The 136,968-nt window shown below is 43.8% G+C and overlaps 1 long non-coding RNA gene across 3 annotated transcripts; it reads left to right on the top strand.

Annotated features, from left to right (window-relative positions):
- The first annotated feature begins 4,029 nt into the window (after positions 1–4,029).
- Positions 4,030–99,633, top strand: LOC147528812 (uncharacterized). Of its 3 annotated transcripts, none has more exons than XR_015222109.1 (4): positions 4,030–4,332; positions 11,851–12,115; positions 40,074–40,120; positions 99,557–99,633. It is a non-coding gene; the product is annotated as an uncharacterized LOC147528812 (long non-coding RNA). The 3 variants fall into 3 exon arrangements; XR_015222110.1 differs by lacking the exon at positions 99,557–99,633 and adding an exon at positions 86,462–86,931; XR_015222108.1 differs by lacking the exon at positions 99,557–99,633 and adding an exon at positions 75,745–75,998.
- The last annotated feature ends 37,335 nt before the right edge of the window (positions 99,634–136,968 follow it).

The raw sequence follows: 136,968 nt of genomic DNA on the forward strand, positions 1-136,968 counted from the left end.
CCCCTCCCTTGACCTGCTGGCCACGCTCCTCTTGATGCAGCCCAGGATGCGGTTGGCCTTCCATATATCAACCTTCCTATAAAATCTCTAAGTATCCTGCTGAAATGATTAGGTAGGATCTTTCTCATTTAGTGCTTGCACCTAGGTGTAAATGTTAGAATAGAGTAGAATAAAATAACTTCCATTGGAAAGGACCTAGAATGATCATCTAGGCCAACTGCTTGACCAATTCAGGACTGATGGAAAGTTAAAGCATGTTACTAAGGGCATTGTCCAAACGCATCTTAAACACTGCCAGGCTTGGGGCATTGACCACCTCTCTAAGAATCCTGTTCAGTGTTTGACCACCTTCTCAATAAAGAAATGCTTCCTAGTGTCTAGTCTAAGCCTCCCCTGGCGCAGCTTTGAACCGTTCCCGTGCGTCCTGTCACTGGATACCAGGGAGAAGAGCTCAGCGCCTCCTTCTCTGCTTCCCCTCCTCAGGAAGCTGCAGAGAGCAAGGAGGTTGCCCCTCAGCCTCTTGTTCTCCAGACTAGACAAACCCCAAGTCCTTAGCTGCTCCTCCTAGGACATTCCTTTGAGCCCTTTCACCAGCTTTGTTGCTCTGCTCTGGATACGTTCAAGGATCTTCACGTCCTTAAATTGTGGGCCCCAGAACCGCACACAGTACTCCAGGTGAGGCTGCACCAGTGCTGAATGCAGTGGAATGACCATCTCTCTGGACTGAGTGGTTATGCTGTGTTTCATGCACCCCAGAATGCCGTTTGCCCTCACTGCTGGCTCACACTGAGTGTGCCGTTGACAAGCACCTTCAGGTCCCTTTCTGCAGGGCCCCTCTCCAGTCACTCCCAGGAGCAGCACCTCCCAGTTTGGTACCATCAGCAAACTTGCTAATGGTGCATTCAACTCCTGCATCAGATGATTGATAAATGTATTGAACAGAAGTGGCCATAAAGTTGAGCCCTGAGGAGCACCGCTGGTGACCAGTCACCATCCAGATGTAGCCCCATGCACTACAACCCTTTGAACGCTGCCCTTCACCCAGTTCTTCCCCCAGTGCACCCTGAACCCGCTTATCCCACAGTTGGACAGCTTGTCCAGAAGGATGCTGTGCAGGACAGTATCAAAAGCCTTACTAAAATCCAGAAAAATGACATCCACCATCTTCCCTTCATCAGCTGGGAGGGTGATGTTGCCGTAGAAGAATATTGTTCACAAGAAGTGCTTCTTTGCTGGATGGTGCATCCCTGACACATGCTGATGTTTCTCCTTGGTTATTGGTGTTGGTGCTTCCACAACTATTTTCTGCACAAGTAGATGTCTCTTGCCGATAGTTTAATTACCGTGGATTATTTTTGGTATCATATTGATGGCATGGGTGAGCAGAAGGAAGCAGAATTGGGTTGTCATGACTACTGCGATTTTTTTTTTTTTTAATTTTTGTACTTCTATTTAAAAATATTTTTATCCCTAAATTTTTAGGGATAAAAAAATGTGCTTTGCCGATTGTAAATTACCAGTCATACTTTAGAGACTCCCAGTTCTAGCAGAGACAGTTTTCGAGGAGATTTTTGCTGGAAATCACGAAGGGTGAAAAGAGCGAGCATTCTCTTGGCAAATTACGTAAAAGAAAATTGGGTTAGTTTAATACTCATATAATAGTGGAGTACAGTTTATTTCAGTTCTTACACAAGGGCCTGATTCGTTTCAAATCAGGTGGTTTTGCATAAATTTTCTCTAAATTTTTTAAAAACACCATTTTTGCTTTAACTAGTAAATTTCTGTGAGCTTGCAGCTGCTACCACTGACAATAGTTTCATTGTTTTATTCAAATCAGTGTAATTCCTTATTTTTCCACGAGTAGATCTTGCAATACTCATGCCTTAGTTGTGGTTAGGAATGAGTTTCTTTTGTGGAACTGATTCAGGCCTGTAATTATGGTGTAGCAAAGGGAAGACTGAAGTAATTTAAGGTATTTTCAGTCATTCAAGGGGGCAAATTAACTTCTTTATGACTAATCGAGTAAGCAGATTACTCTGATGCATAAGAGTGGGTGTCTTCTGGGTACATTCATTCTTGACCTTTGCGTTACTTGGACCGTAAACACGGTAGTGCCGGGACGGATGCGGTGCAGAATTCCTGTGCCATCAGGACGTTGTCAGCATCAATCAAACAGGAATTGTTTCACGGTGAACAACTCGGGCCTGGCTTTTGAAACAGAAGAGAACTTTCCTATTTTTAAAAATATGTCCGTTTACAAAAAAATCCTTAGTTTATCCCTAAACATATGTATTTCTGTGATTAGTACCGACATAGTTCCATACTGGATTTAAGTTGATGTGTGCCACGAGCCTCTCTTACATGCTTATCTCGGCATTACCAGCAGTGTCTGCAGCACTGTGCTTTGAGTCCCAGACTGGTTTTAGCTTGTGTTGACCATAGAACCAAGTCAACCCAAGCTGAAAGTGGTTTTATTTGTCCTGTTTCTCCGCCGAACAAGTTAGCCCTTGATGAATTGCCTGTTACATGAGTAGACTGCCCCTTGTCCCCTCGCTAGCTCAAGCTCCTTCTGAAATTGTCTTGCAGGGGTGTTGGAGCTAGACAGTAGAAGAACTAACTTTTGTGTCGTCCTTTGTTTGCTGGTGTCTCTTAATATTTTCTCTACATTTATTGGAGGTTGATAACTTCAGATAGAATCATAGAATGGTTATGGTCGGAAGGGACCTCAAAGATCATCCAGTTCCAACCCCCCTGCCATGGGCAGGGACACCCTCCACTACACCAGGTTGCCCAAAGCCTCATCCAGCCTGGCCTTGAACACTTCCAGGGATGGGGCATCCACAACTTCTCTGGGCAACCTGTTCCAGTGCCTCACCACCCTCAGAGTGAAAAATTTCTTCCTTATATCCAATCTAAATCTCCCCTCTTTCAGTTTAAAGCCATTGCCCCTTGTCCTATCACCACATGCCCGTTTTCTAAAAGAATGAAATGTCTCCTTGTTCTGGATTATTAAACACAGTGCTGAAAGAGTTTTTCTTTGTGAAACCTGGTTAATATTATTGAACAATATAAACAATAGGATAAAGAGTTTAGTGTAGCATTGGATTTTGGTGCTGTACTGGTTTGCCTCCAGCGTAAGCTGTGTGCAGCTCGTTCTGCTGAGGAGCTTGTGTCTGAAGTCCCACAGCTGAGCCACTTAAAAGAGCAAACCTGTACCAGAGGATGTGAATTTGTAGAAAGTGCAATAGAACTTTAAAGACTCCTTATGTTAAGATGTTTCTGTGCGGCGTCTTCATTTACGGTACGTGCTTACGGTTGGTTTTCAAAGTAGATAATGCCAAACAGCAGTTGGACGTGGTAAGTGATGATCTTGTATCTCCCAGCACTTCTCTCACGTCTCTGTATTGATGGCTGTTCTCCCACTACCTGACCACACTTCTCCAATCCATGTTCTGTCTCTGAAAGTTGGATTTAGAAGTGCAGTTTGCAGCGATCTTGATTAATTCCTCTTTGCTGAAAGGCACTGGTCAAACAGAAAGCAGGAGAGAATTTAAAAATCCTGGTTCCCTGCCCTGTAATTGCTTGCTGCATTTCTGCGTCTCTGACAGATGTTGGTACATAAGTTAACTTTCTTGTGGTTAAATGAGTGTAATCTTTGTTTTAAAATGAAAATAGAGTTTTGGCAGAAGTTGGCAGCACTAGAAAAATGCTCCTACTTGCCCTGAGTGGATTGTTCTTTTTCCAGGGGCTGTGTGTATATGACAGAGGCTGAAAAAGAGAGAATGAGTATGTGTGGGCACTGGCAGCAGGCCACAGTCTTCAGGTCGTGCACTGTATCATCTCTTCCTCTTCCTTTTTTCATTGCCTTGCAGAATGTATAGGCTTAGATATATAAAACAATGTATTTATTTGGAAATTGTGTTAAATGAGCTCATCTTAGTCACTCAGCAGTTATGAAATGCTGCCAAGTGCTACACGTCTTGTAAATTTTTAGGTTTTTTTTTTTTTTTTTTTTGCCAGGGATGAAATACTACACAGTTACTGAGGCAGAGAGAAAGCATCTTCCTTCACCCATAACATACTGAAGCATGAAGAAAGATGCTGAAAGCCAAGATTCCCAATTTGACCCTCCTACTTAGTGCTTTTGAATGTGAAGACTGCTGCTCGCTGAGGCTGTCTGCTTGTGGCAGGCAAAATTATCATTCTCTGCGTTCACAGCTGAGGGTTTTGACGAGGTCGATAACCAGTTCTAGCACAGCATGGCTCCTTCTCCCTCACCGCCAGCTTGGTAGCAGGAACAAGTGAGACTTCTGCTGATTCCCTTCTAACGAGGTACGAATTCCAGATCAAATGTTAGAGCTTCTTGTTTCTACACGAACAAATCTGATTCAACCCCTGGACGTGTTCCAAGCAGGGATATCATTAAATTTGACTCTATTGCTTCCAACTGTTAAAGCATGCTGATCTGACACAACCAAGGAGAGAACTAAAATATATATATATATATGTTTCAAAGTTACAAGGCAGAAGGAGCTGTGAGATAATTTAGTCTGACATTTAGGGTATTGCAGGTCATTATGTGTAACTGTTACTCCCTGTTTTGAGCTCAGTAGCTCATGTTTGACTGAAAAATTAGCAGGCATTTGTTGAAAATCTTTTTCAGAAAGGCATGCTGTCGTTCTTTGAAGTTACTTAGAAATGAAGATTTCAACGATCTCTTTTAGTAATTTGTTCTATTGGTTAAACAGTCTGTGCTTTCTTCTTTCTTGTCATGTTTTACTGCATTTCTAACTTGAATATGTCTAGTTTCTAGTTTTCTGTAGTTTTATGGGAATTTTAAGCTGGCATAAACCAACTGAGCTGCTGAAAGAAGCAATCAGCTTCCCCCAGTTGCTTGTTCCTGCTTTGATGCCAGCTGGCGTGGCCAGGGCTCTGGCCCCTGGTCCTGGCTTGATCTTCTACAGCTGTACAGTGAACCCATTGCAGAACCAGCAAAACCAGCAAAATCAGATTTGTCCAGGGTCAGTACCAAGACCTCGTTCATAGGACAACTGTGTGAAGGGTGCAGTTACAAACAAGGAGATGGAGCAGGGATGGGAATGAACAGTCAGGGATGAGAAACCAGTGAAGCTGCCTGTTGTGGTGGCTGTCCCGCAGCAGATGGTGAAACTGTGGAGTTACTTGCAACAGTTGGTTCTTGGCCATTTTCTGCTAGCAATAATGATGTTCTAATGGTGGCTCGTGTGGCTCTGCAGCCAGCAGCGTGTCTGTGCATCTGTGGGTTGGTCCTCATGGTGTTAACATCAACCTCACAACCAGGTGTACATCAGAACACTGGAATAAAAAATGTAGTTATTTGATTTAGCAAAAGCTGTGCAGGAGCAAGCATTGTCAAGATAGTAATGTTTACTTTGCTGATAAATTTTTAGTGTCTGTGTTGTAGTAATTGACAACTAATAATCAAAGCAAAAAGACTTTGAACTGTTTTACTAGAGGGCTTATATGAAGCAAATTAGTGTTAGCAGGTTGAAGGTGGAAATTCCCCATTATGTGATGACTGTGCTTAGTAAATGTTTTTTTCAAAAAATAAACTCAATCTTAAAGGTACAAATTCATATATATTAGGTAATGGGGATATCTTAAGACCTAGCTGTTGAACAATATCTGATACTAAAACAAGCAAACTTCACAGTAAATAAAATGTTGTTTTCTCTTCACTGAATGTTTGTCTCTTCTGAGATCGCTTGGCAGGCAGTCTCTGTGCCAGCTCTCGTGTTCTGAATACCCTGTCATGCTTTTCAGTAAGGGCAGAGTATCATAAACCTTTACAAATCTGAAATGGAGACGTGCCTTACGCTAGTTGCCTAGTCTTCCTCTGTAGTCTGAGGAAGGGTGCGGTTTTCCGAGATACAGAGGGAGAGAGATGGAGCTCTGAAGAGCGAGATCCCAGGGACAAGTCAAGCCCAGAAATGCAAGATTATCCACTGTGGGCTAGGGAATGGCTCCAAAGCTATGCTGTCACCACAGAGCACAGTGACGTTTGTCCCTGTGCATGCATGTGTAGCTATCAGCTAGAAAGTCAGAATACGTACCAGTCTTCTGGGGCATCACATACTGATGTTTTTCTCTATATGAGGAAGAAAATCTCTTCCAGATACTGCTGAAAGTGTTGACTGATGTTTAGTGCTGTCAAAATACTTTTTTTTCCTTGTGTTTATCAGTGACTCTTACTACAGTGAAAGTTGTTACATGAAATTATGCTGTATTTTCCTCCCAAAAGATTCCAGTATTGTTTAGGCAACAGCGCTGCATGGATGAAGCATATAGTCACTATTTCGTACTATTCAACATACTGGTTCCATGTCTCTTCTGGCAGCACAGTGCAAAACCTACATTTACTTAAGACTAAAAATGATTCCCTCTTCTTTTGAGATGGATTTGCTTTTGGATAATCTGATTATGTATTATTTCGTGGAGTTCATCTTTACAGATTGTAGCTGGTACATATTACACATGAGAACTGATAAACACAGTTGTAGGAGGTGTGTTTTGCATGAGGACTCTGTTCTTTATCCTCCCTTTTTGCTCAGGAGCTCCTAACAGCTTAGTTTGCCAGAGCTGTTGCTACCACTGAGACGGAGAGCGTGGAAACCACTTCACTTGAGGTCTGGCTGATGATGAGTTGAGTGTACACTGGCAAACTTCCTTAAAGTCACAGTCTGATTTTGGGCTTAGATGAAGCTCCTTGAAGCTTCCCAGCCACAGTGGTCCGAAGGATGTTCTACTGCTGCACCTCTTCTTCAGCTGTCTTTGTTTCCACTTGACTGAGCCTCCCAGCTTTGTTACCTGTCTTCTCATTTCCCTTCGTACGGTTTCTGGTTGACGTGTTCTTGAGCAGTCATGTCCTGGGCGAAGTGTCTTATGTCCCAATCATTCCTTTTACATCTACTTTGTATAATTTTTCTTGTTGAATCTGTGAAGAACTTGCTTCACTGAAAATTTTCTAGCCACCTGTGATTTTTATAGGGGAAATTCCCATATTTCTCATTTAAAACTCTCACTTTAGCTTGTTATTGAAGACAGAAAGGGGTGTCTTCTGTTCTTTTTGTCTTTGTTTCAGTATTCATTGTGCAGATCTGTATTAGCCTGGTAAAGCTGTAAAATAGCAAAGTTACGATGATCTTTGCTAGAGGTGGGATAGTTTAAAGAAGGCTTTGCAGTCTGATTTAGATATTTGTTCTTAAAAATAATGGAAGAGAAAGATGCCATTTTATTTACTGAACACCTGAAAGTAAACCTTGAAACACCACCACAGTAAAGAGCAGATAATTTTCTGCACAATATAGGGTCTTTCTTCAGAAATCTGCGTGAAAAGATGGAATTCGTGCCAGCCAGAAAAGAGTTCAGAAGATTGCTGCTATTTTTCCCTTATTATATTTCAAATAGTAAAACATACAAAATTATTGACAAGCTTTCTCAAAAAAAGGTAGCCAAGCTTGACACATCTTACTAAAATACCATTTAACTTGTTTTCAGGTGGAAAATAAAGGATATAAGAAGGGATGATCAGTAAGCAGTGCTGAAATAGACTTTTTTTTTTTTTTTTTAGGAAGAATCTCAGTGATGAATTGTTTCTGGAGCTTTACTTAAATGCTGTTGGAGTCAGTGGGAGGCTTTAACTTCATTTTCCCAAGAGGGCAGTGAGGCTTACTCTCACTACAGTGCCTCTGTGCTGTTGTATACATGATCTACAATGTATTTACTTTTACACATGCAAAACATAAAAGGAAGTGTTATACTTGGTAAAAGTCATCTCTGTGCCCCCTTAAGATGCTAAAAGTACGATTATCAAGAAGATATCACCTTTCTAGTTCATTAAGGAATGCAGTTGTGGCTGTGTATCAGTTTTGTGCATGTTTTGAATATAATTTTCTTAAGAGAAAAGAAATTTTAACTAGAGAAGCCACAGTTTTAAAATTACTGGTCATCAAGTTTTCCAAACCTTTTAAATCAGCAGTGGGTGAAACCAGGAACAGACCAAAGAACTTTGCACTAAGAAGCATGGTCGCAGCTTGAACATACCTCCCTGACTAAACAGGGATTTCCATAGAGGGAAAAATGGAATTAAGAACTCAGATGTTGTTCATTACGTTTCTGGCAATCTGACCTTCCGTGGTCCTTTCTGAAAACCTCCATGTAGGATGCATCACAAATGGCATTGGAATTACTTGGGTCTTTGCTGACTACAGTGGGAGGAGGGTTCCTGCGAGTGCTGTCCTGGTTGCTCTATTCTCCATCAGGTGCATGTCTCTGGTAGGAGGGAGATTTTGTGTTCCCTGAGAGCATCTGAGCATGTTTCAGAGGGGCAGCTTTTCAGAGGACGGGATAGACTGGTCAGAAAGGAGCCTACATCAGGAATGGAGACTGAGGAGGAGAAAAGGAACAGTCTCAGTAAATGCTCAAACGTGGAAACAGTCTTTCCTTCAGGGATGCACAGGGATTATGCAAAATTAGATTGTTAACGGATTGAGAGCAAACCTGGAAAAAACCAAAACCATAGTGGACTAGGGGAGTTACTTAAAAGTGTTCTGTTCATCTTGCTTTTAGTTTTGCTGTTCAAGAGTTCCATGTTTTATGTATTTTTTTAATAACACCAAACTCTGTAGCTTACAGTGCTTTCAGTGTTTGATGGTTGTCGCTCTGAGGAAGAATGCAGGCAGCTTCAAGCACTTGATGACTCAGTGCCTTGTAACTGTGGTGTTAGAGACAAGATGTGAATCTGAAGGCAGCCATGGGCTCAGGCACTGAAGCTGGAAGTGAGCAAAGTCCTCTGAAGACCAAGGCAGAAGACTTTATTTTATGTTTTGAAGAGACAGTAGCATGGAAACATTCCCCTCAGGTCTAGAAAAGAGCTGCAGAGAGTGTGACATCCCTTTCTTCAAAGGGTTGGCCAAAAACTCAACTGGTGGAGCTCTGTGTTGATCTAGATGTGCTTGTAGCACCTGAGAGGGATGAACGTTACAGAACCTAAAAGGAATCGAAGTCAGGCGTTGGATTCATCTCATGGCTCCAATGCATGACTTTTATATATAGGGAGCAGCAAGACAGTCCAGGAGCCCAAGAACCCAGTCAGATCACTAGAGAGGCAGAGACTGAACTGGGATTAAGGAGCTTGAGCTGAAGGAACACAGCAAAGATAAGCCACTACACAGCTAGGGTTGCTCACAGAAACAGTATCTGAAGAGTACGTGTTAAAATGAATATATTTAACATAAATACATCTTACAGAGATTTCCAAAATACTTAAAAAAAAAAAAAAGGCTAGCAAGACCTCTCTTACAGCCTTTGAAATGATTTATTTGCTCTGGGATGATGAGGACAGGGAAAAGATGCGGTAGCTCCATCACTTACTAGAGGTGAAGACTCTAGAAGTCAACTTATTGAGAGAGATCTTTGGATGGCTGTGGGATTTAAATCAAGGTAGCAACACAGCTTTGAAAAATATCAGGATGATACTGCTCTGAGGATCAGGCAAATGAAAATGGAAGGTGTTAGCACCTGTTGAGCACTGCATGCCCTGTTTTTGGAAACATCTCTGTGAGTTAAAAGGGCTAACACTGGGGAGTTGGTCATGTACCAGATTTGGTCTGGAACAATGACAGATTAACACTTCGAGTTGACATTGTAGATAAAGTTCTTCTGTCTGCCCAGTGAGAAGCAACGAAATGAGATGATGAGTACAGAGTGTGATGTCCTTGAGAGTAATGTCAGGATACTTGAGACAGGGAAGAAAAAATGTGCGTTTCCTCAGAAGGAACGTAGCCATTGGTGATAAAAGGGTCATTTTGAGGCTTTGAAGACTCAGTCTGTCAGAGACACTCTAAGGAATTGGCAAAGAGAAGGATTTTCTTCTGCATTAACAGGATATGCAGGAGATGATACCTGTAACTGCGAAGAGGAGGAACAGAGAAAATGCTCTCGGTATTCCATGGTGTCTTAGCATGCTGCTTCTGCAGGGAGAATCCCTACAAGATGTAAAACAAACTAAACCTGATGGACTGGAAGGGAGGCAGGTTGTGTCTCCCAGAGGATGGGAGGTAATGTATCCTGGGCTGGTGGGAAAGAGGAGTTGAGAAAACTCAAGTTCATCCTATATTACATCCAGAAATTATTAGATGGGTCTCACTTCTGGAGCTGTTAGGGAATGGCGGGGGGAAAAAAGCCCGTTATTGTCAGCTCATCTTTCAGAAACCTTGCTCATAAAGGGGCAGGTTATTTGAGTGAAACGGATGTGCAGGAGGAAGCAAGGAGAAACTAAAGACCCTACCAGGAAGGAGACAGCCTGTGTAGGACTACTTAAACATGCTTTGTCCTTGGAGGGGACTGGATGAGGAAAGGAAGAAGGGAGAGAAGGAAAAGTGTTTCCTAGTCTGATTTTCAATCAAGCAAGTGATTCAAGAAGGCAAGAAAGAGGGGCAGGTGGCGGTACGATTCGGTGGTTATTCAGTAAGTTAGAGGGTGAGTTCTAAGTAGTTCTGAGATTTGCTGTGACTTTGGAAGTGACCGTCAGGAGCGGAGTTGGGAGCAGAGAGCTAGAGGAGAGGACCGGGAGCGGTAGAGGTGGGAGGACTGTGAAATGGGTAGGGATGGACATGTAAGTGGTTGTTTTCCCTCCGGACCAAAGGTGGTGCCAGGCTGAGAGCAAGCCTGAAGGTGAGGGTCTGCCCTAGAAGGAGAAAGCGAGCACTGAGGAGGTTGTTCATAAACCCTTTCATTTCTGTTACTTCCCTTTCTTATTTTTTTTTCTGTGAAATAAATATGTATTTACTCTAGTTTAACTCCGCTCTGGAAATAACGAACATTCTTGCAGCTTTTAGGTGTCTCGTTATGGAAGGGTGCAGGCAAATCCAGCTCCATAGGGCTGTCTTACGTGAGGTCCTGCCAGGGAATTTGTTAATACTGCAAATCAAAAAATATATATATATATTTGAGTAAGGTCTTGAGAAATTGTCGTTGGCTTGGACATATTAATAGATCCTCCCTGCCTTTCGTGAGACAGCCTTTGGCTCAGGAGTGGCCGTTTGCATCACAGATCATTTTAGTGAAAATTATTTTTCTAAGGCTTACTGTTAACCTCTTTTTTGTTAACTAATTGAACATGAGAAAACAAAGAAAAAAGATTATTTTTTTTAATTGAAAGTAATAACTTTGACCAGTGACAGAAGATGTAATTAGTTTTTGCTTTGGTTTGGTTTTGATATTTTTGTTTGTTTGTTTTGATTTTGATTTTTTTTTTTTAAGCACAAACAGCTTTCAAAATAATGAGAAACCAGAAAATCAGAGAGGGCAAGGAAAATTTTCTGTAATTTTAGACAAGCTATGTGAATACAGGATGAGATGCTTTTCTAGGCTTTTAATTGGGTTTTAAGCAAACAAAACGTCCCTAGTTTTAAAAGCTAAATGAAGACTGAAACAATTTGCTGTATGATACAAAATACAGTGATTCAGCATTCGTGATGAGAGCTATTTATAGTTACTCTATTTTTACTCAAAGACAAACAATAGCACTGAATTTCAGGTGGTTTGACCAGACGCTTAGGAAGGTCTCTGAAGCTGAGGAATATCTCATATTGCTTGATCTTGAAAGCTGAACTCGTGAGCTCCTTCGGCATCAACATTTCAGTGCTGTCCTCCCGAAGGTGAAATCCAGTGCTGTGCTGGGAAGCCACACAAGCAGCGTTTCTGTGAAGAAATATCCAGAGTTACGGGGCTGTCGGCGTTCATTGTGTTTTATTTTGGAAGAATTGAGCAATATAATTAACCTCAGTTAATTTCAACCGTCTCTTTCAGGTTTTCCCGACCGATCTGTTACCCTGTTGCTGCAGCCAACGCGGATCCGAATGCCGTGGCTACAAAGGCTTGTTACTTTCTCATGCTGGATCCCTCAAATCCAAGAGCTACTTGGCAGTTTCCAAGGCAACCACCTGTGGAATAATTAAAAAGGATGAAGTGTTAGTGTGCCAGATATAAGGAATTCTTGCCTGGAGAGGGCACTTCGCTTCCTTTTCGTCTGTCTTGAAGAGTCAAATGCGTTTCTGCCAGCAAAGTTAAGGTAGTACGATTAAAAAGTCCTGATTTATTTTCTGGAGGTACTGAAAGTTTGAGTAGGAGCAACAATCCTAATATGACTGTGTACTGTTTGCTTAAGAAAATTACTGTGGATCCTTCTATGTTAATTTTTTGGGTGTATTTAAACAGAAAATCCAGGAGAAAAATGGTGATGGAAAGGCAACGTGGGTGAACAATATTTCTTATCAGTAAAACAGTTGCATGGACTGTTTTGTGCTTTATCCTGTCTTTTCTCACAGATGATTTTAAGCTAGTAAGGACTAAAATGGAGCATACATTAGTGGGAGCATAAATATAGGAAGTGCAGCCTTCATGCCAAGTACACTGAGATTTCTTTGGCATTCAGCGAAGTGATAGATATAAAAGGAATGTAGGAGTAGGCTCACTGCAAAATGACAGTCAAAAAATCCAGGATCGATCTTTATCCCAAAGCTTAAAGGGTATGCGGCGATTAAATTGATGTTGGAACTGAACTGATAATCAGGTTTAGCTTCTTTGGGGAAGCGGCAGCTAAAACCATTTTGAAGACCACATTCCCAGATTCAGAGCTGACATTGCATAGTGGAGAAACCAAAAGGTAAGCAAAAGAACTCTGTTAGAATAACAAAAATAGCAATTTCGGTTCTGAAAGTTTAAAATGTTGCTGCAGAAGCTTACGGTAAAGCTGTTGGCTCTAGATAACTGGAAAAGTTCTTCTCAAAGTATAATATGTTACTGGATGGATCTGCTTATTATGTCTTCTTTCTCTGCCAGTCATTCACATATATTTGAACAGAAAAATATTATTCATTTCTGACAATGAAGTTAAATGGAGAAAGCCACATTCACGTTCTTCTCATAGTCCAAATAACTGTTCAGTTAAGTCTGGTTACCTAGTTTGATGCTTTTGTGTAGTTAATTTTAGGCACGATGCTTTTGTGTAGCTTATTTTAAGCAAAAAAATGATTCCTAAATTTTGAAGTAGAAATATTTGGGATGCCATCTGGGCTTTACATAATAAATTTTTACTGCCAAAATGTTTGTGGGATTCTGTTGGGATGTGAATGGGATTTCACATTCCATCCTTTCCACAGCACAAGAGGATCATTGTTTTTAGGTACGGTGAGTCTAAAAAGAAATAAGGATTGTGTGATGGCAGCTTTGTGATTTGAGGGAATGCGAACAGAACCTATCCAGTAATTACTGTTACATTTTACAGCCGTTATGGAATTTCAGAAGCTAATACTTGCAGGTACCAACTAAGTACAACTGCAGTTTTCAACCCTAATACTTGATTTCCAGTTCACTGGTTCATTGTCATCACGGCTTAACTGCCAAATTGATTTTCTTTTTGAAGTAATTCTTCAGGCTGTTCAGATCCTTTCACTATAGAGCTAGGGAAAAGGTTTTTGGAGACAAATACTGCTTTCCCATGTGAAAGGAGTGTGCTGGCAAAGTATCTGCACCAAATGTAGTGAAGACGACACAAAATGGAGACACGGTGCAAGTAGAGTAAGGGTAGTTGGTGTGTGTAGATGGAAATCTTTTGCTGTTCAAGAAGCATGAAGTAACTCAAAGATGGAAACGTTAGTTGCAAAGGAGTGTATGTCTGTGTTTGTGTCAGACCAGTGTAATAGCTAGGTAGCAATCACGTGAAGCAGTGCAGGATTCCCAGCAGTGTCCACAGAGAAGTTTCAGCTTGGATACCCTTAGCAAACATACTAAACACATGCAAGTACCTCAGTTGTTCTGTTTTATTTACCTCAAATACTGTGGATGATATTCTTCTCGTGAAACTTAGCAGGTGATGAAGAGCAGGTAGGATGATCAGCTCCCTGAAGGTACCTATTTCAGACCCTGGAACGGGATGACTTGCCTCTAGAAAGGAACCTCTTGCTTACTATTGATGGTTCAGCCTGGCCCACTAATTTAGCCTGGATGTCTTAACATTTCAGAAACTTTAATTGCGTAATTAGATGTATTTATCTGTGAAACTCATGGACTCGTTTTTTCTCCATGTTTCATTCCCAATCCAGAGCTTCCCATGCTGAGTGGAGTTGCACTTGATTACTGGTACAACCCAATTACTTAATCCACCTTTTCCTAACTCGGGCATTTGACCCTGGCAGTTTTTCCAGACTTCATATACAAGCCTGTGGTTCAGTATCAAGGATACTGGAGAGCCAAGTGGAGTTTGTTAACATAGTTTCTAATAGAAATAAAAATATGTATGCTAAATTTAGGGAGCTGGACTGTGTGAAAGCAAATCAAGTGACTAGGCAGAATGGGTTTCTGTAACCTGTGTTTTAATAATCTTTATCCCTGAGATGTTTTGGAGGACTGAAGGAGAGTAGAAACTTAGGAGCGGTGGTTTATTCAATAATTTTAATTTCTTAAAGTGATTCAGTACATGGCAATATAGAACTTGGTTTTGCAGCCTTGACTGTTAATTAGTGCTATATGCACCCATAAAAAGTAAAATTCTCTTTGTACTCTGCTTTCTGTAACGGAAGATTTATGTTATGCTTCATGTTGGAATAGTTTCATGTCCTTTTGAAAGAAAAAAAAAAGGGAAATAGTGATATGGTAATTCTCTTAAAGATTATTTTGATACAGTGATTCCATTTTTCCGCTATTTCTGTATCATCAGAACAACTGTATCAAAAAAGTAAATTACGGTGTAGTAGCCTAAAAGTGTCATTAAAATATCCATTAATTTTGTTAGGTAAAGAGGACTGTTTCATGGAATAAATAACACTTTCCTCTTGTTGCTTGGAAATCCAGGTAATTTTTCAGGTTGAGATTTTTCAAAGGGAGTTTTTCGTTCTAGCCAGAGGGTCCTAGAGTAAAAATGTAGAGGAAGTGTAGGGAAAGAGCAATAAGCAGAAAGTCACCTTCTGGCTCTTGGAAGATGGAACTCAAATAACGAATGGACCCTTTTGCCTAGGCTTTATTTTGGAGACATGATCCCTACATCTCTGCAGGTTTTGAGGTGTATCTGGCTGGGCAGATATATCAAGCATCTCATTAAGATGTTGTAGAAAAGATTTTCATCTTCCCAGAGAACAAGAATAATCTCTGGGAATGTCAGTCACTGGGACGCTATCTGAGGTGTGTATCTGAAGGTTTTTAGGACTGTCTCTTTGCTCTCTGGCTCCTTAGAGATCAGAAGAGTTAAAATCACCTGCCCCAAAGTGATGATGACCGTTTCCTGGATGCATCAGTACAGGACACTACTTTTGCCTCTCAGTACCAGTATAAAAATGTGAAACTCCAGTAAAAAGCATTGTATTCCAATGTATTGTGCATAGCCTTTTGGGTGACCAGCCACTGCTGCAAGAGCAGTTACAGTGACAGCAATCACAGTGTTCCCTTTTGGAATGAGAGAACTGTTTTGCTGTTCTTGGGTGGGTGAATGGTTTATGGGGATCAAATCAGCATTGCAGTTTTCATGATTTTGCAAATTTTCATGCTTAGTCATGAGATCCTTTTTTCCCCGACAGCTCTTACTGCTGTGTGTTTTGGATATGCTTTTCCAGTGTAGTTCTGATGATTCTCCCTGACAAATTATGCAAGGAGTCTGGAACAGAGAAGGGAGATCAGTCCACTTTGTCGTCATTCTAAGACCAGTTCATCTCTCTTTGGAATCAACGAAATAACTAATAAAATGTTTTTATAGCAGTAGAGTTGTTTGCATTAAGAGGTATTTCCAGCTTCCCCTTTGTGATTTGAATTCCTCGTGTTAAGTTGTGTATCTTTTTTTCTTCCTGCTATTAAAAAATGAAAGAAAGATTTTTAGAATTGCAGAATCATATTTGGTAGAGAGGTGGAGTGTGGCTTTAAATTGCTGTCCGCAGTGAACATTTGGGTATTTGTAACAGCCAAGGAATTGGTGCTAGCACTGCACAGATCTTTGGGACATTTTACCTGTGCTAGACAAAATGGCTTCTGGAGAGACTAAAAGAGCAGCTGTTCTCCTACACCCATCCAGAGCAGTGTTTTGTCTCCAGCAGTGGCCAGAGGTGGGTAACTGGGAAGCACAGGAACAGAATGAGAATGTAGGATCTTCTCCAGCATGCTCCTCAGTCTCCGGACGTCTGTAGACTGAGCTGGATGTCTTTTTTTGTTTGTGGTGGGTTTTTTTTGTTGTTTACTGAACTTGTCTTTGGAATTCCTTAAATCTCCCTTCCAAGCCGTGAGAAGTATTGGGAAGTAATGCTCCGTGGTTCCACAGCTTAACTAACACAGTGAGTGAGGAGCCATATTCTTCTGTTAAGTGTTGAACCTGGGCTCCATTTAAAATCCACTTCTTGTACTGGGAGAGACATAAATTAACTCATCCATGTCTACTATTTCCATGACAATCACAGTTTTCTAGACCTCAGCATGCTCCAAGTGTTATTGTCGGTTCAAAGACTGTCAACCTATACATGAAGTTAAGGCCACTTTCCCTTTCCCCACCCCCAGTTACCCTACTTAACTCTTAATTTCATTGAGAGACTTCATGAATTTCACTACTGAATTTCATTGATACGTATTATCGTCCAGTCAATAATCTGTGTGCAGTCCTTTTTCAGTTTTTCTTACTCATTTAGTGTCTTTGCTACTGTGAATAACTTCGTATCATCAACAGATGTTGTCATCTCACTGTTGAGCCCTTTTCATGTCATTTATGAATTCATTGAAGAGTGCTGGGAACAGATCCCAGCACAGATCCCCGTGGAAAGAAGAGCTGAAATTGCACCGAGTCCTACCAAAAGCAGAAGTGGGTATGCCCGCTTTTGCACGTGGCACAGTTGAATTTGTTGGAATTTCAGTGTTGTTTTGGTACACTGGGAAAAAAGTCATCGTAAAAATCTTTGTAGGAACGGATAATTTTGTACATAAGATAGTGTCATTCTTCACCAGCTGCGTATTTGTAAATTCACCTTTCAAAAAGATCTGGTGGGGAAGCGATTCACCTTTTTTGGATGATTGAGGATGGTTGCTTTAATGTTTGAAAGGGCCAGACCCATTTTGTTCCCAGCATCGCATTTTTCATTTCCGGAGTTTTTATTTTTGAAAGCAACTTGGACGAAACTTAATGGTTTATCACTCTCTGCGTTACCAGTGTATAGAAAATAGTGTTGAATAAGGGAAATTAAGCAATTGAATAAATCTCCACGCTCATAAATACACACTGGTTTTAGATGCTGAGGTAATTTTCTACACCGGATCAGGAGAACTGTTACTTGTTCTTGTTTTCTAATATAGCAAATGGCTAATGTGGTATTAAGAAAACTGGGTCAGATAAAAAAGACCTGTAACATAAAACTGTTTTTCTGATGGTAGCCTGTAGCCGCAGCTTAGGGAAGTTTGCAGGAACAGGGAATGTAGTCCTGCTTCCCACGGCACAGTCACGCGTACTTCCAGCAACCTGCAGTTGGGGAGTCCTGAGCCGTTGGCTGTATCACAGCTCCATGCTGGCTTCCATGAATTTGTCTAATGTGAACCTGTTTTGTTATTCCTGATGTCCTGGGGCTGTGAATTACATAGGTTATGTGTTCACCTTGTGAAAAAGGCTACTTCTTTCAAAGTGTTTGTGCAATCACAGAATGTCAGGGATTGGAAGGGACCTCAAAGGATCATCTAGTCCAATCCCCCTGCCGGAGCAGGACCACCTAGATCAGATCACACAAGAACGCGTCCAGGCGGGTTTGGAACATCTCCAGAGAAGGAGACTCCACAACCTCTCTGGGCAGCCTGTTCCAGTGTTCTGTCACCCTTACTGGGAAGAAGTTCTTCCTCATGTTTTAAGCGGAACCTCCTATGTTCCAGCTTATATCCATTTCCCCTTGTCCTATCATTGGATGTCAGTGAGAAGAGCCTGGCTCCATCCTCATGGCAGTCACCCTTTCCATATTTATAAACATTAATGAGGTCCCCCCTCAGTCTCCTCTTCTCCAAGCTAAAGAGACCCAGCTCCCTCAGCCTTTCCTCAGAAGGGAGATGCTCCACTCCCTTCACCATCTTCGTGGCCCTGTGCTGGACTCTCTCAAGCAGTTCCTTGTCCTTCTTGAACTGAGGGGCCCAGAACTGGACACAATATTCCAGATGCAGCCTCACCAGGGCAGAGTAGAGGGGGAGGAGAACCTCTCTTGACCTACTCACCACACCCCTTCTCATACACCCCAGGATGCCATTGGCCTTCCTGGCCACCAGGGCACATTGCTGGCTCATGGCCATCCTGCTGTCCACCAGGCCCCTTTCCCCTGGGCTGTTCCCCAAACATGTCCTGTCTCTTGCTCGCGTAGTGCTTCTGCGTACCCCTGTCTGATCTCTCTGCAGTCCTTTCTTTTGCAGGCTGAGCAATCTTGCTCCACTTCATCTCTCGTCGTGTGCAAGCTGCTCTCTCAGTCTCCTCTCCACTGCTGGGTACACTGGTGTGTTACCCCTGTCTGGGATGGGGAGACCAAAAGAGCGTGCCGAGTTCAGGATAGGAACGTGCTGCAGATGAACACAGTGTCACAGAGTCGCGCTGCTGCTCCCTGTTGCGGTCTCTGTTCCCTTCCTAATTACTCCTGAAATTCTACTTGCTTTTTCACTGCTCCTATATCAGCCCCTGTGAAAATTATGTTTTCATAAGGCTATCTACATTGACTTCAAGGTCTTTCCTAATCAGGGAAAACTCATTTGTAACCTGTCATTTTCTGTGTGCAGTTAGCCATTTTTTTCCAAACGCAGGGTCTTTGCGTTAATCTGGTTGAATTTCGTTTTCTATTTTCTCTCCCAGTCCCACTGTATGATAACTAGTTGGAAGAAAGGACTGGGGATAACAGTCTTTTGATAGGACAAGGGGTAATGGTTTTAAAATAGAGGGAGGTAGATTCAGGTTGGATATTAGGAAAAAATTTTTTACCATGAGAGTTGTAGAACACTGGAACAGGTTGCCCAGAGAGGTGGTGGATGCTCCATCCCTGGAGACGTTCAAGGCCCGGTTGGATGAGGCCCTGAGCAACCTGATCTAGTTGGAGATATCCCTGTTCCTTGCAGGGGGGTTGGACTAGATGACCTTTGAAGGTCCCTTCCAGCCCTAACGATTCTATGATTCTATGATTCTATGATTCTATAACTGCTTTGATACCCTGAATGTTTTATCTTTAATAGACCTGTGACCTCACATCGTATCCTTTTCGGCCTAATTTTTTGTTAAGTTAAATGAGGGCGGTCCAACTACACATCTGTACAGGAGTCTACTTTTTTGTGTGTGTGTGTAAACAGGTGTGTTCTTAGCATGGTAGTTAACTGTTGGTTAATAAGACCTTCCTCCTTACTGCACTACAGTTGAGTTTTCTTCAAGAGCTTTTAGAGAAGTTGGTAATTTTCGAGGACTCCCAGTATTCAATTAATCAGAGCTTCTTCAGTGTGACCTGCATATTGCAGTCCATCAGTTGGCATTTTTAATATTTCTGTTTCCTTAAAAATGTGACTGAGTGCAGGTGCTCCTGGCTATGGAATTACTGGTGGGCTTTGTCAATTAATGGTTCTCAGCTGACTGGAGAGTATCCTCATTCCTTTTCCGCTTTGCAGGCAGTTTCCAGTGCTGGAAGTTCCCTAAACTGTTACATACTGAACAGTGAATTCATTTGGATTTTCATGTGACAAAGAAGTAATTCTGAGGTTTTTCCCACTCCCCATGGCTTTGTCTGTTGAGCATGCCTTTTACCTTTTTATCACCTATTGGCCCAACAGCCTTTCTGATAAGCTTCATCCTTCTGGAGTATTTGATAAAATTTTCTCCTAGCACATCAGTTTTCAATATTTTTTTAGCTTGAAATACAAAACATTTGCATGTAGTTTGCTAAAGTTTTTATTTTTCCTGCCATCCTCGTATGCCTTCACTTTTTTGAAGGGCATGCTTTCTTATGCTTGCTTTTTTTTTTTTTTTTGAAGTTACACTTACCCTGTTCTTCGATATGCAATATGGGATCTTTAACAACCTGTCAGCCCCTAGAAACATTCATCTCTTTGCGTGTTCTTCTTAGTTTTCTTTAAAGAAGCTTCCTTTTTTCTTAATCACAGAATGCTTGAGGTTAGCAGGGACCTCACAAAGGTCATCTCATCCAACTCCCCTGCTCAAGCAGGGTTTTTTTTTTAGTTGCATAACTAAAAATAGAGAAACCCAATGCTTCAGGTACTGAACTTGAGTGCATTGAATCAGTAATGCAGTCAGTCTTCAGCAGAGAAGGTCCTATGCGCAGTTAAGGACTGGGTCAAGCCTTGCTCCTGTTGTGGGATCTCAGAGTTGTTGAAGAAGTGTTAATTAGTGGTGTCTTAAAAATGTGGTGTATCACATGGACAATATTGCAAATTTATCTGTCTTTTTGAAATCCTACAATTTGGCCACCTGAATCTCAAGAAGTGGCGTTTGTTACTGGTAACTGTCAGCTACCTTCATGGAGCTGTGATGTTATCTTCCACGTCAAGCTGGAACTGGGAAGCCTCTCTCTTCTGCTGAACTTGATTTTATGTCTTTTCTTTCTTACTGTGCTTTCATTGGAAGGAAGAGGGTATGAGCTTCATGAACTTCCGTGCACTTTGGGATACTCAAGTCAGTCAGACGGTGTGACGTGGGTCCTGCTGGAAAATTTTTCCATATGGAGTTGTGGCTCTCATCCTGCTGGAATATTGTACAAAATGGCACCAGACTTAAAATGGATGGTTCCTCAGCCAGTGAAGTTAAAGAGCGGTTTGGTCGACTGTGCTGTAGGTGTCTCCATGTGTTCAGATGAGTTGCTGCCGACATTCCTCTGGCTCAGTAGCTGTCCAGTGGCTGTAGTGGGGGGATTGGACACCCAGAATGCTTGTAGACCCATTGTAGACATTTGAAGTTGAGTGACTGGAATCTCACCTTGGTATTTCAGTCTTCTGAACTGCTGGTGAGCGTTTTCACTTGCACAGAGTTGTTGTCAGTCATTGAAGGTGCTTGAGAAAGAGCGATCTGGATCACTGTGGCATGGTGAAAAGCAAGGAGAAGATTTGCAGTGTCTCTTTGGGTGAAGTGAAGGTGTAGTTTTGTGCGTGACCTGAAAGGGTAAAATGAGAGTGGAATTTAAAATTAAATGTAATGTAAAGGTGATGTTTATTGTGAGGAACAGCTTGGTGTGTCTTGAGTGGTTGGTAGTGTGACCTCTTTTTCCTCATTCTTTTTAAAAAGTAAATAAATAAATGAAAAGTTTGCAACCTGCAGATGTGATTAGATACTGCTTGCCTTTCTAGCAATGTGTATTTCCATTTCAGTATTGACACAGAATTGACACAATTGTGTGGCTGGAGGTGTGAGATGGCAGAGTTGCCCACAGCCCTCAGATCCATTGATGACCAGCCAGTGCTCTGTGTAAACTGTGATTTTTTTTGCAGTGCTTAACTGTAGCCCTCTACAAACCAGACATTTTCTTCAAAGTTGTGGAGAGACAAGTGTTGCCAGAGAACAGTTCTTCCACTAGTGTAAGATAGCTGTGACAGGATGGGATCAGTGGGCTCAGTTGTTACTTGGAAGTACCCATCTCCAGTGGTTGTAGAAAGAGCTTGAACGAATGAGGAAAACCCCGACATTTTCAACAGAAGAAATTGGGTGAGATGAATCTATCCTTAAAGGTCAGATTTAGTTTTTGTGTTACCACTTTCTGATTGTTCTGTATGGTCAGTGGCAATGTGAACTGTTTTTGAGTTTTTAAGATGAGTTTGTGTCAGTCTGGAGTTATTCATACACTACCAAAAAAACCCCAAAACCCAAATAATTTTGAGTGTATCTTTTAGCATATTAGTTGTTAGCGATTGTTCATCCAAATGACTGATCTGACTCGCTGGAAATTTTGTGGTGCTTTACCTTCACCGTTACGAGAACGCGTGCTGGAGCTCAGGTTTGTGTGGGTGAATGGACAGGACTGCGTAAGCGTGCAGATACGGGCTCGTAAGCAGCCTTTGGGCTGAGATTAATGAACCTTTTCTGTTCCCTTTTGTTCTGTCTGTAGCTTCCTCAGTTTTGAGCTCTGCGAGAATGCAGACTGGTCTAAAAACTGTAGATTACATAATGTAGTGCTGGGTTTTATTTCAGCTGAATGGTAGCTGATCTCAGTTTCTAGCAGGTTTGAAATGCTCTTCTGCCCACTGAACGATGCCAAGGCTGGGGCTGAAAGCAGGTGTTTGCTTCAACAGTGGTGTTCCCTGACCTCTTGTTGTTATGTTAATTTGGTGAAAGAATATTTTCTGGAGGATTGAAGGACGCTGAGAGCACATTGTTAACTGGTTCCCATCAAATAAGCATAGATTGAATATAAATGCTCAGGAATGGTGTCAGGATGGAGATGATGAGGGGTGTTTTCAGTTAATGCTTGCCAAGAATTAAGAAAAATTAACACAAAATTTTTGTGGTTTTGGAGGATACTCACTCAGAGTTGTCTGTTCCACAGATGAGGGCTGTACAGAGTACTTGGCTTAACTGTTTTGAAACGAGGGTTCACGTATAATTTGCAGGGGGATTTTTCACCTTTTTTGGGATATAGTAGCTTGTTCAGTTGTTGAGCACTTCTCACGATTCTCAAGGAAATGATCCCTTAGTCCTTCTCAGGCAGAAGTCTCACTGAAATCAAGAATAAGGATTTGTTGTTATTATTGACATCTGAAAAAAAAAAAATACTCCGCACTCTCGTTTAAGTATGAGGCAGGACTACTCAGCAATCAGTGAATAATCAGGTTTGTGTTTATTCAGAGAGTTTATTTCCTTCAAATTGTTTATTTTCACATTCTGTAGAGTCTTAAGGTGTTGTCAGGAATGATGTGTCTAGTATTTTTTATTTTAGACACTTGACGTAGGATTTGGAATTCTGCTGAGGTGTTGGCAGTGATACAATATGTGTCTTGTTTACAGTAATTCCTTTTTAGGTTTGTAATGGAAATACCATCTCTGTGGATCTTCAGAGCTCTGGTTCCTCTGGAGTTGACAGTTTCATCTCACCAAACTTGCATCATGAAAGGTGGTAGCCATCTAATCCAGCTGCAATAATCATAGAATCATAGAACGATTTGGATTGGAAGGGACCTCAAAGATCATCTAGTTCCAACTCCCCTGCCGTGGGCAGGGACACCCTCCACTACACCAGGTTGCCCAAAGCCTCATCCAACCTGGCCTTGAACACTTCCAGGGATGGGGCATCTACAGCTTCTCTGGGCAACCTTCTCTCAGTGCCTCACCACCCTCAATGTAAAAAATTTCTTCCTTGCATCTAATCTAAATCTGCCCTCTTTCAGTTTAAATCCATTGCCCCATGTCCTATCACTACACGCCCTTGTAAAAAGTCCCTCTCCAGCATTCCTGTAGGCCTCCTTCAGGTACTGGAAGACTGCTGTAAGATCACCCCGGAGCCTTCTCTTCTGCAGGCTGAACAGCCCCAACTCTCTCAGCCTGTCTCCATAGCAGAGGTGCTCCAGCCCTCAGATCGTCTTCATGGCCCTCCTCTGGACCTGCTCCAGCAGCTACATGTCCTTCTTGTGTTGGAGACCCCAGAGCTGAAGACAGTATTCTAGGTGGGGTCGCACGAGAACTGAGTAGAGGGGCAGAATCACCTCACTTGACCTGCTGCCCACACTTCTTTTGATACAGCCCAGGATATGATTTGCTTTCTGGGCTGCCAGCGCATGGTGCCAGCTCATGTTGAGCTTCTCATCCACCAGCACTCCCAAGTCCTTTTCCTCAGGGCTGCTCTCAATCCATTCTCCGCCCAGCCTGTACTTGTGCTTGGGATTGCCCCCACCCATGTGCAGGACCTTGCACTTGGCCTTGTTGAACTTCATGAGGTTCTCACAGGCCCACCTCTCCAGCCTGTCAAGGTCCCTCTGGATGGCATCCCTTCCCTCCAGCGCGTCCACACCACCACACAACTTGGTCTCACCTGCAAACTTGCTGAGGGTGCACTCGATCCTGCTGTCCATGTCGCCGACAAACATGTTAAACAGCACCGGCCCCAGTACAGACCCCTGAGGAAGACCACTCATCACTGGGTTTATCCAGTCTCTTAATTGCTGGAAGAATTTCAAACAGCAAGAAGTAAGATCTACTCCTGTTGTTATTGCTGTTCTAAACAGAGAACTTAGGCTTCCTTCATCGTTGTTATTTCTTGGTGTTCTGCCATAAAAAGCAGTCTAAAGATAATTGTGCAAAGGAAACTTTGTGCTTGCTGTGGAGGGCTATTTGTGTTGGTAGAAGAGGATTAGCATCCTAAAGACTTAGGTGTAACTCACTTGAAAAAAAGCTCGCTTTGGTATATAAGCAGTTTTCTAGAATCATACTGCTTCTCCTCCTTGAAGCTCTTCCAACTTAAAAAAAATACACACTGCCATATGCTACTGTAATACTAATGCACAAACTGTATTAAAATATAAATGAACAGAGCTGCAATTCGAGGTCTTAATTCTGCAGAGGGATCCATTTTGGAGCCCTTTCGAATCCAGAAAAGGACCTACGTTCAGTTGTACCACATGGCTGTGCAAAACATTTTGGAGGCTTAGGGTCTGAAATCAGGACGAAGAGGCTGAGAATGAGGGAAAAGAAACTTCTACAATTCCAGTGCCTGGGAAGGTATTTGGTGAGCAGACAATTAAACTGCTGTTGCAGAAAATGCTTTAAAGGCTGCATGTCCCCAACACAAGAAGGACATGATGCTGCTGGAGTGGGTCCAGAGGAAGCCACGAAGATGATCCGAGGGCTGGAGCACCTCTGCTATGGAGACAGGCTGAGAGAGTTGGGGCTGTTCAGCCTGGAGAAGAGAAGGCTCCAGGGTGATCTTATAGCAGCCTTCCAGTACTTAAAGGGGGCTACAGTAAAGCTGGAGAGGGGCTTTTTACAAGGGCGTGTAGTGATAGGACAAGGAGCAATGGCTTTAAACTGAAAGAGGGGAGATTTAGATTAGATCTGAGGAAGAAATTTTTCACTGTGAGGTTGGTGAGGCACTGGCACAGGTTGCCCAGAGAAGTTGTGGCTGCCCCATCCCTGGAAGTGTTCAAGGCCAGGTTGGATGAGGCTTTGGGCAACCTGGTGTAGTGGAGGGTGTCCCTGCCCACGGCAGGGGAGTTGGAACTAGATGATCTTTGAGGTCCCTTCCAACCCAAACCATTCTATGATTCTATGTGTGCTGTCCAGTCCACTGGGAGTATCATTTCGGGCTTCATGGCAGAATCGGCCTTTTTTTGGTCATTTACCCTTTTTGTCGGGTCGTAGATCGCTGCTACCTTGTTGGTGCTTAATGTGGAAACAAGCTGTGCCTGTACTAGTACACTAAGCAGGGTGTAGTGGGTTTGAAGTGTCCTGTGGTCATCCACACTATTCACCTTCAACATCCTCATTGACACGGCTTGGACAACCAATGTTTTCCTAAGCAGAGTATGGTTTGAGGACAGCAGGTGGCCAGGTCTGTTGCTGGTGGGGATGTGCTGCAGGCAAAGACAGATCAGATGTGTGGATGTAGGGTATGCAGTGACACTTGCCCTCAGTGTCAGAAAGGGGGCCATCTCCAGTTTGTTGTGGTTTTTTTTTTTTTTGTGTGTGTGTCCTAATGTTGGGGCATGCACAGGTGACTTGGTGCCCAGTGTTTCACCTATAGCAAGTAGAGTCATAAGGGAAACTTTTGTAAGCAGCTCAAGAAGGTTGGATACTAGATTGGACATCTGGCTTATCTGGTAGCTTTCACAATTGCAGCCATAAGTTCACCGTCTTTACTTCTGTTGTTCACTTAGAATAACTTCAAGACACAAATATATGTGCTACACAGGATTTGGAGTTTTTAGCGTGTGTGTGTTAATCATTTAAAATCTACTTGTGTATTTGAAAAAAATTGTGGACCATATAAACATGTTTGTTAATTGTGAACAGATAGTTAAGGTGCCTCCTTTTTATGTTTTACGTAGACATTTGCTAAGGAAAAATGTTAAGTCTCCCAGCTACTCCTTTCCTGAAAGTTGTTTTGGGCCAGGGTCATAATGAGCTTGAAGCAGTAAATTGGCAGAGCTGTTTGTTGCCATCATTCATGTGGAAGAGCTCCTGCTGATTTTATTCTGCACGCTGATCTGACAGTGGTTGGTGCAGTGATCTCAGAAGGAGACATCTTAGTTTAATTAACGTGTTTCATTAAAGCCATAGATACTTACTTTAGTGACAACATCAGGTACTTGTAATCTTAAAAAGGTTGGAAAACTGTGATGAAAAACAGTATTATTTTTTTTTCTTTCTCTCCGTAAAGAAGACCTGACAGGAATGCACGGAGACTGTTGACAACATTCCTGACCAAGTGTTCAGGCACAATTAAGCCACTAGTATTTCAATAATTCATAATTACTGAGACTTTATAAATAACATTTAGAGTTCCTCTTACGTGTCTTCTGGGTTTTTTTGGAGAGGGGAGGAATGTCAGACAAATTTCAGGCATTTCTGTGCTACCTTGGAGACTAGAAAATGTTTCATTATTGGCATCTGAGGTTATTACGTAACGTGGTAATTCTGGGAACAAGAATTTTAAGAAAAATGCTGAGCAGTTGGAGTATTCTCATAAAATTAAAAGATTCAGCAACACTGTGCTGAATACGTCTTGTGATAATTTCCACAGAAGTGCTAGTATTCCAGGCTCCTGGAATGCATTTATTTTGCTAGGAATCATAAACGCATCCTTAAGGAGTTAAACTCCAATCCCATGCGCTAAATGGCATGCTGGAAGTTATTACGTAAACCTGATGTATTTGGTTTTGCAGAATATTAGAACAGAATAAAGTGGAAGTGTGAGAAAAAGGTGACGAGTTTTGCCTCCTGGAATCAGGAGCAGAACTGGTGCATGTTTAGGATGTGGTTTGTGTGTTGTTGTACAACCTCTCGCTCAGGCCTGCGTGAAGGAGTTTGTGCTAATCTCTTACTGCTGTCAAGAGGATTTTTTTTTTTTTTCTCCAAGTTCAAGGTCTGTAGTTCTAACAGGACAAGCCAGGAAGGGACTTTCCCTGCTTTTATCTCGTGTGAAACAGTGTGACTTACCTTACCCACTCTGTTCGTTCAAAACTCAATATTCAACAGAGAGAACCTGACTTCCATTTTTCAGTATAAAATGAAAATGGTGACCAGTTACTGCTGCCAGCTTGGTGAATTTTGTGATTCTCAAGTTGGTTAGAAATTGCCATATTCCGATACCTTCTTCAGAGTACAGATAGTCTGTCTGACACAGGAATCCACAGATTCAGGATGACTCAGAATTAAAAATGAGTCAGTTATGCCTTACTCTGTTTCATAGAACTTTATTTATTTAAGTACAGAAGGAGAAGTAAGTAAAATAGTTATCTTATAGTGCCTGTCCAGTACTGTGTAAATTCACTTGCTGTATGTGGTAGGGAAGAGTGACAGTTTGAGGGATATGATTTAATATCCCTGTAGCAAGGGCAGGAGAGGGACAGAGTGAGTAAAACAAGAGGAATGATCTGTACTCCTAAGCAGTCTGAGTGTCCCAGAAGGCAGAATCTTTTTGTAGAAGAGATTTTGAAGATTTAGGACCTAGCATGAAATAAACGCTAATAAATATTTTAAGATTGGATACCTACAAGACGTTATTTTCTCTTTAGTTCCTGAAGAACATCTTGTGAGTTTTCAATAAATACTGTTAGACATCCTGTTTACAGTGCAGTTTCTAGAATAATATTTTTCAGTATAGATTAAGGGTCGAATATAAACCAGTGCTTGCTTTTCATTTTGATTCTCTTGTATCTCAGCTTTAAAGTTCAGAACTTATATCCGTGTCAAGAAACACTCTTCCTTTCCTACAGTGTTTCTTCTGGTGATACTCATTTATCAGGACACGTTTGTGATGTTGATTGTTCCATTCTTTTTGTTCCCTTTTCCTCTCCCTATGCTCCATGCAAGGTGTTACTGATGGGCTCTGTGCACGCTGACCCAACCGGCCATGGAGGTGGAGTATGTGCTTCTAGAAGTTTTGTCTTCTACGGAATTACTGAACTCCGTGTACTGTCTGCTTTCATTCCTCCAAGTACTATCTCCAGTCAAAAATTCAGGTTCTGGAGTGACAGAAGGGATGGCAATAAAAAGTGTTTGGATGAGAGGAGGGCTGGAAAGAGGGAGCTGTCATGAAAGCAGCAAGTTTGTCTTTACTCACTTCTGTTAATTGCTCTTTTGACTAAACTAATGTCCTCTTTTTACATAAATTCTCATCATATTCTAATAATACACAATTTGAGTTACTATCTTTTTCTCCTTTAGATCAAGGTCTTGTATTTTCTTTCTTTTCTGCCTTTAGCTTTCATGCTACTTTTTGAAGTAATGAGGTGGCAGAGAAAAAGTAGATCAGGTATTTCCCATGCTTGTATTTTTGCAGATAAGTTTACTGAGGGGAAAACCATCTTTAAAATGCTTCTTTCAAGTCAAAAAAAGCACAATTCTTCAGGTAGCATGCAGGAGTAAGCATTACATAGCAGTAACAATAAAATTAAACATTAAAATTAACTTCAATAATTGTCTTAGGATTTCATAGCTAGCTTTTAATAATTTTTTAGATTTGTGTCTCTGTACCAAGCAAACAAAGTCTTGGCTTTGTATGTAATAAGATGAGAGTTTTCCGCAGAAGTGCATTTTAAAGTGCTGTTAGAAAGCTCTCCAGTCCTAACACACCAAATAGTGGTAAATATTTAACAATCCTAGTGCTAAAAAGTGACCAGATATTTCAAATTGGAGCTTGTTTGACTTCCAGCTGTAGTTTCTTGCTGTGTCTTTGTCTCCAAGGATTGCAGGGTTGTTTGTAGCTTGTCATATTCATGAAGTACCTATAAAAATAAGGCCACGTGCTCATCTTGAGAAGGTGGAGATCTGTGATCTTCTCCTTAATAAAGGAGACCTTTGACCTAGCACCATGAAATCTCTGTCCCAGCCAGACTGGCTTTTCTGAGGTCTGTCTTTCAACACTTGTCAGTACTTCAGCATCTTTGTGGTGTGGCTATCAGAACTGGACATGAAGTTCTAGCTTAGAATTTCGCTTGATTTGTTTCATAAATGGTAAAAGATGATGTCGTCAGCCAAGCTCTTAACACGCCTTTGCCCTGCACTGGCAGTCCATACCGAGGTGATTCAGTACAATTGCTTCAGAGCCCTTTCCTGGGTAGAAAGTGTCCAAGTCATGGAGGAGTAGCCTGCGTTCCTTCTTCGAACATGGACAACTTTGATTCGTTATGATTAAACCCAGTTGTTGTCTTCAACCTTCAGGTCGTTATGGAGTGGTGTAATTTCTGCTGCCAATACTTTAGTTATCTGCAAACTTGCTCTCAAGTATTTTTGTTACCTAGATTGTTTATAAAATTACCAGAATCCAGTCTCATATCTGTTGTTCCTTCGTGACACCCATGCCGTAATAGGAAAGCCTGCCATCCACTTGCTCTGCGTAAGAAAGCAGTTACCAGCTCTGGAAAAGATGAGGGGACTTTGGTATCCCAGGTGATTATTCTTACGGATGGAATGAGTCATTTTCATGTGGACTTTTCACATGTGGGTGAGTGAATCATCAGGTGTTGAACAGATTAATCTTCTCAATGGGACACGCGCAAGATAATGTTTTCTCACTGAGGCAACTTGTACCTGTCTAAAGAAAATATTATGGAGGCTGAAACCCAGTGACGTCATGTGCTTTTGGACATCTTACCTTGGGAGATGATCCATGAAACAGCCCAGTGTTGCTTTTCAGAGTTCTTGGTATTTGTGTGGGGTAGTGATCTTTAAAGTATTTTTAAGAGTAGAAGATTTGGAGGGGCATGGGATAAAAAGTTGACCAATAGTTGCGTAAGAAATTGAGCTTGAGCTTGACTTTCTCATGTACTCTTGTTATAAAACAGTTGTAAATAGGTTATATTGGTCTCTTCTCTCAAGTTACGAGAAGAAATGGCCTCAAGTTGCACCACAGGAGGTTTAGATTGGATACGAGGAAAAATTTCTTCTCCAAAAGGGTTGTCAAGCATTGGAACAGGCTGCTCAGGGAAGCGGTTGAGTCACCATCCCTGGAGGTATATAAGACATGTAGATGTGACACTTAGGGACATGGTTTAGTGGTGGACTTGGCAGTGTTTAATGGTTGGACTCGATCTTAAGGGTCTTTTCCAGCCTAAATGATTCTGTGTAAATTTGCACACCGCGTGATGACAGTCCAGCATGTCTCAAGAGCACATGAACTGATGAAACATGATGAAACACGACGACAACATGCATTGGTCTCTGTCTGATGAAGGGCTGTGCCTGTGCCTGTTTAGGTAGCAAAAGCAGACTAAGTTTCGTAGACTGTCTCAAAGTTGGGTTTTGTTTTTTTTTTTTCTTTTTTCAGTCCACAGCCAAGTTGCACCATCCAGAATTATGCTTAGTGCTGGGTTTGAAACCTGAAAATTACAAAGCAAAACCATCTTGCTGTTATGACTGGTTCGGGATCGGAAGTGAAGTACGAAGTTCTGGCATGGGTAGGTAGGGTTGAGGGCTTCAGTCAAAACTCACCACAGGTTTACATGAAAAACTGATGATCTTTCCTAGAACTTCAGTTAAGGTTTAATTTTGTAATAGTACTGTGAGCTCAGGGAATTTTCTTTATAGGTTTCGTTATAAAGCATTTCTCAGTAAGTGTCTTTAAAAGGGTTTTGAAGAGATAAAAATAATTACAGAGAGCCTTTCATGGACAAAACAATTTTCTGAGCAGCAAAACTTTTTATCTTACTCAGGGCTAGAGGCTGTAAATCTATATATATTTTGGTCACCCAAAGAAATTTGAAGGGAGATGAATTCATTCATTGCAAATGAAGGTACAGATGCTTTTAGAATCTGACCAAATATCTGTAAGTAAAAGGGTCTTCTTCATCCTTACAGACTTCTGAAGGGTTGAACACCAGAAGTACAATAATAATAATAAAAAAAACCCCCACACCACCACCCCCACTCCTCACACCCACCCCTTCCCAGCTGTCTAGCTCAGTAAATTTCACACCATGGTTGCAAGACCAGAATGATTGCGAATTAGGGTTAGCACAAAATCTACGATTTGAAAATTTTACAGCGTTTTACTGCAATGTAGAGGCTAGAATTTCTCAAAAAACAAAATCCGAAACATGCACAAAGGGCAGGGAGGTCGTGCTTCCAAAACCCAATTCGTTGCAATAGAAAATGGCGTTTCCCGACCTTGTCTTTCAAACAGATTGACTCTTGTGTTGCCCCCTTGCACTTTGCTGTTTCGATTGTCATCTCTCGTGCACCCCTTCACGGTAGGATCCGCGTCCCTTCCTGTCTGATATTCCATGGGTTGCGGTGCGTTAAAACCATTCCATATAATCAACATTTTTTGACTACTAGGAAATTTTTGACCTTTGTTCTGAGTGTCCTTGGACAAGGTGGCCATAACCAAATTCACAGCAGATGCAGAATGTGTTAATGTTTATAAATATGGAAAGGGCGACTGTCACGAGGGTGGAGCCAGGCTCTTCTCACTGACATCCAATGATAGGACAAGGGGAAAATCTGGAACACAGGAGGTTCCACTTAAACATGAGGAAGAACTTCTTCCCAGTAAGGGTGACAGAACACTGGAACAGGCTGCCCAGGGAGGTTGTGGAGTCTCCTTCTCTGGAGGTGTTCCAAACCCGCCTGGACGCGTTCGTGTGTGATCTGATCTAGGTGGTCCTGCTCCGGCAGGGGGATTGGACTAGATGATCCTTTGAGGTCCCTTCCAATCCCTGACATTCTGGGATTCTGTGAAGCTTTTTTAAGTCTTATGCTGTTCTGGGGCACTCTGAGGGAATATCTTTATAGTGATGAAACAAATACGCCTAGTTTCCACTCTGATTTTTAGCTTCAACATAGATCCCTCTAATTTAGTTGCACGAAGGCTGTAACATCCTGCTTTTTAGGATTGTAGAGTAGCCGTTAATGGTCATTTTTTTAAGAGAGGATCCAAGCCTCCTGCTGATGCTGTACTTCGTATGTACTGTTGTCTTTGATCTAACTTAACTAGGTGATAAAGGTGAGAGCTGCCCAGCAGTTCTCTAAATAAAAACAGTCACTTCAACCTTGAAGTCTGCGTTTGGTTAAGCTTTGTCGGCCTCGGTGGTGGACAGCTGGTTCTTACATACGAGTTTTCATCTGTAAACTCAGTGATTTACAGCTCTGCATATAGATCGGTGTCTTTGCTTTAAGGATGGCAGAAGATAGGTGGCTTTCAGATATACTTATGGAAAGGTAGTATTTGATTACAGGTTTTACTGGTGATAAAGTTCGACTCCAGGTCTCTAGTGCATGACCTCACACTCTGGCCGGTGTCACCTCTGCTTAAATTTGCAACTTTCTTTTCATATGCAATATTTAATAACAAGTCGTGAAAAAAATGTGTTATTTATGGCAATATTAAGAGGTATTGTGTCAAAGAACAAATTCTTTAATTGCTGCGAAGGAATATTTATAGAAATAAGCTACATAGCAATGGCAGCCTTCCTGCTTGCTGCCCTGTTTTAAAGGAGGTGTGAGAGCTGTGAATGCATCCTTCAGGATTTCAGTAGAGCATTGATATCTTTAGTTGTCTGTGCCAGAAGACCTCAGTGTATATTAAGATTTAGTAATATCCCCCAGCGACGAGTCATATTTCCCCAAGAAACGCCACATTGGAAATCAAAACCATTGTACAGGCAGAAGAAATCAAGATGATTGCCATTGTAAATCTAACAATCTACCTTATTTTTTTCCCAAGGAAAGTACAGTGAGGTGGCTTAATGGCTTTTCTTCTTCCCACTCTTTTTGGTGCAACATGTATGTGCAGGATCATGGGACAGGAAAACTGCCGTGTTCCACGTAGCACTTCACTCAGGACTCTCTGATGCTGCTGTGATTGTGCTCAGTGTGGCAGCTACTGCTGATCAGAACATACTGCACTCATGGTATAAAAAAAATTACTAAAATTCAGCTTGTAATTTATTTGTCCTCTCATTTGGAGAGAACAGCTAATGTGGTTTCACATAATAAAAGCAACTGTGCGAGAATCCAGAGGTGATTTCTAAATTTAAGATTTCCTTTGAATTTATCACCAATAGATGGGATTACTACAGGCTCTGTCAGCATGAGTCACTTGTAAGTGCCTGTTAATCCAATAAACCTGAGTGGTTTCTTACGGAAATACTATTTTCTGATTTCTATTTATATGTTAGTCCTGGCCTTGTTGATTCCTCACTGACTTCACTGGAAATATCTCTCTGGAAAAAACTGGTATAATTTGATGTGGACATCAGATGTGGACATTACAGCGAATTGGTAAAATGAAAAATAACCTCAAGTGATTAGTAAATGTTTTAGAAGTTACTCGTGTCAACTTTATTATGTGTTTTGTAGCGTTACGAGCTGAAAATAAAAATAATCATCAGAGGGTTTTGTTTAGTTGTGCTTTGGTTTTGTTTTTTAGTTTGTATGGAGGGTAGAACAGCATTATTATGTTTTCACACTGTCCTCCAAGTTTTAGAGGTTTTTTTAATTCTGTCGACGCCGCTGCCCTACTTGGTGGTGGTGGTGGTTGCATCACTCTCTGCCTCAATTTCCCGCCCGTAATATACTCAGCTCTAAAAATCATAGATTAAAAAAAAAGGAACTGTTTTAAAATTGTGATTTCAGCCTTTTTCTGTTTTACTTGTGCATCAGCTGGTATTCAGTGGCAGCAGAAGGCAAGCACTTTGCTATGGTTTGCAATTTTTGCCTGAAATAAAAAGAAAAAAATCTGGAGAACAAGTGTTTTTCCAGCCTGAGATACAGGGTACTTCTGCAGAGGAAGGCTCTAAACACTCTTAAATGGCTGATAAAGCTGGTCTTGTTTCGAACTAGCAAGTGCAGAATATAAGGATTTATATTGCACAGAGGGAATTTCTAGTGCTGAGATGGGGAAAAAAAATACATTTACTTGAAATCATTTGACAAAATTCAGTGTTTGTAACACATGCAACAGTGCTGCTGCTTTTCATAATCTTAAATTTACATGCATATACCAAGTTTCCAAATATCTTCCTCCTCTCTGTCTCCACTGTTGAATTTTATTGTGCGTGGTATGAGGGACAGGATGTTGAAAACTCTGAATTTTTGAAGTGTTAAGATGGACTTTTGTAGATGTTGACTGCCTGCTGATGACACAGACTTGTAACGATGACTGAGCCCGTGCAGTGAATGCTGCTTAGGGAACTGGGTCCTTAGTGGAGGATCCTTGTTGTGTGATGGGTTTTGCTGGTACACGTTTCATAGCCTGTGCAGACAGGCTGACAGAGTTGAGGTCGTTTAGCCTGGAGAAGAGAAGGCTCCGGGGAGACCTACAAGAAAGTTGGAGAAAGACTTTTGACGAGGGCAGTAGTGACAGGACAAGGGACAGTGGCTTTAAACTGAGAGAGGGGAGATTTTGACTACATCTAAGGAAGAAACTTTTCCCTCTGAGGGTGGTGAGGCACTGGACCAGGTTGCCCAGAGAAGTTGTGGCTGCCCCATCCCTGGAAGTGTTCAAGGCCAGGCTGGATGAGGCTTTGAGCAACCTGGTGTAGTGGACGGTGTCCCTGCCTATGGCAGGAGGGTTTGGAACTAGATGATCTTTGAGGTCCCTTCCAACCCAAACCATTCGATGATTCCGTAATTTTGCAGAGGCAGTTCAGGACTCCGTGAGGTTGAGATTTTAGATTTGTTAGTGGTGGTGGTGAATTGGTAGCAACTCCAGATCGTACTTAATCAGGATTTCAAATTTTACCCACCAAGCATGCGATCTGTTGAGGAGATACTCCAAGAAGTAAGAGTATACCTGGGGACCTGAGAGCTAACAAAGTGTCTAGAATAAAAAAGCACAAGAGAAAAGGAAAAACAAAGCTGTGCATCCTGTTCATATGTTAAATAAGTCATTGGAAAAGTAGAAACAAGGACACACGGTTCAAAACTAACATAAAAGCATATCAGATAGGGTTTATATAAAATGTAAAGTACAAAAAGATGGATAACTAACATGAAAAGGCCTTATATATACATTGGAGGCTGGAGGAAGTCAAGGGAAAATGCACGCCTCCTTACCAAAGAGTGGCATTAAATATGAGATACCACACTGAATGAACCACTGAGCATAATTGTATTTAATTACGGGTCTTCTGAAGGAACCAAAACCCCTTTGGACTTGCTGGGGGAATAATTTTGGTAATTAGCAGCTCTTGTTTGAAAATGGAGCGTATTGTGATCCTCCTTTCCGAAAGCAGTACAGGCTCTGGCATTTTACTCAAAACCAGTATGCATGGATAGGCTGAGTGGGAGGTCAGAGGCAAAATTTACTCAAACCAGTGATGGTTTAAAAAGTAAGAATTCGTAAGTGTTTAAGAAGCTATAGTGGTGTTTATTGTGGGTTGAAGGCCATATTGCTGCAGCTGATGCAGTTATAGACTGTAGAGGAAAAAGATCAATGTGAGGGCAGATGTGGAGTGAAAGATCCTGAAACAAACCTGCTGTTTTCCAGGTAGATTTTATTTTGAAAACCAGCTTTTATTTCATGTAAAAGTTATGTTTGACTTTGTATATGTCTTCAAGGCCAGGTTGGATGAGGCTTTGAGCAACCTGGTGTAGTGGAGGGTGTCCCTGCCCATGTCAGGGGGGTTGGAACTAGATGATCTTTGAGGTCCCTTCCAACCCAAACCATTCTGTGATTCTATGATGTTTTCTTTTCTAGTAGAAGCACAGAGAGAACTGTTTCAAGAAGAACAATTCCAGACTAAGCAGGGAAGGGCATGGATATCTCTGGGTACTGGAACATTGTATAATTCATCATGTTAAACTGGTAGCACAGTCCCTGGCATGATGTTAGCCTGTGCTGACCAGCACTCTTGCAGACAGTGCTTGGGCATCATCCAGAGATGAGCATGGTGCAGAGATTGTTTTGGACAGGCAGCTGTGCTGCAGCTGTGCTGTTCTGGGATCTATCCTGTACCTGCTGTGGCTAACCTGTGGGCTGGAGAACAGTCTCTAACGTGGTTTGTGTTATGTAGCTGTTGCTCTAAAGAGCTGCTAAAATTTCTGGTACCAACTGGGTTACACAGTTTGGTATGTAGGGCTTTCTTTTGGGAACGAGACAAAGTTCTGCTCTTAAGACTGGTGGGATTTTTTTTGCTCGTTTGTGGCCAGCAATGCAGTACACATTGCCAAGAACTGGATTTGAAAGTTCTGTTCCCTTCCAAACATGTACACTAACCATAAAGCTAGAAATCGGGATGTTTTTTTCTTTCTTTGATTTTTTTTTTTTTTTGTTTTGAGTGGTGGTTTTCTTAGTGTGTGTGTGTCGTTAGTGACTTTTTTGCACTCCCATAGAGGTATTCAGGTGCAAGAAAAGACTCTCACCTGAATACTTAGATACCTGAGTAAGACTGAATTCACTCTGCAGGTTTACTGGTTTATGTTCATTCTTCGGCAGAAGTATTTCTCCTGTTTGTTTTCCTAGGAATCAATCTGTATGGTGTTCGTCCTGGAGTTGAAACAAGGAATTCAGTCATATTCAGCAGTAAGAGGCATACGTGTTGGTTGGCATAGCTGTCAGTTAAGCTCAGTGTTTCATAGAATCATAGAACCGTTGGCTTGGAAGGGACCTCAAAGACCATCCAGTTCCAGCCCCCCTGGTGTGGGCAGGAACACCCTCCACTACGAGAACTGTGCAGTTTCTGTCCTGCATGTGTGGATAAGGTTTCCTACAGGCAGGTGGCTGCCAGTGGGCAGGGATGGCATCAGCCTTTTCAGCTTCTAGTAAAACGAGGTGAGCAGGATGCTCAAGCTGACTTCTGTGGTGGTGTTTGGGGAAGCAGCAAGCATTTCATTGATGGAGTTGTTGGGAACTAATTATACTGAGGGTAGAGCTGGGTCCTCAGTTTTTCTTGAGGAGTTCCATGGACGAAAGAAGCTCGTGGTAGATGAGGGAATAGCCTGTGTGTCGAGAGAGGAAGTCATACAGCAAATATATTTATGTACAGGGCTCCAGTGTGTTTGTGTTGAGGCCTGCTTACCACCTACGAGTGGGGGCTGAGCCGTTTCGACAGAGCATGCTGTGTGTTTTTGTGTCTATGGACCATAGCCTGAGACTTCTCACTCTGCTCCCGTGGAAAAATGAAAAAAAAAATGCTGTCAAATCGACAGTTACTGTTTATATATTCCTAAAATGAAAGGTTCAGTTAGTAGGTCATTTTAACAACAGCAGCAACAAAATTATCATCCCTTCCAAAGGCTTCATGCAAACCTGATGTTCCTGTAAGTGCTGCAGACTCAAATGGAACGATATGTTTTCTTCCGAGAGAAGAGATGCAATTTCTGTGCCGTTTTATGGGAAAGATTTGTTACTGGCTGGTATCAGTGAGAGCACTGCAGAGAAGGGGGGGAGAAGGAAAAAAAAACAGAAGATGTTTCAGTAGTTAAGTACTTCTCTTGTAGAAGAATTGTTTCCAGGACAACAAGGTTGATGATGGAGTTATAAAATGAGAATGTGTTTCCTTTCCTCTTTCTTTCTTTGTTATTAATCATTAATAACAAATTAATGTTGTTTGTACTTTCTTTGTACTTGAGTCTGAAAGAGTTGTGTTACATCAGTTATTTTTAGTATACGTTACATTGTCCACGTGACTTTTCAGCCATTTAGGAGATAAACTGGTATGCAAGAAATCATATTTATGTTTTTTGTTAAGATCACATGGTATCTAAACAAATTACTATCTCTGGACTACTAACAGCTCTGTTGGTTTGGGTGGGGTTTTAGTTTGTTTGTTTGTTTGTTTTAAAGAATCAAAACAGGTTTGTGCTTGAAATGTCAAGCTCATCTCACTGGTGGGATGTGAGTTTCTTTAACTGTTTGCACAGAATTTTTCCTCTGTTGGTATAACACATTTTTTTGTATATACTAATGATACACTGTCATGCAAATGATTTTGGAATAAATTAAAGGAAATAATTTTCCCCTAGAGTATATTCAGCTGTAGGACTCCATTGTGAGATCTATTTTCAACTGGAGTTTGGAATTTGGAATAAGAAACCACTGAATTAAATGTAGTTGCCAATTTTAAAGGGGCATAGCTAGCATAAAATCACACCCATCTCCAAAATGTGTTGATCTATTTAAAATCTGGAAGAGTATGATGAAATCTGTACTCGTGTGGTTTTCCTTTGTATATTTGATTGTACTCTGAGTTTAATTTTTTCTGGATTGTTTTTTTTTTTTCCTTCACAACAACATTTTGAGAAAAGAAATGTCATTTTTTTAAAACCACAAATATTGGCTGTGCATTTTAGAGGCAATCATAACAAAAATAGTAGCCAGGTCATTAGTGAAAAACATACTTCATAAAGCTTTTATTTTTGTTTTGCTAAATTAAATAGCTTGAAGTTTAACAGTGTCTCTTTTGAAGGAGTTAGATTATTTCATACCCCCTAATGATAGATATATTTATTTCATATTGAGATTTTAGAAGTTGATTAAGATCCAGAAAACACTACTTCTTATGTATAGTTGTCTGATAAATTACTGAAATACTCTGTTTCCTTCTGAATGCACTGGTGTTTTTCTGATGCTGGAGGTTGGATACCACATGCTAAGATCAATGTGTGGTCACTATTGGGAGCAATTAATCGTTTTATTCTTTGGATGTGTTTTTCCATCCTGTTCTACAGCGTGTTTATGAGGACCATACTTCCTTTATTGATTTAAGAGAAAACAATGTGACATGGCAGGAAAACGAACATCCTCAGGTGGCCATGGTGATTGCTGTACCTTCTCTATATCCCACAGCTCTCTAGCTTGTTGGAAAGGGAAGTTAAGGAGGTTAGCAAATCCACGTTGGCATTTGTTATCCTTTCCTGGCTGCAGATCGTAGCCAGAGTCAGGATTCTTTCTGACTGCTGCCCTCCTCCTTCTGTCTTTTTCTTGAAAATTACCATTTTCAGCAGAACAGTGCTAACCTTGAGTGATGAGATGTCTCTGTGCTTTGTTTTCCAGTACATCCCCTGTTACTTAGTTATTCCATTATCTGGAGCATACCAGTTCTTTATGGAGGATTGAGTAGTTCTTCCAGGTCGCTACTTGGCATAGTAAGGGGATGAGGAATTTTTTGCTGCTTCTGCTAAAGGTTTACTAATTATGTGGCTAAATAGAGAATGTAGCATTAGAGCATTCTTTTTAAGGACAATGCTCTCAACTCTACTTAGTAGATATTTTTTTGTTTTGTGGGTTGGGTTTTTTTCTTTTTTTTTGTTTCTTGCTTCTTTTGTTTTAATGTTCCAAATTGCTTTTAAAACATTGATGAATTTAAATTAATTTAAAACATTGATGAATTCCCAGTGAGGTATGGATATACTTTCTCTGTTTTTACAGCTTTAAACCCAAAGCACAGAGCAGGACGTAATGACCAACCCGTTCATATTCAGTGGCCATCGAGGTGTCTTAGGGTGCCTGAAATGTAAGGCTAGCAGATAAAACCCAAGAGCAAGGGAAGGTCATCACTTTTCTGAAGTAGGTGCTGGAGCCAACAAGAAACAGTCACGGAGTCTAACAAGACACTACGTAGCTATCTGAGAGAAATTACATCTTTCTTTACATTTTTTCACTTTCTCTATGGCTAAGAAGAATCTGTTTGGCAAACTTGCAATAGGACTTGAAATTTATTTCTAGTTCTTCAATGTTAAGTCACGAGGCAGTCTCCCCCCTTCCATCTTGATAGAGCAGTTCCGTGTAACAGAAACGTTCTGGCAATCCAATCGGAGAAACAGAAATGAACGATGGAAATATTTTCCAGTGCTGACTAAAAGCAAACAGTAAGCTTCAAACATTAATTAACAATATAATAAGAAACTTCAGTTCAAGCAAATACTTTCTTTTAACAGAATTTTCCTTTTCTTTTTTGTATTGCAGAAGAAATGATGACTGAGTTGTACAAGCAAACCAGGACAATCCAAAAAGTAAGTCAAAGGAGAATGGTCATTTCCCTCTTCTGTAAGACTAGAGAACGTTTGTTCTATAAGACATCCATTTAATTAAGAAGGCAATTAGTTTTCCCTCATTTCTTGGCCTGGGGGTGTAGCAGATGCAGTTTGTAGAGCTGTTCTGAGCTACCTGACTTCAAGCCATGTGGTTCAGGATGAGTTGCATTAGGTGGGTCATTTCTCTCCCTTTCTCATGGTTGGGTCAAGGCGTAAAGGAGTTCAAGATTGTGTCCTGTAATTGCATTATTACTGTTGTTGTAGCAGTGATGGTCCAAGGATGTGGAGAGGTTTGTAGGGAAAGGCTTTATCTCTTCTTACAGTGTTTCTGATAGAATTTGAAGAATCAGACCACCCTACAGGAATGCAAGAAGGGCTGGAAAGAGTTTTTGGGTTCCAAAGCTTGTTAGTATTCTCTGTAATATCAGTTGGCGTAAAAAATAGTTTTAACCTTACTTTAAGGCTGCTGTATTTTTGGCTGACTATTTTTGAATATATTAAAACCATTTACGTGAGTACTGTATGTGTTTATGGTTTAGCGCAGGAGTTTTTCCCGTTTTGGTCAAGAAAGCAGGATGTTTTTCCGTGGTATTTTAGATAGCAAGCCTTACAGCTCATCTTTCTGATTCACTTGTAGTAGACAATGGCAAATTTTAAAGACAGCTGCTTTTTAACTGTCTTGAACAGAGCATGTGCTGTGTGTTAACAACATCTACATCGCAATTCCTGAGATTATTCTGAATTTGGTTTCACGCTGGCTAACAAGTGGACTCATTAAAAGATTGTGTGAGGTTTTCTATGCATTGTTGACTCAACTTTAAAATATCTGTAAGTCTGCAAAGTGTGTCTCAGCTTACTTGCTAAGGGATGAGTATGTTTTTGACGCGTGGGTTTTGAAATTATTGATGACTCCAGTTCGTCAAACAGCTTTTGTGTGGTGCTTTATTTATCATTTTTCTATTACTTATTTGAACGTCATTTTAATTTATACCTGTATCTGTTTTTTGTCTGAAAAGTTTAAGTAATTCCACAGACTTGCTTTTTATAGACACTTTCTATTTAAAAAAAAAAAAAAAAAGTGGTAGAACATGTGTCAGGCATATGCAATTCCTTCAGCATCATGTTTTCCACACTGATTTAATAACTATTGAGTCTCTTCACTTATTCTTGCTTCTAAGACCTGTTTTACTGTAATAAATCTTAACTGGCTGTAAAATTCTTGAAATGATTCAGTAGGACAATTGTTTCCTTAGCACATTCCCTGAGAGATCATAGTTAGAAATGGAAAAGTCCTTAACCAGGTCAACGTTTTTCCTGCAATACATGTAGTCAGTGCTGGAAGTGATAATAAATGAAATCGTCAGTGTTTGTTCTGGCAAACTGCTAGTGTCCAGTGCTCCTTGCTATCCTGATTTCAATCTTGATAAGTTTTCTGTTAGAATGTTGTGCTAAACTACATTGAGAAGTGCCTAGCCAGGTCAAGAATAAAAGCTGTGGCATGCTGTGATACAGCTCTTCAGTTTAAAAAAGTCGGTCTCAAAATTCGTATCGAAAACAGTAATGAAGTTATCAATTTCTTTAATTTCCCTGTCCGTTTGCACATGAGACTAGGGGATGGTGTGGTGTGCACAGTAGGCTTTTTGGCATAAATGATGGTACCATAAGAAGAGATTTATCCAGGATGGTTTTGTAACATCTTTCTTCTACGCATTGAGTGTCATTCGTAGTCGTTGAGTTCTCATGATGTATGTAAACTGTAGCAACAGTGAGCTACTGCAGTATGTGGTCTGTTGTGTTGCCAGCATGTGCTTCTTTGGGTTTGTCATCAGAGCACCTTTCAGAAACTGCAGCAGTACGTGCACGAAAAATTCAGAATGAATGAATGCAGTCCTTGAGGTAGATTACAATTTAATAAATGGTCAGGCATGCAAGGATGATTAAGTTGTTCTACCTACTCTATTGAGCTCTGGAGGGTGGCCACATTCCATGTGGCTTTCTGGAAAAAGCTGTTAAAATGGGACATTACTTACTGAGAGCAGGTAAGAAAGGAATTCTGCCAAGAGCCTGTAATAAGAAGTTCCGTGTGTTAGATTTCCAAGACAATCCGTTAGGTAGTTCATCTGGAACACCAAGTGCGCAAAGAAAATGGATGCATGTGTTTGCTAGAACTCTTACGCACATCTGGAGCTCCAAGTAAAAACACCAGGTTATACCAAGAGATACAGAATTCCTTGATCCTAACATTTGTAACTTTCTGAAATACTGTTGTTTTCTTTCTTTGATGTTTTCCTAGTTGGACGTGAGATACTGGAATCGTCTTATAGGTTGCTCTGCACTGAGAGAGAAGCAGTAAGTTCTCTGGTTGGTTCCTCCATGGGCATTTCCTTGAAATACTCAAGCTTTGGGATATGAGATGCTTGATCCTCTTTAAATACCTCAGGATAAGAAGTAAGGCTTTGCAGTTCCCCCAGGGTTTATAGCAAGATTTGTGTATTAAATCTGCTCTTGCCTTTGTTTTGGAAAAGAGAACTTTGTATTCTTACTGGCCTCGCCTGCCAGGCAGATACTTCCATTTAAACTGTGCGTTTTCATCAGGTGCTTTTACTGCAAGGTATAAGCCTTAGGGTTTTCAACATTGTCCTTCAAAATGATCCAAAATAGCTTTTGTTATATACATAGATACTGCTAGTCATGATAAAAAAATAACATCTGCACTTAAAAGGTGGGCTCAAAGATTACTTCTGCTTTGTAGGATCTCGACAAGAGTACGTTGTGTCATGTCAGCATATTTATTCCAGATAATGTCTTACAGAAGAAACAGTAGTATTGAGGACCATTTTAGGTGAGTGTGTATGCACACAGATGTTTTTAGGGTTGGTAGAAGTCTTTGCTGCTATAGTCCTGTTTGAATTGTTGGTTGCGTGAAGATGTAGGGAGGTCCAATAAATGGATCAGATGATGAGAAGTTTTTTATTGGCAGCTGAAGTTTGCTGACTCGTATACCTTCCACAAAGCTGCTTCATCAGTCACGTTGGTCACTCTTGCCTGTGAAGTGAGGGCACCATACCTACTACAGACTTTAAACACAATGACACAGATTAATATTTTGACTCTTCAGAAGTAAAAGCCTAATATCTGACCTCATGAGACAGCTCACTCCTTGCACATGTGTGAGCAAGCAGGTGCCGTGGAGCATGTTGTCATTCAGTCTGGTAGCTTAGGGAGGCGAATGACGAGTAAAGTTTGAAGAGAAAAGTACAGCCAGCAACAGTAAAGAAAGCTATTTTCATCTTCAGGTATCTGTCTTCTTCTGGGAAGGTCCACTAGCACGTAGTACGGGAAAGGAGACAAACCACAAAGGGGTCAGTGGTGTTGGATGTGCATGAAGTAGCCATTAACACAGGCAGTGAGCATTCAAAAAGAAACTCTGTGTTTGACGATGCTGTCTTCTAGATGACTTAGAAACATAAAAACACAACTTATTTTTAAAAGAGCACTTCTAATTTTTGTCAGATACAAAAGTACCTGTAAGTTTAATGTGTGCTTTGTGGAGAAAGGAGTGTGCTAAGACTAGTTACCACATTTCCATTTTGAGTTGGGTCTGGGGTATGGTGGCTTCATGTACAAAATTCTGGCACCACCATTAACACTGAGAAGTTTTTCTGTGCACTTGGTGGGAGCACTCCTCATGTGCCACGTGAACAGGAGCTCTCTGCTCCTGCTCACTGCACTTCGTTGGGCTAAAGGACAGGCTGAGTCAGTTTTGGATTTGCTGTCTGCAGCCACATTCCAGGGTACAGGAAGCCCCAGGGAGCAGGACTTTTCTATCTTCTTTTTCTCTCTTCCCCATAGTAGTACAGCTGGTAAAACTAACTTTTTTGCAACTGTAAAAAAAAGAGGTGATGTATTCAACCTGGAATATACGCACCTGTGTTTGCAAGAGCAGGCTTACACATTCCCAATCGAAGTGGTAAATAGCATGTTCCTGACTCTTCCTCACCTGTGCTCTCTCTGTTAATCAGAGCCTGTCTGATACTACAAAACTGCATTTTTCCGAAGTTTTCTAATGTTAGAAATTGGAAGACACTTAGTAGCAAAACCTTCTCATTTTTTTTTTTCCTTTTAATTTCTTGCTCAAAAAGAAGATAAAAGCACTTGCTCTCAGATCTTTGTAGATATCTGAGATCTGGAGTTTGCCTAGAAATTCACCTTTCACTGATCTGCAAGCTGGAAATGTAAATTCAGAGATCAGTTAGGTGTGCAGCTTGCATGGGTGCTGCTCTGATGTCTTCCTCAATTCTCTCGAGCACTTACATCAGCACACAGAGACACACAGAGTGATGGAGAAATACAGGATCTTAATGACAGTGTTCCTCCTGGTGCATGCTGCAGCCATGTTTGTGTCTTGGTGCTGGAAAGAGTGAGCATCAGGCAGAGGATGGGGTACTGGTCTTTTTAAACATCTTTCTGTGGAAACGCTCAGTGAAAAAACATCATCTTGATTATATAAATATTTGTACGTTGATAGTGCTTTTTCTTAACATGAAACTCTGAGACTAGCAAATCATTATTAGACTTGATTTTGATTTTCTTTTTCTTCTAACTGAGGCTGGTTTCTATAGCTCAGGGGTGGGAGCCCGTATCCTAAAGGCTCTATATGACTCACAACTGTTTCATATAGCCCACTGTCAACGTTATTTATTCACATTGATATAGAACAGTACTGACACGTTTATTAACACGTTTATTAATGTGGCTTGCTAAATCTGTTGAAGAGCCTTGACCCTTAGCTAGTAAAAAATTTCTCTGATGTTGCTGTGAACTGTTCCATCACAGCCCATTTTCACCTGCAAAGACACCGAGTGTTTGTGAGTAGTCTTAGTGGTCGAGTCCCGCCTGTGTGTAAGCCAGAGATAAATCATGGCTCCTAACATTTACTCTCTGAGGGATGGAGGCAGTACAACCTGTTTGTTTCCAGCTCGGAAATTGCTGCTTCAGCCTTCTTGAGCTTGCAGTTTTATGTTCATAGGACATGGAGATACTGGAGCGAGTCCAGAGGAGGCCACGAAGATGATCCGAGGGCTGGAGCACCTCTGCTATGGAGACAGGCTGAGAGAGTTGGGGCTGTTCAGCCTGGAGAAGAGAAGGCTCCGGGGGGATCTTATTGCAGCTTTCCAGTACCTAAAGGGGGCCTACAGGAAAGCTGGAGAGGGACTTTTGACGAGGGTGTGTAGTGATAGGACAAGGGGCAATGGATTTCAACTGAAAGAGGGGAGATTTCGATTAGATATAAGGAAGAAATTTTTTACATTGAGGGTGGTGAGGCACTGCAACAGGTTGCCCAGAGAAGCTGTGGATGCCCCATCCCTGGAAGTGTTCAAGGCCAGGTTGGATGAGGCTTTGGGCAACCTGGTGTAGTGGAGGGTGTCCCTGCCCATGGCAGGGGGGTTGGAACTACATAATCTTTGAGGTCCCTTCCAACTCTAACCATTCTATGATTCTATATCACACAGTTTTTCATTTGCTTTGGGGTTTAGTCTCTTGCAGGAAGATGGTGGGGGAAAAATACAACTTTATATGAAAAGAAGAAACAAGAATTCTTTTTCTGTAAAACATGAAATCATTACAGATACGTGAAGTAACGAACATCTGTGAGATGGAAGTCTGTCTTGTCTTCTGTAGAAGAAATACTTCTTCCCTTTTTCTCCTTTCATCCCAGCTGCTGTGTTGTCACGAAACATGCCCGTTCTTCCGTAAACATCCTCCTTAGCTCACTGGCTAGGAGGACGAGACTTAGCTGCTCAGGCTGTAAAACGACAACCAGCTTTGTCAGCCTTCCAGGAAGAGACCTGTTGCCCTTTTGGGTAGGGTGATTGCCATGTGGATGGTCCTCTGGGTTTATTCCACTGTTATTCCACCATCTGCAGTGTCTTACCATCCTTCTGGATGTGGCGAGCTCTGGAAGAGACTGAGCTTGTCTGAGACAGGTGGTTTTCTCCATATGGACCTAACCTCCCAGTGACATGACAAGGTGGAACAGAGGATGCAGAGAGGAAGTTCACATCTTGGTGGATGTATCTGTCACAGATAATCACAGAGATTTCTCATCTATTTTATGAGTTAGATGTGTGATGTGTATTGGTACATTCAGGGTAACGTAAGAGTTTAAATACCCCGGATGGCTTTGGAAATGAAGTATTTAATGTTGCCTTGTGTACAAACTACTACCCAAATCCCAGCTTACTTTAAGAAATTCTGGAGATTGTTACCCTAACTTTGATGATGGAGGAGATGAGCTTTAGACAGAGCACTTACGACTTAACGGTACTGCGACAGGTGTACAGCAGAGCAGGGACCAGAACTCCAGGACATTTCCAAAAGCTCTGTGGCCAGCAAAGGCACCACAATCTGTACCATGAGCTCTTCAGTGTGTTGGGCTCTGCCTGATCTATTTAGTGTGGTCGGAAAGCCAGGTCTGAGCAAAGCACAGTGCAGATGGTGCACGTGCTACTTCCGATACCCAATCCAGCTCCTAAAGGAGCTGGCTCATGTCTCTGGATCCCACTGTGCCACGCTGACTGCCCACTGCTCTACTTTACGTGCAGAGCTGTCTGCGTCTAAGCTACAGAATGCATGTGTAAGAAAAGTGAATTTCTTATTAAAAGGATGCTCTTAAAAATTGTTTTCATCCTTATAATTCCCTCCAAAAGTGTAACATTATGTGGTGGGTTTGTCAGCATTTTAATTTTTGTTTGTTTCGTGTCTGCCTGCATTGAAGTCTGTATACAGATGAACAGATAATACATAAAATACACTGTACATCATATTAGTGCAGGAAATGGGAACATCTTAAATATACATTTAGTAGCATCGTAATACTTTTTGTTTTCCTACAGTTTACAAGCAGTATTTTCTCTCCTCATAAGATCAAGACTGAGTGCTAGTTCAAGCCTGTACTCAGTATGTCCATATGAAAAAGAATTTACCTTTAGATTAAACTTCAGGACTTCATTTTTTTTCTCTTTTCTTGGTTACGAAATACTGAATCTCTTTTGTATTTTTTGTGTATAGAGAAGGAGATAATGGGTGAGATGAAGTCACATCAGAAAAAAATCTATGCAGATGGAGCTCAGAATTAACACTTAAAACTATGTGGAAACCTTGGTAGTGCAAAATAATTTGTGTTTTTTTTTCTAAATAGGTCAGTAATAGGACACAGACATGGAGTCTGGAGACCTGTATTCTCTTTGTATTTCTCATCAGTTGCGTAAGCTTGGACAAGTTACTTTGCATTTTCCTGCTTCATTCCTCCTGTATGAGATAGGTAGTTTTATTTGCTGTAGGTAGAGCACTTTAAAATAAAATCTCGAATTAGTATTATTATGGACTTCTATAAGCTTGCTTAAGATCCTGTTCCTCCTCTCTTATGCCTTCCCAAAGACAAGAATAAACAGATTCATTTTTTTTCCCCCCACTGGTATTGATCAACTGATATTCTGCAGCTGCTTTAGGTAGAATTTCACCTATCCTTTCTGTTGTCCGAACATCCACTGAACAGCTTCACATTGAGAGTACTACTGGGTACATTGTGTTTCTAGTTCTATTAGGGACATGGTCTGGCAAGAATTAATTTCCTTGTTCATTTTTCTTAGCAGGCTGGAGCTTCAAAACATCCTGGCATAACAGACCGTTGTAGACTGCTTTACATTGACATGAATGCTTTACATTAATATCGGCTGATCTTACGCATCAGTCAGCTAGAGCTGGCAGCATCATGGCTGGGTGGCTGACCTGCAGCCTGGTGATGGTAGAAGCTCCGTTTGTATCACCAGAAAGCACACTGTCAGGCTGTTAATGCCCTCTGCACCATCGTCGGGGCTGATGCACCCCTACCACACCATCGTTACCCAGCAGCGATGGACCGTTCACCCGGGTGTCGTGTGGCATGAATCTCTGTGCAGAGGGGTGTTCTCGTGCTGAGATGCTGCTCTGTCCTGAATGCAAGAGGTGAATTCAGGCAGGCATTAAACTATGTGGGTGCAGTGGTTAACCAGGAGCATGCATCCATCTGGCGCAGCCAAGTGTTGCAGAAATAGTTTAGTTCAGTGGAGTTAAATCACCACCGCTTAGAAGAAATGACTATCCAGGGAAACATCCTTGCTGAGAAGCAGCCTGACACACTGATGTGCAGCTTTGCATCCTCTGTGAACGTTACCAGTGTCCTGGCAAGAATCCCACACACGGAGCTGAGGAAGTAGATGGTATAAAAGCAGAACTCTGTGGGCTTTTTGTTCTGCGTTGATCCGTCAGCCTTGCTGCGACTGTACTGTGACAGAGCATCTGTATTCCATGTCTGGAAGCTGAGAGTGTGCTCCCCAAGGATGGCTACCGAGCGTCGCAGCGTCTCAGTTCAGGGGTGTTAAAAGCCCTGCAGTATGTATACAAGCTAGCTGTAATTTATTTTAATTAAATGCAAGAGCTGCATCCATACTGCAGAAGGGATAAGACGGGGATTCCCCACCTCGGATTTGTCGCCTTGCCGTTTGGATTTCTTTGCTATTGTCTTCCCTCTCACAGATTTGTGCAGAGATGCCTCATCCTCTCCTTCCTGTGCTGCTAGTGATGGCATCTGTCTTTTGAAATACGACACATTTTCTTAAACTTTTTCTGTTGTTCAGAAGCCATTCTTGCTGTGTCATAGCGGAGGCATCCCTGTCCTTCATGACACACACACCTATACAGGATTTATTTTAATTAGCTACAGGAAGCAGAATCCTCATCCTGTGGCAGCCTTCTCGTATCTGATTTTTATTTTTTGAATTAGGGAGCTTGGAGTACCCACCCTGGGGCTGGCAGGCAGCCTGGCAGGAAGCTGGACAGACTGGCCTGCCGGCCAATCTTAACTGCCTTTTATAGAGCATTTTGATGAAATCAGCACATTTCCATGCAATCGGTGTTTCGCAGTGTAAAAATTGTTACATTTGGGAGTTTTTGAGTGGCTCTAGTTTGTGACTTCTGGGAAATTGTTGACTAATTTTATTAACTACTAGAGATGATTTGGTGAGAAGGGAGGTGGTGTTTCTATGCAAGAAAATCCTCTTGGAAGGATGTTCTTCAGCTGAAGTGAAGGATTGCCTGATGCGTGTCGTTGTTCAGGTAGGTGAGTTAGCTGGCAGGGACCTTATGTTCCCTATCCACAAGTCTCATGTAACAGCAACTCCTTCTGATCAAGTAGCTGCCAAATGTTTTCTGGTTTCCGAGAATGGCTTACCTGAGGGAAATCCAAACCATGTAGGAACCGGATCTCCCACCTTTTTTGGCAGGGCCAAGTGCTGAGGTAGTGGCAGTCAGTGGGGAGGTACAAGCTGGGAGGAACCTTTAGGTCTTGGGGACAATGTGTAAGTGCACTCCATCTACACAGCCGTGCTTGATGCTCAGTCAGGACGTGGCCGTGCTGCTGTTTCACGGGTGTCTCACAAGCAGAGCATGGCACTGGAGCAGGCTGCGTTGTCTTGTTAAATCATACTAGTGCTAAACTGGGCTTGACTCTTCATGCAGTCCAGTTCGACCTTCTGCTCAAAGTAAGACTGACTTGAAAGTTCGATTGAGCTGCTAAAGGCCTTTACTAATTGAAAATCTCCAAGAACAGAGGGTTGATAGCCTTTCTCTTCCTGTTTTCCAGTGTTTTCATAGTGATTTTTTTTTTTCCTTAGGTCTAATGAGAATTTGCTTTACTGCAGCTCCTGACTGTTGCTGCTTGGTGTTTGTCTGTGCGCTCACGGGAGGAGTCTGGCTGGATTTTCTCTTTAGCCTCTGCAGGTAGCCAAAGAGCTGATGAAGGGGTTTGGCTAATAACTAGTGTTCTGAGTGAGTTTGCAAGCTGGATCCAGGAATCTTCTTAGCACCACTCTTCCTCCCTTGGGCCGTGGAAGGGCTAGAAGGAAGCTGAACTTGCATTCTCAAGATACAGTACTGCTGTTGAACAATATTGACATTTTCTGGACTTCTTCATCTGATGGAAAACTCCTCAAATCCACTGGCACAACGGAACCAGTTGTCTTAGCACTTCAGACAGATCAGACTGATCTTGAACATGTTTTCTCTCTTAGTCCTCTTCAATAAATGAATCTGCCTCCTTGGAAGATTCTTTGCATTGTGAAGCATTTCGAGGTGGTGAGTTTACAATGAATCACCAATTAGCAGTTCAGTGAAAATAATTTCAAGTAAAATCATACTTCGTTTACTTAAGTAGTTGCTGCTTTCAGAGGAAACGTGAAGGTAACTTTCTCAGAAGCAGCTCATGCTGTAGTGGCCTTTGAGTATGTCCTTAGAGTGGATGTGATGCTTATGCAGACATTGCAAATCATCTGTGTCATTTTGAATGAGCTGCTGTTAAATGGAATTCCATCCACTAGGGAAGTGTATCTTTGAAAATGCAAAAGATTTACATAGTTTTTTGTTGGCTGTTGGAGCTCCAGTATTTGCACAGTTGCTCTGTGTGTGTAAATGCCATCAGAAGGGAACCTAGACGATAACCCAAGAGAACCAGTAAAAGGAATAAAGAGGAGAACTTTCCCTTCATGTAATCAGTTTGAACAGGTTTGGTGGTTCTTGTGTACACATAGTATAACTTCCCAGGAGCCCATCCAGATTCACAGCAGGTAAGTAGTTCCTCAGACATCAAAGGAGCTATAATCTTCTAAAACTTGCATAATAGGGAAGTTTGGCCATTGTATCCAGAAGCTAAGTTGGCTAAGCAAACATCTAATATTGACTTGATTTCTTAGTCTGACTTTGAGTGTGAAACTTATCTCTAGCAAAATGAAACATACCTTTTTTAAAAATGTGTTTAGCTTCGTCCTTAAAAAAGCGTGTATGCCATGTGCTTCTGTCTTAGCAAAAGGCAACGATTTTAACTCACTTTGTGCTTGGTGTTTTCTCCCTGTTTTCTGCGCCAGCGCTCACCATGCATCGGACACCAGAGGTCTGGTAATATGGCTGTTGCTTAAATAAAACTACAGTGAGATTCAAGAGTTTACAGCCTACAGGAGTCGACTCTGCAAACTGTTTTTTCCGTACTCTAGAAGCATGAGTCAGATTTTGCTAAGTGAGTCAAATCTATCCTCAGATTCATTTGAAGACACTGCAATGGATATGTAATTTGCAACAGTACTATGCATAGAAATGGCTTATTGAACTAATTTAGTTTGCAGCATTCCCTCTGAGTGGCAAGGGGCACGGGGTGGACAGAAGTGATGGGGAAGCATGGAATGAACGTCAGTTCGAGTATACCTCAGTCCCCAGAAACAGCGGGTAGTCCTGCAGTGTGGAGAGTACAGAAAGATTATCTTCAACTCACCACTTTTTGGGGGGGTTGCCAGGGCCTGAGAGGTTGTTAATCATAGAATAGAATCCTGGAATGGTTAGGGTTGGAAGGGACCTCAGAGATCATCTAGTTCCAACTCCCCTGCCGTGGGCAGGGACACCCCCCACTACACCAGGTTGCTCAAAGCCTCATCCAACCTGGTCTTGAACACTTCCAGGGATGGGGCATCCACAGTTTCTCTAGGCAACCTGTTCCAGTGCCTCACCACCCTCTGAGTGAAAAATTTCTTCCTTATATCTAATCTAAATCTGCCCTCTTCCAGTTTAAAGCCATTGCCTCTTGTCCTGTCACTACACGCCCTTGTCAAAAGTCCCTCTCCAGCTTTCCTGTAGGCCCCCATGTATGTATCATCTTTGGTGACACTGCTCATCTGTGGCCTTCATCTTCGCCACTTAAATGAGGATGAGGGTTGTCTCTGGGCTTTCAAAACATTGAGCCTGCTCAGCTCGTCCTTCAAGATGCATGTTGGGGATCCAGACTTAAGCCCTCTCCGGTAAGAAGGGCAGTATCCTCCTGATACCTTCTGGAAATGAATCCTTTCCCTTTGCTTTGCATTCCTTACCATTATCTCCACCGGGCCAGTGTTCCTATGCATAAAGCTGTCCTCTAAGGTCAAAGGTGCTGGAGCTGCAGCCCTTTACCAGGATGTGACTCTTGCATGTTTTGCTGGCTGTGTCATGCAGAAACACTCCCTTTCCTCTGGAGCAATTACATGAGAATTAAACTTGGAGGCACAACCAGCTTCCAAGTCTCAGTTTCTTCTCTTCGGTTCCCATGTTCAGCTCTCCCTCTGAGAAATCTCTCTTTTGATTGTGAATTTTGACCAGGAAACGAATTTGATGGCTCCATTCTCAAGCATCAGTCTTTGACTGGCTGCAGTCAACATCCTAACATTGTGCTCAGAGGAGTGACTAATACCTCCTGTCTGGCTTATGTCTTGAATGAACTAGTAGACAGGCATGCACCCATTTTTCCTATTCCTCTCTGTAATCAACCTAGAAAGAATTTTTTAGATTTGCTTTTCTTCCGCAGTTTTCGGTGGGGACCCTGAGGAAACGAATGATGGAATTCAAATGTAACAGTTCAAAGAGCACCTTTGCCGTTGCTTATTTGTGGTGCAAAGATGGGTTGGCAGCACCAGATACATAGTTCCCTGACAGATATGCACAATCCCTTGTAGGTCTGGCTGCTTTTCTTTCTTTCTGTAACTCTAAACAGCTCTGAGTTGTCTTCACTCTGAATGAAGAACATCATGTTTTTAGAAGTGTATTGGTTTTAGATAGGTCAGATCTTTATTATCTTTTCTAAAGGGTTTTGATTTATAAGATGATTGTAGAAGATTGCAATTCAGGAGTCCAGCAGCAATCATGTAACTTTTTTTTTCTCATTTGTTTTTTTTTTTTTTCCCCGTCTAGTTTAATTCCTGCCAATGTTTTGGGAAACATACAGTGTTTGAAAGGTGCTGAACAAAAAAAACCCAACACCCCAACCAAACCACCAAACTTTTTTATTAAGCCACAAGTATTAGTGTATTGGTGCAGAATGAGATGGTTGGTTACCTTGTGTGTCAACACTCTTGTCTGTCACATACTCTACAAGGATCTTCAGGGATGACCTGCACAGCTCAGTGCATCTCCAGCGAGTGTTCCTGGCTGCTGCTGGTAACACACAACATGGCACAGAGATCCGTTGTGCTCCTCATCTGCAGCCACATTGTTCAGGGACACAGCATCTTTGCATGCAACTTCTGTTCTTCAGGACTGCTGCTCTGATTTTACTCCTTAACATTTTACTCCGTAGTCTTTTTAATCCTTTTCTATCTAGTTCCTCACTTCAGTTCCATCTATGGAATATGTGACTCCATTACTCTTCTTCATCTCCAATCTGCCAGTAACTTCTGAGTTAATTAGCAAGAGACTGAGAGCAACAGGTTTGAGATTTTTTTTTTTTTCATGTTAAGATCTCTTTTTGGGAAAACTGTGTTCTGGTTGGAGAAAGTAGCTTTTGCCTAAGGCAATCCAGAAGTCTGCTTCACTGTCGTGCTGACCTGCAAAGCTGTTTCTCTCTCTGATGTTCATGTAAATTTTTATTCCTAAGAAATTTAACAAGATTCACCATCGGCAGTTGCCTCTTTTTGCCAGCTGCTCAAGAAGACAGTTTAAAGTAAGCCTGTAATTTTTTGGCACCTTTAGCTGAGTAAGAGAAACCCAGTCCCGATAGCAGCTAACTCACCAGTAATCTAGTCACTGTTGTGTGGATGCACAGTCTCCCAGGATGTGTTCTGTATACATGAATGCTGTATCCTATTTGCTGCGTATGGTTAAGGATACTTGAGTTACTGCAGTGAAGACAGGCTTATAAATCAGCACTCACTTTTGTTCAGGGTTTCTCAAACAGAACTACTTCCTGGACAGTATAATAAAGTTACCTTTTTTTAAAAAAAAAAAAAAAATAAATCTTGTTTTGACTCTTTCTTGGGGTTGCTGCCACACATGCTGGAGGTAGATCTGGCAGTGTTGAAGTGCAGGAAAATACCTGAAGATCTGGTGTTTAAAGAAGGTCAAAAAACAGTTTATGGACCACCAGCTATATTTTTCAACTACAAACATTATTGCTGAGATACTTACATGAAGCATGCCCCGTGTTCTATTCAGGCTGCTTTACTGTTCAGACCACACAGAGAATTCAGTGATAATTGGCTTTTCAGCATTCTATGACCTGTTTATTAGATGCCAGTGTAATAGCTGGATCTGTGTGTCATTTTTAAACACACCAGTAAAGGTACATTCTACTGAAACGCTTGATAGTATCACAGAAACCTGTGTGTAAAATTGACTCAGTTGATCCGTAGTTTGCTGCTACAGTGAGTGAAATACAGATGAGGTTTCTGACTATAGCCTAATAAAATGAGTTGCCATGATGGTTCTACTGTCTGCACACACAGTGGGTGTGTTTTACCAAATGCTTGTCAAAAGGGAGTAGAGTCCTTCAGTATGTAAAAGAGGGCATCATATTAAAAGTGAGCTCATACCACAAAGTAATGTGTTTTTTTTCTCCTCTTTTCCATTTTTAGGTCAGATGATTCAGGTTTTCCTCAGTGCTTTTAACCTTTTGCCATCCGAGTGAGCTGCTGAAGGGACAGCAGTGCTTTGAGGCCATCACTGAGAAAAATGCCACCCTGCTAGGCTAGTTCTGTTTCCCTGTCTTCCACCGTGTTTGCTCTTAGTTTCTTATCCCTTTTTGTTACTTTCCAATTTTCCCCAACACTCAGGTAACATCCTAGTAAATGTTTCTCTTTAGTTTCTCTTTCACCTCTCACACTTTATCCTCTTAGTATAAAAGTCCATGCACGAGAGACAAAAAAACATGGCCTGTAGCTCATCTAATCTCCCAGCTTTTCGTGGAAATGTAGACTTAATTGCTGGCATCAGAGCAAAAAACAGAGCATTACTGTTCCTTGTTCTCATTTGAACAAAAATTTCCGTAGCTTGCTGGATGTTACATCCTTGTATTTTGTTCCCCAAATAATAAAATGAGTGCACACTTTCATTAACATCCTCCAGGAAATATAAGAGAGAGTTTTCAATGCTCTTGCAGACTGTCCTGCTTTTTAAGTATTTACAGTAGATTTTACAACATTTGTAGAAGTGTGTAAGTGCACGAGGGTGTGTAGATCAGCAACGTGGTAGCTGGGTTGTTTGGAGACAGAGTGATTAGAGGAGAGATGGCAGAAACATATTTAAAAATGCCCCACAAATAGATTATGTGGTTCGTGTCCAGTACAGAAATGCTGCATTGAACAGACCCGAAACAACGGCTGTGCCTGAAAAGCAGAGGCTAAATTCTGGTTGAAGAATGGCTTTATGTCTTTGTGGAGACCAACTATTTTGTTCCGTTTTGAACAGAATAAATCTGTCAAAGGCAACAGGATTAGCAGAGATGTACACCGATGTAAGCGAAGGCTGAATTTGGCCCTCGGTGCTCTGTGCTTTTAGTCACGTGACAATCTTGCCATAAATCATGCACTTGAAAGGTTCTCTTGCTTCCTGCTTTTACCAATCAGATCATGCAAAATGCAGATGAACCGAGCTTCTGGTTTATTAAGCATAAGCAGAACACCCCCTCCAAGTCCCCTTTTGTCACACCAGCCGTGTTTCCCCCAGCTTGAAAAGAAGACAGCAAGAATGACAAACTTCGACTAACACAGTGGAGCTTTTTTGGTCTCCTCCCTTTCTTACTCTGACCTGTACTTTGCTTTCGTTATAAAGTGAACATAGAAATTACCCTGTGGGAGTGGTGAAACTGCAGCAGAGAAACAAAAACTATTTGGATTCATCCGAAAGCTATTCAGTCGCTTGCTCTTCTTTTTATTAACGGCTCGAAGCATGCAGCTTGTCTTGTTCTGACTACGTATCTTTGGGCAAGAACGGAGGTAATTCTTTGTGTTTCTCCTTCCTTTTAATAGTGCTTTAGTTTTATCAGAAAAGGTGTTCATATTTTTATCGTAATCTGTTATTTAACTCTTTTAAATGTGTGTGTATAGCTGCCTGATGGGCATGTTTTTATCAATCTGGGTGAGCTCCTTTTCCAGTAACTATTTTTATTTTTATTTTTTGAGTAGAGGAATGGAGCTTTACCAGGTTACGCAGGTGAAAATCGCAACTGTCTCCACAGGAGGTTGCAAAGCTGCTTCCAGCAGGCATCAGCATATTTGCAGCCAAAATTTAGTCTACAGCAGGTTTTTGTTTTAATCATCTGCATATACCAAGATGAACATGTCTCCACTGTTGGTATTGCCAGCACTTTTTGTGTTGGGGAAAGTACGTTGCTGTAAACTGATGAGCAAGTTCTTGTTGCTGTTTTCTCTGGCGGGATAAGATATTTTTAGTAAGTCGTTTCAGAAGTGTAGGACTTCCTGATACTTTTATTGTTAATTCACTGCAAACTGAAAATGCAGGATTGTCAGCATTTAATTCTCAGGGGATCAGTTTCACAATGCACGAAGAGTTTTAGTGGTCCCTGATTGCCAGTGCAGGTTGTTACAGTTACGAGACGAGTGGTACCTTAATGGTGCAAGAAAAGTTTTGTTTGGCTGGTGGCTGGAGTAGCTGGTGCTGAGAATTCCTCTTAAATATCACGAAGTAACGCCTTTGCGAGGTTTTTACGTGGGAGGAGGAAGGAAGGACATATGGAAATCCTTTAGATTTTGCTAATATTACCTTAGATAGCCACTTCTGGAACTCTTCCAGCAATCTCTTACTGGGTGTATTTCTGTATTCCTCACGTGAAGTACTCCAAGAGCGTTAATCCTAGCAAGTCTTCCGTCTTTTTGCTTGCACAGCACCTAGAAACAGGCTGTGTGTGCCTGCAAGGGGCAAAAGGAAGTGGTGGCTTTATGGGAAAGGGCAAGGTAACGAGTTCTAAAGGGGTACCAGGAAAGACAGACCCTCTCGTTATGCATCCTGATTTTAAAAAATATTACTAGATGCTTAATAATATATGTAAGTATGGCTTCTAATGTTTGCATTAGTTTTTATCTTGGAAATATAGGTCAGTTTGCCTCTGAAAATGTAGATTATTTTTTTTTTTAAGTGCTTAATGGAAGGTCTGTTTCTCAGTCCTGAGGACGTTCAAGAACCGCAGTCAACTGTATTGAGCAGGGAAAATTTACATCAGAACCTTTAAGTTAAAATTACAGTTCTCTGCCTGTAATCTTGGGCATGTCATTACATTCTTCTGTGCTGCAGTTTCCCATCTGGAAGATCAGGATTAATAATACCTACTTCTCTCTACTTTCTTCACGTTACGTGAATGGGATTGAATTAATTTGTTACCGCTGTTGTATTGAACATATTCTGTAAAATTTGAGCATTGCCACAGCTAGGAACTCTTCCAAGTGACTGTAAAGATTTGATAAACAGTACGTGGTTAGTTACAATTAATGGTTAAACTGTGTTCCTGTAGTGGCTGGTGTCAATACTCAATTGCTTCTGTTGAGTTGCAAGCTGATGAGAGCCTAAAACCAGTTTGGTTGAAGAACAGGAAGAGTTTGCGTGCAGGATAGTCATTAACGTACGCTATTAACATTGGCTAAATAGGATTTGCTTAATTAAAATTGTACAGTAATACGTTGCTGTATGTTCTTGCATTTCTGCTGTTATATTAATTGAGAAAATGCAGTTGTCCAATGTCAGCAGGACTCTGACATCTTCAGTAACCAACCCAAGATGAAAAATATCACAAGTGGATTTGCTGCCTTGGCACTGGTGTTCAGTGATTAACTGCATATCTGTATATATATATATATATTTTTTTTTTGTTTTTAAGTGAGTATTTCTCTGGACTTAACAAATAACTCATTTATTGTATTTAAAGGTTGGATTTCAGCCTCTTTTCTCAAAAGTTGTCGATATGCTAACGTACATTTACTAGATGTAAGCAGCTGACTATGTAGAGATGCAGTGTACTTAGGGAAACAAGGTCATATTGTTTCTTCTTACTCTGCTTCAGTTGGTTTTTTCAAGTGGGAAGTCAGTGATTTGTTTTTCAAATATTTGTATTTTTGCCATCAATTTCCAAGATTGAGGGCGAAAAGATGGGCTTCGTGTGCTGAAAAAGTGGACATGGGAAGAACAGAGTTTTCTACTCCCGTCTTTCTGCCTGGCTTGCTAGGTCATGCCTGGTACATACTTCGTGTGCCTGCTGTCAGGAAAAGGAGGTTAGTATTTGGAATTGTTCACAGAATCAGAAATTCTTTAGTGATTCTAAACCCCTATGAAAACTTGAGATGGAAACTTCAGCAAAAATTTATGCAGGTGTTTGAGACCAGCTTTTGTATCTGAACTAAAATTTTGCAATAATGAGTTGCACATACATGCAGCTAAAGAACCTACCTCTTTTTTGTCCTTTCTTTCAACTCTCTTTAACCACAGCACACATCAAAGTATTACCAAAAGACTGAGCGTTATCCATCGATGACTTCATGTTTGTTCCAGTCTTCCCTATTTTCAGGTTCTGAAATGCTTTCATAACTTTTTCCGTTCACATCCCTGCTTTGAATCGAAGCCATTTTGAAAAAGAAAATTACTTTGAATTCTTTAATGAAATCTTCCAAAACTTACCTACAGCTTTAACAAAACTCAACTGCTACAGCCTTTTTTTTCCTAAACTGCAGAACGCAGCAAATGAAAATAAATAGAAGCTGGCATGTTTCTTCTTGTGCAGTTTTATTGGTGTGCATATTTGCTCATTTGTCTGTTAGCTCGTAGAATTCCATGATCTTACAAAGTGGTTTGCGGTTTGGTTTGAATTGGTGAGACTTTCCTACTTTTCACATTTTAAACATTGCTGACGTTTTGATGCAATAGAAACAATGCAGCAGAAGAGCCACAGGTTTTTTTTGAAAATAGCCATTTAAATGTTACGGTGCTCTGTGTCGCTGCTTTTGTAAGATTTTTTAAAGGGCTTCTTGATGCATTTTCGAGCATATTTTTATGAAGCATTTCAGAGGCACAATCAATTGTACGTGCATGCCCAGTTGTCAAAAACTTGCTGACAAACAAGGTGATGGACATATCCCAAAATGTGTATTTTATTCACAACTCTGGTGAGAGTGGCTACAGCACTTGTTGATTTTTATGTGTAATATCTGAGTTGCTGTTTTCAAGAGTTTGCCCTTTACCCGCGGTTGCAGGGTTACACATTGGGTCTTTTTCATGCTTTGTATTAAAATTAAGGAGAGTTTGGCTGGTATCCTGAGCGTGGGATTGAGCAGCAACACGTTGAACTTGGTTTGATCAGACTTGTGGAACTGCTGGAACATGGATTTGAGCGCGGTGGCATATCGACAGCTGTATTTTCTTTTAAAAAGCAGCCTTGGATGCTGTACATGCTGTAACAACAATACCACTCAGAAGCAAGAGGTCACATTGATCTACACTGGAGTTCACCGGTACTGAGGTTTTTCCCGAGGTCGGTAATGAACTGAAACACCCTTTCCAGCATTCGCTTTTCCTATTACCAGTGCCAGTGGAGGAGCTGGGAACGGCCTCCTGGAGTTTTCAGGGAAACTCATTGTTCACATAAACCCTGAGAAGAAATTTCCCTTCCTTCTTGGCCTGCTAGGTATGCAGTGAACCATACAGTTTGCTTTAGCTACATACCATCTGCATTTTATTTTTGTTTTGTTTACTGACTTTCCACCCTTGTGTGTACTTCTTCAGAGTATCAGTATATTGTTGCACACTCAACCTTTGTCAAGAGCCTGGGTTTTGCTGCACTGAGCAGTCTCGTGTTATGCAAGTTATTGTTGTTTGGAACAGAGCGAGTCATGGAAAAAAATGAAATCGGTGGAGATTTTACCTGCATTGTGTCTTCAGGAGAATGGGCATTGACCGCTTTGATTGTTTTAGGGCTGCTGCTGTTTGTCTGGCAAATGTGTGGTTGTGTACTTTGTACTCGTGTAGCACCGTGTACGAGGACTTGCAGTTCTTGGAGTGCATTGCTCTCATGAGGATGAAAGTGGCTTCTTTCTTCTCCGTCGACATCTGCTTTTTCTTCTTTTTTCTCCCCGCTTCTTTGAACGGCCAATTTCTTGCTTGCTGGAAGAACTGTTTCTTCCCGAGATGATCTTCGCCTCCAGCACTGCTGTTGCCATGAAGATCTGAAGCTGATATGGCAAGAATAACCCCAGCCCCCAAGGTGCCAACAGGAGTTTACTGCTGTTGGAGCTAAAGCAGTCTGGTGTGTAGTCAGGTCTGTGACATCCATGAGCAGACTGTTGGGGTGATGACTCCACTGTGGTCAAATACCAGAACAGTGACACTGACTCTGGCCTAAACAGCTCTGGTGTTGGAGGCTCAGTAAAGTGCTGTGCAAAGACACTCCAGCTGCTCTGCACAAACCCTCGGGGCCTGTTTGGGACAAAGCTACTGCTGTGTTAGAGGAGTGTGTTAGTGCTGTGTTAGAGGAGCATCACCACGTTGCTTTGGGACCCAGGCTGGATCTGCACCTTTCTGTGGTCCCGTGGCCAAGCTCATAAAACTACTCAAAGATGCCAGGAGCTGGCTTTGCAAAGAATAGTATTGTTATTGATAGTTTTTCATTAACCAGGTTACCCCAGCTTCCTGTTATCAGGCATATTTGAGAGTTGACTGTGTTGTATTGTGTTAGAGTTCCTTACTCCTGCTTCATGGTCCGGAAATTGGACTGGCTTTTCTTTTGAGGTAGCATTAAGCCACGTATTCAGTATCACTTGCGATCCAGGCATTGCCAGATTGTTTTGAGAGACAAGCCTTCAGTGTCATTGGAGCCAAAATCTAAGTCACTGTATTAATTTATTTGAAGCTAGGTGAGATTGAACAATCGGTTAAACGAAATTTCCTTTTTTTGTGCAGAATTTGAATCCAAGAGCAGTGTGATGATAGGCCTGGATGACCACATTTAGTAGAACAGTCTCCTACCAAGAGTTCTTGCTGTTAGGTAAATCAAAACATGTTATTCAGAGAGTGACTCATGGAAAACTAAGTAAAAGTTTTATAATCGGATAATTTAGCATCTGCAAATGCTAAATAGCACATGACAATAAAATCATTAAAGTCTCCTTACATAAATTGTTTATATGCTGCTAATCCTTTTTTATGATGAAAAGAGGGTTCAGTGGGTTTTTAGTACAGGAAAGTTGTATAATCTTTTAGTTACCTGGGCATCTGAGTTCTGTGGTTTGGCTAAGTTTGAATCCACTGCCTGATTTTAAATCTGAAGATCCTACCTGAACCAGCTGGAAGTTTCTTATGCAGAATTCTTCTCAAATCTTCTATCACTGCTGCAGAATAATCTGGATTACGCTGACTCCACAAGGGAAAGAGATAACACAAAATGCACTTTACTGTGAATCCTTCCAGAACGAGATTCTGTCCTTCCTTGCAGAGTGCAGTAGCTTTGTCCCAAAAACTACGATAATGATTCTTTCCTCTCTTGTTTGCACACCTTCGAAGTCTTGAATCTTCATTTGTTGAACACTTGCATGTTGAAACCTGGGAGAGACCTTCCGTAACCTGAACCTGCACCCACCATGGAGAAGAGCTGACACAGACCAAAGGACTGTTGGAGAGCTCTGGATGAGATAGCCAGCGTGCTTGCTGTACTGGGAATGAAATCCCAGGGCTCAGTCGGAAAAGATTAACCAAGGAGTTGAAGATGGTTTTCTTTTCATGTAGAGCAAGATGTGAAAGAGGACTGATTTTCGAAGGGTCGACAGCTTTAGAAGATACAAAGCAGATTCGTTGTGTTACACGTACAGTGCAGGAACCTTTAGCAAGTTCGACGTTGGACGTACGTGTGGGCTGGAGGGGGGCTGAAGCAGAGGCTCAGTTGAAGTTGGGTGAAAACAGAATTAGGGCTGACCAAAAGTCTGCACTGCAACTCTGGGGAATATAGTGGCTGATGAAGAGCAGCGTGGCTGGGAGGAAGGACGTAGTCAGATTTTCCCTCATAACTTAAACGCTCGAATGGGGATAGTAAATACAGAACGTACTGCCTTTTTTTTGGATGACCTTTCTTTAGTAGTACTTGTCTGGTTGCTCCATATCTTTACTCTTTTCAAAGAGGAATTCACGGGAAATAAATAAGGTGTCACTGACTGCGCCACAGTGAATTTACTTAAATATATGTGAGCATAAATGGTGTTATGAAATGGAACAAGTGGAGTGTAGGGAATTTCCAGGTCCCAAAATGAAAATCACTTCAGAGAAGTGTAGACAAGTTTGAAGCATTACCAGTATAAATGAAAGTTCCTAGGTCCTTTTTTGCTGCCACACTATTCTGTACCTTTTGGCAGCAGAGATGTATTTTTTTTTTGTTTCTTGAGACCCAAAAAACATGAACAAGCCTGCATGGATTTTATAACATGATACTTGCATCATGGGATCACAGAGTAATTGAGGTTGGAAGAGACCTCAGGAGGTCTCTAGTCCATCCAACTCAGAGTAGCATCAGCTGTCTTCTGGCATTTACCTAGTAACATTGCTGGAAATAAAATTCTAAAAGTAGTTGTGATTATTTAGTCATTGTAGTGAGAAAATGCCTGGCAGAATAAAGGCCACCAGTCAATGCTATGAAAATTGTTCAGTCACACTTGTCATGGAAAGTAATAAATACTCTCCAAAAGCAGGCATGTGGTTTGGGTGATGGACACAAAGAGGATAAAGGGAAGATTAGACACACCAGTAACGGGCTTCCTTCAGCTGATTATCCCTGTATTTATTTTCATCACTTACCAAATATGCCTTAAACTAAATTGTAAGTTATTTCAGTATTGTGACCCCTTGCTGAGACTGAGCTCGAGAGTCAGTTCGCTGAAGTTCAGGGAGCCTGATGGTGTGAGACTGCTGGGATTTGAATGACCGTTTTAAGCTTTGTGTGTGTTCTGCCTACTTGTTTTCAACACCAGGAGGTATCACTGATGAACATTGTTGGAAAAATGTGTACTTCCATGTATTTTTAATTGCCTTTTTTATTTTTTTAACCTTTGAATGTGGTGGTGATGCAGAGTACGCTGTCTAGGCAAGGTGTCATGCTGTGTTGCAGGCTGGCGGTTGTAGGACAAGCTTTGTGTCACTGTCCTTTTCTGGACCAGACCGTAGCTCATCTGGTCACATCTGTATTTCTCTGTTCCCTTCATAACCTTTCTCTTTCCTGGTTGATAAGGCTGTATCTCCACTGTCCCCTTAATGAGGTGTAAGCCCACGCTGCCATCGCCTCATCTTTATCCTTGACCCAGGCTGGACCGTTCGCTGGGGGCAGGAATTGTGCGGTCAGATGGCTGTAAACTGAGTACTGGTGTTGGCACAGAGGTGGGAGAGTGCGAATGGCTGAAGGACACGTGAGTTCCCTCGTTTCAGCAGAGATGTGTTGTATACTGGACTCAGCTGGACTGCACTGGAATTGCTGGAAGCATTAGAGATCTCCTGATAGGTCCTTTACCTAGAAAATCATTTTAGGCATGTCAGTAATCCACATGAAATTAAGATGTTGTCCATTGGGGCCTTAATTTTTAGTGACATTTATTTTTGAAATTCCTCTTATGAACTGAAAGAACAAGAAAATAATTATCCATGTGCCTCTTAAAAAATTGATTTCCTGACTCCGTTTTAGACATAGTGGACTGACTTGAAAAAATCTGAGTATTTCCAGTGAAGACCAAGGACCATTATTGCTGAGTTTAAATGATACTTGAAATGAAAATAACGTGACACAAACGATGGACTTGAGAAAGACGTGGGAGACTGAATTTTTTGTGCAACTAATGGAGCTAAGGAGGACTGGACAGAGTCATTCCTAGGTATCAGCTGAGGCTGGTGGAGGGACATGGGTACACCTATTGAAAGAAAGAAATACATGACAAATCTTAGAAATATCCAGCAAATTTGGAAGAAGAGGAATTCGAATAAGCCTCTTGAAAAGCAGGAAGTTTTGCTTGTTAAAATCAGTCCTGTGAGCTGCAGTTCTTGGCACTACCGCCCGGCCAAGCGGTATGTTGGCACAAGCTGGGCTTGACCAGGAAATGGTTTTCTCTGCAGCTTACTGTCAAGGGGAAGCGGCTTCGCCTCCCTTTGAAGGCACGCCTGGAGAAGGCGATATTAAAAATGATTCTGCTTGAGCAAGTTCATAAAAATTTGCCTGGGTGACAATAAACGTTTTTCAGCTTCGCCCTGAGCAGCCTCTTCGTTTGAAGTTACTGTGGCTTCGTTATATGGTGTTTGCATTACTCGGAGAAGTATCGCAAACGTACATATTTATAGGGCAACTTCTGTGTTACAGAAAACTCTCAGGAGGTGAGAAAGTTTTATATAAAAATGAGGATCCTGCTCCCAAAACCAGATAGAATATAATTTTTCCTGATGGGTTTAGTCTGTGTTTTCCGGTGTGATCTCAGTCATTTTCCAATTTTAATAAAATCTTAAGTCCTTTCTAATTCAGGCTCAAACTGCAGAGGAATTTTGCTTCTCGTTCCATAATCCCATCGCTGGAGTGGAAGGAAAGAGAATATCTAAACCTCTGGTGTATGACTTAGTTGTGGGGTTGGATAGAGGTAAAAGGGTGCAGCTGAGAGGATGTAAGGTTTTAATCTCACACTGATTGTAGATGTAGCTAGTAAAAATGGGCTACACATTAAGGCTTTGTTAAAATACATTCTCAGGTGTTGGTGTTGGTTTAAGTACGTCATACGTAGCAAAACTGATCGAGGGATGAACAGTGCAGGAGAGACTTCAGCTTCTGTTGTCTGAGGCTTCCATAGCTGGCAGAAATTCACAGGGGTTTGGTAGTGGCTTTTTTACTAATTTCTCCCACCCCCTTGTAATTGTATCTCTTTGCCAGATCTCTAGCTCTAGGAAACCCCATGTACCAGTACAAGTTGGGGGCTGAACTGCTGGGGAACAGCACAGGGGAAAGGGGCCTGGGGGGCCTGGTGGACAGCAGGATGGCCAGGAGCCAGCAATGTGCCCTTCCTGGCCAGGAAGGCCAATGGCATCCTGGGGTGTATTAGAAGGGGTGTGGTGAGTAGGTCAAGAGAGGTTCTCCTCCCCCTCTACTCTGCCCTGGTGAGGCCACATCTGGAATATTGTGTCCTCTTCTGGGCCCCTCAGCTCAAGAAGGACAAGGAACTGCTTGAGAGAGTCCAGCACAGGGCCACGAAGATGATGAAGGGAGTGGAGCATCTCCCTTCTGAGGAAAGGCTGAGGGAGCTGGGTCTCTTTAGCTTGGAGAAGAGGAGACTGAGGGGGGACCTCATTAATGTTTATAAATATGGAAAGGGTGACTGCCATGAGGATGGAGCCAGGCTCTTCTCAGTGGCATCCAATGATAGGACAAGGGGAAATGGATATAAGCTGGAACGTAGGAGGTTCTGCTTAAACATGAGGAAGAACTTCTTCCCAGTAAGGGGAACAGAACACTGGAACAGGCTGCCCAGAGAGGTTGTGGAGTCTCCTTCTCTGGAGATGTTCCAAACCCGCCTGGACGCGTTCTTGTGTGATCTGATCTAGGTGGTCCTGCTCCGGCAGGGGGATTGCACTAGATGATCCTTTGAGGTCCCTTCCAGTCCCTGACATTCTGTGATTCTGTGTGAAACGTGTCCTAATAATGGAGTTTCATCTGCAGGACAGTAGAGTTTACATCTACATAAGGTTTCAGCGTGCAGTACTACTTAGGATCACAGCAGCTGATACCCTTGTTATTTGGCATGTAGGTACAGCAAGAACGGGGCTGGCTAAAGGGAGCATCATGGAAACATGTCCCTGCCCCGTAGTTAGAGCTGCTCGTGTTTGTAACCATGCAGCTGTAACAGGTGGCTCCAGAAATAGTGACAGATAAGAGTGATGCAGTGTTGTTAACAAGGTGTCCTGCAATTAAAGGCAAATACTCCTGCAGAGCTCCGCTTCTGCCCTGTGAAACAGCTGTCGCTGTTACGCAGAGGGGTGTTGGAGCACTGTCAGCTTACAGGAATCATCTGCCACCTTAAGGCAGATGTTCCAACTGGATGTAGCGGCACTGAGCGGGTCAGGTGGAAAGGCAGCACCCTGGTGGTGTGGAGCCTGCTGTTACCTTTGAGAGTCATTTTGTTATTTCAGCATACCGCTTATTTTCTCAGCGCATTAGCCTCCTGTTCTTGCAAAGTAAATCTGAGGGCTTCAGCATAAATGGGACCGAGGGAGAAACAGCACAGGGACACAGGGATGTGAAACATGGGTTCGTCTGAGCCCTGCGGTACTTCTAGATCCAAGGGTAGCATGAAAGATCACTCGGATACAACAGATGCTGAGGAGACCACCAGGTCCCTGCGGCTGTTGGAGATCAGAGCAAAGCACAGCTCTCAGGCAGCTTCGACTCTAAAAAAGGAGATTTGCCAGAGATGTCACAGAATTGAATGAAAACTTCGCTTTCTCCTGCGTTTCTGCAGAGGGAGATTGGATGTGGCCGTAACTGTCAGCCATGGGAAATGGTAAATTAGAATTGCCGGTAGGTAGGTGGATAAACAGGGACAAAAGCTGTAATTACTGACTGCTGTTTGGAAAGCACCCTAGTGCTCTCCAGGCCTCCTGGTGCAGCGGTGTGATGCCAACCAACTGCAGAGGAGCCACAGTTGGGTGCCAGCGATTCATATCCATTTTGCGGAGTAGCTTTGAGATCTGCAGATGATATAACTGCTAAGTGTTGTTATGAATGATTCAGAGCTTCTGGCTCCTATTTCCATACATGGATCATCAGACTGTCTTTCTCTGCCATTTTAAAGTAATTGTCTGAATGACCTGAAGATCTTCGAAGTAGCTTGAATTTTTGTTCAGGCGCTGGCTTTAGAAATGAAATCTTTCATCTGATACACTTAACGTTAATTTCGTTGCATTAATGGGATTCTCTTTACCCAAATTTACATGATTCAGCTTGCAGTCTGTTGGATGTGTTCTTTTCCAGTGATAAATTTGCCCAAGCATCTCCCAGTATGTGTTGAGAAACACGTAGGGAGCTGTTTGTGTGCCATCCGCTTCCACGGGCTGATAAACAAGGAGGGGTTTGTTTGATTGCCGCTCGAACGATACTTGAAGAGCTCCGTCCCGCCTGGCTGTCAGTTCTGTTGTTGTACTTTGCTCTCGGTGACATCATTGGTGGCAGCTAAATGGAGTATATTAATTGTTAGATGCTCTTTGACCAAGGATGTTGACTTTTCCTGGCAGCCAGTGGTATGCCACCAGTTTTGCAGAGGCTGCTAATCTACCGTAATATAGTAATTTAGTTACAAATATTGGTGAGAGCGAAGTGGGTCTGTTGATGCAGTTGGGAGATAAGTAACTAAAAGTTACATGAATTACTTCTGCATTTTCAAGGTCTGATTCTGCATTGTCAACGTAGGGCTCAAACGAAGAACCCTCTGCTGTGTCAAAAGCTATTGTGATGCCTCCAAGGTTAGTCTTAGCAAGGGGAGCAGTGGGATGTTACGGAATCGCCGCCTCTTGCAGGCGGAGGTCCAGCTCTGGCAGATTGCAGCTGGGCATAGCCAGGCCCGTACCACTGCGCCAGGACACGTGCCCGAGTGTTGTGAGTTCATGTTACTTCCGCAGAAGTGATCCCTTTGGTCTCTCTGGTTTCTTGAGAAAACCTGTTTATGTACACGCGGTTGTCTGCTGAGGAGATCAGCAAGGGTGGTAGGTTAAGGAAATGTTTGCCACCAACTCTTCATGCACTGAGAACAAGGCTGACTGGCCAGGGAGTTTCCAGATAAGATACATCAAATGAAGCAATGCTGCAGAGTCCAGAGCAGCGTCACGAGTTTCAACTCTACTCATTAATAGCCACATTCTTATAGTTGTCCTTGGGATCCATCCTCTTTGCAGTCAGCTTTTCCATACGAGGAGAGCTTAGCCCTTGATGCTACTCTCTGGAGAAACCGCTTCAACAGCACCCATTTCTTCTTCCTCCCAAGGAGATCTCCTTCCATGACCGTCTGCTGTTCAGAAATCTAAACCTGAGGCAGTAAACATGATGTCTGTGGCACTGAGGTGGAGACTTACAGGTTAACATAAGTGGGAAATACAGTCTAGAGCTGGTAGTGCACTTTGAACATCTTGCCCTTTACCATAAGATTATTCTTCCTTCCTCATAAACATCCTTTTATTAAAGTAGAAGGATATTGCACGATTAAATCTACTTCGTGCTCTGTATGTTACTATGTTTGCTTTCGAACGATTTAAGAGTGAAAATGAATCAATTGCTTTCCCTTTGCACGTTGGCCCAGATGATTTGTCCACCTCTTGTGTACTAGGCCAGTGCTGCCGAATTTCATTTGCAAGTTTGAGCAAGAGAATTCTTGAACAAAAACTGTAAGAGGCAACACTCTTAATGGTGTTTTTCCCACTTAAATAAATAGATAAAAAAAAGTCTACTCAGTAAGTCATTACCAGAAAGCTCCCATTTTCCACGTCGCTTTTTGCAGTAGCTTAAAGCAGCGTTTGAGAATTGATACCACTGTTATTCATCTGACAGGGCTGTGAAGTTCCCAGCTTCCTTCTGTGAAGGAAAACATCCCAAGTAACTGTCTGGACTAAGTCAGCTGAATCATGTCATGGGAGTGACAGTTTCTTCGCACTGATTATAAAGGGGTTCCCTGCGACTGACTCAGATACCAACATCTATGCTGGAGATATTTAAATAGAAGTGAGATTAATCCCACTTGTCAAGTCTCCTCCTCACTTCCAGTTGGGACACAGTGTATTGAGGATTTCATTGGGAAACAGAATTCCAAGATTTTGATGGGTGGATACCTGCCATTTTTTTTCCCCACCAGATTTTACAGTGGAGTTTGTAATTACACTGAGAAGCAAACCCATCCCTTGGAGTTCTTGCAGTTCTCATTTAAAAGCAGTCAACATACATGGTAGCTGCGTGTTTGGAAGAGGTTCAGCATCATCCAGTGGAAACCTACGTTTGGGGACAGCCTACAGCCATTCCTTTTGGTAGCTCCGAAAACCGAACTCAGACTGCAGTAATTGCTGTAGTGCCCTCAAACTTCTGGCATCTCTGCATTGGCATGTCCTTGTAGGAGTAGGAGCTGCATCCAAAGTGCAGGCCCAAGGGGACTGAAAAGATTCAAGTGAGATTATTACATCATTATGTTTGAAATTAGTTTCTCTTGAGTCGTTTGTACCTTGAAAATAGAGGCTTTGCTGGAGTATTTCTGCAGGATACCACTGCTGTGCGTTGATGTCTACAGACTCTTTGTTGGCAGAGTCTGTAGACATCAACACAGAAGTGTACTCTGGTGCATTTGGAGGAATATTTGCCCAGCAGGTTGATACTATATAAACATGGATAGATAAATACACAAAGAGTGCCAGACTGATGGACTGGGAAAGAGCAGAGCTCCCAAAGAGCGATTTAAGATGGATGGTGCTACTGCGGGCTTTCGTGTACTGCTTCAGGAGTGGGTTTTGGTCCCTCACTGAAGCTGATGATGGGTGAGGGCAGTTCAGTGTCCATCTGCCATTGAGTTCGGGCCATCTTTACAGGGCCAAGTCCTACATAAAGGAAGAAAAACAGTTATTTTTTTTTCCGCAGTGCTGGGGCTGAGCCGTTCTTTCTTGGAAGGAGGAAGATGATGGTATTGCTTCTTCCATCCGGACCAGAAACACTCTGCGTTTGCCCTTGGGGTCCGTCAACACAATTTCTTTCCTCCTCCAGTGTAAATCGACAGTTATTTTTCCATTGACGTTAGTGCCAGTTCCGAGGACTGAGCCAGGTGTTGAAGCGCTCGCAGTGTTAGTCCTTGTCTGTTGAATTTGCACACGCGGGGAATGTGGGGTGCGATGCCATGACAAGTACCGTCTCTGAGCGCCCGCGATCCTTACGTTGGCGCTGAACCGACTTGTTCTTTTTTGAGGGAATGTTAGTTGGGGCGGATACGTGCTTGTGCTAATGCACTTTTGAAGTAGGTTGAGTTAAATTAAGGAACTGGCAGGGAGAACAAGCAAGAAGCCTAAAGGAAGTGGTGCTGCCAGACGCTGGCATCCCTGCCAAGGCCAGTACACCAGGGCACAGCTAGGTACACTCCAAAACATGTCCAGCACAAGAGGTGACTTGTCTGTGAAGCTGACTCAGTGGGTCATGGGCTGCTGCGTGTTTGTTTATCTGCCGTGGAGCAGTTGGATCCATGGGATGCAAAGTGCTTGACCCTTCCGGAAAAGCTGGGTCTTGAAATGGCAAAACACAAAGCTGGGGGTTGGCTAAACCTTCCGCTGCTGTTTACTTGTGCCCTGAACACTCTCCCTCCCACCAGTTCGTGCCAGTGATGTGTTGGAGTGGTTGTGAGCGGCTTTTGTGTCCGTTGAGCCATTGGGAGATCGGCAGAGAATGGAGCATTGCTGAGCTCACAGTGAAAGGCAACGTTGTGCCTCCGAAGGTTCAGCTCTCACCTTCCTTTCCCATTTTCCTCTTGTCCCAGCTCCCTCTCCAGCACACACATTACGATGCTCCCCCAAGACATAAAGTGATTTACTAAGGCCCCACCAAGATCAGAAGTGCTGGAGCTTAGGTCTCCCTGGCAGTTCTACTCTCAGCTCACTGACTTACGTTGCCTTCCCACACGGGAACATTTTTATATGCCATTGTCCTCGTATCTCGGGTTTTTTTGGCTCTTGAGATATCATTTTACCTGTACTTTTCCGTCCCAGGTGAGGCTAGCAGGAGAAACATGGTGTGATGCAGAGCAAAGACTTCGCTGTGGTTTCACTGAGATGCCAGGAGTTTCAAACGTGCCATCTAGTGGTACAAACTAAGAGCACTCAAAATAAAGGAAATCCCCCCAAAAATCCACCCTCCTCCCAATACTTGTTGTTTCTGAATAATTTCTGCCCTTCTTCTGGGCAGAAAATGAGTATTTGTGGCCCCTGCTACCCTGTCGGGTTTTCTTAGCGCTGGGGAACTGAGCTCTTCAAGGACTTGTTAATCAGAAGGAGGAACAGGGAATTTTTCAGTCTCTTTATATAAAAGTATAACTTAGGAGGTCTGTACCTTCATACCAGGAAAACAGAGTTCATGCTGGTATTGCCTTCCCTTTGAGGAACTGAATGCACTTTGCAAACAAAAATAAATCTTAAGGTTAAAACACCTTTGCTTTAGGGAGGGAGGAGAGATGGAAGTAACAATAACGTGCTTGTCTGTAGCCATGCAACTGCTCATCAACAGAGCCCTGTTGTGAGAAGCCCTGCGTTGGTAGATCCAGTACTAGGACATGTTCCACCCTAGCTAGTAACCTGAAGTACTTCCAGCTTCCTTTTTGCTGAAGGCTGCACCAAAATTGCAAAAGGATCCAAAATCTTTTTAAAAACCTACATTCATCACCAAGATAAGAATAGAATAGGCCTTACAATGAGGAGTGTTAAAAGGCCTGAGGTTTGTACCACAATTTGGCATGTGTGTGCAGTGAGTTACAGTCTGCATTAAATCTGTCTTGGGTGTTTGTCTTCACTGTTATCTTCAGTTTAAGCTCTGGCGCAGAATTAAAGTTGCTCAGGTTAATGTTTATGTATGCTTGCTGTTCCCAGGATTTTTACCTAGAGGTCATCGTGTCCTTTTCTCTTATTACCAAGAAACTTGCTTGCTGTTCGGATTGGATTATGTGATCCATCTGTTGTAGCTACCAGAGTAAGTCAGGAGAGCAATCCCGTACTGCTTCACACGCTCCTCGTGTCATCCTTCTTGTGCCAGGTCAGAATTCAGCCGTTCCTATCCGCTCCTGCCGCTCCAGACTTCCTTTGTGCATGTTGCTTGTGTGCAAGCCCGTGAAACGAAATCTAAAAAACCCTGATGTTGCCAACACTGGAATTACAAACTTAAAATAACACGAAAGATGCCTGCAGAAGGAATAAGAAGAGTTAAACATCTGAGAATTGCCAGCAAGCTAAGTGGGAAGGAAAAAAGCGTGGTAGTATTAAATGCTAGAAGTGTAGCTGTCCTAACTTGAGGTCTGCTTGTATAGCTTGGATAAAATGTGGAAAGAGGATTAAGAGAAGAAATCGAAACCTAGACTTCCAAATACCCAGAGAAGTCCTTTTCTCTGTAGGGTAAGGGTCAAGCTGCTCTTGCATATTCTTTTATGTCTTTGTGAGCAGCGGCGTGATTCAGAAAGAGGGGTTGGAGGTCACCACTCAGCTCATAAACGTGTAGTGTCAGAATTACAGCACGCTGCAAGGCTGTCCGGGTAGGAGGAGAAAGCAGAATGTAAGACTCCGACTTCCCAGGTAAGCGACTCAGCAATAGGAGGATGCAGAAGGGTGAGGACCATCTCTGACCGTGTTTTCCAAAGGAAGTTTTAGCGTGGTGCTTTGTGCTGAACCTCGGTGCTGTATCGTGGACCCCTCTGAAAGGTGAGGCCGAGGTACCTGCAAGGTCAGCCCTGTAACATTTTTATCTGAAGCACGAGGAGGTTTAGTTTGCAGCTGGTTTACTCCTTGAGCTGCCTCTATGCGGTAGCACAAAATGAGACAAGGCCAAGGGGAAGGAGCCCTGGAGTTACCCATGAAGTGCTGTGCAAAGTGCTCGTATTGATCAGGTGCAGACCAGTTTATTGGGAGGTAGACACCTAAATGACACAAAGTGGGTATTTTTGTCTCGCTGGCGCTGTGTGTGTACTCACTGCACCCGCTCGGGGAGCCGTGCTGTCCTCCCAGCCCACGTAAGATGCGGATGTTTTTCACCCAGGCAGATTCCCTGCACCAGCTCTGCGTGGCGCTCAGACCAAGTCTCTGCAGCATGAAGACGGCCATAAGACGTTATTCACAATCTTTCATTTTCCATTAGTGAGGTAGTTTGGGGTTTTTTCCTCATTTTAAAGCACCTGTAGGAAGATCAGCCTGATACTGCAGTGTACCAATTCGGTGGGTATTCCTAAACTAGCAAGAGTTTGAATTTTAAGACCTGGTCACATACCTTGCTTTTGGTCCTAAAGCCTGATTTTGAATTTAGTGTGGCTTAACAGTATCTGGTGGTCTTGGGAAGCGTAGATGTTGGCTGGAGTGGTGTCAGAGGCCTGTATGGGATCCAGATCTGGTACAGACTTCACTGTGCTGCTGCATCCTTGCAGGGCTTGCTGGAGTGAGCCATCCCTGCAAGCACACCTGGGTGTGTTCCCTTCTAGCAGAGGCCGTGGGAACGAGCGAAACACGGATGTACCGCGGGCCACAGTTCAGAAAGCTGTGTTATTTATTAGACAGAGGGAACGTACCTGCCAGTGCAGTGATTTGTTCAGAAGAACAAAAATACCAGCAACATACTTGTGAAAAACCAGTGTTGAGAAAGTTTGTATCATGCGTTTGAAAAGGGTTGTCTTTTGAACGTAGGGTTGTTCCGGTTTTTGGGTTTTTGTTAAATCAGGCTTGGGCAAGCGATGGAAATGAGCCATTCCAGCTGCTACATGTGTTTTTATTTTAAGTAGCATGCTGTTTTTATACCAAAAAAGCAGATGCTTTTTACCTGTCGCCTTTTCTTTGGCTGAGTAGGTTTTGATTTTATGGCAGGAAATATTCAACTGTTTGTATTAGTGGGATGCAGCATTTGACTTTATGACTGCAATGCAGGTCTTTTATTGGCAAAACTTAATGTGTAGCACGATAATTCTGTTGCACCTACTACTACACTGGCTTGATTTCGTACAAAATAAGTTTCTACTTCCTTGAAGGCCTTATATAAGCCTTAACTGGGAACGAATCCAGCACGTTCGATCACAATAAAGGAGCTGCTTCAGAACAAGCTCTTCTTTAGAAATAGCCGTAAACAGGTTTATATATAGGACCTGCTGTTACACACAAAACTTGCTGAAGAAATGTTTCCCAGGAACTGGTGCTTTTAATACATGCCAGGGGGACCCTGCTCAAGCCAATTCGTGAGCAAACCTGTTGTTGTAATTCCACACGAGGTTTAAAAGGCGAGAACATCTCTCAAATCCTTATCTGCTGAAAGGGCTGGGTGTTGAATGGCTCTTTGCTGTAAGAAAAACATTTGACAAAAAGGCTCAGAAACTTCGACCGGTATCCTACGTATGCAAATGCAGGTGCTGGACACGTTATATTTGGATTTCAGGGTTTTCCAGATCCATTTCGAGTCGATGTAGCAGCCTTACGTGGTTTGATCCCTCGCTTTCACCACCCATGCCCAATTATTATACATGAGCTCCATCAGCCCCCTCTCCCCGATAGTGCCTGCAGCTGAGCATCAGCACGTTTGGGAACAATAAAGGGCTGTCATTTGGGAGTTCCTTTTCCTTCGTAATCGGGCGGGACCCAAAATTATTCCTTCGCGGAGCTCGCCCATCAGGCTTGTGCCTTGAACAGGTAGGCTTACAGCTGAGGACGAGGAGGATTGGGGTTAGGGAGCTTTGTTGCTGGTTTACGTTTGTGTTGTGCTTTCATAGAGTTTCAGATAGTACAGGGCAAAACATGGAAAGACTCCTGTCTTTGTGATTGATTTTTTTTAATTTTTTTTTTTTTTTAAGGACAATTTGCCGTTTTGTTCTTCACCTCCTTCCTAATGAGCTGAATAGTTAAAATATGTTAATGTAAGGAGATGCAGGAGAAAGGGTGAAGCAATATACTGACACGTTGAATAATTAGATCATCTCCTGCGCAGGAAAAAAAGTCAAGTATGAAACAGGAACAAGAAGTGCCTCCCTCCCCCACCGTAGAGGCACCAGGTCTGGCTCTTTCTGCATGCAGAAGCAGGTTAGACAATTAGATCTTTAGTATTAATTAATTTTTGTGAGATTCCTGAAGATTCAAAGTGTCACGTATACTGACTGTCTTCCATTTGCTTCTATTTTTGGGGAGAAGTTGGGAGTCTTGTTTGGAGGGCTGAATTTGTGAGCGGCGTAATTTGTGATGAAACAAACAAAAAAAAGACTGTTGCTGGACTGAATTTGTAAATACTGTAGGGATTAATCAGGTCTTCTCAGGAAAATCCTTACAAATTTTGTCCTGAATAACAGTTGGGTAAAGGGAATTTCGTAAAGAAGCAGAGGATGTTGTGGCTGCCTTTCTGATAACGTTTGGCATTTTGGCAAAGCAGCGCCTCGTGTTTCTTTAAAAGATTTATTTCTTTGAAATAATAACTGCTTAATAATCAATAAGGTCCCAGCCCCGTGTGAGCCTGTGCCCGCGGGCAGGGCTGTGACAGTACTCGGTCTTTACGTACATGAGTAAGCACTCTGCTGTGTCAAGTTTACTTGTTTGATAAACATAACACTTTGCTTTTGTTCTCTTACTTAATCACTTCCTTCGAAGAGTTAACTTCCTAAGCAGCCACAGTTTAGTTCTCTCAGTTGTTTTAATTATTTTTCTTGTCACGCACAGTGAAGGTCTAGTGTTTGTGAAATGTCTTTTTTTTTTTTTTTTTTTGTCGTCCCCCCTTCCATGGCAGCTCCAGTGATGCTGGCATTGAAAAATCCCAGTCGAAATGCTCTCATCTTTGATCCTATCACTTTTTTTTTTTTTTTTTTTTTTTTTTTAAAACCAAGTTTCACCTTTTTGAATGTTAGTGCTACAGAACAAAACACTTTTCCTTCAGGGTGATTTGAGCGCTCCAGAATTTTGTATTCCTGCACGGGGTGTGCCAGAGACTGTAGCAGTGGGCTTCCACGTGCTCGCTGCTGAGTAATTTCCTTTTGTATTGCTGACAGGTGACTCAAAGCGGGAGCTCGCAGATGGCTGCGTCGTTAACTGGTGGCCACAGCCTTACGAGATGAGTTTTGGAATTTCCATCAAAGTCGGGATTAGGCTCAGGATATGCCGGTGGCACAGAGCACCCCGGGGGAGCGTGGAAGAAGAGGAAATCATTCATAGCGACTCATCTTGCGGTGGGTGAGTCAGGGGTCTGCTGGTGGTGGACAGAAAGGCACGTGGCTGACTACACCGTCTTTGTGTGCTCTGCAGGATGCAAACTGGCTCTGAAAATTAATTCTGCCCTTTTGATTTTTGTCCAATGAGTTATTTCCAGAAAGGAGTTACCGTATTTTCTGGAATGAGTATTGTGAAATTCTTTTTTTTTCTTTTTTTTTTATTTTTACAGTGGGCAAGTTTTCAGCTGGTGATTTATCAGCAAAGTATTTACAGGATCATAGTTAAGAGCTGCTCTTAAAAAAAAAAATACATATCCTGTGCGATAGGGAAAGTAAAAGCATCTCAGTTTCCAAATGATGAAGGAATAACCGAAAGAGCTAGTTCTTGGAATAGTAGCTCCATTGGCACTCGTTGGTGATTTCCTGTGCATTTGCTGCAAGAATCACTCTGCGATGTGAGTAGGTGGTACTAAAGGGTTATTACGAAACCAATTTTCAACCAGACGTTTTGAGTCATGGATCGGGAAGAGGGATAGCAGCTTCAGAGCTTTCTCTTTGTTCGAGCAGTGCGCCTGAAATGCACACACAGGATATTCTGTGCTTGCCTGGAACAAGGCAGACCGGGGATAGGTCTGGTGTTACATGAAGTGCCCTTCTTCGTGCTACTCCATCTCGGATGGGAAACGAGAACGCGGGCTGAGAGCCGGTAGCGGCGTGCAAGGTGCACAAGGAGCAGTTTCCTGTCTGTCTTTCCAATTGTAAGTATTTTCTCGTGGTTTTTCCCAGACGTGAGAGACAAAATGGAGTTGCGTCAGGATGGATGTCTGCGCCAAAACGAGATGATGGTTTGGAGCAGTTTGGTTCTGTTCTGGAAGCAGATGGGCTGCCGCTGGCAGGAGGCAGTTGGCTTCTCCATCAGAAAAAAAAGAGGGGTGTTTAAGGGAATTGGTCTGGCTCTTAAACCGAAGGAATTGTTGACCTACTGACTCAGTTGTGAAGCATTAGGGAAGCAGTCTTACTGTGGTTTCTTTTGTTGGTGGCAGATTCAGAAGACGTCTGCGAGCGTACGGGTATGACTAGCAAAGGAGAGACGGTTCTAGTACCTGCTGCCTGTGGGATTTATTTTGTGCCAGGAAGGAGCAGAGGTGCTGACTACTGAATAACACCTAAACTTTTATTTCTGATGCTTTTCCTGATAATGCACTGGTAAGTTTATGTACTTCTCCTTTTCAGTGCTGAGATGGTATCTTGCTAAATGTAATTGAAGAAAGCTCTCTTAACAGCTTTTTGAAGGTGGGAAGGTGTATTAGTTTTTTCTTTTACAGCAAACACTAGCTGGCCTGCTGCAGTGTAGGAGTCTGTAAATAAGGGGGGAAACTTTGTCAATCAGGTCGACAAAAACAATTAGAAATTGCTGTTTCCTCCTCCTGCCTTAACCTGCAAACCTCTGCTAACGTTGGTGCTAAGGAAAGAGGATGGGCTAGCTCTCCAGCTTCGGGATCGCAGCATCCTGGAGTCACGGCTACGCTGTAATTTTCCTGTTCCACTTCACTGAATGAACAAGGCTTCAGTCTTCTTGAATTTCACATGAAAATCAGATGTCCTTCCCTAAAAGTAAATCTAATGATACTTTTCCTAAAATATGCCTAAAATAGAAATGATGTTATTTTTAAGTGGCTCTGTAAATCCCAAGAAAAAAGATACCAATTAGTGGTTTCTCAAAAAACTCAAATCATTAACATGCTGTTGGCTAGAAGAAATCCCATTGGCTGACGGAGCTAGGTCTGGAAGTCGTGCTCCCTGAATCTGCTGTCAACTCTACCACTGCTTTTGGGAGGGATTTTTTGGAGGGGGTGCTTCTTGGACGAGTCGTTGCTTATTCTTAGTTGTCAATAAAATTAGGGTAGTGTTATTTAACTTCCCTTCCGTGCCTTACCAGCATTACCACTATGTTTTCCTTTTAGAGAGGATGCTGTAGCTTTTGGATTTCCAGAACCTTGTTTTGTATGCATAGATGATTAGAAGATGGGGAAAGCAGAATAGTGATTATTCAGTTTATCATGCGCTGTGACAGGTCCCCTCCAGACATCAGCTGTAGGAATCGCTGGTGCTGTGTCCTCACCATCCACCACGAAGGGAGGAATTCACTGCTGCTGTTCTTCCCTGGGTGGGTGACACCGGGACGCCTTGCATTCCCAAACCCACTTGAGTTGGCAGTTGTAGCAAGGCGCTTGCAGATATTTTTTCCCTCTTTTTCCAAAACAGCATCCAAAACAGCAACCAAGAGGGCAGTTGTACACCACACGTCCCTACGGAACTGCAAATAAACCCAGTAGTTAAAAAAAAAAAAAAAAGAAAAAAAGAAAAAAGGGAAGGAAGGTTTAGCATTGTACTGGATTTCCTTTCCTTAAGTGCTTCCTTTGGATCTTGGGAGAAGAGCTCAAGCATGGGGTGGCTTTCTAGCGAGCAGTTGTACCAAAAGGCGTGGGAGGCAGGGTCAGGGAAGAGTCACTCGGTTGTTATGTGGGTGTGAAAAGCCTATGAAAAGGAAAGGGCGGAGGAAAATATTTGACTTGAATTAAATAAAGGCGAATGTTATACGAATTAGATATCCAAAGTGAGATTTTTGCCAAGCGTTTTTGTGAATTAACCGCGTATCTTCTGAAAATCATTTATTTAACCATAAGCTTATCAAAATGTTCTCAAGAGGGACTTTATCTTAAAAAAAACAAAGGCAACACAAAAACAAAAAAATCATTGTTTCCTTATCATTTCAGATAAAAAGAAAGGAAGTTACAAATTTTTATAGCCCCTAAATTGTTAGTTGTTAAACCTGTATTGAAGCAGTGAATCAGATTTCCTTAGGCTTGCACTAGAGCAATTTCATTTACTAAGGAATTACAAGCGGTCCCTATTTGACGAGAAGGAGTCTTAGATCTTCAGTTCATTGTTGGATGCGCAGCTGTGGGACAGGGTAATTGCTGCTCTTGAAAATCACCTGTTTTGGGGAGCAGGCTGTTACCACTGATGCAATGCTCAGGGATGTTGACACCCAAAATAATTGAAAAAATCGTATTTTGAATCCTGATGACTTTTTTTTTTAACATGTATGTTTACAGTATCTCTATTTCCTTGGAGTTTTTAAAACGTCGCCTAATACGATAGAATATAAAATGCAAGGTGTAGAGATTGCATTTTTCTGTGGTTTTTGTGATTATCTAGACCAAAAAAACCCTAACCAAACAGCACATGGAGACAGGTTTAGAATCATAGAATCATAGAATGGGTAGAGTTGGAAGGGACCTCAAAGATCATGTAGTTCCAACCCTCCACTACACCAGGTTGCCCAAAGCCTCATCCAACCTGGCCTTGAACACTTCCAGGGATGGGACAGCCACAACTTCTCTGGGCAACCTGTGCCAGTGCCTCACCACCCTCTGAGTGAAGAATTTCTTCCTTATATCCAATCTAAATCTCCCCTCTTTCAGTTGAAATCCATTACCCCTTGTCCTATCACTACACACCCTTGTTTAATAGCACTTTCTTTCTGAAGCAGAAAACTGCTTATTAGTTGGTGAAAGGCTTGATTTAAAAAAAAAAAAAAGGAAAAAAAACCTGTTCTTTATCATAAATGGTAGCGTTTTAAACACAAGCCATAAATTGCATGTAAGGAAAACAGTAACAGAATCCAAAATGAGATACACGGGTGTATAGTAGGATGTCTTCTACCAAACCAACACAATGTTTGATGTTTTGGGTCTGTACAGTGTCTTGGTAGTGTTTGTGCTGATCACTGAGGGATTCCCATACCAAAGTTCACAGGCAAGGTACAGAGAACTTGTTGGCTTTTCCATAAATTTTTTGTAAATTGTTTTAAGTTCCTTATGGCCCGTAGCTATCCCAATGCAGAGTTTGCAGGTGGAGTTTGCGTACAAAATGGCGAGCTCAAAATTGGACCTGGAAAAGAGGAGCGCTTCCTCTTCTATTGCTCTGCTAGGATGGTAAAACCAGCATTTAAAGAATAAATATTCCTTGAGCCAGATAAAAAGGCATGTGTACCAGCAGCGTGAGGTATGAATAGAAGCCGCATTTATCTGCATTTTCAGAGTTGTGCGCGATGATCTCTTGTGTCTAATTCCCTCGCTTCCTTCCCATGTATCTGCTGGCAAACTGGGACACCTCTAGGCAGTGCTACCGTGCTGTGATGTGACTTTAGGGGTTCACTGGTGCAGTAAATGGAAGCTAGCAGGCGTTTTTAACTTTGAATCAAAGTTTGGGCACCTGAATTGTCACTTTAAGGACCTAAGCGGCTACCGAAGTTCCCCTTGTGACCTGTTCTTACAGGCTCCTGCAAGAGGGCATATGCAGTTTTATTGCCAAAACATGAGGTTGGTAGAAGTGAGTCATAACTGCGAAGATCTCAACTTCGCTCTTTGATTCACTTTTATCCACCAAAAATAAAAATATTTCCAAGAATACAGGTAGGTATATGCTGTTCTCCTGTTAGGGCAGAGCTCTCACTGGCTCTTGAGCGTATTTACATAGCTCATAGGATGTATTTTTCAAGCTTTAGTATAAAAGGAACTGTGTATATGTTTTATCTAATCTTCAGAGCAGTAGACATGAACAATTCCTGGAGAAGGGAGCGGAATACAAGACTCTGCCCCTTCTTCTCAGAGTCTCTTTCTCATGGAGTCATACCTGCCCTCCAGTGCTTTCTCTTTACGACCTGGTGAATTTTGAATTCCTCTCTGTGTTGGCCCAGCTCCAGCGGGAGGGCAGAAAGCAGACTCAGCCCTAGCTGTGCTGGAAGTCTGCTGGTTTGAGGACTTTGTAGGAGGTGGGATCTACAGGTGGAAAAGCAGCAGTTTCCCAGGTGAGCTCCTGCCATTGGGTTGCTATTTAGAGGTGACAGTACTATCTTCTGTGGACGTGTTTTTGGGTTACTGTGATTGTTGCATGTCTTGTAGTTGATGCTGTTTGAGTGTGACCAGAGTGTATCTAATGAATTGAACTGCTCTGCAGATTTCACATGCGGTTGCAAGGTTAGCGTCTTCCAAAGTCATCGCTGATGACCATGTGGCCTTGGGGTGAGCCAGCTCAATTTGCTGATCTGGCTGAAAGCTAGATTTTTTCTTTTCTTCTCCCTTCCTTTTCGTTTGGGAAAATCAGAACTCATCCAACTCATCGCAAAGCTGCATGACTGCTAGTGCTGATGGGGAAGTAGCAGGAACTCATGGCCAGAAGCAGAGGAGGAGGTGGGACTGTCCCCTCCAGTGACATGTGCGTGAAGTTCATTTCAGCCTGCTCAGGAAACTGCACCTCCTCTGTGTCTTAATCACGGTGGACCTCAAGCAAGAGCTAAGTTAACCATGTTTTCCAGAACAACGTATGGGTTTTTAGTCTTCCCTGTTTTCCTTTGGCATCTGGAGTTTAGATGTCTGCGTTTAACTTAAGCATGTGTGTAAACTGAGGAGTTTTGTATTTATGTACTCCTTTTGTATTTCCATTTTCTGTTCAGAGCCTAAGCGCTTAAGAGTAGCATTAATAACATTGTATGGTGGCAAAGAGGAGTCTGTCCCTTAGTAAAATTTCTAGTAATCAATGTAAATAAATAGTATAGAAATAGTATTTTTAGAGCTTGATAGGCTCATGGCATTTATCGATTCGGCATTTTTTCAAACGGCATCTCAGATTGTTCTTCTGTTTACACTTTCAACAAAATTTGCCTGTGGCTATAATTCCACATACCACACCTTGTCCTAATCAGAGCCAGAGTAGAATTTCCGTTGGCCAGGAAAAAACCAGCAGAAGACCCCCAAAACCAGCGCTCCGAAGGAGATTTCAGGGCAGCGATGGGTCAGGCAGTGGGCTTCCAGCAGTCACAGCACAGTTCTCATGTCGTGAAGGATTATCCTCTTAGATGCCTCTTTTTCCACAGTTCTGCTTTGGAGTTTCTTCACTTCTTCTGCATTTGTCTCTTAATCTTCCTGATTCTTAAACTTCATGTTGCTATAATCCATTTTTCTCATACACATGCTTTAAACATAAAAGATGTACTCGTGCCATATGTCCTTTTGCACTTTCTTCTTTCCGCCTGTACACTTACCTAGTAACTTGAAAACAGCAAACCAAGCACATGATCCGAGAAACAATCTGGTATTTTCCCCTAAGGGAGGATTTTCTCAGCGCACAAATCAAGGGTAAATAGTTAAAAATGCCGTAGACTATAGATCCAACCACTCTACGCTCACTCGCACGTACGAGCGAAGTTATTTGCATGCCTAAATGTTGACAGAGTTGAACTCTGTATTATCAAATCCGCTGTCAAAAGTTGACCCCGGGGCATTTTGCAAGAAGGATGATGATTGTCTCTTTAATTACTTAAATTCTGTTTTGCCTATTTAGGAGAGCTCCCCACAACTCTGTAATTACTGCACGCCTGCCGTTCCGATCGGGCGCGCTGCTGGCAGCGCGTTGCGCGATTCCGAAGGAGAGCGGCGCGGCGCGGCTGCAACTCCCAGCTTCAAGGACCTCCCTTTAATTGAACGCTTTGATTATCACACAATAATCACTCGATGGAGCTGCTACGGAAGTTTGCCAGCCCTCTGCTGAGCGCTGCGACGGAATTACGGAATCATAGATGTTAGAGATGGAAAGTGCATTAGATCATCCAGACCGTCTTCTTGCCAGTACATGTTTTCTGCTACATTGGTTTTTCTTTTTTTTTTTTTTTTTTGTCCTGTGGTTTATGGCTAGAGATACTCTAAGAACTTGGCCTCCCAGTTCGATCTTCTGGAGTCTTTTCCACAAAGTTTGATGGCGAGATTTTTCTTTGCCTGATACTTGGCCTAAATTTTTCCGTTTCTTTGTTTCACCATATTAATGTCAAGTCTACGTTCTCATCTTTCAGTAATTCTTCTCTCTGTGGTGCTAACAGCCTGCAAATATGAGCAGAATAGTATTGCGTGCACTCGAATATTATATGTGTCACCTTAAGCGCAGTATGTTCGTTTCTTCAGGATTTGGGAGAATTATACACATTAAAGATAGGTTTTAAACTGAACTGCTAATAGTATAATTTCTCAGACGTGTATTTTATTACAGTACAAGAGCGATCTGTTCTGGTGTCACTTAAGAAATTGTTGAAAAGCACCTGAAAAGGCCAATTTTACTTGGAAACTAAAATGTTTTTATATGGAGGAGTTACATCAGTATGACTTAAGTGATTTTTTTTTTTTTTTTTAACTCTGTTGTGGCATTTAAACTGTGAGGAAGCGATGTGTGCAGGCAAGTCTGTAGAGGTCATTACAGGGAAAATGAAAAAATTAGTTTTCTATTAGTGACAGAAATAGTGGAAGTTGTTATTTGAGTCTTTTTTTTATTTATTTCCAGCTTTCCATTATCCTCTCTTTTTCTCAAAGCTACTTCACTTCATAGTTCAAAAACTTTTTATAGTTTCCCTTGTTTTAGTGGGTTTTGGGGGTTGCTTGTTTGTTGTTTGTTCTTCAGGGCTTGGTCTTTGTTACCAGAAGCCTTGAGCGCCCAAGCAGGATTGTCTCCAGAGTTTTCCCTTGCCTTGACCACCAAGAGCTAGACCAATATCCCCTCCAAAACAAATACTCCATGGCTATAAAGAGGACAAACGGGCATTATTTTTGCTGTCACTTCATGAGAGACAGGCTGGTTGATGTGAGCTGGCACATGGCCACGCTGGCCTGAGCCAGCCCTGTCGGAGCTGCCTATGATCATGATCCAGCGCCTTTACCCCAGACCTCCTCTGGTTTCTTTAGTACTACTACTGGAGTACTCCAAAAAAAAAGTGGTTTTTTGTAGGGTGGGAGCGAAGGCGTGTGTTGTGTGCCTGCCGGAGGCACAACGCACCAGGAAGCTGGCAAAGGCAGGGCCAGTGCCAGCACTGCACAGTCCTCATCCCCACCATCCATCCGTGTTGTGTCGGAAGAAGGCGTTTGACTCGTGCAGAGGGGATCCCAGGAGCAGGTTAGCATTGGTGTGGCATGGAGTGCTTGACCTCATGGAGCCTCATAAACCTTGGGAGCTCGGGGTGGTAAGCTGTCCTCCTCCAGGCTTCCAGGAAGCTCGATGCAAGGTAGGGATGTTGATGGGAGAGGTGAGGACAGGCGTATCACAGGAGGTGAAACTGCTGTTAGTGAGTGGATTGAAGGTGTTGGAGATCAGGTTGTGTGACTGAATGGGGAGATGAATGAAAAACACGTAAATGGGTGGGATAGTGAGTGAGTAAGAGAAAATGTGAGTGGGCGGGTAATTAGACTGGCAAGTGAGAGAGGAGGTAGGAGTGGGTGAGCGGATGGGTAGGTATGTAGCGAAGAAGTTGGAGCAGTACTATGGGCAGACTGTGATGGTACCTGAAGGAGCGGTAACAACCACCCTCCTTGAGGTGTGCAGAGAGGACTGATGGCCAGTGCTGTTACAGGGACTGGGGGGTGAGCGGGCAGACCCTCGAGACCTCGTGTTGCTTTCCAGTGGTTGGTGTCCACCTCGTTTGGATGGCATAAGCTTCCATGTGTCTGTGCATACAGTGAACAATAATCTTCACCTTGGTCAGCCCGTTGCTTTTTGCTAGTGTTCCTGCAGAAATGTGTGAGACCATAATTATTCTTTGCTTTGGGTTTTGGCTCTAACAAAGTCACAGAGAAAGCAGATGAAGCACAATGGAGACTTCTAGTCTGCCTGGAGCATTACAGTGTGTAGCGGGTGTTCCCAAGAGCTGAAATGACCTGGGAGCTGCAGGTTAAAGGAGTTACCTGACAAATAAAAGGTACAAAGATGAGGGATACGCTGGAATTACAAATGCACAACACATCAGCATAAAGGCATCTTCCAAACTTGAAGATCCTTTCATTTTAATGGATGAGACGGGAAGGTAAAGTAACTTCAAATCATTATCAAGCCTTGATTACTGGGGCTTTTATTAGGATCTTTTACTATATCTTCTGTAAGGCTGGACATAGCTCACCGTGACTAACACGTAACTGGTTTTAATTTACTCTGGCAGAGTCACAGCCCTGGCTGTGACCTCTCTGTAGTCAGGTACAGTCAGGCTATTGTTTAAGGTAATGGCTCTGCTATCCTGTTAAGTTATATTAAGTTGTGCACAGTACATTTTCCATATTTATTGTAATAGAGCAAGTCCTTTTGAAGCCCAAGTAGAGGTAAATGACTACTGCAGGAAGTTACTGGCTTTATCTTAGCTGCCAAAAAGGTGTATATTTACTAAGGAATGACTTAACATGTGGTGGTGTACTGAAAAATCCTACTGGAGACCAGTCTCTGCAGGTTTTTCATCCAGTAGCTAGGTAAGGTGAGTTTTCCCTTGCTTAACCTACTTTTTGATGAAAACTACGTTGATTTGTCTGCAGGTGGATTTGACAGCAGGATGAAGACCTGGTATATGGAGCAGCCTGCTGTGGGGAGCAGTTTAACCCCTCACTGGCTGTTGGCATTGTACATCAGTGGTTTTAGCACAGGTTGCGTCAGTCGGGATGGTTGCACCCACCTCGTGCTCGGGAAGGAGATGCCAGCCCGGTGTTACGGCATGTTTAGTAACTCCTGCCAGCTCCATGGTGTTTGCTATGATTCTTATTGCCAGGCAGAAGTCTATAACATCAGGTTACACAAATGTCTTAACTTCTAAAAGTATCCCTGAGCAGTGAGTGAAGTCTCTCATCGCGCACATGGTCACCTGTTGCAAACTAAAATCCTATAAAGCTTGGAATTGCAGCTGAGCCAGCTCGTACAGTAGTCAGCGTTTACTCTTTTTTTTTTTTTTTTTAATCTGAGACCAATCCAGAAATCATTTGCTGTACTCAGGCAGATGTTTCTTCCCGTTAAAACAGAGCAAATCTCTTGCTGATGTTCAGATGTGGTAGTAACTGTGCGAAGTAAGATGCGGAGGAATGTGTGGGTGTGTTTAATACAAACCTGTTGGGTTGTAGATCTGTCAAAGCCTCAGATTTGCATTTCTTGCATAAGCAGAAATCCTGGGAGTGTTTACACACGCTTTGTCTGTGCTTCAGGAACTTCAGGAACCGAATTGCTCTGTCAAAAACACTGTTCTTAGTTGCCATCTGTGGGATTGCACGGACACTGTTAAAATATTTACAGTTGCGGTCCTAACTAGAAGTTTGTTTGTTGTTATGTTGGATATTAAAACTTAGCACAACAATCCTAAGAGCAGCGTGCCTCCTCGACGGAAGTGTGGACAGTCGTAAGATTTTGGGAATACACAGGAATGAAAACCTTGACGTTTCCCTTCTGTTTAATTAATTGTTTGTTTTTGTCGGTGACAAGGTTACAAAGCATTCGTAATAAGCGTGCTTCATCTTCTGCCATTTTTTTTCCATATGGGTGTGTGCTTCCTTTTCATTATGTTGTTTTTCTTTCCTTTTTTTTTTTTTTTTTTAAATACAGCCACTCCTTTCGTTTTAAGAATAAGAAATGAGCTTCTTGCAAAGCAGAAAAAAAAAGTTTCATAAACACTGTGGTTCTGATCCTTCTAATCCTTTATTACCTGTAGGGGCAGGTGCAGGAAGCTACTACAGGAGGGGAGGTGTACTTGACTGTTTCAGGGCTTGGGATTACGAAATGGAGCAGTATATTTTAGATGCTACGGAGAAAGTTCAGAACAACGTGGTCGGAAGGTGCGTTGCTCAGAAATACATCCCTGTTGCTTGGCTTATTTCACTCCAATTCTGCCCCACAGAGTTCTGAGCCCTTCAGCTAGCATTTTAAACACAAAATTGAAATAGACTGTGTGAAATCTATGCATATTATCCATTTGTTTCCTGCTGTTGTAAAAGAGATTCTATTTCTGGAGATACTATCTTCTAATACTTTCATTGCCCGGACTTTTTCTGTTTGTTGCTCAAGAGAAAGCGAAGGGAACCACTTGCTTGATCTCGGTGAAAAGAAAGCAATTAATTCTGTTAGCTGAAGCGACTGTGTAATGCTGAGATAGCATCTGTAGCAAAACAACCAGACAGCTTAAAGAAGAAGTAAGATTTTTTTTTTTAATTTCCTTTTTTTTTTTTTTTTTTTAGCATGTTGAAACCATTTAAGATGCTGAAATGGGGGTAGGGCAAGGAGGGTGGTAAAAAATACATCACACATCCCTTGTGATTCTGTGGTTTTGTCTGAATCTTTTTTTTTTTTTTCCTTCTCCCTGTGATCAGCCATGCGTTTCAATTGTGATCACTGCCCTAAGTCCGGAGCTGCATGCAAGATGTCTCATTTGCCTAATATTAAAAATATGTGTGTGTAATGACATTTTTATAATGCTTCCCGTCTGGAAGATAATGTCACACACCTTTGTATTAAGATTTGTGGCACCTTTTTTACACGTTGCTGTGTTTTGTGGATGGAGACTCCAATGCATGGACTTAACTAGTGTATAGTTCTAGTCTGAAAAATAGTCCAAAGCAGCTTATTATTTATTGCCAGAAATAAGTTTTCACTATTCATCTTTGTTGTTCAGTCTAGTAGAACCAGTCCATTTATGAGAGAATAATTTGTCTGTTTAAAAACTTTATGGTCCATTTACTAGAGGAAATTCTAACCAACTAACACATAGTAAAGGATCTGAGGACTTTCTTCCTCCGATGGTTCAGGAGATGCCTGGAAGCTTTAAGGTTTTGATGTAAAATGGTATGTGCAGACCAAATTATAGCCGTATCATAAGGTCTGAATTTCTTTCTGTCAAAAATTGTCTCAAAATGGTACGTCCATTAAAAGGTACATAGAAGTAATTGCCATACTGCCATTTACTTTAGCAAAGCTGCATTCTTTCTTGAATAAAGTTAATAAAATCGTGTCAGAGAATGGGATAACTACAACATGAAATAACCAGAGATTAACCTTTTCATTCTCAAAATTTGTAACAGAGGTTTGCTGCGTAAGCAGTATTATAAAAAAGGAAGAAAAAGAGCAGCTTTGTGCGATAGAATGACTTCAGAAAAGGGATGATGAGTTGCTGGTTTTACAGTATGCAGAAAAACGAGCTTCTGAGCTGCTTGTGTACTTTTTGCTTATGCTGCTTATATTTGCTGATATGTACTGATTAATAAACTTCCATTTTAAGTGCATAACCATCATTTAGAAGACCGTGTTTTCAAAGTGCCGGGCAGCAGACAGCACCTGTGTGCTTAATTCCAGCTGGTGGTGACACCTTCTGGATGCTGAGTAATTGATTGAAAGTGGAGTTTTTTCCCACAGCCTGTTAGGATCCACGGTCAGCGGTGTAGTAGGAGGAGAAAATAGTCCAAATCTGCCAGGCTTGTCCTCCGAACTGTAATAAAATGTTTTCTTTTCAAATTGTTTTTAAAACGCGATGATGCAAATTTGAACACTCTGCAGATTTGACCTGTGTTTATATCCGCGTGTTTAGAAGAAGCCCATAAAATTATTTCTGTATTGTTTTCAGTAAGTCTCCAGTTTATTATTCTGAGAAAATTTGATGCATCTGCAGCGTGCACGATCTAGCTTTCTGATATGCAGATGCACAGCCTGGCGTATCTAGTCAAATCAGTGTAGCAACTGCTTTTACAAACTACGTGACAATGTGCAACCTCCTATCTGAGAACCAGATCAGACTAAAATTGGGACTCGGTCCAAAAAATAAAATACTGTAATCAATCTGCTCACTGTGTCAGCATTCAGATTCGTTTCTGTTGTATACACTGCAGGGAAAGGAAGTGGAAAATACACGCTAGCATCCAGAAGCAGATTCCTGAGTCATGGAGGATGGCTGAGATGGGCGTTGTTAATAGGAGTGCTTAAAGGTTCCTGTTTTTGCAGACACTGTATGGGCTAATAGGTGTTAAAGGCGATGTTCTAAGCTTGTGACACTAAGGAAGTCGCTCGGTGACACTACGAATGCCATGTGACTTCCCTGTTTACGCTCAGCTCAGCTGTAAACACGTATGAAATAGCAGTGAATGTGCTGCCTTCAGCTCTGGGGCCCCCAGCACAAGAAGGACATGGAGCTGCTGGAGTAGATCCAGAGGAGGCCACGAAGATGATCCAAGGGCTGGAGCACCTCTGCTATGGAGACAGGCTGAGAGAGTTGGGGCTGTTCAGCCTGGAGAAGAGAAGGCTCCGGGGTGATCTTATTGCAGCCTTCCAGTACCTAAAGGGGGCCTACAGGAAAGCTGGAGAGGGACTTTTGACGAGGGTGTGTAGTGATAGGACAAGGGGCAATGGATTTACACTGAAAGAGGGGAGATTTAGGTGAGATCTAGGAAAGAAATTCTTCACTCTGATTGTGGTGAGGCACTGGACCAGGTTGCCCAGAGAAGCTGTGTCTGCCCCATCCCTGGAAGTGTTCAAGGCCGGGTTGGATGAGGTTTTGGGCAACCTGGTGTAGTGGAGGGTGTCCCTGCCCATGGCAGGGGGGTTGGAACTAGATGATCTTTAAGGTCCCTTCCAGCCCATTCTGTGATTCTGTGAATGACCTGCTTGTGTCACAACATCCTCAATCTGTGGTCCAGAGCCTTTAGAGCTGCCCCTTGGTACCAGCAGGGATTTGCTGAGTTCAGTCCCTCGGAAAACTGTACTTTAGATGCCGCTGCGTTGAAACTGGGTTGACCTCTTGCCTAAGAGCGTGTGTTTCCTTCCCTGCCGCCTGCCCCGCAGCTATTCTCAGCTGCTGGCTGGCACCTCTCATCTGTCCAGCAGGCATCTGCTCTGTGGGCACATGGCCAGTGGGCAGGTGGGCTTCCTGCTGCCTCACCCACCCACTTCATGGCTCGGACCATCAGTTCCTGCATGCTTACCCCTTAACTGTCTCATTGCCAGGTCCCTACACTTACCTTCTGTCCTAAAATTTCCTTGATGTCCAGAAAGTTGTTCGCTTACGCTACTGGGAGAGGAGGACCAGTGCGCCCATGTGATGCTTCTCAGATCACTGTAGGCAGCACTCAAGCGTGTAGCGTGTGCTGTGTAGCAGCAGGGTCACTTTGGGGTTATAACAGTAAATCTTGGAAAACTAATCACATTTTAGAAGTGATTTAAGCACTCAAGTTTCTGGGTGAAAGCCAGTTGCCAAGGTTTAATCTGCACCCTAAAGCTGTGCTGGTAAATCCGATCTGGCAATTCTGCCTGCATATCGGTAGAGACACCAATTAAAGGTATCTTTCCTGATAAAAAGCAGTGGGAACTTTAATGTCCACAACAAAAATAAAACCATTTTAAAGGGTTTTTAAAATGATTATTACAGTGTAGATGTGCAGCACACCACATGGGTGGGATTTGGCTCTGATAAAAAGACCAGACAACATAATACATGTGCACATACGTGTCTGCAAGTGCAGAAGGAGAGAATTCAGTTGTCTGCGTGTTGGTGTCTGGTGTCTTTGAGACACCTTAGGTTATCTGGGACGTACCCGTGGGGCTGGCAGGTGCCACACAAGTTTTATGGGAGTTTTGTGCGGGCCAGGCAGGATCCTGAACATCACCGAAAATGATGGGCGACGTAGGTGCTGTGTTTAGGCCACTAAATCTTTGCATAGGTGTCCAAGCTCCTGTTGTAATTGCTGGAGATGCGGTTTAATCACTGAAGTCTAGAAAGCAATTCTGCTCACCCAGCAGCAGATGTTTATATTGGGAGGGCTGAAGTGCTATCCAGATGCTACTGGATCTCTCGTGATTAGACCACTGGTTTTATTTTTCCTCTGACACATAAGATGAAACAAAATATGAATAATAAATAGTTTGAAGTACAGACAAGTTCACATTCTTCCAGTGAACATCTCGTAATTTGTAATACGAAATTGTCGTGCAAAGAAACGTAATATTTTTATGCAGCTGGAGCCCTGTGCAGAAAAAAAAAATCATTAAACCCAAAGCCAATAACTTTTCGTAAGTGTGATTACAGCGTATTACTTACACTTCCCACGTATGTTTCAGTGTCATGAGCACATTTATTTACCCATTAAGCGGGTTTTTTTTGTAAATGAGTTTTTTTTGGTTATGTTTTGCTGTGGCTAACTAGTAAGTAGTGAGTTACTCTTTCATGGAAGTAGGGGACAATATGTATTTTAAGCCAAAATACTACAGCATCTAAGAAAATTTGGTTTCTGTTCTTAATTTGAAATGAACAGAAATTCTGTTCTTTGGTTTCTTTCTGTCTTTCATCGTATCTTGGTTTGAAAAAAAAAATCAACAAGCCCATTGTAGTGCTTTTGATTAGGCTTCAACAGAGATAATGAAAGTATAGCGTCCCTTTGTGAAAGGAGTTTTTAATTATTGTTAATTTACTTACTAGCTTCATTTCTGAAGGGAAACGGAGGTGACCTCATGCTGGACGTTGTCAGTCTCACCGCCTAGAAAAGAGGTTGGGTTTTTTTGGTTTCTTACTGCCTGTTTTTTAATGAGGAGCTGTATCAGCAGGCCTGGTGGTTCCTGCAGCTCTGCAAACGCTGTCCAGGCTCTGTTCCAGTAGCACACTTGTTTCTGAAGCGTTAAGCTACAGGGCCGAGTTACATCGTAGGAGCAGGGGACTGGCAGAATCTCACACCTGTGGTCTGTCTGCTCCAGTAGCATCTCGAACAGCAACCAGTACCAAAGACTTTGGGGAGGGGTGATGGAGTCTGTATAGAGGACAATTACCAAAGGTTCGAGGGTTTATTCCTACTCTTTCATACTAACTAATCTAATAATCTTGGATATTTTCGTTATCTATCCAAAGACTTGATTTCTTAACCTTTTGCAGGTCCTGGCTTTGGTGTATTTCTACAAGGTCCGCACTTCATCTGTGCTGTGCATTTGACAGATGCAGAGGGAGTGGTCCCTCCCCCTGTGGACTGCGAACCGTGCAGGGCCGTGGTGGCTTTGGGTGTGTTTGTGCAGGTGCCGATGTACTGGGACCAGTCAGTATTCAGTTGTGACCATGATGTAAATGCCTAAATATTTATCATCGGGTTAGTTCATTGATCCTCTCCGTATGTCAGGAGAAGGATGAATTAGGAGTACTTTTTTGTCACTCTTCACTATTCTGCGCTTCCTAAGCTGTTACCTTGTTTCGTCTTACATGAACCTTCTCTAAAATACCCTGAACTTTTCAGTTCCATTTCTGTTCATCCAGAGCCATCTGCCACAGTGTCTGCTACGTATTTCAGTCCTGACGAAAATCCCCGTTTCTCATTGGTACCTCCGTGCTCTTTCATAAGGATGATGTGACAAACTGAGCTGGCAAGTTGTTCCCACCTTTGTAGCCAATTATACAGCAATGTAAAGAGGCAAATTCTGACAACCTGTGTCCTTAGAGGTGTTTGAATCACAGTGAAATCATTAGCAGTGAGGTTCCTGAACATCCCTGAGGCTCTGCTCACCTTTTGCTCAAACAGTCTCTCGCTGACTTTGATCACTCTACTTTTTTTGTCTGTCTCAGATGTGTATTTAAAGCTGCTGATTGTTCCTCAGCATCAAAACCATCAAGTTGGAGATAGAGAGCAGGATGTGAGCAGTTCCCTCTACAAGGGAATAAACATTCAGCTGTTTTGTTTTCTGGCCCTGGCCTGGAGAAATCTGCAAGGTCAGTGAGCTTGGTACATTTAATGGATCTCCTCACCACTTTGCCAGATGCATTGGGAACTGTGGTCTGGGGCTCTCAGTTTATCTCATTCCTTTGCTTTCTGCTGCTCATTAAAAGACAGAATTAAAATCTCAGTGGTGTGAGGCGTTAGAGCTGTCTGAAATGGTTTTCATTTTGCAGCTCCTAGATTTTGTTCAGGCAAAAGGACCAAAAGTCTTCCTGAAGTAAGCCACATTTTTCAGTAAAAGCACTGAACTCAGGTCACCTTATGCTGACTTTCTTCAGTCCTTCCTTTGCTATCTGTAATACAGAGATTACAAGCACACTTTAAAGGATTGTTCTGAAAACTGTGGTACGTTGTTAGCATTTCTGCAATATTACCAAGATATATATTGAATCCAAATATTCTCAAACTTGTTCATCTCTCCGGGTTGAGTTTGGTATCTTGTTCCGCTTCGTTGGTTTTTTTTTTTCCTTCTGTTTTTAAAAATGTGGGACTGTTTTCATCTTTGCTATTTATATTCTCCAAATATGAGTTACTGTAAAGATACTCTGCATGCTGGAGGTGAATACAAAAAGACATTTATAGGATTTAGTTTCTGAAATGATGGGTACCATGTTGAGTAGAAGGATACGTCTGTATCAGCACTGAGTACCAGCCTGAGCAGAAATGCAGGAGGCTGAGTCTTGTCTCTCATTCTCACAAACTGCTGCCGAAATTGTGGCCTTTCAAAGTATTCCTTAAATTATCAGACTATATGTTGCATAGTTTGATTCCCGGATTTCAAAATGGGATAAAGAACCTGTTCACCTGCTGACACCAAAGGCACTCCAGAAACACTGCCACCCTGTTCAGAAGAGGTGCAGAGTGATTTCTTAATACGAGCCCACCCCGTGCCGATCGGGAAGCAAAGCTGTGTTCCCAAGTTTGGCCGGAATATCGCGTTTCCCTACGGAGGACCGTTTTCCAAGCGCAGGAGGAACAGCAGGCACGGCTGCTGTGGCAGCAGATGCAGAGCCTTGCCGTGGCAGAGCAGGGTTTTGTTCTCATCTTCCACATCTTCGTGGCTTCCCGCACCGCACCATCCTGCTTTTCAGCCGTGGGCACGGAGAGCGCTTGGCACGAGGATGAGAGACGTACCGAGGACTGCCAGGCAGCAGCAAACGCAGCGCAGCTCCTCCTCTCGTGCCAGGCGAGCTTTTGATGGTGGCACACGTTTCACGTGGGCACAACTAGCTCTTGATGTGAAAAAATAAAACGGCTTGAAGCTGCCCTGGGGCAACAATAAACGACTGCCGGAATGCTAGAGGATTGAGCAACGTGCTAGCAACGTGTTTTTTCCTTTAAGGCTTCTGACTATAACTGACGTCACGTAGATGGTTGGGATGTTTGTGAGCACTACAGGGCTTGGAAAGGGAAAGCAAATCGGAAAAACACTGGGAAGCTGAACAATTTGTTTTGTTTTATGACTCCCTGGTAGTTTAATGAGGGAGCTGTTACTCATGCACTGTCACTGCACATCTAGAAAATTCCTCTGGGTTTAAAAACTGGCAGGAAAAAGCAGTTTCCTAAAAACCACTGAATTAGTGAGATAAAGCCAGTTGCTCAGGAGTCTCTAACAGGAAGGGTCAGAGGTGTGGTTGTGCCGGACTCCACGGTGTGTTGGAAATCTTCTCCACAGGGTGTTTCTGAGAGCAGATAGTGCTGGTGGGGATTCAGAAAAGCGATGCAGAAGACATGCACAGCATCTTTCTTTTAGGATGCAGTACTGAGGATTTGGAGAGAAGAAAAATTGTAGCCTTTCCTTTCCCCTCCATCTCAAAATGTCTGGGACTGGGGTACTGGACCTCTGGTAAAGAGATGAGATTTAAAGAAAGGTTTTCTTACTCCTGGGCAATGGTGCAAGGCAATATATTAGTAATATTGACACTTGAAATGAGGGAGATATACTTAAGGAGAAGAAAAAGAAGGATTTGTTGTGTGGGCTTAATTAAACAGCTTTAAATGAATTTTCACAGTTCCTGTGTCGATCAGACTTCTGACTTCCTGCTTTGTGTCTGTGTTATTTTTTATAGGTCTGTCCAGTGCAGTTTGCATATTCAGTTATTTTGGCTATTTTAGCCTATCTTACCACATTCGTACGGGATACGTATTTTCCTCATCTTAACTGGAAAACTAATATAACTTTTACGTCCCTTGAAAGCAGGATGAGCCCTGTTCCAGTTTGATGCTTTAGAGTACAGTAAACAGGACTGCTCGGTCTGGAAGTGCAGGTGAATATAATCCTCACCAATCCCCTGACATAATTAGTCCCTCTTAGCATGAGTTACTGCAATTAGTTGCGCAAAAGTTCCAGATAAAGCAGGGGCTGTTAGGAAGGAAATCCGTATGGAGTCTGTAAAGAGTGATGTAATGATTAGTAATAGAATTAACAAACCACTGTAACAGTTCTGCTACAGTTTGTCTTAACAGTACCTCAAACGTAATCATAGTCATTCCTGGTCTTATTTCAGTGCTAAACTGTAGCCAAGATCACTTTTGTCTTCTCTCTGTGTTACTATCCTTGTAAGAACTTGCAAAATTCTTTTAATTACTCTTTTTTTTCCCCTTTTTTTCCTATACACAAACTTTCATCCAGAAACTTTCCATGGAAATACAGTAGTAGTGCAGGAAAGGTGATGTATTTCAAGCTTCAGGGAGATGCTTAACTGTGTCCCCTTACACATGCAGTGTACACTCTCTTTTGAAATACCAGTACTGAGCTGGTTTTGAATATTTTTCTTTTTTTTTTTTTTAAAGCGCATAGATGCCCGGTTTATGTCTCCATGCTGGATTTTTGCCCTTGGGTGTGGAACTCACTGCCTGGACCAGAATTAGGAAATACTTCCTACATCTGCTGTGAAAAAGTGTTGGATCACAGAGTAGAGCTCAGTTTTCAGCCGAATGGGAATGGGACAGAATGAAACTGAAAGGGCTGGGGGAACGCTTCTGGTATTATGAAGATGCCAGAGGTGTGGACAGGATATAATTCTCAATATTTCGGAATCGAAATAACCAGCATAGAGGGAGGCACTTCAGAGGGACCTTGTTTGTGATGCACCAGAGCGGGATTTGGACATCAGTGTTTCTGAGGACACGTGTATGTGGCAGCGAGCACAGGGAAGCTCAGGTTATCTCTGAAAGAGCCTGTTCAGGTACCAGGAGCAGCTCGACCGTTGCAGAGGGGTGTTCAGCCTCACGTGTTGGATCTGTACTGCTTCAGTTTCCCAGGGTAGTGTGAAGCTGAAGGCTGAGAAGACGTAAAAAGGGGCTCTCCTGCTTTCTGGGTGGGTGCTTCAGTGTCCAGGCTTCCGTGAAGGTAGTGCGCACCAGTGGTCCTGTGCAGTCTTGTTCTGGAAGGAATATTGGTGTTGGTGTGGGTTTTAATGGGGTTTGGGCTCTTTCGGGGGACTTACATGGAGTTCAGGCTGCTTTTTGCCTAAATGGATTGCAGCTGAGTTGAGGTGGAGATGCAAGTTCCCTCACTCCAAGCAGAACACCTTCAACCATGAACAGCAGGTTATATCAGGCTGTGATGTGGCATGTGTTGATGCCCAAGCAGCTACCAGGCATGTAAATTCTGCCCAAATTTAAACAGAACAAAGACAGGCCATGTGGCTGATGCCTGCAGCCTCCCAGTCTCCTGGCAAGGGGTGATCACTGGGCATCTGGCTGCAGGGGCAGCTCAGTGCTGCATCTCCTGTTTTTGAGGAGAACGACTGGGCTCCCCGAAGTTCCACTCGTGTGTGTTTTGCCCTGATACAAGAAAAAAAAGTTTAGCTTGTTATTGGTAACTTAATTTTCCTGTGAATGGGGGCTTAATAGTAATGTATTAACATTCAGCTGATTTCCCTTCTTGGCAAAGTGTGTGCCCTTCGCTGTTCTCTCTCCATGCCGAAAGGAGGCTGCTAGAAGAGTCAAGGTGTGGAGAGGTGGAACGTATCCAGCAGGTTGCTGCTCCCATCTTCGCGCTGGTGCGTGTGCAGTTCTGCACGTCCTGACCGACAGCACCGTCCCACGGCTTGTTCAGAGCTCTTCTGCTGGCTCCTGCTTTACCCTTGGACTTTAAAGTCTCTAGATATAAGGAAGAAATTTTTCACTCTGAGGGTGGCGAGGCACTGGACCAGGTTGCCCAGAGAAGTTGTAGATGCCCCATCCCTGGAAGTGTTCAAGGCCAGGTTGGATGAGGCTTTGAGCAACCTGGTGTAGTGGAGGGTGTCCCTGCCCATGGCAGGGGGGTTGGAACTGGATGATCTTGAAGGTCCCTTCCAGCCCAAACCATTCTATGGTTCTGTGACTCTACTGTGCTTTTTTTGTTAAACTTTACTTTGTCAAGACCGTTTCATCTGGCGTTACGTAGCACATACTTCATTATCCCAGTCATCACTTCGACCGTTTTATCCTTTTAACCTTCACAGTTGCTGCAGTAGACAGTCATGGAGATAATCTCGAGCCTGGGTTTCCTTGATCAGTATTAAAGCCAGAAAGAAATCCATAGTAGTTCGGTGAAAAAGGAATCTCTTGATGGAACTATTTGCACGGGACTGAAAGGAGGAGTACAAAATGAAAACCCAGTCCAACTGCAGGGAAATGGCTGCGGGGGCATGATTGTGGGCTGCCAGCTGCCACGTTCTTGCATGTGTCATCTCAGGATGGTCAGCAGTGCTGAGCAGGGAACGGACCTTGCTGGCAGATGGTTACGGCTGTTTATGTTGTGCACTATCCCAGTAAGTTTTGCCTTTGTTACAATTTTGATTTCTGCCTTCCGGTTCCCTTTTTCTCATTGTGTCCAATAAATGAAATTGAATTTGCAAACTATTACAAAGTGACATGAGGATGTGCCTGTTAACAGAGTAGAATAAATTAATTACACGCCGTGAACTAACTGAGCACATTTACTGTTTGATGAATTAATTTAATCATGTCTGTTACAAATAAGAGAACCCAAATGCCAGCAGAATAAAGAGCTGACTCTTCTTCACTAAGTCACTAGCATGTCTTTGGTTTTAGTTTTCCTTAAAGGGTTTAGTTTTGGCCACATTTTTCAAAGTAGGAGGTTACACCATTCATTTGCAATTTGGAGTTTTGCTCTGTGATTCTGTCCTATGCCACTTCCAGGCCTCTTGAATTCATTTTCAATTAGAGAAGTTTCTAGTTGCTTTTTCTGAGCCAAATATTAGCACTGTGTCTTCATCCTTAGCTTTTTTCCCACTGGACAAACAATCAACACAGTCAAACATGTTGTCAAGCCCGAGTTTTTTATCCTGACTGAGCATCCATAATTCTGGTGGGGTTTCTTTGTGATCTCTATTAATTATGATCTCTTTAATGCACTTACCAAAAGATCTTTTACACAATTACATCCTCTCGTAGCACATTCTGCATCTTGTGTCTTCCAGATTTCCTCTGCAGACACATATTTGACTGCTGCCTCTGTGCAGTCAAGTTCCAGATCTGCACCTCTGCGCATCGTTTTGTTTCTCTCCTGAGATGTTTTTCTGCCTTGTGCATGTGTGACTCAATAGCGATCAGCTGCAGCTCAGTACAGTTTCAGCAGAAAGGAGCTTTCTCCCCTGCCAACCCCCTGTAAACGCCACAAAAATACCTTTTTCTTTCACCTCAGTTTTAAAGCTCTACCTTCCTATGATGCCTAGAGTACACAGGCCATCAGGCTGCTAACCTGCCTTTATATCAGATTTTATTGTCTCGTTATTCCTTACACTTCCTCTTTTTTTATGTCTCTTATCTCTTCCTTGCCTCAGACAGTGGACTAGAAACCCAACTTTTTTTTTTATTATTCTGTTTTATGTGAGGCTCAGCGTGTCTTGGTCCGTGGCAGGGACTGTGCCCTGCTGCAGTAGCTTCACAGTGCTTCCCTTGGAGTTGACTGCGAAGGTAAAGATCTACAGAGCTTCCAAATCTACATAGAATGAGTTTCTCAGGTCCCAGAGAAAATCAGACTAGAAACAGAACTTCAGCCTTCCTTGTTTTAATGCTCGAATTATCAGATGCTGACCTCGTTTGTAGCTTCAAAAGATGGATCCAGTTACCAGCAGGAGACTAGTAAGATCACAATTAAGTTGCTGCAAAATGGATATATGTATGTTTTATGTTTTTCTGGTAGATAGGGGCGTATTTTTCTAATGCAACTAAAGTTGTTCAATAGCTGCAGTAGATAAAAACAAACACTACTCCACAAAACAAAATTATTTTCAAAATCCAGCAGCCTCTTTTCTCCCCATCCCTTGCTTGGCTGTGTTTAATATGTAGAGCAGTACGCTGTGGTCCTCTAATTCCATAATTTTGGTGGCGTATGCCAGCATCAGTGTTTGCTATTGAAGCACAGCGTGTGTTTTTATCCTGATTATGTGCTTTGTCCTGTAACAGTAGTCAAACACATGAACTGAGTGGTAGGATGGCTTCAGGAGTAAGGATCAATAAATACTCAAAGCTGCGTGTGGTCGGGTGGGTGTAATCAGTTCCAGCAGTGCCAGATGCTCGTCGGTTGATCCAGATGATCCTTGCTCAACATGCCATGAAGATCCCTCTCATCTCATGGCTCTTCCAGTCTCTAGTACAGTTTACGTTCCATGGATCAGACCGTCAAATCTTCGGGAATCTGCCATCCCTCTCTCTTCAAAGCCAGAAGAAACAAGCTTTTTAATTAGGTGACATAGCTTGACCTAACCGGAAAGATGATGAAGAAATGGTGGGCAATGGGGAACTGCTGGGTGGTTGTGTTTCTTCTGCTGGTCGAGGAGGTGGGCAGTTCCTGGAGGGTCTGCACAGCTCGTGGCTCTGGGACACTACCCCTGGCAGCAGCCTGGGAGAGCCGCTGCGGTGGCCTCCCATGCCATGGTGGCAAGTGTTGGCCCGCTGTGTTTCGGTAACGCTCTTTCATTCTGTAATAAAACGAGGTGATCCAAAATGGAAACAAACTGGTAAAAATGGGCCGTAGCCATGTGACCTTTTTCTGCTTTAATAAGGGAAGCTAAAGTGGAAATGCAAACACAGATTGAAATAAACCATTTTATAAATTCCAGGTGCTGATCTCACGAGAGTGCCTTGCATATGCCAGAGGAAGGACATGTTGTTTGAGGGAAAACCTGTTGATAAGTATGTACAAATTGAAAGGTAAATATTTTCTGTTTCCAGTAAATTGATAGAATATGCTCTCTGATTTTGTTCTGTTTCCTGCTGTGAAATACGTGGTGTAAACATCTCTGGCGTATATGGTGTATCCCGCTGTGCAGCACCAATATGTAGGAAGTGGATTCGATTTCTGATTCTTTGCTTCTTCAGCGTAACAAAGAAGGGCTCAGAAGTGGTTTGTTCGGCTCTGAAAGTATTTCTGGCTTGGGTTTTGGGGTTTTTTTGCAGTGTCATACACGATGGAAGGAGTAAAGAGTATTTGTCTTCAGCTAAACGATCCTCCGCAGTCTGTTTGTCAGGCGTGGGAATTCAGTTGGGATTCAAAACAATCACACTTGGAGCGATCTCGTTGAATTTCTTATCGCTCTTAATTGCTGTCTTTTTTCCTATGTGATGATTTTTAATTTCACTTCCTCTTTGGCAATTCTGGAGTCTTTCAAACGAGTCAGAATTTGAGTTTATATTATACCAGGAAAAAAAAAAAAAAAAAACCAGAAAAAAAGAATGTTTTCATGTGTGTTGATTGTTATTTTTCGTAGATACACGAGAGCAATTCTTTCCAAGTCACCCTTTGTCCTTGAACAGACAGACTAGCGTGGTCCTTTGCGTAGCAACATAAAATTAATCTCGTGCTGAAGATAAGCAGAGGGGAAAAGAAGTTACAAGCGCCTGGTTTTAAGAGCTCACTTTGTAGAGACGTCAGTGGATGCGATACGATGCGCAGCACAAGAATATAAACAGTAGGTGTAAGTTTTTGAGTGCTTCATGACAGGGGCATTTCTGCTCGTTGCTGGGATTAGTGCTTCTGTTGACACTTATATAACAGCTACGTTGCCAGGGTGGTTTCTAAAAACGATGCTCATCACTCTTGAGATTCCAAAAGCTTTTAAGTCAGAAGAAGTATTTTAAGCTGAAGAAATATATGTAATTTTTTTTTTTCCCCTTCCTGGTAATCATCGGGTTTCTCCCATATCCCAATGAGATACTTTTGCACGTGTAAGACAGCATGGGAATGAAAAAAATGTTTTAATAGTGTAAACACATGGACAAGCAACAGTGAGTTTTGTTGTGGGTGGCTACTTCATTAGCATACCTAGAAAACAAAAGGGAATTACATTGTTCATTATGGTTGTCTTGTATGATTTCTAAAGTATAACATCTGCCAGTTTTAGCCAGTAAATTGTGGTGCCCTTGGAAAAAAAAAAAAAATATATTCCTGCCTCTGTTGCCCCAAAGCTTGCTGTTTGGCAGAAGAGGAGTCAGCTGCTAGGGTGATGGCTGCAGGGTGGGAATGTGGACAGAAATAGAGTGGCGAGGCTGAAACCAGACTGTTCCTGCTTCCTTACTGTTTCAGTAGCCCTTTCTGAATTTGGTGATGGTTGATTACAAGGGGTTAATGGTTTATTTTGCTGTTTTCTGCCTCAGACTCTCACAAATAACACAAAATAATACTCAGGCAAAAAGGAGAGCGAGATGCTCCAATTGATAATGTTTGTACAGGACTGCATTTAATTCCCTGCAGTGCAGCTTGTGCCCATTGTGCTTGAATTTGGATGCACAGAAATCTCCCTCCTCCCGTATGAATTGAAGTCAGTTTTTGGTAATGCATAATTCATCTACTAAGGCCTTTGTCACGAAAACATCTTAATGTTTTTCCCCTAGCTTGATGAGCCTGCTTTTGTATTTTTAGGATTTCTGTTTCCTAATAATCCCCCAAATCAACTTGAAGAGGTTTCAAAACAGAGTTCAGGGTAAATCTGTGACAAGTTGTGCGTCAAGGACGTTGCTCTGCTCAGTAAGTGATTCTCTGGCACCTGCTATTTACAGATTCTTCCTCCACAGAGAATTGTTTCCCCATGGCATGGGGGCACACTGCTGCATGGAGTCAGTGTGTAGGTGGACTGGGGCTCGAGGTGAGCTGTTGGGAGGTTTGTTGACCAGTTTAGATGTATCTTGCAAGGAGCATCTACACACATAACGCTGTATGAAACAGAGACAGCAGTTTCTTTTGCTGAATTTTGAAGCTCTAATGGAAAATTAGTCCTTCCACAGGGAACGTGATACCCGTATTCTAGTGATGGGGTTAGTGGTAAACCTTGATTGCCTGTTTTGACTGGAAGTGCGCTCACATAAGTTCAGATTTTGAAGAGCTGTAACTTGGCTGAAAGCCTGTGTCAGAGGCTGGATGAAGAGAAGAATGATTATGAAGTTGCATTTTAATTTATCTCTTTAAGAACAACGCAAGGAGAGGACTAATTCAAACAGCTTCTGGTATTTTTTCTTCCAGATTCTGAGGACAAACCTGTCAATAATGAATTGTTCCAGAAATACACGGACGAATTTGTACATGGTGGAGGCTGTTTTTTCTAAGGTATAGCACATCTGTGTCAACTCCTTGGTATCAGCTGGTATTGTAAATACCTTGTAGCCATCAGACTTTTCCTGTTAAGAGGCTTTGAGAAGCTTCTGAAATTAAAAAGAGAAAGGTGTTGTACGTACATAACAGATACGGATATTTCACTAGTGGGAAATGCTGGTCTTTATTCGAGGGCTGTTTACTTGTTCTAGAGGAATGTTCCCCAGATTACCAGCTTACTTGGTAGCTTTTTTCACTACAGCTAACCAAAGCACAGGAAGGAAAGTGAGATAGTGAAGTACTGTCATCAGTGTAGGAAATTTTGATGGTTTGTCATCTCGCTAATTTCCTCCCAAATGACCCAAATGCTTTTTCTTCTTGCCTGATTATGTCAAGCCAGCTCAGACCTTCTGATCATACTGAATTTGAACTGCGGAGGCTTTGTTTGTTGCCAATTTTAAGATAACAAAATTGTTCAGCGAGAAAAATTTAAATGGAAAAATTCAGGCAGCAGGCCAACAGGGAAAGCTGGACCTTTTGTAAAAGCCTAGTAAAACTTGAGTAAGAATCTCAAAAGTTTGGTATATTGATTTTCTTGTGAAAGTTCAAGAACTGTGTTTCATTGCAGGCTGAAACTCATCTCAACTCCTCATGACCAGCTGAGCAAGGGAGATGGGATTTGATGCTATCCAAGGTGTAATTCCACAGTTCATGTCTTTTGCTAGTGCCAGCTTAATAAGTTTCTGCCTACCCCCAGCTATTCATTTCCAGCTCAGCAGCAAGGCAGTGCCGTCTCTTTCCTGACCACGTGGAAAACCAGATGACTGAAAATACCTCAGTCAAGAAAAGAAACACTTTTTTTTTTTTTTATGAATTAGAATCATTTGAGTGAACTTGTTTATAGCATGGCCCGTGGACAGTTGTGTCAGTACAACTGAAGGTGACACGAACTGCAGCATCAGAGGCAGCAGCAAGCGCTGGAGGGTGTCCCAGTGTTAAGTGATGTTGCTGTCCACGAAAATCTGCTCTGGGACCGTATCCTGGTTGAAGGCGTTTCGCTAGCCACAGTAATATTTATTGAACTCCTGCTTTTCATTTTATTTTATTTTGTTAAGAAAGATTAGCATCATCTTGCTTGGGCAGGTTTTTTTCTTGAGGAGATAAACCGTCTCTGTGAGAAGTCAGTCGGCTTCGTGCACAGCCATGAATGTCAATAAAGTCTTGGCAAACACAGTAGGTATTTATTCAGCCTTGCAAATTAAAAACATTTTTCCTGCTTGTTTAGTGAAGGGAACAAAAAAAGACAAATTACATAGCGGATGAGCTCTCTTGATAGTTGGAATTCATTAAGCTGGTGGTGAAAACGCTGGGGGATTGATGGTGCAGAAAAATAAAAGATGAAGCAGCTTTTCCCCAATAGCTGTGGTTTAAGTTCAAGCTGAAAATGACCGAAAAAAAAAGAATCCCTTAAAGACATCCGTAACTGACTTCACAGTCTCAATTTCTGTCTTGGTAGGCAGTTCTTCCTCACTGCAGTTAGTATTAATTGGCTTTTCAGCTGACGGACAATTTCTCAGTGGTTCCTCGATCTTCATCGTGCCATCGGCAGCCCGCAGCAGCTCATAAACGAGATACATGGCCAAGCATTAAGTAGGAAGTTCACACAATCGCTTCCCAGGCTTTCTGCAGACTTGTCAATCTGTCATCTTTCCTTGGCTCCACATTTCATTAAAAAAAAAAAAAAGAATTTTAAAAGTTAGAGTAAGTTGAGCGGTTTGTCAGACATAACGTCCTCGCGGGCTATTGTCTGCAAATTACAGGCTGACTCGGTCTTTCAGCCTGTCATAGACGGCTCGTAAAGCTGTCATAAGTAAAACTCTAACAAAATCCATTTACACAGCTCCTGTTGTGGCAGAGCATGGAGAGGGAGCAGTATGACTGATTTCTTACCCATGTCCTGTACAGGATCATTAGTCCAGTTGGAAGTCTTCCCAAGTTGCTCCTGGTAGATGTTCTCTCTTCTTGTCCCTGATAAAGCGCCTACAAGTGTCATTTGTAGTCAAAGTGTTACTCTGAGTGCAGGAATTCATCACTGGCAGAGTGGAGGTTACCTGATAAATGTCTGAATGTAGCTAAACCACCTGTAAATCACTAGAATTATTGAAGAGCAAAACAAAGCCATGGTAAACTCTAATCTTGCAGTGGTTTAATCGCAGACAAAACTTCACTTGTGTAAGTAATCCTATCAGTGTCAAATAAAATCACATGAATTCTGAAGTATTTAAGATCAGGGCTTAAATCACTGCCATGTCGTTCCCTGAATTTTCTCCGGAACAGTGTTAGATTGTAACTACAGAAACAAAAAGGTAATTGGAAACTCTTCCATCTAAAATTGTTATCTAAATCTATGAATTCTGGGTTTGCTCTTCTATTTCCTAAGCTCTTGCTTTTCTGCTAAGTAGATACGTAAACGTAAAGAATTACCTCCTCTGTTCTTCCTCTTCCTTTCCAGTTCAACGAGAAAATTGCTCTCAGCTTTCCTCATTGTTAAATCTAGGAAGGACAGAATAGTCCAAGATCTGAAAATGTTTCAAAACTTGCAGGACCTAATTGGAAGGAGGCATCTTGGAGAAGTACAATAGCTCTCTATCTGCAGTTCATTTGTTTGTCCAATTTAGAAATGACAGTTTATAGCCCTAATGCGAGAGTGTTCCTCATTATCTGTGTTCTCGAAACATGCAGAGTTAGTACAGGTTTTGAAAGATGCTTTCTTCAAAAGTGCAAATGATGTTAAATGGAAGAATTTGCTTTCTGGATGGTCAGTTGGAGATGCTGCAGTGTGTGCCCGTTCTCGGGGTAATGGTAAAGACACAGCCATGCAACTGGACCTCAGGTTCAAATCCCACGTGTGTCACGAATGCAACCAGATGGGAAAAGATGCTGTAGCACAAATCAGCCGTACCTTGTCCAGGGAGGATCATAGTTGTGAAGTGTTGTTGCTTTTCTTGTTTCACGGATGGACGTTTTCATGAAGATTTTCTTGGAGAGGAGCGTGTTAGCCGTGCTGTTGACAGATACCCTCGTGGGAACTGTCCACAGTAATTTGAGATTTCTCTCCTCTATCTTCAGCTGTCTAGAAGTTAGGTTTCTAGTCTTAAGCTAGTTGTCTTGGTTGTCATTGTGGTAAATCTTTGAGGTCCCTTCCAACCCTAACCATTCTGGGATTCTATAAATGGAGAGAGATGCATCACTGGAGGTGATTAAACCTTAGAAACAGATATATTTAATTAGTTAAGTTTTTGACATGGTTTCCTGCCCCTGAAGAGAAGGAGTTTGAGAATATTTGACTGTTCTCAGGAGACTGCAGGTGAGTTCATCTCGGTTGATGGTAGTAATCAACTGGAATCAACTTTTGCAGGACTTCCAGAGGCAGGTACAGTGCACAGCGGGTGCGTTACACTGCAGGAAGGAACACGTAAGATGCTTCTCTCTTCTTGAATTGCACTACAGCAAGGCAAAATTTGAGGCTTTTTCGTGCCTCGAGGAAACTGTTCAGTCCTGCCCACATTTTTAAACTGCTTTATTTTAACTGTGCTAAAGCATTGCACCCACATGGAAGCTTCCCAGACAGCTGCGTGCTCAGGGCACGAGCACAGCTCAGTCCTATTGCTCCTGGCCAAGCTGCTTCCTGACTGCTCTGCTCCACACGGACACTTTCTGGACAGAGAAGCTGCGTAGTAAATCCAACGCTGATGTGGCCTGGCATAGTTAGAGCTCTTCCAGTAACTGAAGCAACTGCCCACTTTCAGAGGCCCAGCCTACTCCGTTTGGCTGTTTTCCTTAAAACAATGTTGTTTTACACCCACATGGGGCACGCTGTGTCATTGTGCATCCCCTCTGCCATGGAAACACGCTGTGCCTGTTGAGCCAGGGCTGCTGCTTCGGGTCGTTTGTTCCTCGCTGAGGCTGTGATGTACCTTTTGAGTACTTCCCAGAACGTGTCACCGTGAGCAGGGCTGAGCCTTGTCGTCTGTGCAAACACTCCAACTTGCTTGACATTGTACTGCAGATGTGATTCGGATGTGTTTGTTCTGCCAGCTGAGATGAGAAGTTGCAGACAGGTTACAAAAAAAAAAACAAAACATCTGTTTGAAGGGAATAAATTGTCTAGAACACACTTCAGTAGCAGACTTCCAGGAAAAAACCCTGTGTCAGACTTCTAAGAAATAGTGTTGGGACCAGGTGGTAAGTGCCAGATCGGAATAATCTGCAATTAATGCAATCCTTAACTTTAGGTTTGGGCACATACGTTTTCTCTGATGTTGCAAATACCACCTCAGCAAGAGCTGGCAGACAGCTGGGCTGGTTTTCAGACTATCTGCGTGACCTTTTGAATGAATATTCAACATCTAGGTATTAATATGTAGTTTCTGTCACGCACAGGTAGTTCTGCTGCTGCTGTTAAAAATAAGATACGTTAACGTCTTGCAGGAGCCTTTTCACACCTTGTTTTGCTGTCACTAGAGGGAGTTTGCAGCAGTGCTTCCCCCACAGATTTGTTGGGTGGTAGTCGTGCTGGGGGCAGACCTCAGCAGACTCAATCTGTCAACAGAAGACTAACAAAAGTAGGATGAAGGTGCTTCTTTCCTGGTTAAACCCTTGTACATGTTGTCCAAGCTCGACTAACGAAATTGTTCAGAGTGACACCGCTGTAAGCAATTCTCTCTCTGTTGGTAGCACCATAATAGAAAACAGAAGTGAACGTTTGGTGACTCAAACCAAAATCAAGCGTAAGAATAAGAAAAATGCATCAGCTCTTCAATAGGAAAAATAAAGACAAAAAACCAACGTAGATAGGTGTTCTTCTGTGGCGTTTCCAATTTGTCGTTACAGGAGTAATACACCAGATAGAAACAAGCTCCCTCAGGAAGCTGGTTTCATATGGTGGTTTAGATTTAACTATTCATTGTCTAGCACCATTTGAAATCAGTGTTCTTGGAGGAAGAATGCCTGCCTTCATCAGTGAAACACATCCTCAGAAACCTCAGTGGAAGAGACGAGAAGGTCAAGATCATCTTTGCGTGCTTCTGCCTTTCCAGTTAGCTCCACCGCCAAACGAGGTCCTTCCTTCAGTAGGCTGGGACTGCAGAGTCTATGGCCCAGACAGCCCTTGGGAGAGCAGCGCAGTGTGTGATTTCAAAGGCAGAAATTCTCCTGTAATGCTGCTGGGCAGCAGTATGTTTATAGTATTTGTAGGTGGTGAACCAGAACTTGGAAACAAGGAAGGGCTTGCGAGACATAAACAGTTCAAAAAAATGTAATACAGAATTGCAACACGTTGGAGATGTTGACTTTAATGCATCAACTAGTAAATCTCGTACAAAAATCTAGTTTGTACAACATGGTGAGGAGTAAGGAAAGGAATTTCATTTGCTCCACTTTCTTTTCAACTCCAAGCATGTTTCAGCCTTGCGTAGGTACGTTTTTCTCAGTTCTTTACTGCCCTTGTAAATACCTTGTACATGTATCATACAAGACACACAATAGAATTTAAAGCAGATAATTGTACATTTAAGCACTGGGAGTTCTAGCTGCTGTTTGCATCCCTGCTGTGTGTTTGCATTTTCATTGTGGCATGTTTGGCTGATCTGAATGTCCCTGTTTATTTTGTGCCAGTTTGCTTTCCAGTGTTCAGGTTGCAAGTCAATAGCCTGATACACTGGTTGTAGTAATGGAAGTGGCCAGCAGCTGCTTCTAGGAGAATTGGGCCACGTGTGGTAAGTGACGTTGGCCAAGGCTACTGAAATTTGGAGAACTTGGTGGTTTAAGGTTGGCTTTACCATATTAGAAGATGCGCGTAGCTAATGTTTGATTTTGACAGTTTTCACCTTCTAAATCGTTGTCTTCTCACAGGAATTTTAATAATAATATAACATGTTTTAGTGAATAATGCCACAGAGGTAATTAATTACCACTTATCAAGTGTTTGGGGATCCTCCAATGTAAAATACTGTCCAGCACTTAACTCTTCATCCTTGCAGATCTCAGTAACCCCTTTAAAGGATGACTGATTTCTTTTGGTGTTCAGAGTCAATAATATTTTCTAGCACCATTTGAAATCGGTTATAGTGATTGGGGAATTGCTCCTTGTGAATTATGTACAAAGAGGCTCCAAAGAGAATCTTTAATGGTATTATGTAGGACTGGGAAAAAAATGTGTTCTTTTAGTGAATTGAATTGTTGAATCCAGAAATTGTGCACACTTAAACTCTAATGGTGTTAGGTGCTTTCATGTAACTGGGGATTTTTCCTAGAGAAAAAACGATCTCTAGTAGATAGAGTGTGTAAAATACGTGGTCTGTGTGAAGATGATACTCAGAATGGTTTGCAAAGCCATGCAGTACCGAGAGTGGAAATAACGGGAGATGGTTTTCCCAGTGAGAATGATCAGTGTGGACTTGAGGTACAAGAAGAAAAAATTACCCTGTTGGCTTAACAATCTGGCTGCGAGGTATGAGGAAATAAAGAGTCAGCAGCAGGAAGCCTTCCCATCACCAATTCCTGTGCTCAGGGCACGCTGAAAGCGAGATCTTGTGAAAGATTTCATTGCCAGCCGGAGAGCTTTCAGCGTTCTCCTCTCTTGCGCTGTTAACAGTGTGAGCCACAAAAAAACTGAGTCGTCTTCCCAAGGACGTTACAATATCTGAGAAGTTTTCTCTGGAAATTCTGCTCTTCAGAGAAACACAACTGGCCAGAGATGGCGAGTCGAAGTGTGGGTTGTGTCCCCATGACAGCGGGATCTCGTTATCCGCGAAGATAATTTCTGAGAATCATCCTCCAACCAGCTTGTCGTGCTACATCCGAAAACGGGAGCTGGTAACACAGACCAACCTACAGCGAGGCATCCCTCTAGCAGGGGAGGTTTTCCTGGATGTACGGGTGAAAACAGCCACGTGCTGCCTTCTTGCACTGTTCTGCATGGGGAAACGAAGAAACAGCTACAGACTGTAAAAACTGGGGCAGCTTTTGAGTATCCAGAGGCATTTCTAAGGTGGTGGCTGGTCGTTGGTGGCAGACTTACCTTTCTCTTCCCCCTCTCCTCTGCCTCTTCATTAGTATATGTTCATGTTACTTTTATTTCTGTTGAACTAAGAATGGATCGGATAATCACAAACCAAAGAGACTTCATGTGAAAAGTACGTGGCCTCTTTCTCACTTCTATTTGTAAAATCCACGCTCATGATTTGTCTGTCTTTTTTAGATGAAACTCTTTTAAGAAGTGGGTAGTACTGTGTTTAGTACAAAAGGCTCTAGGTTAGCCCTTAAATCAATATAAAAATAATTAAAATACTGATTCGGAATGGCTAGCAGCTTTTTTGTTGTGTTTTTGTGTGTGTGTGTGCAATATCATAGAATAGAATCATAGAGTGGTTTGGATTGGAAAGGACCTTCAAGATCATCTAGTTCCAACCCCCCTGCCATGGGCAGGGACACCCTCCACTACACCAGGTTGCTCAAAGCCTCATCCAACCTGGCCTTGAACACTTCCAGGGATGGGGCAGCCACAACTTCTCTGGGCAACCTGTGCCAGTGCCTCACCACCCTCAATATAAAGAATTTCTTCCTTATATCTAATCAAAATCCACCCTTCTTCAGTTTAAAGCCATTTCCCCTTGTCCTATCACTACACGCCCTTGTATAAAAATATGATGCAGAGAACGGACACCGGCCCACATATGTATTTTATGGGTTTTGACAGATCATAGAATCATAGAATGGCATAGGCTGGAAGGGACCTCAGAGATCATCTAATCCAACCTCCCTGTCACGGGCAGGGACGCCTCTCAACTAGACCAGGCTACTCAAGGCTCCGTCCAACCTGGCCTTGAACACCTCCAGGGAGGGGGCATCCACAACTTCTCTGGGCAATTTATTCCAAAGTCTTACCACCTTTGTACTGAAGAATTTCTTCCTAAAATCTAATCTAAATCTGTTCTCCTTCAACTTAAACCCATTTCCCCTTGTCCTATCTGTTGCTCACCAGCCTAGGCTGCAGCTCCAAGGATGTCATTGCATCTTCTGCAGCCAGGAGGAAATGGCCCACCTTTTGTAGGCAGGGCCTAAACCTTAATTAGATAATTACCAATACAAGCCAGCTGGGTGATAGCCATACCTATCAGTGGACACTCTTGTAAAAAGTCCCTCCCCAGCCTTCCTGTAGGTTCCCTTCAGGTATTGGAAGGCAGCTATTATGTCCCTCCCGAAGTCTTTTCAAGGCTGAACAATCCCAGCTCCTGCAACCTGTCCTCGTAGCAGAGGTGCTCCAGCCCCTGGATCATCTTTGTGGCCCTCCTCTGAACACGCTCCAACAGATCTATGTCTCTCTTATGGTGGGGACACCAGAACTGGACGCAGTATTCAAGGTGGGGTCTCACAAGAGATGTTCTTGTGAAGGTTAAAAGCTGTGCAGAATAAAGCATTGCGCTCTGGAAATGCGGCGTACCAGTAATGGGCATGTTTCGAGCACATCCACTGCTTAAGGAGCTCCCTCGCAGACCGTTGCTTAAATGATTTTTTTGTGCAAAGTCCTTGAGTGAGCAGATCGATCTGTTTGGGGTTTGGCTGCTGGTGCTGTGCTTGTCAAGGTGGGATCTGAACGTTCAGGCTGCTTCACGGTTAAAGGAAACTTGCTGGCACAAAAACTAATCTTCAGAATCGATTGCAAAGTAGTACGAAGTGGTCACACAAAAACAGCAGAAGGAGGTTATTAAAGTTTTAATTCTCTTGAAAGTATAAGAGGGTTTTAAGCTGTAGTAATTTCCTCTTGTTTGCACCATATAGTGAGGAAAAAACGGAGCTCCCGAGTGCTTGGATCTCATGAAAGGCTTTTCAGACATGAGTGCTGTTGGTAGCGTGCCCCTGTGCTTACAGGATGGTGTGCTGGTCCTTGTTGGATCTTTCCTGGAAGAACAGGGGAAGGATGAAAGAATGAAAGAAGGCAGAAAAAACGCTTCCTGAAAACAGAAACATTGCGCTGTAAAATATACATCTGTATGAGGAAGCAAAGCATGTGTAATGGGTTTCTTTTTTTTTTTTTTTTTGATCCTATTTACTCTATTTTGATCCTGCTTTTTAAAAAGTGAAGCTACAGGCAGACAACTTCCCTGGCACATAACCAGATTCAGATACAAAACTGCTTAGGAAAATTGCACCAATCTCAAAATACCGATGGAGGTGCCACAGTTTGTAACTTAACCTGTTTGTTTGCAAATCTGCTCCATCCTTTTGCTTGGTACCCTGCAGCAATTGCAAAATGTAATGTGAAAGCAGATTGCTTCGTGGTCAGCAAAGTTTGCCTAGTTGCCCATCTTCTGGAACGATGTTAAAATGGAATAAACACTTGGATAAGTCAAAACCAGTGCTGGAAGTCAACCACTGCTCTTGCAGCACGCTCTCACTTCTGGACTAACATAAAAAGTGCTTGATGGTGGGCTGAGAGGGAGAGGAGGATGATGTATACTGGGAAATTTTTGATACAAAAATACTGCAGAAACATCTTGCCATGGACCCTTTTTCTATTAATGAGGTGTTAAATTCCCTTTACTGCACCGATCCTAAGTTTCAATTGTTGCATCAGTTTGTCTGAAACTTTTGTGGTCTCGCATCATAATCTCTAAATGTCTGGCTTCTGCGTAACAGGGTTCTGTGAAATCCATCGTCTGTTGGGAATCTCGGAGGCAGATACCCTGATGGCATTGAGTAGAAGCTTGGGAGGGTGGTGGAGAACTGCTTTGCTTTCACGAGGAGTCAGTTGAGGGTCAGAACTGTAATTTGCAGCAGCTTAATCCTTACGTTAATGGTGAAACACGGAGGCATAACGTGCTTATTAGGAGTGGAGCAGGAAATAAGACAAACTTTTGATACTCTACAAGACGCTTCCTGATTTCTTCAAGCCACTTTGAGACTTGGTAGCCAAAAATAACCTGCTTGTGAGGGAGCTGTCATGCCCTTAGCACGCATTTACGGTGCCGTGAAGGACAGCAGAGGTACAAGTAGAACAGATCTGGGCAGCGTGGCTTTTCCTGCAGGATGCCTGAGTCCAGCTGGGACCTTTGCTGAGTAGGAAACAGCAGAGGCTTAAGTTGGCAGAGCTTTGCTATGCTGTAAAACAGACTGCTAAAGATGCCAGGAGAGCAAATTCTTACTCGTTTGGGTAATCCTACCAAAAACAGTTATTATTTCTAGATGTCTTCTCTGATAAATCGGATGCAATGAGGACAGTGAAGCAAACTTTGGTGCAGCCGCTCTGTTTGCCTACATATGCAAGAGGTTTTCACTTCACATGTCGCCCCTTGGACAAGGGGTAATGGTTTTAAAATAGAGGGAGGTAGATTCAGGTTGGATATTAGGAAAAAGTTTTTTACCATGAGAGTTGTAGAACACTGGAACGGGTTGCCCAGAGGGGTGGTGGATGCTCCATCCCTGGAGACGTTCAAGGCCCGGTTGGATGAGGCCCTGAGCAACCTGATCTAGTTGGAGATATCCCTGTTCCTTGCAGGGGGGTTGGACTAGATGACCTTTGAAGGTCCCTTCCAGCCCTAACCATTCTGTGATTCTATGATTCCAGACAGCTGTAGACTTTGCAGAGGAGAGCTGTCCTGTTATCTGATGGGGTTCATCAAACTGGTGGCTTCTGCTCTCCAGCAGTGCCCGTCACATGCTGGAGGTGCATTTCCCCTTGAAACATCCAGAGTTTCAAGACTGAAACATCCAGAACCTTTTGGGTTCCAGGTGTAAAAGCGGGACCAGCCACGTGCTCCCACCTCCACCGCTGAGCAGGCAAGAGGGCATTCTGTATGTTCATACCAGTCAGCATAGTGGTTACAGACCTTTGCTCAGAAGCTTTTCCCGTTCAGCTCCTTGAAATTGGAGACAAGACATTTTTTCTCCGTGCCTTTTTCACCCTTGTCTTGCTTTCCCATGACAGTCTGTGGTGAGATGGGTGGCTGCCTGCCCTGCTACCCGGATCGCTGGGTGTTCACATCGTGTTACGTGCACCTTCTGTCTGTGCCGCCTTCTTAGCATCGGGGTCTGTCTCTTCTCAAGGTTTCCCCTCTGGAGAACCTGCTGTGGCAGCAGGTGACTTGGCTTCAGTCCTGGGGGGGTCCATAAAACCAGTTTATCCTTGCATCAAAGGTTTTAAATGGCCATTTTCGGTAAAAATGAAAGGCAGCCCTTGGAATCACAAGGATCTGAGTTCAGTATTTTGGTGCTAGCGGTGTTCACACGGTTGCTGCAGAGGAGAGATTTTTTGGGGGGGGCTCTACTTTCCAAAGCAATTAACGTATCGAGCCCTGCACATCTCTGGCTGGGTGCCAGGCTGTAAAGCCTGACGCTTGCACTCCTTTGGAGCAGCACAGCCTGGGATGAAGTGGTTGGGAAGAGGTGCCCAGGCACGGTGTGGAGGAGCCAGCCGTGGTACAGTGTTCTGAGCAGTGCATGGCAGTGCAGAGCATGGACATCAGCAGGGAATGGAAAGCGTTTCTTCTCGAGTTCCTCGTTTCTTCAGATATCATTACATTTTCTACTACCGTAACATCACTGCCTGCGGAGGCGTTAACGTAAAACCCAGTAGGATTTATTTATAATTAATGATTTTACTTGGAAGATACTCAAATGCCACCATGCAGGATAAAGCTCAAACAAATTGGCAGTTGTAAAAGCCGTAAGCTCAGGTGGGTTAGCCAATTGTTTAATAGCTTCTGGAGGACCACAAAGTGATTTTCTCAGTTAGATTTTGCAGTTATTTAATCTTTAGTCTTGCCTGTCCTTACTGTGGAACAAACTGGGAGAAGAACCACTTGATAGTCTCCCAAATCGTTTTCCATTGCTAGAAATAGCTTGGGCTGGTGGGACTGCCTTCTGAAAGGAGCCGGACTCCTTGCAGATCAGAACCTGCTCAAAAATCACATCTGGGAAGACTTAAATTTCCCAGGAAATTCATGGAAATTGTCACGGATTCCCAGGCTTTCAACTACGCTGTCATGTAAAGACGCTCCGTTACGTTTCCAGCGTGAGAACTGAAATGGCAACTGAAGCGTTGATGGAGGAAAGAGAAATTACCTTCAGTGCAAGCAAATTTGCAGATTTCACTGTGCAAATAAATCAAAATTCCAGTCAGAGAACTTTTTGAGTGAAACGATGGTGTAAAAAAAATGCTCTTTGGTTGAGATTAGCCTGGAAATTTTAAGACACTCATGAATGATTTATGAACCAGCCTTCCCACAGAGGAGCAGCAGTACCAGCGCACGGCTACGTTTGTCACCATATTGAGATGTTTTCTGGCAATCGTGGAATTTTTATGATGTTCTTGTTCGTAATGGAGTTGTTCCTTCGCTTTTAATTTCCCAAATGTAAACAGATCTGAGGAAGCGGGTCGTTAGAAACGTTTGGAGAGGCCGAGTGAGAAAGCGAAGGACTTGTGTGCTGGGTTCCCAGCAAAGCGTATCCGTCACCGGCGGCAGAATTAGGCTGCCAGCCCAGAAATGGCACTGGGAGGAAGAGTCATAAGGTTACTTTTTAAAGCCATGGCAGATCAGAAAGAGCAGAGAGAACCCAAGAGCTTTGAGAACCTGTCCTGTGCTCTGTTTTCACTTTTAATACTCTGTTTTCGCATGTACCATTTCAAAATCTGCTTTTCAGTGTGCCATTTAGCTCCCCAGTCTCTGAAGCTGTGGGACCAGTTGACTTCAGTGTCTGACGCTCCAGCGTTAGCAAGGACTGGGAGTCCTTAAATCCACACAAAGTTTTTTTTTTGAATAGGAGTAATTCAGAAAAACCCACAACTGCCAGTTTTCATTTGGTATTGAATCCGCAAAGCTGTTTTCCAAACTACGCTTGTGTTTGCAGCGTCCTTTCAGCCTTCGAAAGTCACTCAGTAACCCGTGACTGTCTCCTGGGGAGAAAACTGGGACTTCTTGGGGTGCAGGAAGGGTGGAGGTGCCTCATCCCTGGAAAGTGCTAGGACGAGGGGATGGCTGGGGGGCTCGTACCCCCTGCGTGGTGCTCCTTGGCTCTCCGTTCTCTTCCCGAGCCAGCCCACCAGCTGTGAGATGCCGCCTTTGGCCCCGGGAAGCAGCAGGAGCTGCGTGGTTTGCTTCAACGGGAGAGGCCGTGGGTGGAGAGGAGCTGGCAGGGATCCCAGCAGCCGTTGCGAAGAGGCTGCTGGCGGGGGAGAGCGAACTCACCACCCACTTCGGATGAAATCATGGAACGGGCGAATTCGAGTAAAGGCTGGTGAGGCGAAGAAAGTGTTAGGTCTAAAAAAAAAAACGAGAGGATGAGAGGAAGGATGGTGGACCAGCGAGGAGGAGGAGGAGGGCAGTTCCTGTGCTGGTGGGTTCAAGGGGGATCTGGTTTTCACAGGAGCGTGCCGTGCTTGGGACGGACACAAGGCCGGTATAAAGGGAGGAATTTGTCACAGGAAGGTTTGCTTTAGCAGTGTAGAAAAGTGGAACTTTGATACATGACCCAAGTGATGGAAATTCGTTAGTACGTGTCTGAATGGAGGAGTGATTGCTCCCAGACAAACTGCTGCTTTACCAGTCTGACCCCGTAACCAAACTGGGACTGGGAACATGAGGTCCTAGAGCAAGAGGAGGTAGAAGAGATGTCCTCTGGAGCTGGCTTGTTTAAACCAGTGTCTTCCAAGGGCTGCTGGCAGGGAGAGGTTGCATTGCCACTTTTCTTACCCAGAACTCTCGCTGTTACCAGCTGGATGGGCACATTGTCTCCACCAAAGGAGTACTGGTCCTGACCGTAGAAAAACAACGAGGGAAAACTGCACCGTGGCTTCTTGTCGCACTCCACTCTGAGCCTAACCATCTCCCAGTGTGAACTCTCAGGACTTTTTTCCCCTATTATTACCTAATTCATGATAAAATAGGCCACTCCTGAGAGCAGCTGTTTAATACCCATGAGAAAACCTCCAGTGCCAGCGTTTTCCACCCGGATTTCTTTCCAAATCTTCTCACTGGGGTTGATCCCACATCGTTTCTGGAGAGCTTGGGCAAGTGGAGAGCCAGCTGAAGGAGTGGATGGGGTCCCTGGAGTCCATCAGCATGAGGTTTTGCCCAGTCCACCTGCTGAAGGCAGCATGAATCTTCTGGTGTGTTTTGTTAGATCCTTTTTCCTCTTGGAAGCACAGTTAAGGACATCGCCATCCTCATTTGGCTTTGAGGAATGGGCTTCTCGGCACTCCTCTGTCTGCTCCAGCAAGCGAAAAACGATGTGCAAAACTCCTTCCTCTCCATCAACTCCAGCGGGTGCAAAGTTGTAATCATTTGAGGAGAGATGCAGCCAAAAAAGAAAAATATTTCCCTAGCTCATTTTCTTTTCCCAGAAAACCAGATGGATGAATCATTATAACAGCAGCTATGACAAGGGACCAGACAACAGACTGAGCCCGAAGCCCAGCCCAGTCGAGGCAAGATGAAAAACTGTCCAAGGATTTACCAGTCTTCCCTCCCACATGTGTTTAAAGGAGCAAGGCTCCACAAACAGGACATGCCGCTCTCGTGTGGATCTTAACCTTCCTCCTGCATCCCAGTATAGCAGCAAGGCCAGCTGCTGCAGAGACCACAGTATAATAAATCCAGTAGCACATCGGCAACGAGGTTAATGTCACACGGTGATGCGGTCGGTGATGATCACCGAAATCTGAAGCTCCTTGCACTTCAAAATAACATCAGAAGTGCCAAGGTTGAACAAGAGCTTAAAAGTCTTAGGAGACGCCTGTCTTCAGGCTGCCCACGTAGCCTCTGTGGGCGCGTGCGCTGCGGTACAGTCCGTCATTACGTGATGGGAAGTTATTTTTTTTCCACGGGACACAGCCCCGCTCCGTGCACGCAATGTGGTCCTCACTTGGGGAACGGCCATATAGTGGGGATTTTTTTATCTTCTTCATGCTCGTCTTTCCGGGGTGGTCGTATAGCAGCCTTCCAGTACCTAAAGGGGGCCTACAGGAAAGCTGAAGAGGGACTTTTTACAAGGGTGTGTAGTGACAGGACAAGGGGCAATGGCTTTAAACTGAAAGAGGGCAGATTTAGGTTGGATATAAGGAAGAAATTCTTCACTTTGAGGGTGGTGAGGCACTGGACCAGGTTGCCCAGAGAAGTTGTAGATGCCCCATCCCTGGAAGTGTTCAAGGCCAGGTTGGATGAGGCTTTGAGCAACGTGGTGTAGTGGAGGGTTTCCCTGCCCATGGCAGGGGGGTTGGAACTGAATGATCTTTGAGGTCTCTTCCAACCCAAACCATTCTCTGATTCTGTGATTCTGTCTCTGCTTTGGCCCAAGCAATTGCTGTGATGACATCTTTTTTTTTTCAGGTGAGGCTCTGTTGTCCTGTTTGCTTTACAAACAAGGAACCAGAGCACGGAGAAATGAAGGTCAAAGAAACTGTTAATTTTGGGTGCCTAATTTGAAGTAGCCGGTGCAAAGATATTCAGGACTCTCTGCTGGAAGCATGGATTCCTCTCATGCCATTCTTTTGTTTTCTTCCAACCCCCTGCTTCGTTTATTGCCCTCTTCCAACTTGTGCCTGTTGGGCACTCCAATTATGATTTTTAAATTCAATTGCTGCTCTTAGGTTTCAAGTGTTTTGATGGCTGGCTGAAAAGCTACAGATGAACTCCCCTCTGCACAATAAGCGTTCCCTTTCTCTGCAAGGTAAACAAGGAGTCAGGAAAGGTCACTGCAGGTAAAAAGCCACAGGTCTGGGAACAAATAACAGGACATCATTAAAACCAAAGTACATGTGCACGATGTGGAGTTCTCTTCACCTCTTCTACCCTCCGTGACTTCCACGGACCCCGTCAGAGAGCGAGGACAGCACAAAGAAGCTACATCTCTAATAGAAAAACCTGCTTTTTACCTCCGTAATGGGCTTGGTGCTCGGGGTTTCAGTCCATCGGTGCCTCGGCAGAGGAAGAATTATGTGTAGAGAAGGAGAGACCAGACCCACAGGAAGGGACGTGGGTGCAGAGGGAAGCAGAGGCGAGCAGTGCTGCCAGCTGTGCTGAGTATGTATTTACTGCGTTGAGAAGAGCTTGTACTTGTGGGCCTGGGTTAAATGCCAGGAAAACCCTAAGAGTGAGGCTGCAGTGCTCCTCATGAGATGTTACCAAGCCCCTGGAGCCTTTGGGGACCAGTAGGACTGAACACTGTGCTCTCGACTGCCCCAAGCACAGCCGTGTCCATTCTCACAAGGACACGACATGTCCTGGGCTCTCTCCAAGTAGGAGCTTTCAGTGTATCCACCTTTTATTTTGGCCTGCAGAGTCCTCTCTCCAGGCAGGCTTTAGTGACTGCGTTCTGCATCTGAAAATACTCCCTAGCCTCTGGACCTCGCTTTGGCTGCGACAGAAGAAAGCAACAGGAGTGTGATGTCCCAGGCTGGCACTGAAGGGTCAGCCAGTGGCTTTTGAACATGGAATGGATATCCCGAGTGTAGGGCAGGAGCAGAGGAGATGAGCACAGCACCAGTGAGCTGAGACCTTGGAAGGCCCCTGGGGTGTGGGATTGAGTAGGACGGAACTGAGAAGGACCTGAGGGCAGCAGGGATGGTGAGTCACCGCGGAGCACTGTCTGGATGGCTCCGAAGGGGACCTTTGCACACATCTGTCCGGGCTTTTCCCGCTGCCGTGGGGGATTCCTGCACTCCTCCTTGCTGCTTCCTTCACCTCTGGAGCTCTGCGTCACTGTTGCTGTTGGAAACATCACCATTTCATAAGCAGGCGTGTAGGAGAGCTCAGGTCTGCAGAGACAACACTAAAGCAGCTCGTGGACACTCAGAAGCAGGAAGAACAGCTATTTTTAATCAAACATACATATGAAATTTTGGGTCAAAGGAACATCTCAAATCCAGCCTCCCACTTGGAGCAGGACTGTAGCCAGGCTGTCAGCCATGACCTGGTCCAGCCAAGTCCTAAAGCCCCCCAAGGTTGGACAGTGCACCAGTTCGAGGGTGTCTCCGTCCCAGGGCAGCACTACCTTGCAGTGGGAGCCTTTCCTATGTCCAGCCTGAGCCTCCCAAGCCCCAGATTCCAGCTATTCCCTTTTGTTAAGAGTCTGGCACAACAGAGAGCAGGTTGGCTGGGTTCTCTATGAGTGCCCTTCGACTGTTTGTAGCCAGCTCTTAGGTTGCCCGTCAGCCTTATAGAATCATAGAATCATGGAATGGTTAGAGTTGGAAGGGATCTCAAAGATCATCTGGTTCCAACCCCCCTGCCATGGGCAGGGACACCCTCCACTACACCAGGTTGCCCAAAGCCTCGTCCAACCTGGCCTGGAACACTTCCAGGGATGGGGCATCTACAACTCCTCTGGGCAACCTGTTCCAGTGCCTCAGCACCCTCAGAGTGAAAAATTTCTTCCTTATATCTAATCTAAATCTCCCCTCTTTCAGTTTAAAGCCATTGACCCTTGTCCTATCACTACATGCCCTTGTCCAAAGTCCCTCTCCAGCTTTCCTGTAGGCCCCCTTTAAGTACTGGAAGGCTGCAATAAGATCACCCCGGAGCCTTCTCTTCTCCAGGCTGAACAGCCCCAACTCTCTCAGCCTGTCAACTGTGCAGGGCTTTCTCCCCGCTATTCGCACCCTTTGCTTGTAGCAAAAGCACAGAAGCCCACCTTTCAAACCCCGCTCTGCTCTCCCAAAACCAGGGCAGCAGCCAGAGCATCCGTGGGCACACCTGCAGGGAGTGAGTCACCTCCCCGCAAACATCTCCCACGGGGCTCGGCCCCAGCTCCAGTACTGGTGACTGCGCACGTGGAGGAGCCCAGACAGCATCTTCCACTGCTCTACAGACCAGACACCTCCAGGCTGCTGAACTGGGGTGACATGAAGCCCTGGAAGGGGCAACGGTAGCCCAAGTGCCCTGGTAAACCCAGCCCTATCCAGGAGAGAGCATCCAGAGCATCATGTCCTGCTCTGACAGCAGGGCTTGGGGCTGGGGGGCACCAGGGCTAGGCCAGGGGAAGGAGTTGGAAATACTGCTCACGTTGTTCCTCTTCCTAGAAACCATCCCAGTTCATTCACAGGCAGTTTTGCAGGGGCACGTCCGACCCGCGCAGTCTCCAGCCCCGGTCCAGCCCTCTGGCGTGTTCGTGGCCAAGCAGCGACAGACCGCAAGTGACTTCCCGACGGTGTCCCGGTGGTGACACCACACGTAGCATAAAATCCCCCGTGTCGCTGTGGCCTTTCCTTGTTTGACCAAGTTGGTCGCAACCTTCATACAATCTGTGAAGCGTCAGGATGAAAAATGAGTATGAAGCTGTGAATTGGCAGCAAGAACTGGACCGTCATCGCTGTAGACACCAGGGGAAAAGAGCTGTCTGGAAGGAGAGGTGACAACGAGTTCGTTGGTGGTCCTTTGTCTGACCCCTTCCCCTGTGCTTCACGCTGGCGGTGTAATTATTGCTTATTATTTTTTTCACTTTTAATTTCATAATGAATATGAACAGGGCGAGCCCAGATGCAAACAGGAACAGAGGCACTTCTGCAGGGACCCCAGGGGAGTCTGTCCGGCCACCCCACCGTCGGCACTGAGTCACCACCAGCCCCCAGGAGCCCCGTGCAGGGGCCCCGAGGGCACGGAGGGGTGACAGGGGAGAGGTGCCTGTTTGAAAAAAAAAGCCCCAGTTTCTTGGTTTGGCAATGATAGAAAAATAGAAGTTAATGCTGCAACCTAGTGGAGAAAAACCAGCCGTGCAGATTTATGGCAGAGAAAAGTTCAGGCCTGGGGAAAGTAGAAAGTGATGTAATTTGTGCCGTGTAGCGGACTGGACTGTGGCAAGCTGAGGTGGTGTAGCTTATTTTTATGGGATCTCAAATCTGAGAGGGGCAATGGCTTTAAGCTGAAAGAGGGGAGATTTAGATGAGATCTAAGGAAGAAATTTTTCACTCTGAGGGTGATGAGGCACTGGAACAGGTTGCCTAGAGAAGTTGTAGCTGCCCCATCCCTGTTCTAGGCCAGGTTGGATGAGGCTTTGGGCAACCCTAGTGGAGGGTGTCCCTGCCCATGGCAGGGGAGTTGGAACTAGATGATCTTTGAGGTCCCTTCTAGTCCAAACCATTCTGTGATTCTATGTTCTGTAACGTATTCAGGTTTCTAGAAGGTATTTGGCTTGGCCATAAATGATATTCTCATGAAAAGGCTTGTAAACATCCCTGTGGCCCACGTTGAACCTAGCACAGCACAAACATGACTGCAAACAAGGTGCAAAAGGGTCTGCCGCTGGCAGTGTCCCCTTGGGATCGGATCTGTGCTCCCAGCTATTTCATACAGCCCTGGAAGGAACTGAAATCACAGCAGAACCTGTTTGCTGGGTGAAACAGGGTGGGGGGGTGTGGGAAGTCATTGTCGTGGGTGAAGTGGATCGCGTGATGCCAGCAGCCTCGTAAACCTGAGCTTTGCAGGGCTGTAAAATTGTCATGGTCTGGGACTAGCTCTGAGGCTGAAGCACCCGGATCTGGGAAGTGGAAAATCCCCAAAACCACATAGGGTTTAGGTCAATAATCATCCAAAGGGGAGACACAAGCACCACCCAAGCTAAGGGCTAGTGTGGGTGTCAAACCAGGGTAGGGAGAGAGTGTTGTGAGAGGCTCAGGGATGCTGTGCCCAGTTTGGGGTCCACATTGCAAAAAGGAGGCTGGAAAATGGGAAGGATTTCAAAGGAGCACCCTGAGAGTGGGGAGAAGATGGAAAAACGTCCCTCGGAGAGGTAGACTTGAGCTCAGTGTGGTACCCAAACGAGGAGGGTCAATCGCTGCCCACCACCATCGAGTCCCATGTCCGAGTCCCATGTCCAAGTCCCTCCAGGGACTCCAGTCCTGGGCTTGGCTCCTGTGGGTGGGTGGGTGGCTCGTAGAGTAGCCAGTGACTAAATTCCTCTGCTGAGACCCTGTATGTGTTTGCACATCCAGGAAGGATTGCAACGGGGGATAACAGGCTTCAGGAGCTCCCCAGTGCTGCCCAGACCATGGCCATCCATCTGGCCAGCATCACCCGCATCCATCTGGCCAGCATCACCCGCATGCTGAGGGCATCTGCAGAACTGAGACACCTCTGGGATTAAACAACAGGTGAGCTGGGGATTTGCAGACCCACATTTTGGCTTTAGGCACCGCAGTTGGCACCAGGCTGCCTGGATGCCCCCAACACATCTCCACGGCTGAGCTGGTTTCACCGACTCTCTGGCAGCAGCTCCTTTGGATCTAGCGAGGACTTGAGCCCGATGGTCAAAGCCACCCTGGCACCCAGGAGAAATTGTGTGCGCAGAGACAGGTCTGTCAAATCACGGCTACTGACTTTCATCCCTTCGGAACTCAGAGGAGACAAGGGAGAAAATAAAAATGGAAAAGGAGGATACTGAGCACTAACCCGTAGGTGAATACTTGTGGATGGTCTTGAACCTTCTGCTCTGTGTGCTCAGCCTGGGTCAGGGAACCGGTGGCAGCCCTTAGACCTGGTGCCCAGAAGCCAGTGGCACCTGTCCCCAAAGCCCTGCTCACCTCACTTGTCCCCTCTGCAGATTTTTCCTGTACAAAACCTTCCCGACATTGCTGCTGTCCTCTGGCTTGTGTTTATCATCGGTGGGGCACGCTCGGGTCGTTAAAAAATAGCCGAGTACTGCGTGGAGGAGAAAGCTGGGAAGGAGGATGAAGGAGTACGGTCAGGAGTAGCAGAAGGAGAAAAATGAGGAGGAGGAGAGACGTGGCGCTGGGAGAGCAGAGAGGAACAGGCCGGCTCGAGGCAGCTGCGAGGAGCCCGACAGCTGGAAGCCGAAAATAAACCTCAACGGTGAATCAATTTGCTCTGAGGAATGGGTAAATCGAGGGAAGCAGCAAAAAATGGGAGAGGACAGGGCAGGAATATTCAGGAAAATCCACAGAGCAATGAATCAGCTCCCTGAAAAGCCCCTTTTCCCGAAACGAGACGGTGATGAAGCAGAAAATTAAGCGGAGACAGAAACAATCAATTATGTGGCAAAGGGAAGTCGTCTCCTGCTGAATAAATACGCAGGAGTGGCCGACCAAAAGGCCGGGAGTCAATCGGAGCAAGCAGATAAATCACTGGTGAGCAAGCTGTGGTGGTGGGGCCCCGCTACGAGAGGCACCAGGAGCAATGATTCATGAACGTGTCCACCAAACAAGGGTGCTGCAGGGCTGCCATGAGGATGTGGAGCATCTGGAGCTGCTCCCTCCAAATCCGGGTCCCTGTCCCTGAGTGATGGGAGGATAAAAAATATCAGGCAAGGAAAAGTGGGCTGCAAATGTTGAGCTACACTGGGCAAAGGAGGTGGTGTTGGGCACTGCCAGGTGATGGGTGGTGAGTCCCAGAGACCAGAATACAAAGCCCCATAAGCTCCAAAAACAGTTCAGAGGGACAGGATAAGGCATGGTTGTAGCATCACAGGGCCAGTGCACATTTAGGTCATGGTTTGGATTGTGGAACAACCTTGGAGGAAGACTAAAATTGAATAGAAAGTACACTCGAAGCTCTTTGAGGACCAGTCTAGGTGTTATGGCTGTGAATGGCTGAGGAGAAGGACTTAGGGATGTTGGTTGATGAGAAGCTCAACATGAGCCAGCAATGTGTGCTGGCAGCCCAGAAAGCCAACTGTGTCCTGGGCTGCATCCAAAGCAGCGTGGGCAGCAAGTCGAGGGAGGGGATTCTGCCCCTCTGCTCTCGTGAGACCCCACCTGAAATACTGTGTTCAGCTCTGGAGTCCCCAACACAAGGACATGGAGCTGCTGGAGTGAGTCCAAAGGAGGGCCACGAAGATGATCTGAGGACTGGAGCACCTCTGCTATGAAGACAGGCTGAGAGAGCTGGGGCTGTTCAGCCTGGAGAAGAGAAGGCTCTTGGGAGACATTCTAGCAGCCTTCCAGTACGTGAAGGAGCCTACAGGAAAGCTGGAGAGGGACTTTTTACAAGGGCATGTAGTGACAGGACAAAGGGCAATGGCTTGAAACTGAAAGAGGGGAGATTTAGATTAGATCTAAGGAAGAAATTCTTCCCTGTGAGGTTGGTGAGGCACTGGAACAGATTGCCTGGAGAAGTTGTGACTGCCCCATCCCTGGAAGCATTCAAGGCCAGGCTGGATGAGGCTTTAAGCGATATGATCTAGTGGAGGGTGTCCCTGCCCATGGCAGGGGAATTGGAACTAGGTGATCTTTATGTTCCTTCCAACCCGAACCATTCTATGATTCTATGATTCCATGACTATGGGGATAAATGGTTGAAGGACTTTGTTTAGAGGTGGGCTCATATGTATGTGTAGAGGAGTCATGTCTCCCACCAACTGTCCCCTGTCCAGCTCCTCTCAAAATCAACTTTTCCCAGCTCATCCTCCCCAAGAGACGCAAGCATCCCAGGACTGTGCCGGGGGAGAGACTGCCCATGAGCAGGCACGGGCAAAGGGCATGGACAGAGGAATGAAGATTATTCAAACGGACCCAGAATCCTTCATGCCAAGCTCTACACAACTCAATGGGGTTGGAGGTGCTCCCATCTCACATCTTTGGGGCATGCAACGAGGGCTCCAAGCCCAAGGGCCACATCTTCCCAGGCCAAGGGGAAGAGGGCTCCTCTCTGTGCCACAGCCCATGCTTCTGCTGACGTGAGGCCACGTTGTCACTAGAGGGAAGCAGAACCATGTGCACGGAGCTGGTCTGGCACTGCTGGCATCACCAGAGCTGCTCTGGGCCGGCAGCATGGGGACAGTGGGCAGAAACACTTGCTCAGAGCATCTTTGACTGCTGGAGAAAGGGGACACCTTCCTCACCTTGGGCTGAGTAGAGCTCCCGCGAAGGGTGATGGATGAAAGCCACAGGGAAAGGGACCAGGTGAAGTGATGCTGGGCCATGTTGACCAGTTTATTACTCCTCAGGGGAATCCCATGTCCCCTCTCTGCAGTGCCTCTCACCGATGGTGAGCTGACTTTGGCATGGGGACTGAATGTCCCCATGTTCAAGGACACCCCATGGTGCAGGGTCCTGGCCAACAGGGTTGGCTGGGGACTTCGGTCACCTGCGGAGGAGATGCCAGATGCTCCTGGGGACAGTGTGTTTCTTAGGCAGAGCATCACTCTGCCACGACCCTGCCTGGAATGTGACTCTTCTGGGATGGGTTAACCAGAAAGACGGGATGTGTAAGGACACAGGTAGGGGCCCGGGGAGGCACAAGATGGCAGGAAGGGGACAGGGTCCCGAATTGCCCTTGGATGGACGGCCATGGTGCCTGTGCTCGACGTTGGCGGCGCTACCGGTCAGCGCACCCCAGGGAACGTGCAGGACACTCTCATGGAAACCGCACCACCCACGGAGGAGGCTGCTCTCCAAACCAGCTGCTCTGACACCTGGAGATTTTCTTGTCTATGGAGATGAGCAACCAAAAAAGTAATTTCCTCCTTCAGCCATGGAGATGTGGAGGATCCGCCTCCTCTCCTGGTGTACTGGGCTTGTCTCCATTCACACATCAAGCAACCCCGTGGGGCTGGCTTGGCCACAGCCCACCTTTAAGCCCATCCACATCTCTGGGGAAGGCTCCCCCCGGGTGTTAGTCAGCTGCAGATCGGGATAATTTCCCAGCGTGTTTGGAAAGAAAGGCATCCTGCAAATTTCTCCCGTCGTCTACTGCTTCTGAGAGGTTTTTGACACAGAGTCAACCTGTTCACCAGCAGCTGCCAGGAGTTTAGTTCAATAACAAATCTTGCCACCGGAGCTGTGCCCGTGTCAGTACAAGCCTCAGTCGTTGCAGCTCTCCCATAGCAGGTCATGCAGCCAGGAGATGCCAGGGCTTGCTGCTTTGGCCGGCGCGAGACAATACCTCTCTGCCAACCTGACAGAGTAGAGGTGAATTTGCTGTTTTTCTCAATCCCATCTCTCCTACGGAGAAATTTCAGGGCATTTTGTGAGCTAGACCATGCCAGGGGAGCTTGGTCACGGGAAATTGCAGTGATCCCTTTGCAGGAGACAGGGCAGAGGATGCACGTGGTGCCTCTGGGTTTCGGGAGGAAGGCAGGACGTCAGCAGAAGACACAAGGTGACAATCAGTATCAGTTTGGATGGTCAGAAATGATGTCTCTTGGATAACAAAAGGAGCACACTTCCTCTGGTCGTGGCACGTCACACAGCAGCCCAGGGCTGTGTAAGCCATGGGGCAGGTGCAGCTGTGGATGCATCTTGAGGGCATCTCCGTGGGGAGCCACCAGCAAGATTATTCCCATGCACCATTCCCATGCTGTCATGCTAAATACTCGATGGAAATCTTATGATGACAGACACCTAAATTCTGTCATGCTGTGAAATAAATAATTGTGGTTTGGGATTTTATACCTTTCTCTTGCTGGTTAGCGTCGGAGCCACGCTGCTGGTGTTTGCTCAGCTCGTTAGTGGGTGCAAAGAACGAAGCGGAGCCGTGCAGTGCTGGGGTCAGGGACTCAGTGGGTGGTTGTTGGGCTGAAGGTGGTGATGCCACGGGGGGGAGAGCTGGAACTCGAACCTGGCTGGAGCCCACACTTTTGGCACAAGGTGATGAATTTGCGTCAGAGACACCCAAACTGGTCATTTCTGGTGGCACTTTCAAATGTGTGGCCAAAGAAGAGGTAGTTGGCAGAGCAGCTAAGCATGGAGGGGAAGGAGTATCACCAGCAAAGGGGGTGTGATAGCAGGTTCATGGTACCTAAAACATCATTACGGTGAGGAAATAGGTTTGTTTGTCTGCTATTAGATGCTGTTTTGGAAACAGGAGAAAAATATTAGGTGTTGCTAGATCTTTAGCTCAACAGCTAAAAATTACTACCAGCAGTAGTAATTTGAGTGAGGAAGGAGAGACATCTAGGCAAAATGACTCACCCAGGAGGACGGAGAAGAGACCAAAAAAAATGACTGCAAGAAAAAAATTGTGTTGTATTTTGTTTCTGAGAAGTGGAGGCCAGATTACAGGCACAAAGAAGAACATGATTTTGTGATGGCTCCAATGTGACTGTAAAGAGAAGAACAAGAAGTGCTAATGAATGCCTTGTTTTTAAAAGGAACTTTCTTTTCTCCCCGTCAGTGAGAACTTCCTGCAGCAAAAACAAGTGCAGCTGCTATTTTTTATTTTTTTTTTTTTTCAGAAAGAGGCATCTGAACTCTTTTGCTCTGAGAATGAGGAGGTCGAAAACTGGTTCTGCGGTACTGTACTGTGCTGACAAACTCCTGTACAGAGGGGCACATCGCAGGGGCTGCTTCGTCCTGGCTAACGGGCCTGAGACCAGCCAAACCAAACCCTTGAAGTCTCTTGGTCCCTGTGCTGAGTAGCCCATGAGGCCTGGGACAACAGGCAGGACTGCTGTTGGAAAGACTTGTGCTCTTCTGGTTGCTACCAGAGAAGATTTAAGGATAGAAATGTCAGTCAGAGAACTCCCTTGCTTTCTACACCAACGTGAGAGCCCTCTTGGTCCAACCCTGATATGGGAAGGGTTGGCTGCAGGTAATGGGAGGGACAAAGCCATGCTGAACAGGTAGCTCCATGCCTCACTAAATTCAGGAAAGACCATGTTGAGTGTGATTTAACTCCCTATATATAGGTGTCTCGTGCCATTTTAGATGCCCCTGGCCTCCGTCTGCCAGTAGAGAAGGGCATGAACTTCCATACAACCTGTGTTGTGTCTGCTGGGCTTGTGTGGGCTTCTCAGATGTCCTGGGGCACCTCGGGTAACTCCAGACACCTGCGTGTGGTCAGCTGTGCCCTTGCGTTTTGCCGGCTGAATCACATCCACCGGCCAGATCTTCTCTAGTTATGGTGGGAACTCAGACATGTGGCTCACATGGAGACACCTACTTATGGACATGCAGCAGGTTTTAATCCCCAGCTGAGTCCCAACCTTAACGCCTTTTTTCATGGCAAAAAGTGCTTTCTTTCAGGCATCCGACCTTCTCATTGCTGCACCTTCATCTCCTTTGCTCCAATACAGACATTCTCCTTTCCCATTCTCTGTCTTCTTCTTCTTGAAGCCCATGTACCATACAGATGATGGTAATGTTTGTAGAAACCAAATCACAAAATAAAACCATCCTCCTGGTTCCCACAGTAGCTCAATAACTGTGGTCCTTCCTCAGGCAGCACTCTGAAAAGGGAGTCCTTCCAGGTGGGGACCCTACCCCATGATCTTCCCCTTGGGGCAGGTAGAAGGACCCACAGGAGCGTTGATCTCTGGTGCTAGTGCTGTAACATGGCATTCAGACACCACATATGACCCTGCCTGGCAGGAGCATTGGAACTAGATGATCTTTGAGGACCCTTCCAACCCAAACCATTCTGTGATTCTATGAAGTCCATGGATTTTGACTAGACAGGGGAAAGTCGGTTTTAAGACTCATTTTGTTCACCAAGCCAAAAAAAATAAAAAAAAGGAAAACCAATCAAGCGCAGCGAAGGAGAGGTTTGTGTCGCCTCTGACACTGTAAATGGTTAAATGTAACGTCTGAGGCATGTTCTGCTGATCCCAAAAGGAAATAACATCTTCAATGCTCAATCTGACATGAAGTCTTACCCTGTGCCTGGCCCTGACATTTTTTAAAACAGCCAAAATCTACAAAAGAGGTGGTTAGAGGAAGAATTACCTGGAAATATGCCAGACCACTGGTTATCCAACACTAGCTCTCCCAGTCCCTCTCACAGGCAGCTGGTGGGCAGCATTTGATCCCATCAATGACAACTCTCCAGCTCTTGGAGATCCTTCAACATTTATATTCTACAGCCAGAAGAGTCATGAACTAACACCATCTCATCTTCACCTGCTTTACTGCCACCTGTTCTCACCCCATCCAGCTTTCTCCAGGCTCTATGGAGCAGGTGTTTCAAAAGCTGCACTGGAGGAGATCAGAATAAGAAGGATGTGACCTGTTTTTTTTCCCAAGTACCTGGAAACCTTCACCAGCAGGAGAGCAGAGGTGCAGGCGGGAGAGGAACTGGGGTATGATGAGCTGGAGAAGAAGCAAACAAGCTTTAAACCAAGACCTAGAAAGAGCAAATTGAAGCTTATGGTTCCTACCAAGTTTTGAGGTGCTGCACAGAGGAAATGAATGCCATGTAATGCCATTTATCCAGTGAGAGAGCACAGCATTTGGATGTTATCATGCCCTCTGCACCCGCAAGCCCTGGGACTTGTTCTCTATTTTTATGTTGCCTCTGGAGCTGGTCTCCCGTGCCATTACCCCAGGAATGATGAACCATTTGAAGATGGGTTGGACCAGATGACCTCCAGAGGTCCCTTCCAACCTCAGCGGTTCTGTGAGTCTAAGAGACACAGGTTCACTGGCTGTCCCCTTCAGTTCCTGCATTGACTCGTTTGGGTTTGCCACTCTCTGCTCATCTTGTTTGATTGGCTGTTTTCTTTTTAACAAGGTTTCTGGGCTTCTGTTAGCAGCAGAACTTAATGTCCTGCCTTCACATGTTCAGCTCCACTGTTTTGTTTTGTTGCTGGCAGCCCAACTTGCAGCAGCAGCTCTGGATTGAATTGTGAGCATGCCTTAATCCAAGCAGTGAAACGTAAGTGAGGTTCATTTTACAGACAGCTGTAAGAGCTGGTCTGCAGGAATGCTTTTTTTCACCCTCTGCTCTTTGTCAGGACACCTGGATCTTGTTCCTACCCTTGTCTCCTGTTACCCAGAGCTGAGTGGGAGGATCTTGCAAGGGTGAGAAGTTCTGAAAACTCAGCCAGGACTGTGCTGATGGACCTAGTGCTAGATAGCTGCATTTGGACACCAAGTCTGCTCAGATATCATTTTTACATGAGGGAAAAAGCAAGGAAAATTAGTCCCATGGGTCATTTTTCTTGTGAAGAGTTGATGCTCTTTCATGCTCAGTGCTTGTTTGTGCTGGTAACTGCAGTTAAAGTCCTTTGGATTTAAACATGTACCATAGAGCCTGGCAGAAACCTACAGACACGCATTCCCATGGATGATCATGGACAACTGGATCCTGCCCTGGCCCCACAACCCAAGGGAACACTTGGTACCTCCAGAGATTGCCGTGGGGACCAGAGGGTTGCAGTGATGACAAAGCTGCAGCCTGCAAGGGACAAAACTCAAGGGCAGGCATCCAACCAATCCTTTTTCTCTTCCAGGTCCTCGTTAAAAGAAGTAAAGGGTATTTCTAGCCAGAGAGGTGTTTGGAGAGGAGATACCTCTTTGGGTTTTCTCAGTGGACCTAGCTGGTGAGTTGCTGTAGGTGTTGCACAGGTTTGCCCAGCATGGGCACTGCTGCAGGAGAAAGCTGCTACCAGGGAACGGTGGAAAACAACAGTCAGCATGTGCCGAGTGTGCTGCAGGGCTAATACATGTCTGCCAGTTCATCTTCCGTCTCCAGGAAGCGGGGCTTTTTATGTGCTCCCCCCAGGTCTCCCCGTAGTGCCTGCAGGGCTTCATCCTCTCCACGCCTCCCCAAGAGGGATTAGGGGTTTGGAGCAGCCTGGCAAAGCACCCTCCTGCCCTCAGCCCACAGCAGGCAGGGCTCTGCCCAGTAGAAGGTGGCCGGGCACGACGCCTGGGAGCTGCTCGCTCAGTGCCAGCGCTGGGCAGATCAGAACAGCTTACCGAGGCACTTCGCCTCTCCCATCCCCTGACTGCACTGAGACATCTGGTTAAAAGGAGAATTTGCTGTTCTTTCACACTCAGGGGTAAGAAATGGTCGTGAGACCTTCTCAGCTTCTGCTTTTCACTTTCTCGTCGTAAGCATCTGTTCTGATGACCCTGCACGCTCCCAGTCAGCAAGTTTCCCATGCGTGACTAAACCTCTTTCTAGCTCAGAAAAACAGAGGAGGAACAACCTCCCCTTGCTCCCCATCCATGGCCGATATCTGCTCTTGGGAGTTGCGTTGGCCGTTGAACATCAACCAGAGCTCAAGTATTCACAGTCCGAATCCTTCTGAGATGATGCCGCAGGGACAGCGCGTTTGACAAATACTGTCAAAATCAAAAGTCACCCTCTTCCCCGTGTGCAGAAGTGAGCCTGCCAAGCAAGCCCAACCCTCACAGACCTTGGTCACAGCCTTGAGCGAGCAACTGCACGCATGTAGGACGTTAGTCACGTCTTCGTGTTCTGCACGGAAGCATACCCCTCCTCTCACGGCGCAAAAAGCCTCCGAAAATTCCCCTGGGTGCTGAGTTACAACGTGGTGTCATGTCAGTCGGTCGGTGACCCGTCTCCGTAATGGTGCTGTAACAATGGGAGGTGGTCAGCTTTGTAGGCTACTTGAGGATTTTAGGGGATTGAATTACATCCCCCTGCTCCTCCTCCCTGGACAGCCCCTGTTTGTGGAGCTCCCACCGTGCAGTGGAGCTTGAGGCTGCGGTGGTGCTTTTGAGGACAATTTTGAGGAATATCTGCAGAAAATGAATGGCTGCAAGGCCGTGCTTTGTCCTCCTCCACCCTGGGCAGAACGTGGGCTGTGTGGAGAGGAGCTTCCTCTCCTCAAAAAGACGTGCATGGGCAGTGTCTCTCTCCTGGAAAGAAGAAGAGAAAATAAACCCTCCTTCCCCTTTACGCTTTCCAGGAATCAGAAAAGAAACGAGTCCCTTTCTTCTGCCCCCGCCTTAGAAGTGGGGGATCAGCAGCCCAATTGCCCGTGCTTGGGGAAGCTGGGAAAATCCTCCCAGCAGCAGCAGGTCAGCCGCGGCCACACGAGTAACTCTGTGCTCCCCACTGTGGAGATGATTTACACCCTCTGCCCAGCGAGTGATTTGCAACCATGCGTTTCCCCCACCCCTGAGTGAGAAACCACCTAACACAGAGGCACTAGTTTCCCTTTCACGCGCCCCAGCCCCTGCAGAGCTTTGTGGGTTCCTTCTCTTCTGCTCCTCTGTGAGACTTTGGTCTTCAAATCTCAGCATCTTCTGAACCTCACCTCCATCATGCATGTGCTCACCCCTGGCCCATGGAACTTTAATCACCCAGGACTGCAGGTGTCCAAGGAGAGCTGCTGTCTGGGAACTGGCACTTTTTGCAGCCTCTCTGTGTTTGAAGGCCAAACCTGGTTTTGGTCTGGTTACACCCAAGCGCTGCACAGTGTGTCCTACGTTATGTTGCCTGTTATCCACGTGAAGTCATGGATAATTCAGGGAATGTAGGGGTTACGTGCCATCTTGCCTGGACACCCAAGCTGTGAGTTTGCCTTCATTTTAATCCACCCTTTCACCATTGCCATTGTTCAATACCTTCAAGTGTAGGGGGGAAACAGGTGTTGGCCCACACGTACCTCCTGAGCCATCCCATCCTGCTCGCTGGGGGAAAGCCTTCTCTCCCAGTGGTTGGGTCCTTGGGACTCTGCTTTTGTTCATGGCATCCACCCATGTCTCCTCCTTCAAAACGTCCTTCCTGAAGGTAGTCCCTGTGGTTTTTGAACCACCTGTATTGTTGCTTTGTTTCCTTAAAATGTTGACAAAGTGCAACCACTTCCCAATCTTGTTCCTCAATAGCTGTCCCAAAATCACAGCTGTCCTTCTTCCCCATTTATGCCCTCCCTGAACTTTTGTCCTTTGCCTTTCTCATTGCCTCCTTTCATTTAAATTAATTTCAATTGAAACAAGCACCCAGGAAGGTGCTGTGCAGTTAAATGTCTCTTGTTTTTTGGGACTGGGCACACTTCAGGAAAGCTGGAGCCCAAATCTACTTTCACTGGCCCACCACAAAGAGAGGTGTCCATGGTCTGCTAGTCCCATAGACCTTCCACCTCTGAAAGAGTTAATGCTGAAACTCAAAGGAGTCTTCTCTCAAAGGAGAAGAGGGTGAATAAATTCATAGACCTGTTGGAATAGGAGGGCCACGAAGATGACCCGAGGGCTGGAGCACCTCTCCTGTGAAGACAGGCTGAGAGAGTTGGGGTTGTTCAACCTGGAGAAGAGAGGGCTCCGGGGTGATCTTATAGCAGCTTTCCAGTACCTAAAGGGGGCCTACAGGAAAGCTGGAGAGGGGCTTTGGACAAGGGTGTGTAGTGACAGGACAAGGGGCAATGAATTTAAACTGAAAGAGCAGAGACTTAGATTAGATCTAAGGAAGAAATTTTTTACAATGAGGGTGGTGAGGCACTGGAACCCAGAGAAGTTGTGGCTGCTCCATCCCTGGAAGTGTTCAAGGCTAGGTTGAACGAAGCTTTGAGCAATGGGATCTAGTGGAAGGTGTCCTTGCCTGTGGAAGGGGGGTTGGAACTAGATGATCTTTAAGGTCCCTTCCAAGCCAAACCATTCTAAGGTTCTATGATCTGATGAATATATACCATGTAGAAGCATCTCTATATTCTCTGCTATATATCGATATACCAATAAGTATTTTTATATTAATAGTATATCTAATATATGAGTAAACATATGGTGAGGTTAAAGGTAGTGAGACTGAAGCCAAGGTTGTAGAGGACTGGGACAGGTATGGAGGAAGGGAGGAGGACAGCACTGTGAGGTGCAGGGAAGCCAGGAGGAAAAGAGAGGCAGAATAAGAAGATTGAAAGAAAAGAAGTAAAAGCTGGGTGGGGACCAAGGTGAGTTTTATAGACAGATGAAGGTTTGTGTCTCATGGGTCTCCTGTATCTTCCAGGCCTTCTGCAGAGCCTCCACCTCAGCTGAAGATGTGGATGGAGGCTGTCTTCCTGTGCTCCTCTAGTGCCATGCTGGGCACGTCACTGAGGGATGCTGAGATGGGCTCAGGTGAAGATGACAAAAGTGTCCAGATTCCCACATCCTAAGGCCTCAAGTTCTCCAGATACCTCCTGCCTTGTGATGGTCATGAAACTGCTATGATCAGGGAGGTGATTCTTCCCCTCTACTCTGCCCTCGTGAGACCTCACCTGGAGTACTGCGTCCAGTTCTGGAGTCCCCAACATAAGAAGGACATGGACCAGTTGGAGAGGGTCCAGAGGAGGGCCACGAGGATGATAAGAGGGCTGGAGCACCTTTCCTATGAGGACAGGCTGAAAGAGTTGGGGCTGTTCAGCCTGGAGAAGAGGAGGCTCCAGGGTGACCTTATAGCGGTCTTCCAGTACCTCAAGGGGGCCTACAAGAAAGATGGGGAGAGGCTGTTCAGGAGGGCCTGTTGTGATAGGACAAGGGGTAATGGTTTTAAAATAGAGGGAGGTAGATTCAGGTTGGATATTAGGAAAAAAATTTTTACCATGAGAGTTGTAGAACACTGGAACAGGTTGCCCAGAGAGGTGGTGGATGCTCCATCCCTGGAGACGTTCAAGGCCCGGTTGGATGAGGCCCTCAGCAACCTGATCTAGTTGGAGATATCCCTGTTCCTTGCAGGGGGGTTAGACTAGATGACCTTTGAAGGTCCCTTCCAGCCCTAACGATTCTATGATTCTATGATTCTATGATTCTATGAATTTGGTAACTGGCTCTTGGATTGTGGCTTCCCTTTCAGGGTGTATTTTGGCTGTAAGTGTTGCCACTTCCACGCAGAGCTACTGAATTAGGCAGTTTGACTGGTGACAGCTGCCTAAAAATGGCCAGCCCCCTTTCATTGGATCATGTTTCTTTTCCTCTCTACCTTTTGCAACAAGAGGAGCCCACTGGAGGCCTCTGGGATGTAAGGATGATTTTCCCAGGAACTATCTCCAGCTGAGACCTCTGCTACCTCCAATTACCAGTGCATCTTTTTTTAGATGGCCTAGTCAAATTTTGATGACACCTGAATCAGTGATTGAAAAGGAGGACTTTAACAGGAGGCACCTACCTGCAAATGTGAGTGTCTTCCTCACCCACCACAATCTACAGTTTTTCCTGTCCAAAGAAAAGAGAGATGAAAGTGGCACCAGGGACTGATGTCTCTAGCAGATGCAGATAGTTAAAAGGTTGGGTAAAATGAAAGAAGAAAGGAGCTCCCACTCCAAACTGTCCTTTGCTGCTGAGCATTCCCCAGAGGGCTCAGGGACAGCAAAAAAAAAATCTTCGTCACTGGTGATGCAACTTAGCTGAAGGACTTCTTGAAAGACTTGTCTTCATTTCCCTCACATCTACAGGGACATGATGGCAGCTGCGAAGACATTAAACTGAAAGACACTGGCAGGGATTAATCGTGGCCTTTTTAACATTTTGGAAGGATGTTGGTCAGAAGCATATCAGATGTTGTTTAATCAGGCAGTCGTGGAGTCTTTCACACCTTCAGGGCAACTTCTCAATAGTCACTAATTTTCAGGGTAAGTGAGCAAGATTCAGTTTTATGACTTAGTGGTGGGAGGAAAACATCTCCAAAAAACTGAGTCATTTGGTCTCAGGCACAGAGTGAATCAACAGCAAACTCAAGTACAGTCGAAGATTAGAGAGAGAGAGGTGTGCAGCTGACCTCAAAGGTCATCTCACGCATTTCCCAACCAAACCCCAAAAGTAAGTGTGCCTGTGATTTACATGAAGGACGTCCCATAATGGAGACCCTGCTACCTTCCCAGAGAGCCTGTTCCAGTACCTGGAAAGTTAGAGAAACCTTCCTAACGTCAAACCCAAACTGCACTGAGTCTTGCTTGTTTTAGTCCACGGTTGTCTCATCCAGCATGGGCAAGGAGAGCAGAAACGATGTGTGTACCCGAAGGCTGCTGCCCAGCCCCGCAGAGTCTCCTTTTAAAAAGTAATGTATTTTTTCAGTTGTTGATCACGAGTCGTGTTTTTCAGAACTGAGATCTCTGCCCCCTGGGTTCCTCCTGGCTGACTCATTTTATTAATGTGAGGTGCCCAAAGCTTGGTCTGCCACTCTAGCTGGGGCCTCACTGGTGTTGATGTTGAGGATGGCATTTGAACCTTTAAGGAAGCTCATGCCAAAATGTCACATCACGATGCCATTGCGTACTGTGCCACGGTGGAGTATAGCATTCACCACAACCACAGCCAGCATCCCATCACCACTAGATACCAACAGCTTCAGGCACCATAACTTTCAAATTGGTGCTGATATCTACAGTACTGGTCTTGTGCTCTCTTCTCCCAACGACTGCCAAGGCTGGTCTGACCCTGTGTACCTCTGTCTCTAGCAGCTCCATTTCCCTTCTCAGATCTTTGCTGACTTCTAGTGGCTATTTTGAAGTATCTCAGAAGATTCCCTGAGACCCAGGCTAGTTGAAGGTATCTGCTGCTTCTGGGTATTTTCAGGTTTGTAGGTGTCACCTGTCAATAACCTACCCTCTGCACTGAGCAGCAGATCAAGGTTCCTCCTGGTCATACTGTGATGGTCAGAGCACGTAAGAAGGGATTTTCCATTGCCCCGGATCAGTTTTGTGTTATGTTTTGGCCTTCCTGATTTAGTCCCAGCATGCTCAATACAAGGAGGCTCATCTGTTTGAAGCTGACCTAGTTTCTACTTTCTGTATGCCACCTCCTGACGTTGAGGTCAATGAAGAGCTTGAGATTTACCGTACCTATAATGATGCATCTTTCCTCCACTTTTGAGAACTTTGTGCCTGAAATCTCATTATCTTTTACTTTAAATTGAGAAGAAGGTCAAGCACGCAGGCATCCTTGTGTTCAGCTACAAGCATTTGCAAATCTGAATTTCAAAACTCTTCCGAAAGAGACGCTTTTGAAGAATAAAAATAAAGGTTAGTCATAAAATCATTCACTGAGGGAAAGAGCAGATTTTGGGACTTAAAATAAGGAGTGAATTTGTGTGTTATTTCCCTTGTTGCCTGTCTCGTGTAAAAAATCTTTTCAATTATGGAACCGTGGAGCTGTCCTGGATCACAGCTTGCGGTGCAGAAAGGCTGACCACCTCCTCTTTGAAGTGCTGATGCACCGAACGTTAAATCAACCTTTCAGCAAGTTCAGTAACAAACACATTTAGGATTTACAATAGGAAAAAAAAAATCATTCCAGCAGCCAGGGCAGCCAATGCAGTTAGGTAATGCAGGTAGGCACGCATT

The sequence above is a fragment of the Tauraco erythrolophus genome, chromosome 4 (assembly GCF_009769465.1).
Source record: "Tauraco erythrolophus isolate bTauEry1 chromosome 4, bTauEry1.pri, whole genome shotgun sequence".
NCBI lineage: Eukaryota > Metazoa > Chordata > Aves > Musophagiformes > Musophagidae > Tauraco > Tauraco erythrolophus.